A 120,553-nucleotide genomic window follows, 5' to 3' on the forward strand; every position below is an offset into this window, starting at 1 on the left:
GCAGCTCTTACAGCAACAATGCTTCACTCTCTGCAGCCGGGAGGCAATGATTTGGGATGAGACACTTGCCTGCCCTGACTCCCTGGAAGTGAAGCCTACTGCCCCCCTTCCCAGCATGCTCCCTCTCTCACCAGCAGCAGGGTGCATTTTTAACAGGGAGAAAAAAGGGAAGACTTCTTTTTTCCAAGGAAAACACCCAGCGTGTGCATCGCACACACCTGCCCCTGCACCGAGCCCTGCGTTCAAGCAGAGGCTCTGAGGTAAGGCAAAGAGGGGGCTGAAGGTAATCCTGCAGCCAAATAACTCTGCAGATGGCAGTGGCTCAAATCACTGTACACATCTTTGGGGCCATTTGCTGCAATTAAGGCTGGGCTCCAAGGTGCCACTGCAGCCCCACGACACGATTCTGAATCACTGCTCCTTTTCAAAGCCGCCTCCAGAGGTGTCCTTGAGACGTCAGCACTGGGGTTAATTGGAATCAACAGGAAAATTGGCCTCCAGAGGGAGAAACGCAGATGCCGGGTGTGTGTGAGCTAGGGGGAATGGAGCCGCACTGCTGCAGGGGCCTCCATGTCCCTTTGAACGGCAGCAGTGGGTACCAGCACTCACGAGAGCAGCAGCTCCGCATCCGCCCTAATCCCACTGCCTTCACGCCAGCAGCCAGACTCCAGCATGGAAAGCCCATGGACATCAGTGCTGCTGCTGAATGCAAGCAGTCCCCCTGTGCCCATGGGGAAGGCTGAGGATGGATTTGGTCCTTGCAGCTGCCACCTCTCTGACTTCGGTGTGGGAACTGAGCTCACCACTGGGGTGCTGATGGGATCTCCAGTGGGAAGAAAAGCAGAGCTGGAGCCTGGCCACAGGCTGCTGAAACACGAAAGCTGGGTTTTGTGAAGAGTAAGGCCACCCCCTACCTCCCTTGCCCCTGAGAGGTGCTCTGGATGGGGTGCAGAGTTGCAGACTAACGTAATTTTTCTAAGTATTCCTCATCTCCTTCAATGCCATTAATCACACTATTTCAATTAACAGACCTGAACCACTGAGCAGACCTGTCCTGCGCTAATATGTTATTAATTGGGTCAGCTTGGATGGCAGCAATATTGAGTGCCATGCAGCTCTGAGCTTTCATCTTCTGGTCAGGCTCATTTAATTGATCTAATCGTGTCCCCCCCTGCCACAGGGGCCCTCTTCACTTTGTCCCTCCTTACCCAGCTTCGAGTAATCAGATACATCTTCTGCATTGTCTGGTATCAGCCACACACTGAAAAGAGTCATATCTAATTTACAGTACTCTCCCAAGAAAAATCAATGATTGTTTACATTACTATCCTACAATCCCTATTTTCAAGTAATTCATGGCAGGCCCAGTGCTATTAATTTTATTAGTGGGCAGGTATTATTCTGCTCCATTGATCCCCAGTTGATGCAGTTACCAGTTGCGAAGCTAGCACTGAATGTCTGACAATTTCAATTCTGTTCGCAAACTGAAGCTCTGTGTTAAAAATGTGCCAAGCCAGATGCTGGTGGGGAAAACTGGGGAAAACTGGCTCAAAACAAACAAGGAACTGCCCGCATTTTATAACTTCAATCCATTTAAAGCAGGGGTACAGCCTGGACCCCAGCCACTCCCAAATGCCCCATGCCAAAAGGAGAAACATACTCAAATACTCTCTTCAAGCCTCCCAGGTCCTACAGTTCATAGAAGACACGTCATCATGGATTATCAGTTAACTGAAACATCTTCTGCTGTGAATGGGAAGTTTTACAGATGAAACTAAGTTTGGCTCTGTCTGCACAGAAAATAAGCCAAAAGCCAGGACAGGTCCGTGTCCAGCTGAGCGTGCATTCCTCTCTGTTTGCAGAGGATGAATTCCACCCAGAGGCCTCAGATCACCTTTTCTCTTCTCCATGTATAAAAACTAAAAGCAGAGCAGTTTGGGAAAACTGAGACACAATGGGGCAAATCAAACATCACCAGGAAATCAACAGCACAGGATCTGATCATTAGAGGTGTGAGGGGTCCTGCGGGGCAGGAGAGTACAGGAATTCCCATCAATAGGGTCCACCACATTAAGAGGCCATGTGGGTGCCCAGGGTGGCTCCCAAGGCACAAAACCTTTGTTTTAGACAGTAGAAATTAAAAAATGCAGCTCGGATTAAAAATAAGGGCTCACCCTTAAGCAGCTTGGAAAAACATCAGCTCAACCGCATTCTTTTGATCACGGACAGAAATGTACTTTGTGTGCATTTGCGTGTCAATAGAACCTGCCACTCAAGGAACGGGATAAAAGAGAGAAAAGAAAGACAGTCCCTGCCCCAGCTGAGACCTGAGACTGGCTCCAGAGTGCCCCCAGAAGAACTGCTAGCTCCTGCCGAGTGGTAATGCTCTGGAGTGGCTGATTGATTGATTGATTGATTTACAGGACCTACTGCTTTCAGCTAGGATGGCTGTTTGACATTATAAACCAGCAGCCTCGTTTCCAATGCCAAACAAATAAACGAAGAAAGAAATGCTTCTCTCCACAGTTGAGAGATGTTCTGCACCTGGGAAGCTGCATGGTGCCGCGGGAGGGTCTGTGCTGAGGGCTTGGTGAGCTGCCCCACAGCCAGGATGTGGGAGCAGAATCCATGCCTTTTGGCTGGGACGCTCCTCACTGCCTACCTTCTGGTCCCAGCTCCTGGCAGGCTCAGACACTGAGATTCATCTTAGGGGCAGCGGTGGGAGCATCCCTAAGTGCCCCTGGCACCCCTGGCTGGGGTAAGAGTGTGGCACATGCCTACCCTCAGTGGGGTGTTTGGGCGATGGAGAAGTGGGTACAGCAACTTCCCAGCCCCAATGGCTCTTACCCTCGTCATGAACAAAGGTGTTTCTCAAGGTGGTGCTGAAATAGAAGTTTAGATTCATGAGAAATTTTGCTCCTGAAAAGGATGGATTTTAGCATTACCCCATCCTTATGCTTTTTAAACTATTTAAAGTATGCCTACGTAGGGTTTTTTAACCCTTTTGGAGAGTGCAGGATTGGGGTCGAAGCTTGGTGTTCCTGTAGGAACTGGGCTGTGAGCAGCTGGAGCAGCATGACCTGTGTGCTGCAGAGGTTTTTGGAGCCCAGAGCAAGGACCAAGCCTGTTAACAGCTCTCTCTAGGCATACCAGAAAGATATTAGCCCAGTGCCTTTCCTGGTGCTTGATACCTTTCACCAGGGTATATTATAAGCAAAGTCCTCCCCTGCCTCTCCATCCAGATAGCCCAGAGTCCCTCACTGGAAACTGCGATAGCGTTTGCCTCATCAGCATATCAGGATCTCTTTTATTTTATCTGCTCACAAAAGCCTGCATGCAGGCATAGATCAGATTAACATGGCTGATGAAAAAATCCTCCTCTTTATCCTCTCTGACAGCAGCAGCCCTTTATCAACAGTCTGAAAACAAAGTTTTCTCAGCCATAAGTTTTCTGCCTTAGGGGTTCATTTTTATTTTTTTCTAGTAGAAGTTTATTTTTTCCTCAAGAAAAATCAAAACATTTTGATGGGAGGTTTTTCAGCCATCCTTATGCATTAGACGTGGTGGCAGACAGGCCTGGCACATCAACATCTGCTCCTTCTCACTAGATTTAATTTAGTATCTGGTGTATGAGCACTAACCCTCCCTCAGAGCTCCACTGGAACCAGCTCAATGAGACATACCTGGCGTGGAGAAAAGAAAATAGCTCCTTTTCTGAGAGTTTCCAAATGCTTTTCCAGAGTGACCCTATCATCGTTTTATCCCCTCTTACAAAGCTAACTTCATAATGCCCTCCAATGAGGCTTCTGGGAGGACAGTGTTATAAATTGCAGCTCAGTGAATCTGCCACTCACTGCTGCTAATATACTGCATTTATCCTTGCTGCTGCAGAGGCTGTGGCAGTGAAAGGAGAAGAGAAGGGGAAAAGTAATTACTTCCCGCTCAGCTTGTCACCAAATCCCTTCATCAGCTCTCTCACGTCTTTCTCAGCTCTGTTAGCGACTCGCCACGCTCCGCCATGCCGGGACTGGATTCAGTGGCACTGGTGTTAATGGGGCATGAGGATGGGAAAGCGGTTGGGTACCACAGGTACTGGGAGCCCCCTTGGTGCCCAGCATGCCCCATGCTGTCCTGCTTGCATGCGCTAACTCCCATGAGTACAAATGGCTGCTTGAATGCCATTAGGATCTCCTGATCATGATATGGGCTTATTTCAGCCAGGAAGTCTTATCCCCAAAGCATCCCCAGTGTAGAATAAGGGGAGTTGTCCTCTCCATTTTTTGAAGGTTTTCTATTTAAATATCCTTCAAAGGTTATAGATATGAGAGAGCCCAGTGTTAAACTGTCTGTCCCCCCAAGAGGGCTCAAACTCCACATCCTCATTCAGTGATGTGGATCAGACAGGCATGGAGTTAAAAGCAAAGATACTGAATCCTGAAATAAACTCAAAATGAGGGCAATTTGCTGGTTGGTGCAGAGATTTCGAGGAGCAGCAGCATCTTTCTAACATCTGAAATTAGGTGGGATATCAAGAAGCCCTTATCTGGGGCATGTATTAAATTGAAGGCAAATATTTTGACCAGCACATTATGGGACATTTTATTGTTTTCCTTCAAGTCCTGCAAGGTCAAATAAAAGACAATCAGCAAGGGCCATTTTCCTCAGGGGAGATGGTGGACATTAGGACCAGTGGTGATGCAGTGAAGGTATCCCACTTAACCAGCCTGGCACTGCCATCATTGGGTGTCATGCACTGAAACCAAAGTGCCATGTGACAAATTTGATGCACTTCACACTGAAATTGATGCATCACCTTTGGAATCAAATTTATCACCTCTTCCATCACACTCCATATACTGAATCAGAGTCACCACCTACTGAATTAAAAACTTCACATGCAGTTCACATCACATCATAAATCAGGCCAAAATGGAATTAAATGCATTGTATGCTAAGAACTCATTCATCACCCTATAAATAAAATATGGGACAAGCCTCTTAGGCTGGATGTGCCCAGATATAGCCTGCAGAGTCCACTGGGGAAAACATGACACCACTGAAGTCACTGAGGGCTTGGCCATTAATTTCAGTTGTTTCTTTCAATGCCAGAATCTACGGTGTACCACGTCTAGCTCTGTCCTGGACCAGCCCAAAACTTGCATAGCCAGCAACATCTGCTTTATTGACTCCTGCTGAACCATCCACACTCTCCACTTGGAGGTTTAGGTAAGAGCCTGGAGGACAGAAGTAACTTGGACTCCAGCTCTGCTCCTGCATGGGGCCATGGCAGCAAGAAGCTGAGAGGGCTTTGCACTCCTTGCTGGCAGCTACCACATAGCATGGCACACATGCAGAACCTCTTGTCTTCAAAGGACCGTGCTCCACAAAGAGCCAGGCCCAAAGTTCCATGTCCTTGTTCTTGGAGAGGAGGATCCTTCTCCTGAGCCCTCAGCAGGGCTGCCGAGGGCTGGGCCGAGGGGTCTGCTGTGTCCCTGACACCCTTTTTGTCGTCTTTGGACTTCAAGCAATAGGAGGAAAAAATAGGAGGCTCAGGGATCTATGTGGTGCCAGAGCATCACAGAGTTGAGCCCTTGGCAGCAGGCATTGCTAGTCCTGCATGACAGGCAGGAAACTGAACACAGAGCAATGGGTACCGGCTGCCCAAAGCCAAAGCTAGGGACTGGGGCAAAGATAAGACCTCAGAAATTCTTAAATAAACCTCCTTCTCATTCCCTACATTCATTTTGGCTTTTCTGACAGCACCTCCCTGTGCACTTCCACAGCACAGGAACCCTATTCCTGTCCATTCCTGTTCCCCAGGAAAATGTGAGACAAGCTTCTAGCTCATCTGAAACACAAGGCAGTCAGATACATCCTTGGATCTAGTCCACAGTCTTTCCTTTTATTTTCCTATTCATCTGGTCCTCTCAAAATCTGCTCAGGAGCAATTAGAGCCTGTCAGCTAGAAGCTGATGCAACTTCTATTTAATTAGCCCAGCAGCCAATAAAGATCTCATTCATCAATATCTCATGGAAGGTGTGGTTGGTGGGGGGAGATTTGTCATACATCCAGATGGCTGCGGAGCATCTATCAGTGATCCAGTCACACGCATGGGCTCATCTGAGGAGGCCGACCAGCTGGGAGACATCTGTCCAGAAAGCAGTTACAGGAGAAAATGGTGCAAGACTGTCCCAGATGCTCTGGTAGCAAGTCCTGTTGGTACTTCAGTCTGCAGACCATGGATAACCTGGGCAGCAAGCCACCTTGGTGAGATGAGCAACTTCCACAGAATCATAGAATCAACCAGGTTGGAAAAGACCTTTAAGATCACCAAGTCCAACCATTACCCCAGCATTCCCAAGACCACCATTAAATCATGATACCAAGGGCCTCATCCACACAGTTTCTGAACACTTCCAGGGACAGTGACTCCACCACTGCCCTGTGCAGCCTGTTTCAATGCATGATCACCCTCTCTGTGAGGAAAGTTTTCCTAATATCCAATCTAAACCTCCCCTTGTGAAGCTGTTACTTCTTATCCTATCACTGTTACCTCGGAAAAGAGATCAGCCACCTCCTCTCTCCATCCTCCTTTCAGGTAGTTGTAGAGAGCAATAAGGTCCCCCCCTGAGGCACCTTCTCTCCACACTAAACAACCCCAGTTCCCTCAGCCATTCCTCATCAGGCTTGTGCTCCAGACCCTTCACCAGCTCTGCTGCTCTTTTCTGGACCTGCTCCATCACCTCAATGGCTCTCTTGTAGTGGGGGGCCCAGAACTGAATGCAGTACTCAAGGGCTGACCTCACCAGTGCCGAGTACAGTGGGGCAGTCCCTTTCCTAGTGTTGCTGGCAACGCTATTTCTGATAAAAGCCAGGATGCCATTGGCCTTTGGAGTCCTTTTTCTCTTCTGACTCATTTTTATGCCCTTCGCAGCAACAGGAAAGGGCAGAGATGAACTGAGGGAGGCTTGAAGAGATATGGGGTTTGCCCCATACCTGCTGCCTTTGCCATTGGAAGGCGTGAAAGCTCCTCTCACTGCAATGTCACACTGAGAATAAACACACTAGAGATGGCAAAGCAGGAGAGGGGAAATTAATACCCAGACTGACAGATCTCAGCAAAGTTTTGGGGTGTCCAATATGCCAGAGAAGGTCTTTGGGGAGACACCCTCTTGCCTGAAAGCTTCTCCTTACATTGACTGTCAGGGTATTAAATACTTGCCTGCCCTTCCTCTGCCAGACCACCAAAACAGGACACTTTTGGGTTGGGCTTTTCCCAGAGGCTGGGCAGGGTGGCCAGGAGGATGGAAGGGGAGCATAAACCTGTACCCATGAGGTCACTGTACTTTGTGTCACAAAAAGGAGGATTCACCAGCTCAGACCTGCAGGAGTGGGTCCCTGTGGGAATTGCTTGCCAACGCTGCAGCTTCACCATCACAATTCATTGAACTAAAAACAAAATAATCAGTTATCACAGGACAGTTCATAGATTACAAACAGGAGTGATGGCAACTTCATCGTTAATGATTATGAGAAAGCAGCTTAATAGTTTGGTTCCTTGTGGCTGGTTTGATTTGTAAGACACAGCAGTTGGTGTAAGCAAAGCAGGTAATTGGAGCCAGTTTACCCTTGGTGTGTCCAGCTGGTAGCCACACTTCACAAAGTTGCATATTTGTTTTTTCTCAAACATTAACCCCCATCAGCAGAAGATGGAGCATGGGGATGCAAATGGAACCACTTCAAAAGATGGGAGATACTTGGGGACCAAATGACCAGCAGCTCCTTCCTGAATGTTGCTGTGGTCAGCAACCCCCCCCCCCAGCATTCATTCACAGGGAAAATGCCTGTGCTCAGCTCAGGGGTCTGAGCCACCTGGCTCTTCAGTAGTCATTAACAGGAATATCATAGCTGGCATATTACTGTGATTGATGCTGCATCAATCAGCTGGAAAAGTGTTAAGCAAGCCTCCAAAAGAAGTGAGATGAAGCCTTAAATACCAGGCTAAGATGTCCGTATAATGGGGATTACTCCAGGATTGAAAACAGATGTGCAGACAGGCTGAAATACACAGCTGTGCCCTCTCCCTGCTGCTCCATGCTGGCCACCCCTCGTTCCAAGGGAAGTGAGTAATGAGCGCTTACACTGCAAATGGGGATGGGCAATTAGCAGAGGGTACATACAAACTGTATTCAGCATGAGTCTATGGTTTTACTGCTTATCAAATAAAAAGTAGTGAAGAAATATTCTTTATTGACACATTATTTCAAGCCAAGCTGTGATGCTTGCCTGCTTTTGTTCTGTTCCATCAAGTCTTGTTTGATTTGGCTTATTTTTGCTTAAGACCAATGTGATACACTCCACTCAGAGTTGCCAACGTTAGTCATTTTTGCTGGTGTGACATTTGGTATTTTGGAACTCCTGGGGGGGTGGCTTTTAAGGAGAGTCTCAGATTTTCTTGCATTAAAATACAAAATCTGTGGCCAGACCACTTGTGGAGAAACTGATGTGCAGCGTTCAGCTTCCCAAACCCAAAAGGCAGGCAAACAAACAAACAAAAACCTTCCACAAACAACAACCAAGGGAGCAAAACACTCTCAAATGTGTTATCTTTTAATCATCTGTGATTTTCAAACACTGCTCCCTTGGGGAACCCAACTCTCAGATTTTTCTGCTAACAAAAGGTGATTTTACTTGAGAACAAATTCACTCCTCATCTCCAAAGCCTGGCTCACACACTAGTGAATTCCTGTGTTGTGTATGCAAAGCCCATGGTCAGAAACCACAGGGCAGAAATGGCCAAGTGCCCAGCACATGTTCCAAAGGGGTGCTTCATGCTTCTTTCGAGTTCCATGTTCTAATGTTCTTTTTCCCAAGATGCCCTGGATCTCCCTGAGGGATGTGTCAGGATTTCCCATGGGGTGTAGCACCCTCCTTGCTTCACCTGAAGCCATGTACAGCAGAAACAACCTTCTCGGGCAGACACTGGTACTTCAGCCCTTTCTATATCCTTCACCCTCTGCTCAGATCCGGATCAGGCAGAGAGGAAGATGCTGAGACCACAAATGTGTTTTACCAGCTCCTGGTACTGAACGTTTCCCAGTGCTGCCTGTGGTGCTTTACCAAGGACCAAATCCATCAGGTTCTTCTGGGTATCTCTTTTCTATGAAGGCTCCAGGTGGTCTCCTCACTCCCATGCTTGTGCTCAGGGAGGACCTGTCTTTTAAAGCACTTATAAGCTGAACATACCCAGCAAGCTCAGGGTTGGAAGAGAAAAACATCTGCTTTTGCCAGCCCTTCATATTAAGCTCCTATGTTTAAGATGACTGCATAAACTAAGAAAATAATAACAGGTCTAAGCACTTTACCAGGCAAATCTGCTCTCTGCTTAGAAGAATTGGAGGGAATAAAGCTAAAATATTAGCTTCAAGGATCGGATTTAATTCAAAGTGTCAGTGCTAGTTCTCCTACTGCACTTTGTAGGTTTAGAGAATAAACCTGTTTGCTAGCAAACAATCATCTTAAACAAGATCATTATTAATCCCAAATACAGCTGTCAAAAAGACTGAGATTGTAAACTAAGAAGGGAACAAGAAAAACCTGGTAATTTGTTTGTTAAATATTTGCAAACTGTCATATCAATAATGGATAATAAGAAAATTCTGGCCCTCCAGAGCTGACGCATAACACAAAGCTTTGCTGTATTGCACCTGAACTATTATCTATAGCACATTTATTATTATAATAGATGAAAAACAAGTTTCCTGGCTGAAAAACAAGATCAATTTGAGCTCAAGCTATTTGGATGTTTTCTAAATGTTGTAATTAAAATGCAGCATGAATGTTCCTTGGGAAAAGTGAAAAAAAAAAAAGAGAGAGAGAGAAGAATAGCCTTACTAGAATTACATACACCATTCAGCTCTGACTCAGTAACCTGAGAGAAAAACAACAAGCAAAATTGTGTTTGTGTGCAGTCAGACATTTCTCATCTTCAGCGCTTGATGCAGGGCCTAAGCTAACAGAGCTTTTCCTACTGGGTCAGGATCCAGCCCCAGGCTTGAGAATTTGATGCAGGCAGTCAGCCTAGATTGCACTGAGCTCTCTGTGCAAGTCAGGATTTGATTAGAGTCCAGCAAAGAAACCCAGCTGAGCATTATCTTGCTACAAAGAGAGCTGTAGTTTATGGGGAAAACAAAACCCAAGCAACTGTAGAAAGAGATAAAGGAGCCACCTGTGTGAAAGGTTTCGCAAATGCCCCGAGTGACACTTGACCCCTGCCCAGTGTTACCACAAACATCAAAACTTGCAGGAAACAAATATGATTCTCACCTCCCTGGGCAATTAGAGGCTCACAGGCACTTCCCAGAAGCTGCCTGCCACCCTGCAGAATTGGGCTCTTTTGTTCTGGTAAAGAAGTGACTAGTGAGTTACAGCTCCTCTCTAAATAAATGCATTCTCTTACGACTTTTAATCATAAGCCCCACAAGGCTCCTAATACCCACATGTGCAATCCACATCAGCCCATCAGATCAGTTTATCAAAGGAGCCTAATTTAATCCCAGTCTTTGATGGAGTCAGGAGTGGTCAAAGTCTGCCTTAATGATTTGCTGTGTTTACTTAGCTTGCAGATCTGCGGCGTGAAGGGCACTTGACTCTAAGCACAGCATTGATAATGGGAAGGACACCTTTAGGAGGAAAAGTGCCTTCTCTTCCTCTAACAAGCTGAAAAGGGGCTCAAAACTTTCAGAGCTGAGCAAGTTCAGCCAAGGTGCATCTTTTAAAACCACTGGGATGTATTCTGTTCCTTGTCAGCCCAGTAGGTCAGTTGGCCCCAGGAGATAAAATACATTGACACCAGCTAAGAAATGCTGAGCAGACGTGAGCAGAAACCCAAAGGAAGGAGCCCAAATCCCAGTCTTTAAGGGACTCCGAATGATGAACAGCATTAGGATTAAACACACTGAAGATCAGGTTCTTATGGAAAAGCTAGAAGCGCAACCTTCTTCAGAAAGAAGAGTGGAGCAGTGTTTCACTCCACAGTAAGTAATGGATGTGTACACACTTCAAAAATCTGCAAAGAAAACCCCCAAACCTTTACTAGGGAAAAAACAGCTGATTCTGAAGCACTCAATGGCTTTCAATAGTTTTCAGCTCAAACAGAAGAGGGAACTCAGAGTCTGCATTAAGGAAGCTTGAGGAGTGCTGTGGGCTGTGAGAAATGAAGCGCAACCCCTTTGGTTTTAAGCAACATATACAAAAGGATGGTGCATAGAAGGATCAAAGAAGTCCTCCAATAGGAATTTAAAGGACTATACCAGCACCACTACCACAGAGGGATTCTTCATGGCACTGTCACAGTTTCTGCAGAAGATGGATGGACCATCTGTCTTCAAACAGGCAAGGCCATTTGGCTATTTTATACAGAGAGTGCAAGTGCTCAGGACAACTGGGGGGCGGGGGGAAAGGAAAACATTAACATTGGCTTCAAAAGCAGAGCCGCAGACAGCAAAGGGTGAAATGCAAACATTACCCAGGCTGGCTAATGCCCACAGAGGGACTGCTGGTTAAAAGCATATAAAATCCTGTATAAAGTGTCAGGAAACAAAGCTGGTGCTGACAAACCATGAATGGCACACAGGTGGGCTTGCCAGTCCTGGGGCATGGGAGCTGCAGCCCCCAGAGAGGAATCTGAGCGTCCACTGGCCTCTGCTGAGCTCAGAACATAGCAGGATCTGGACTGCATGGCCTCACATTGTGAGGAGCCACTGTGACTGACAGCAGCTCACCTTTCTGAAAGGCAGCATCTCCTGGGGTCTGCTGAATTCCTGCTGGCCTGTTTCACCTCTGACTTGGGCAGGAAATATCCAAATTGGCACAGGACCTCTGAGAGGCTTCTGTCTTTGGTAGGGACAGCATGAAGGTCTACTTGGAGTGCTTTGATACACAGATTAAACAAATAAAGGCTCCAAGCAGATTTAGGTAGAGCCAGACCTCAAAGCAACCAAATTCATTTTCACTCAAAGAAACATCTCTTGTGGGTGGGCACATAACACAGCGAGGTCTAGGACACGCCAGTTACCTGAGACCTGGTTGCTGCATTGGGTGAGTAGATGAAGAAGGAGGAGAAAGTGCCCCACCACAGGCGAGCAGCACCAGCATGGGTACCTGTGTCAACTGCCCAGGCACACAGCCTGCTGCTCCTCGCCCAACAGTTTCAGGAGCTGACACCTGCCAGCACCACAGTAATGACAGGGGTCTCCCAGCAAAACACCAACACCAGCTTTTAAAACATGACAGCCAAACCTGGGAAGGCCACAGAGCCAGCCCCACTGACACCAGCAATCACTGCACCAGCACTGCTAGCAGAGGAGCCAGCCCCACCTCACCAGATGCAGTGTCCTCACTGATGGGGGATCTGTTGCAGATGCAGCCCACTGAGCACACACTAGTGCTGTGATGAACACAAGCTGAGTGGCTTTCTCCTACTACTCTACAAGACTCACTAACTGATGGGGGAGGGCTCCAGAGCCTCCAGCACAAGTGGGAGGCTGCAACGAGCAGCCTGACCATAAATAATGTATGAACAAAGGCCAACTAAAACAACCTGGGGTGACAGAGAGCAGAAATGGACCCCTATGCCTGGTAATAGCAGTGTTTTGGGCCAGAAGTCCTTGCAGCTTGACAGGGCACAACACAAGGGCTGCCTGTGGGCAGCTAACTGAGCATAGGATAGATAGGAGGGACACACAGAGATACTGGATTACCCCAATAATTCTAAGGTGATTTGCCTGCAGAAGATGCATTGGGCCACACAAGGCTGTGACAAGGAGCCAGAGCCAAAGCAAGCCAGGGCAGATGCCCTACTGCCACCCATATATTGGCTCTGTCTGATTTCTGCCCAGACATGCTAGTCCTGTGGGCAAGAAGCTTTTCTGGCTGCAGGAAAGTGGGCAGCATTAGCCAGGACAACCCCTAAGAAGACATGCTGTTCCTGGCAGCAGAGAGGTTGCATGAGAAGAGGAATAAGCAAGGTGCTGATAGCTGGAAAAGTCATGAGGGAGAAGTCTGAGTGACTTCTGGGCAGGGAAGATCAGCATTTGGGGCTGAGGGGGCTGGCTGCTAGCAAAGGGAGTCATCTGGAGCTAACTTGAGGGACTGCAACAAGAGGAAAACCAAGCTGCAGTTTGGGAAGGGTATGTGTCTTCCACAAGTCAGTGCAGCTTCTTTTCCTTACACACACGGGTAGGTGGAACAGGACAGGCCAAGCAGACTGAACAACATATGCAATGACAAAAAGTAATCTAAAAAGTGATGCTTGCTTGATTTTTGTGACTTCAGCTTGCCTGCCAGTTGCCACACTGCTGGATTCCAACTGCACCTCCTCCTTGCTCCAACGGAATTGTTACACTCTGGGTTAGGATTTTAGTTTCTGTAAGCATATTAAAACTTTAATTAAGCCGTAAACCAGTGTTTTAGCAGTTCTGGGGGGAAGTTTTTCCATTTATCTTGTTGATTACAGCTCACAGGTCCTTAGTTTTGGCCTAAATTTAGACCAATTCTGTCTGAGCTCTGCAGGATACATGCTAAAAACTTCATTAAAAATGAAGAGAGTTGATCAGCCAACCGTGGGAGCCTGGAGTGTGTCTGCTCTGCATCCTGGCACTCTTCTGATCTACAGGTAGTAGAGGCAAGTTAATGTTGATCTGCTAGTAAAACACATTATGGGAAGACCTTCAGAGGATGCTGCAGCTCCTTCATTCAGCGCTCACAAAGAAACAACTTGTTTAATTCCTTGTTGACCACCTGACATGGCAAGGAAGGAGGGATTTTAAGCAAAGCAATTATTTTCCTTCAGGCAATTTCTGCAGTGCAGCATGAGCCCTTCTCAAGGCAACATGTTTAACAGTGTCCCCCCCTTTTTGTCTTTCTGGGGACCACTTTGCAAGAGCTGAATGAGGGTCCTTGTTTTACAAAGCCTGTGGTATCTCCAACAAGGAAGCAACACCTTCATGGTTAGCCAGCTTCACTAGGGATTTTGGTTTTCTTCTAAATTGTTGAGGAAATCCACAGGGTCCACAACATCTACTTGTACATGACAGGTTTATCGTATGTGTTAACATGACAGACTAGTGTAAATCTAGCTATCAATATGCAAAAACATGGCCAGATCTGTCAACATCTGGGGCCAGAAACATCTCTCAAGTGCTGTTTTAGAATTACAGCACAATAACAAATGTAGCGATAATGAAATGCAGAGTCTGGTACAGTCCAAAATTCAGCAGCTGTGGTATTTGCAATGGAACTGAACTCTTCTTTAACCTGCTGGTGCTAGAAAGTGTTTCTTGTAGTGAAATGGAGAAATTCAACGCAGAGAGAGAGGACATAGAAGAGGCGATTATTCCTTTGTGTATGACCCTGGCTAAAACTGCCCATTAACCACCCTTAACTGTAGCCCTCCCTCCTGTGCTACTCCCATTTGTAACACACCTTCAGCTGCGTTTTTCAGTACCAAGGGGAAGCCAAGGTGGTGGCTGTCATGGCTGGTGGTGGCATCACTGGGAGCACAGTTGCCTCCTCCTCCAGTCACTGCAGACCCGAGGACACAGGTTGGTATGCAGGTTTTGCAGCGCTCCAGAACTACAAACCAGTTTTCAAGCTATGGGTGGCTAACTCCCATGATGGCCCTTCATCACCAGTTAGGAGAGCACTTTCAGAAAGGTCTGAAGTCATCCACTATTTAACCACCTGAGCGTTCCACTTCTCCCGTATAATTTTCTCTGCAATTAATTTGATGTGAGGAATTTCAGCTGCTCATTGAGGAGTCTGGAAGACCTAGACCAAATAGCCATTTCTTTCCTCCCTGCTAGTCAGTCTGCAGCCTCCTTGCACAGCACCTCAGGCCAAAGCCAAGACCAGTGAAAACTTTTCCTTTCACTTGCTCACATTATGCCTTTACAATAAAACTCAGATCCAGATCACTGCTCAGGAAAACCACATCTTCCATGAGGGCAAGCCCTGCCTCAAGCTACCTTGCTCAGCCCCACTTGGGTCTCCAGGGAGGAACTAGCTCCTGCTCCTGGCCAGGCTCCTGTCTCCCAGGCGGCGCTGACAGCATGCAGCAGGGGCATCCAAGCCCATACCATGAAGACCTCCCAGGGCTCATCTTCTGGAATCTTCCAAAAATCATCTTCTGGAATTGTGGGGAAAGGAAGGGGAAAGAAAAGAGAGATGCAAACTCATTGAGCTGCAATGAGCAGCTTGTTACCTAAAGGTGTTTGACAGACTCACACAGAACAGGTAAATTTAAGGACCCCATAGTCAAGAAGTTGTTCTGGTGAGTTTGAAAGCTCACTTTTTATGCTTATCTCATGCAAAGCTGGAAACAACACTGGCCACACTTGCAACCTACTAAGGGGAAAAACACTCTGAGTAACAGCCAGTGCAACTGCAGGGAAATTTGCTGCACAAAAACATCTTTATCAGAGATCATCCTTAGGAAAAACAAATGAATACACATACTTCCACAGCAAAGCCAAGCTCCTGCAATCTCCATGAAGGCTTGTGCAGCAACATGCCCAAAGATCCCCATCAGCTCATTACTGTCCCTTAGCTGGAGATGATAATTTTTGTACATCAGCCTCCAAAACAGCTGGTGTGAGCTTTCCCTAATCTGCTTCAGGGCAGACTCCGCCAACAGCTGAGACTCCCTGCAGTGACAGGCAAAGCTGGACAGGCAGGAGGCTGCTAGTTCTTTATAGATGTTCATATAACTTTACATATCCTATCACTATTTTGGATTCTCCCTCTGATCCTAAATCAAGGAATGGGAGAAATAAGGAACACTGTTCTAAAATTGGGTGGTCCCATCTCTGAGCTGACTGTATGGAAGACAAACCCAGAGACTTCAATACTTCACAGAATCACATCCTAAATCTTTGATCCAGTCTTGAGTTCATTTGAAAGTGATGAAATGGCTCTGAGGACAGAGTTGCTGGTCTAATATTGGAGAAATGCTATGCTGAGTGTGCTATTTTGCCACCTTTTCCAGCTACAGCAGGGGCAGCTCTTAATTACAGGCCCCAGCCTGCTCCTGGCTGGTTGTCAGCACACTCAGTGGAAATCCCTCCAAACTGCTGGTGCATTTCAAATAAATGGGTCCAATTAGCAAAAGCTTTACAACTGCAGCTGAAACGGTGGGGAAGGATCATATCAGCAACCATCAGGCAGATGGGAGGAGGACAAAGATTCCAATAGGTGATGATGAGCAGGTGGGAAGAAGTAGCGGTGTCAGCTGGAAGAGAAATGTAATCAGCCCCTTAAAGGGGCTGCAGGAGCATCCGCCAGCCTCATGCTAGCACTTCATTTATAGCATTGCTTTCCTGTTCATAACCTTCCCAACTGTGAATTGCAATTTTTCTCCTTCCCACCCCCCGCATTATGGTGATGGTTTGGAACATGGAGATGTTTGGAAAGGGGAAATTTGGCACTAGGAGTTAAAAAAGCTACAGATGACTTCCTAAATGTATCTTTTATGAGTTTGGAATGATTCCTTTAAATTAAGCTCAGAGTGTATGACAGCTTCTGGTAGTGCCGCCAATAAGGAAACAAAACAAAAATCAAAAGGTTCTTGAGCATATGTAAAGAACTGGACACATTGCTTTCCCTCATGCCACTATGAGCTGCTTACCAAGTGCTTTCCAAGGAAAGTGCGCCAATAATTTTCAATTGTCTCTTCAGCACATATGCCCTTGAACCCCAATGCACTTCTGAATTCAAGGCTTATAAAAAATTAAATGCTCCAATAATTCTAAATTCTGTTTATTGAGTGCTACTGGAGCCTGTCCATTCCTTCAGTTTGGGGATTTTTGTTTTGTTTGCAGGGGGGAGAAAGAAATCTTTTCTATTAGTGCTCCGAATTGGAAGTTGGTCAAATAGCATCATAGTAGAATGATTCAGCAGCCTCTGAGCTGATTCTCAGTGTATCATAAAGCAGGATTAGCAAAACAACAATGTCTGGAGGAGAAAGAACCGACACAAAGAATCACGGCAGGAGAACAATACCAGAAAAGAGTAGAGGGAATAATCCTTACTTGGCTTCTGAGGAGCAGGTTGGATGACCTAATAGATGTTTTTCAATGCCCTTCATTCCCTGCTGAGTCACAGGGTTCAGCTGCCTGGATCCAGGCACCACAGCTTAATAAATGACTTTGCATTGACTGAACACCATTAAGTGTTTCTGTGTGCAGAACCGCAGCCTGGTGTCATTTATCTGAGACCATGGTCCCCTCCTGGCACAAGACTCAGATGCTGTTTCACAGCAGGCAGGAGTTTATGCAGAACTAGTGGTGGAAGTTCATGACAGGAAGCAAAGGAAACAATCTTAGGTTGTGAGTCTTCCAGTTATGAACCAAAAAGTGGGATTTTCTCAGCCTCACTCAAAAAGACACACATACACAAAGCAGCACATTAAAGTAGCAGAGGTGTCAAACTAAGTGTATTCCCTAGCACTATCCTGAACAGGAATTAAATTAACATGTATTTTGTAATCGTGTTGGCCAATGCCAAGATAGAAAAGGAAAGCATCATTTAGTATCTATTCTCTGTGAACCTGAAGATCCTACTGACAACTTCTTGTAAATTAGGACATACCTGTTACAACTGCAGCCTTGGAGGCCAGACGAAGGCAGAGACTGTCTCAAGAGTTTTACTAGATCAGCAATGGCTGAATTACTTCTATGCAGATTGTGAAATCACAGATTCACACAACCCAGGAAAATCAGACATACCACACTTCTGATAAAATAGCTATATCCATAGTTTAGTAGAGAGACACAAAAACAGGGAGGAAGAAGAAAAATCTCCTATGGTCTTCTCTTGTAGACTGAAAAGATGATAAAGTGCATCCTTGTTTAACTCTCTGCAGGATGCCTGGAATTTTATAGACACTGCCACAATGTGTCTCTCGATAGGGAATAACTGAAGGATGAGATAAGAAATCAGCCTCATCCTAACTTGCAGTGGCAAGTGCTGTAAAAGGAAATGTCCAATAAAGACTTAATATATGGGAAGATGGCAAGTAACTGCCTGGATTTCTGAAATAACAAAGTGTAAACCAATTCTCTAATCACATATATACAAAGAAACCACCAGTTGCTAAACTTCCTAGGAAAAAAATCAGTATCAGACAGATGGTGGCATACACATCTTCTTCAGTAGTGCTTGGGGAATATTTTAGCCTGCAGAATTTAATTCCCTGTTATTACTACTGAGCCTGGAGGTGAAAGTCATAAATCAGGACCACTCGTAATATGCAATAATGGGGTGAAACACTCATAAGGAGAGTTACATGATAAAATTCTTTGGAACTGTAACACTTCCAGTCCTCGGTGACAGCATTAAAAATTTTCCTGTCAGTAACGTCTATTCCTCCCCAATTCCTGTAATGAGTTTTCATTCTTTTCTCCCAACATCTCTAAATTTTGCTGTCATATGGCATTCCTTCCACCCTTCCTCCCTGCTGCCCTAAATATATGTTTAAAACCAAATCATAGGAAAGCATCCTATACTTTAAAAAATAGACAGGTTTTAAATTACACTGTATTTACTTGAGGGCTTTTAATATCAGAGGAGCTTTCCCAGCGAGTTTCGCCCTGATTTTAGGACCCCCCACTGTTTTTATAAAGGGCTATTTTGTCCCATTTAGAAGATGGCTACATTTTGAGTAATAAAGACTGCAATGCTATAAAATAAAAGAACATTTTCCCCACCCTTTACCTTCCCATCTTCTGATTAAAAAAAAAATCCCAACCCATCATGTGTTAGAGCTTTGTTTTCTGAGTAACGAGACTAATCATGTTTCCTCTGCTTGGGGTCTCTCTCTTCTCTTCCTTTTCTTCTAGGTCCTCTGGATCCACACTGACATAGAAATATCCCATGATGGAGAAAATAATGCACACAGCAAAGAGGAGAACAGTGAACAAGACAAATTCAGCCCACTAGGAAAGAAAAAAGAACAGCAGGTCAGGAGACCCCAGACTCTCAGTCCAGAGGACATCTCTGCACTTCCAAGTGCTTTTTAAAGAGCTGGCTGAAAATTTCTTTTTAGTTTCCAAAATTGTTTACAGGATAGAAATTTTCTCATCCTGTTTTCTGGTAAACCCATGTACACATAATTGGATTATGAATATGTGACATACCTTGAAATAAACCTGTTTGATTGGGCCAGTTTCATTAAATCTTTTCTTAGAAATCCATCCTGACTGCAACATACCTGTCTGGGCTTTTTGCCCACAAGATTCCTTTGGAGGAGGCAATTTCATGTTAGCCAGAAACAAGCCCAAGTTCACACCTTCATGGCACCATTCCAGAAGTCTGATAGCCACAATTTAACAACCTCTGTACCACAACTTCCCCATCATCTCAAGGGTGCCATAGGCAGCTGGCTCTGAGGGATTACCAAGCTAGACACTTGAGGAGGTTGACAGCCCACTGGGCTACCTGGGTGAAGGCAAGCTGCTTTTGGTAAGCAACTGAAATCTGTGGCTGGCAACATATACAGGCTTCAGGGCCACAGGTGGCCTGCCTGCGCAGAGCTGAGCTCCATCAATGTTATTGCAGCAGTGCAGGTCACTATTATTTAATGCCACTGGGAGGCTTAGGGAGGGCCACAGCTCCAGAGGGCAACTCTGCTGAGGGCAATACAGGGCCCTGGCTGGGAGACCTCAGTGCAGTCTGCCATCACTAGGCTGCAGGAGCCTGGAGCTGTGCAGGAAAGCTGTGCCTCCAGGACATGGACATCCAGCAGCCTGTTTAAAAGCATTACCTCTGTTTTGAGAGCCAAACCATACCTGTGCCATTGGTGCAGCTTGGGCAACAACGAGCACAAAGGTATTCCCAACAGCCACTGTGAGCAGCCAGCCTGCCTGCAGCACCGACTTCATGCTGGCTGGAGACTGAAAAGAGAAGGGTCTGATCAGTGGATATCACACTATGCCCTTCTGCCCTGGTTCACTCTGTGATGTCCTGCCCAGTGTGGGTGTCACTGGGCTCAGTCTACGAGATGGGGGAAATTTTCTCTGTGCAGAGTGGTTAACCTCAACAGCTTCATACAAGAAACTCTCAAAACACGTCCTCCAGGAGGACACGTGAAGAAGGAGGAGATGCTGCTTTTGCAGAGCTGGATCCTCATCATCCCCAGTTTGCATCATCTGAAATCATACAATCGAAAAGTCCAGGGAACCACACAACACCACCTGCAGGTTGTAGTCTAATGCCATGTGGCTGTACACCTTTGGAACTGGATCCTGATGTTGAACTTCCTGCGATGACAAAGCTTCTACATCCCATTACAAGTTGTCTCACTGTTAATGAATATCTGCAATTTACTCCAGAGATAAATTTGAGTAGCTTCAGCTTTTTGATCTTGTAATGTCTCCATCCTCTCCTCATAAACCTTCTTCCTAGACAACAATCAAATCATCCCTTGCACACTTGCTACCCCTTGCTCTGTTTTTTAGACTCATGTAAGCTTAGACCCTTTCGCTCTCTCCATTTAAAGCAGATTCCAAAGCCCAGTGCCACCCTATAGTCCTTGAGATACTTTTGACTTTTTATCACTGGAAAATACATACTACAAAATATTTCACTGGGAGAAAAAAATGGTATTACACTATTCAGACCTTTCACATTAAAATAAGCTTCTATCCAGTTCTTTTCTGTGTTCTCAGCTTCACTAGAAAAGGAGTGTCCTGAGTATAATTGAGAAGAGGTATCTTTCAGAGTATCACAGAATCATAGAATAGTTAGGGTTGGAATTAATTTAGTTTGAGGGCACCCAGCAAGCTGTGTTACAAACTCACTTTTTGCTTAAGTGAGTCAGTGGCATGCCAAAGGACATATTACAAGTCAACAGGAGATGCAGGAATAAATCCTGAAGTCTAATTGTAAGCACCTTATCTTTAAGTGGTGTACCTGAGAATAGGAGAAGGCCAGACCTGTAATGGAGAACATCACCTCCCCAGCAGATATTAATAAGTATTGTGGTAACTGCCAAGCCATATGGACATTGTTGGCCTTTATGTCTTCTGACTTCCATGTCTTAACAGCACCTCCAGAAACCTAGCATGAAAATAAAGGCACACTGATTAGCTGCTGAAAGATCAGATGCTTCTTAGCCTGGACAGAAACAGCAAATTTACCAAAACAAAATCTTAAGCAAAGACGGAAGCAAATATCTGCCCTAGAAGCAAAACTATGGGTCTGACACCTGCCATTTTCAAGCCTGTCAGAAATGGGATGACTCCTACTGCACAGATGGCAGGATGGAAGCATTCCCACACATTCAAGAGTTGTCTAAGCTATTGCAAACCAATAAGTTGTCTTCTGTAGTGGGGTTGGGAGAACTCGTGCCAAACCTGTGGCCCACTGCTGTCCCCAAGGCCAGAAGAAGACAAAAGGATAAACACTCATTGAAACCATGTGGTCATTGTTCCCATTTCTTTAGCACTGTACAACTCCGCTATGATAACAGTGACACCCAAAGAAATCCGCTTCAGGAACATCAAGAGTAGCAGAGACTGCCCTGTACCAGATGTATTCAATTAGTTATGGTAGCTGTATTCCTAATTATTTTTGTTTGCTTTCCCAGGTGTAATTAATATTGCCTCTGATACACAGAGGCTCAGAAGCAGAGAGAGGTCTGACTAGTAGCCAAGAAAACACTAGGCTGAAATGACTTCAGGCAAAAAAACCCCACATTTAAGGAGAGTACTTTGGAAAATACAAGGGATATTTACTAGATGCACTTAATCACAATGCAGGAAGGCAAATCAAGACACTGTTTTTTAGCAGGCTAAAAGAGGTGAGAGGAGAGCTGTGCATTGCTCTTTAGCCCATAAAGAAATGTCACAAGCACCATACTATAACAGCACACTGAGGAAGGCTGGGTAGAAGGCAGAATCTCTGTGATTTAAGCGTCACAGTCAGCCACATTAGCAGACTAATATATTGCATTCCCAGTTCTTCTACATAGCACTCCTGGCAGAAGAGCAGGGCTCGGTACAAATCAAGGCAATAATTAAAAAAATGTCTTGACCTGGAGCAAACTCACTCTCTACAAAAGGAAGAAACCACAGGCAGAGAGATGGAAAAACAGAGGGTCAAAAAGATTAAAGGACTACCACAGGGTCCAGAAGGACTAAGGCACAGAGCCACCCCAGAGCAGCCACAGCTACAACAGGGACTTTTGTAGATGGGTCCACAAACTGGAATTCTTGCCCACAGTGATGTGGGACACATTTACCTCAACTGACCCTGACTCAGTTGCATTTATCAGAGGTTTTAGGGTAATATTATTAGTGTAATGTTCTTAATGCAACTTCTCTTCTTAGTCTCTCATCTGGCGAAAGAGGTTTGCAGCCATGGAGGAAGGGTCTGGCCAGCATCAGTTTGACTGTGTATGTGGCTTATGTATTTAAATCTCTGTGCTCACAGATGGCAGCATCTTCCTGTTCCCTCCAGGACTGTGCATCCTACTCCAGCTACTGAAATTAAAGTTAAAAAAAAAAAATGCCAGGTGCCTTGCAGCTCTATCTTCCCCCCTGCGTATTTGGACTTTGCAGACATGAACAGCTCCCATTAATTGCCCAACAGGGAGATGTTACTGCCAGGGAGTAGCTGACAGCAGTTTGCTCTGCTCATCACAACACAGTACTCAAAGTCTCAGAGGGCAGCTTAGCAGTGTGTCCTGTCAGACCTGGTTTGTCTGTGTGAGCATGCAGTGGAAAGGTTAAAATGGGAATTAAGCTGATCACGTTCATCTCTGTGGCTCCTGCCAGCTGGAACAGGGTTGGAGCAGCGAGCCTAAGAGGCTGGCAAGCTTGGAAAGGAATCCACCCCCACAGAAGTGCTCATGCCCCATTAGGGCTAGGTTGTTCAGAAAACCACGCCTTGACTTTACACTAGGCTCCAAATGAGCTGTACAGACAGGAAGAGGAGGAGAAACAGATGCACCATCTCACCAACCTCTTCCTTCAACACTTTATCCCTCTTCCCCCCATGTGTAATCCACAAGTCTCGGAAGGTCCACCTTTAGATCAGTAAATGTGAGGATATTTCAGACTGTTTCTGCAGAGTTTTTCAGGTGTGAGTTACTGCCAGGTACAGTGTTTTAAAGACCACAAGCAGAGTCAGCTCTTGGTAGACTGTCATAGCTCTTTGCAGTGCGCTACATTAATGCTAACTGAATAAGGATGGATGGCATGAGACCAGCACAAACCATGGATCACATGATTTTCCATGGAGGATGTCTATCAAGGAAGAGATCTTACTTCTTGTTAACCCATGAGATCTGACAAGATCACAGGGTAGGGTGGAATGAGTACCCATCTGCCTTGCTTATGTAGGTGCTGAAAACATTCACTAGCCCTTGTATAATGGACTGCCTTCAGATGGCTACTGCCCAGGTCTTGCAGGGTCGAGAAAGCAAGTGAGAGTCACCAGCATAAGAATAAAAGCAGCTTGTTACCATTACAGGGACACTTACGTTAGTTATCACAATGGTGTATGACGCGCCGAAGTCAAGCAGCCCTAGCTCCAGGGGAAACTCTCCCATTTCAGTTATGCATTTTCCATTATTATATCTAAATAAAAGGATGAAGTACAGTATTTCCCAGTTAGTCCCACTGACAAAGAGCATCAAACATACCCATACAATGGAGCAGGGAGGATATAAGATGCAAAGCTGCAGTAATGTTTATGTCAGACAATCACTAGAATTCTTGTCATTTTTCCTTCCAGAAACACTTGGGCACTAAGTGGAGCTCACGTAGTGACTTGTGGCTATTGCTAACAGTTTTAAATGGTTTCTGCTGCTTCCTGCTGCAGGTTTGTTTTCCTTCCAAACTTCGCCATTCCTTCAAGAGCTGTGGGCCAGACAGGTTAGCCAGGCTCAGGCAGCCTTCAGGAAATCAGAGATACACACCCACAAGCCACTTTGTTTCCTTTCAATAGAGCAAATTAGCCTTCAGATTTGTTCTTCTGGTTTTGGATGTGTGAGATGGCACAGAAGCTCAGCAACATTGCCACAATGGCTGCTTCATCCTACTAAATTGCAGCAATAAATATTTTGGATGGAACTGATGCAAAGAAAAGCCATGAAGCTTGTTTTGAAACATTGCAAACACCAGTAATACCCTGCAAGAGCCAACTCCAATGCTGCCAAATCAAGGCCATATGGAGCCCCTGTCTAACAAGCCCAGCCTGCAAAGCCATGTAATGTTACTTGATGTTATCAGCCAACATACCAAGACTTTGTAGTGTGGAATATGAATTGGCCTTTCCCTGAGAATACCCTAACAGTTGGGCCTGTGAGAACACCAAAATAGAGGAGGCATCAAATGACAGAGGGGACTTTACTCTGCCCACCTTATTCTGCTGACAAATGCACAGGAATGGCCAGCCTCTTCCCTCCAGCCCCCCACAAAACATCAGAAACAAGCTTCTGCACCCATAGGAGTTGCCTGGAGCTGCACAGAACTGATAATTCTGTTTTTTACAAACATCTGCCCCTGCAGGTAAATGCCAAAAAAGCCTCACTGTATCCATGGGAGGGCCTCAGGAAGGACCTTCAGCTCAGCAAAGGAAACTTACTTGTCCCTCTCTAGCAGCGAGTACTCAGAAGCACTGTAGTTTCTCTGAACAGCAATGAACCATTTGCTGTCGATGGTGAGGTTGACATCTTGGTTCAAACCATTAATGAATCTGCAAAGAAAGCATATTTCATTGAGTTGTCAGACAGGGCAGAAGAAGCATAATATCAGACACTTCAGAAGTGTACTCTCTCTCCCAAAGTATTCTGTAATTTCATAAGGTTATGACAGCTTCTCCTGCAAGTTACCAAAATATGTCTGATTCGTTGCCCCGTTTTTCAATATAAGATTAATTTTCTCTGCTGTTACCCTCTTATTCTCTCCTGTGAAAACTGACCCTCACTTCTTTTGGGTTAGGACTTCCAGGCAATCTCTTCTCAGGGACCTTCAAAGACTGAAGTGTGTCTAGAGGAGCCCAGTGGGCTGGAGCACCACTCCTATGGAGACAGGATGAGAAAGCTGGGTTTTTTCAGCCTAGAGAAGAGAAGGCTCCAGGGAGATCTTACAGCAGCTTCCAGTGCCTAAAGGGGGTCTACAGAAAGCTGGAGAGGGACTTTTTACAAAGGGCATGTAGTGACAGGACAAGGGGGGATAGCCTTAAACTGAAAGAGGGTAGATTTAGATTAGGAAGAAGTTCTTTACTGTGAAGGTGGTGAGACAATGGCATAGGTCACGGAAGTGTTCAATGCAAGATTGGACATGGCTTTGAGCAACCTGATCTAGCAGAAGGTGTCCCTGCCCATGGCAGGGGGCTTGGAACCAGATGATCTTTGAGGTCCCTTCCAACCTAATTCTATGACAACTGCTCTGTGGATGTTTGACAGGACAGAGCCCCAGCCTACACCAGAAAATTATAAAGTTGTGTGTCCTGATGAGTGTGCACACCATGCTGGTGTATTTTTCAAGGAGTTTCTACCAAGGGGAAAGAGTTTCGTAGCAAAATATGGTATTTGCACCCAAAAAAAAAGCTTTCATGGGAACGTTCTCTTGCTTTTCAGTTCTTAAAATGGGGCTGAAATCCCTGAAGATAGTCAAGCTTAACAAAAGTACCTTGCTAGTGGAAAAATAGTTTCTTAGCGAAAGTTCTTCACAAATTGTTCAAGGGAAAGTTTTGAGATTTTGTCAAAAGTGTTCACAGGAAAATATAAAACATTCCCCACTGCAGTTATTAATCAGTTCTCAAAGGCGGTGCTTAGCCAGTAGAAGCCTTTGCAAGCACAGGGCTATGAAGAGATACTGCTCTCATGCTCTATCAACACAGGTTTTAAGATAAGGCAGCTTATGCATGTCAGCACCTCACATAGGTCTGGTGATGTGGCAACTGCGACTTCAGTGAGATGACAGCACAGGCCTATTCATGGACTAGTTCAAATCAGGACAGTAAACTTGCTGCTTAAGCAGACACTAATGCACAGCTGAATTGTTTATGAGGATATAAAATTGTTGCTGTATCAAATTTAGTAGGCATTTGTGCATGAAGTTGGGTGACATAAGTGAACATCATGAGTTAGCCAGTTTGCAGAGGACAAATGGCAATGGCTCCTTTCCAGATTGCTGCTTCTTTCCCAAAGGGTGGAAGACAGTGAAATGTGTTAACCATTCTTCCAAGGGAGATCTTTTCTGTTGCCATCTCAGCTCAGACTATCATAGGCAGTAATGCCTAGTAGGGAGCAATAATGCTCAGCTCTGCATGGCAACTGTGGGAGGTGACACGCTGTCAAGCCTCCGCAGCTGACACCTGAGTCTTGCATGAGAAGAGCGGACTAGATTCCAACCTGAGAACATCTGGGTTATGTTACCTACAGTCTACATTAGACAAAAGCAGTTTTCCTCATCCCACCACCTCCAAATCCTAAAAAAAAAAAAAAAAAAAAAAAAACCATTCCTACCTAACAGCTGCCAAACCATTTTCTGGCTTTGCTTCCAAGTCTGTAATCTAAAGAAGGAAAGAACGAAAATCAAACAAATTTATTACTGCTGCCTTGTAACAATGTGTAGCAGAAAATACTAGTGTCTGTGGAGTTACACACGTGTTGCAAAACCCATGGAAACGGACTCACTCTCACATAAGCTTTACATCAGGCCACATAACTCCTGGTACCATGAAGCTGACAGCAAAATTTCAGCTCCACCAAGGGCTTAAAATGAGATCATGCCTTTTTTTCCTCATCTCCTGCATAACAAAGGCTACAGAGTTTAAGCCAGTCACCCCTTGTACTGAGTCATGTAACACCCTCCAAAAAAGTATTTGCCTTGATCTGAAGATAGCAAGAGATCATCATCCACATGAGCTTCTTTCAATGATTAGTTACAATTAAGCACGAGTACTTCACTCCTGCAAAACCTGCAACTGCCTAACTTTCAGACCTTGATTTTTGGCATACTTACAGACTTCACAGAAGCCTAGGGCCAAGAAGAACCATTAGGTTACTGCTCTGATCATCATGTATCACTCATTTTCCCTGACCCTCAATGCTTAGGACATTAAACTGTTGTACGGTGTAGGCAGAGAGCAAGAGAAACCAAGATGCACTGAGCTTGATTGTGCTGTCTCTGCAGACACACCCCTGAAATGGCCACCTGGTTGAGCACACTGGGGACTGAGAGTGCCTCTCCTGGAGATCACAGCTCAGTAATTAACATGATCTACGCTCATTTGAGCAGAGCCTATTTGGGGTGCAGTGCTGAAAAAAAAGACAGCAAAGACAGCCCTGCCCTGAAGATTGTACGTCATACAAAAAGAATACGGAGCAAGGCTCTTGGTTGGTAGAAATCCGCAGCCATGCCATGTCCCCTTAAGTTGGCATGGGAATTTCAGTTTTTGCTGCCAACAGACGGAACCTAGGCAGGCCAAAAGGGACTGAATCTACCTTCAGAAACTGACTTTCTCTCAGAATTTTCCAGCCCTTTCTCTACACATTCTTCGTGATGTTAAACCATGGGCTTCTGAGACCAAGGATCCAGAATTCCAGTGTACCTAAAAATGCCTATTGTGCTTCAGTGCGATACGCTGACCCACAGATAATTTATGCCCTAGATAAACAAATAGTCACAGTGAAAAATAAAAGTCAAAGCAATAAATAATAAACAACATCATCATTTTCTTCTATGGAAGACCCATGGGGATTAAAACTCTAGTTTGTTGCAGAGAGGCCAGCCAAATTATTACTCCACGATCCCCAGAGCTCTCAAATTCATTTCCTGCCTGCTCAACAGCCCGTAAAGGAGAAGAAAACAATTTCAGATTGGATCCTTCCAGGAATGCACCCCTATCTGAGTGAGGAGGCCAAACCCAGCAGTGAGGAAAGATGCCGTGGGCCATGGCTACTCAAGGGCAAGCCCTGCAACACAGCAGTGACTCTAGCATTGCCTTTGTTGCATTGCAATGCTGGAAAAGCAAGTATCATTTACTATACTGTCTTCCACACTTCCCTTATCTACAGCTGAGAATGACAAGTCAATTGCATCACTCAACAGCACAGCTGTTCCCCAGTGCATGTCAGCCTTCCTGTTCCAGGGTGGGCATTAATTTAAGCACAGGCTAGATAGCTAGGGCAGCACAGAGATACACTGAAACTCGGAGACTGCTTTGCTCCAGACTGTCACAGGCTTTCACTTCTTAAGGACTGTATGAAAATCACTGTATGAGTATTCGTTTCCTAAGCTAACAGCACACAGTCATTAGGGTCACAGGGAAATAACATTGTGCAGTAATGAGCCCCAGGCTTTAAGCCATAAAGCAGAAAAGAAAAAAAAAAACAAAACCCAACCCCACGTTAGGAAAAAATAAATCCCTAAAACTTTTCATTTTAAAAAACAGTTACGTGATTTCTACCATGCAGTATTGAATGTTTGGTGTGGCAACCCTGCAAGGCTGAGAAACTGCAAAGAGAATGGATATTTTAGCATAAGGATGGATTCTGTTGGCATTTACACACCTGCCACACGTGCAATAATACCATTCATTTCAAGAGAGCCTCTTAAGATACAGCTACACTTAAAGATGCATGAATCTGGCCCTATACACTCCATATGCTTCTCTGATTGTTGCAGCAATGCACAAACGTCCAAACACAGCCGGCTCCGCTGCAGAGCTTGAAATGAGCTTCATCATTTATTCTGCTCAGCAAAACAAGTGGGCCTTCTGTGCATTTTCAATAAACACTTGCAATAACTAAACCCGGAATCATTCCTCTGATGCTGTTATTGCAGCCCAGCCCTAGAGCCTCTTTAACATCTTTGCTTTAAAAAACCATCTTTGGGGGGAAATCTCCAGCTCTGTTTCCTCAGCTTTCTCAAGCTCTGCTGCCCAGCAGGCATGATTTTGCTCTCCCACTGCAGCGTTCACTGGATTAAAGTGTGCCCAGAAACTCTCAGATGCCATAACACCTCTATTAATCAACCAGCAGAAATGTGTACAGATCCAGCGCTGCTAGCTACGAAGTCAGGTTCAGAGCATCTGAGAGCAATCAGACAGACACTGCAACTGAGCAAATGAATTAATGAGCCTATTACACCATTGTATCATCGCAGTCACTGAATTAATACTGTATTTACACTTCACTCCCACACTCACTAAGCGGCTTGATAGGTTTCCTTCTGCCTCAAAAACAATTAAGCTGTATACTGATTTTTCCTTCATGGTGTAGTTAAAAGGAAGAGACAATCCTTGATATTGCAGGGTGAAGCAAAGGCTCTGTTGTTCTCCATTCAATATTAATTTTGAGTACTCAGCTGGGTTCTGTAGAGAAAACAGACGTGGTTACACTTTCTTCAGATTAGAAAGGATCTGACTCTTCCCACCAAGTGCAACCCTACCTTCTCTTCAAGGGACTCTCTAAAGAGAGGTCAGAGCTGTTTTCTACAGCAAAAGACCTATGGTGATATATAGGCTTTGAGCTAGTCAAGCCAGAGCTTGGAGTACCTTCCATTGCCAATGGTCTGATGACTAACAGACTGCCCATCTTTAGTCCCAAATTAGTTTGACCTGTAATCTGAAGCTGAAATAGGAAACAACCCAGTGCCCATGCCCAGTTAAATGCCTTCCCATTTCTTTCCTACTCTGGAGGTAATACTTTTCACATGCCATCCCAATCCCAGCATTAATGCCTGGTCTGAGCACTGAAATATTTGAGTTGAATGTCTCTACATGCTCATCTCAGTACAATTATCCTTTATTCCAAATTACTCATGAATCTAGTTAGCCATTTCCTTCTTTGCCATAGAAATATGTCTTCAGACTTTCCATTTCTGTCTCATCAATGGAGATAATAGACTCCATTTTTAAAGTTATTCCCATGCACTTCTAATGTGATGAAGGAGAACAAGCTCTAGTATCTGTGGATCCTGGAAAAAAGCCCACCCTTTCTTCAATGGGACACAAGTCAGGCCCTCTAGCCCCACATATATGCTTACCTGAAAAGCCTCCACAGGCTGCTGAAATAAGTCCTTGTCTTGGATTGTCACTTGAACAGGGTTCTTTGCCAAATTCAGGACCCGAATTAAACTTTCTTCTGGGACAAGTCGAGGCATATCGGTTTCCTAATTAAAGTAAAAGGCTTTAAGTGCCATCTATGTGCTTTATTAGCACTTTAATATCTCTTCATTTTTAGCCATAATAGTCTTCCTCTCTGTAATGACACTTTTCCATCTCTTCCTCATCAAAAGTTCCACTGAGAGAAAACTGAACATAAATCTTATTTAGGGAGGTTTTCTTACAGTAGCTCAATAGCCAACCTATCATTCCACCCAAAAACTGCTCTTCACACCACTAAGCATACGGGCTATACAACTGCTGGGTAGGTAGAACAATGTCACTGCTTTCATTATACAGCTCCCTAGTGCCTGGATTTAACCAACTGCAATATCAGAATGGAAAAATTGTGCTTAGCTTTCAAAAGCAGTGACCAGAATAATTATTTCCCACTGCTGCCAGTGACTGGGAAAAGAATTAGGCCAGAAACTAAGCGGTTTTGAAAATCTCAGTCCAGCTCCATGTCTGTAATCGGTACTTCTGCATCACTTAACACCATGCTCTCTAACAGCTGACTCTATAGATTCCCTGTTATCCGAGAAAGGGAAGACAATGCCTCTAGCACAGAGGTATCTCTTTCTGTCAGGCATCATTTCCTAGAAAGAATACATTGATAAGTACCAGCCTTGTACTACCTGTAGATCTAAAATGAATCATATTTTTTTTTAAATCCTTTTTTCCCCACTTTATTTGCAAGTACCTGTCAGCAATACTTCAGAGATACTCATTTTTTTCTACCTCATCCTATAATTTTAATATTGCAGGCAGGGCAGTTTGAACTGAACTCAGTGGGGAGACGTAGTGGCATAAAAGACAAGGTGACACTGATTTCCCTATACCCACATGCTGCTCTGGACTAACAGGCCTGTTAAAGTGAGTCAGAAAATTCCATTATTGTGGCTTATCACTTGTACTATCCACAGCCAAGTGAAGGTGGGCCACTCTATCCCCCTCTTTGCTAGAGTTTTTAGTGGCATTCCAGGTAAAAATTCCATGCTCATGGAGAGGGTAACCTCTAATTCACCTTGCCTCTGCCTGAGGAGTCACTGGCAGCCAGAGCAGACTTTCAAGTGTTTGGCCAGAGCTGCTGGTGGTAGCAGTGACAGCATTCCTTTGCCCGTGTAAAGAGATCAGAAAGAAGCCCTGAACCCAGAGTCTCATTTCAGCAGGAGACTTGGGAATGGATTCACCTGAGCAACCAGCGGATGTTAAGAGTCCAGTGCTGTGTGCCAGCCACACTGACAGAACATTGTAAGTGTACATGGAAGCTTTAAAAATTAATCCTATAGTAACTTTTGTGAGACAAAGGTTAGCCAAAGTCTGCACGAGGCTGGTCACGAGCCAGAAACAAACAGTACAAATCTGCAGGGGCTAGCATTCAATCTACAAGAAATTTACTGCCATCCTGTCTGGGGATGCCTGGCAGTCCCTGATGCCTGTGTCTACAGAAATGACTGCATCCACCTGCCTCACAGGAGATGAAGTCTGTCTTGTAAAACATAACACCCCCACCCTAAAGTAGGAAAGTAATTAAATTAAAAAAGCAAAACCACCACACACACAACAAACCCCAAACAGTAAAGTATAGGCAAGCTACAGTAAGAAATAGGAGAGAGAACAGACTACCTTTTGGGAATTAATCACTAGCATTAACTAGATGTCTGTCAAGCACTTTGATGATGGAAATCTAGAATATAGACCAATACAGATGACCGGCACAGCAAAACTGCAAAGACTAGAAAGAGCAAAAGAGACACAGACAAAGAGAGGGAAAAGTAGACAAAGTAAGAATTATCATTAGCAACTGGATCAGTATGCTTCATTGTAAAGAACACATTAAAAATTATGATTAAGGAACAGGATGGTTAAAAGGATTATCTAACAGGCATCAATAAAGACATCCCAGGGAAAGAAAGTATTTTGAGGAATCCCTTATGCTATACTTACATTTATTTTGACTTCTACAATAGCTGCAAGTCCAAACGCCATCCCTGCAAGGATCATACCTGTTGCCATTTTCCTAATTGGTCTATGAAGCAAATGAAAGATGTGCCATTAACAAAAAAATAAGTCATTTTAAATATAAAATACTATTTCTCAGAGCCAAAAATGCCAAAACCAAGTAATAATCTGTCCAACAGGTGGCACCAGGGATGACATGCTGGTTAAATTGCAATCATTTAACTTTAAACTATTCTATTTTTCTGTATGGGGCCAGCACTGAAGCCAATTAAAACTGGTGTGCCATTAAAAAAAGCTCTTTGCTTGCAACTTTCATATTATCTTGTTCCTAGCTCTCCTAGTGGGAATAACTCATGGGATTTATGTTAACCTGTGATGTTGGACGGAGAACTAGAAATTACTTATCTTCAAGCCCCTTTTGGGAAAGGCAAAAAAAAGAGTAGCATGCTATTTAGCAGCAGGAGGAGAAAAATGCATAGTTTGTGTCATCAATGTTTCTGACCATCTGTGGCACCATTCTGGGTTATTTCTTTTGCCAATACATTTACATTTCTAGAGAATAAAAAGCTTGCTTCTGAACTTGGAGCAAAACTAGTGTAACTCTACCAAAGTTACATGAGACAGTGACATGAAGCAGAATAAAATAGGCCCAGAATGGCAGGTCCAAACTGAGTACTGAGTTGCTGAGATTGGAAACAAGTCTAGTTTTAGATTCAGCAGTCTCCAATCTTTGTAAAGGTCTGAACCCACATTCCAGATTGACTGTGCTGTTGGAAATCCAGATTAGGAACACAAATTCTGTCTCCTGGTTTTGTCTATCCAGCATCTTAGTTTGGATTAGGAACATGCTTTATAAGCTCGTATCTTACTTATTACCCCTTTCCATGCTGTGGTTCACATTGAGAAGTGGTGCTGGAGCTCAAATTGCACTGACAAAGTAAAGCCATGAGTGCACATAACGTAATTCCATCGCTAAAGGCTATCAAGTCCACACAGACAGACTACAGATACTCTAAAGTAAAATCAGCAAAACTGCATAAAATGGGTTTCAGAACCAACCTGGAGATCTGCTCCTATTACACTGCACTTCTTGCTTACATAGACAAGGGATAACATCGATAACAATGCTTGGGCCATATGGAAATTGTCTTACCTACTCACTGGTTCAGATCCTAGTGTGGAATCTACTTTCACACCACCACATGTAGCCCACATACAACAGTGAACTTGGCCCCACAGGCACCTTTCAGGAAAGGGACTATTTAGGGATGATGTAGGAGATAAAGTGAAGAACACGATGAGGGAAGGACTCTCTTAAAGAGGGACTATTTGTATTGCTTTCAGGGAGAATCTGTACAGAGTAGAATCCAGCATCACTGAATTTTCCCCTCTGGAATTTCCAGGGCTTATGGAAGGTGGTGATGCTGCCTCTTGCAGCTGAAATAGAAGCACATACTGGGAAGGGTGAAAGGAAATTTGTGTTTCTCCTCCTTAAAAGCTATTCTGCACAGTTCCTGCAAAAGAAAAAGCACTGAGGCATCGGCATCATCCCAAAGTACTTACGTGAAATTAAATTTGCACATGTTTATCAGGGGATAGAGCCCAAGGTCAAAAATTGGGATGAAGACAAGAATAAGAAGTGGATTTAAGAACTGCAATACAAAAGAATGGGATTTTAGTGACTAGAAAGCAACTTTCAGTAATTAAACTAATAAAGCACTGTCCTCCAGAAATAATTCCATTACAGAAAGAACACGAACAAACACTTTAAAACCTCCTTTTAAAATATAATCATAGTTCACACTTCAACAGCTTCTGCTATTTAGTTTTCACAAGCACAAATACATTTTATTCATATCCTCCCCTCCAAGAGGTAAGCAAGCATCACTGGCACAGTTTCCCTGAAGAGAGAACCTAAAGCATTATGTTTTTAAAGAGTACAAAATCCACTGACAATAGAAGCAGGTGACCTTCAGCGCTTTGGTGGGACCTTACAGCAAATCAGCAATAATGGAAACATCTTGGGAATTCAGCAAAATCCCGGAAGAACAGGTACTTTTGTGTGAGACTGGCAATTTCTCACACTTCCACAGAGTCTTGTAATCCCCCAGGAACTAAGTTCCTCCTGAGAGTGGCAGAGCTTGTTTGCCAGTCAGCAGTGGCAGAGCAAGGAAAGAGAGAATGATGGAGAGCAAGCAGAGAAAAATGCTATTTCAGTTTCAAAGGAAGATTTCAGGGAACAAAACAGCTTTGGATTTCTCCAGAGCTGTTCAATGTAAAACCTGTAATCAACTGTGACAACATGGCACCATCTTGAAGCCTTCACATTTTCATCTGCCCCCCACAAAGGGAGGAAGGAAACATATTTCAGGTACAACACTCATCCCAGCACATGGGCATGTTAAAAAAAAGACATAGTTTGTATCCTCCATATGCCAGCACTAGTTCAAGAAATACTACGTTGGAATATCTCCCCACCTCTGTACTATTCTACAAGATTCGACCTCAAGGATGTTAGGACATCCTTGGAGTCTTCTGGATCCCAAGACTAAGCTTGTAAAACAGTGAGCAATAAAGGCAGAGTCCACACCACAGCAGTCAGCAGGAGCACTGCTATTACCTTCAAAAGGAGCAGAGAAAGGCCACTGGTCCCATGAGAAGAATAAAAATGAGAGAGAAAAGGAAAATATATTTCTAAGGGTTATTTCCAACCCTATAGTATTTTACCTGCATTTGGTCAGGCTGAAGGACATATATTCCCTGAAACAAAAAAGATTGCAAGTGACTCATAAACACCATAATAAAACAGTGCATATGGCAAACAAGCAACCAGTCCAGTAGAGACCCACAGCAGCAAAGGCTTTTCCCTCAAATGCTTTATGTTGGCTTTAGCAGCTAATATTGTTCTCCTGACACTTCTCTTCTAAGGACACGGTGTTTGATGGGAATCATTTTGCAGAAGGAAGCTTATACTCAGTCCTTGATATATAGCAGCTAGGACACAGCCTGTGACAGTTACTAAGACCCATCTTTCAGACTGGCTGTGCTGGGAACTAGGCAAGTGGGAATGAATAGGCATGTTAATGTCCAACCTGGGATTTGATCTTAGCTTTTCCTCCCTGCCTGATTCTGTAATGGGAAAAGCCCAAATCCTACAAGTGAGTGCTCCCAAGCTTCAGGACCCGCTAAGCTCTTTTGGTGATTCTCCTGAGCACCCCACAATGGTAACAAAAGACTATCCCTGAGACAGTGGGCTACCCAAACACCTCTTTCCTCCCTCCATCTGCCAAGGGTACCTAATGGGCTTTGTTCAAATGTGACTTCTTTGTTTAAGCCATATATATAGTCCTCAAGGCTATAAGTAGTGCCTCATCCTTTCATCACTGCACTCAGCCCCCTCAGTTGGGCATGGTCAAAAGGGGTAGACAGAAGGGTCCCAGTCCCCAAAAGGGACTAAGGAGCTGTCTCCAGGGAGTGTTTGGTGTTTGCATGAACTCCAAGCAATGGTCTTCATTTGAAATTAATTTGAAGAGGGGAAAAAGAAAGAAAACAGTATCTATCCAGATTTCTTTTGAGATCACCAAAGCCAAGGAAATGAATATTGGCATTTTTCCATTTGAAAGTTGGTCAAAGACTGAAGATCTCAACATAAAACGGACATGGAGCTGTTGGAAGAAGTCCAGAGGAGGGCCACGAGAATGATCAGGGGACTGGAGCACCTCCCATATGAAGATCGGCTGAGAAAGTTGGGGCTGTTCAGGCTGGAGAAGAGAAGGCTGCGTGGAGACCTCATAGCAGCCTTCCAGTATCTGAAGGGGGCCTACAAGGATGCTGGGGATGGACTCTTCCTTAGAGACTGTAGTGGTAGGACAAGGGATAACGGGTTAAAACTTAAATGGGGGAAGTTTAGATTGAATATAAGGAAGAAGTTCTTTACTGTAAGGGTGGTGAGGCACTGGAATGGGTTGCCCAGGGAAGTTGTAAATGCTTCATCCCTGGCGGTGTTCAAGACCAGGTTGGACATAGCCTTGGGTGACATGGGTTAGTGTGAGGTGTCCCTGCCCGTGGCAGGGGGTTGGAACTGGATGATCTTAAGGTCCTTTCCAACCCTAACTATTCTATGATTCTATCTTTCCAAGAAAACGTGGTATCACCTCAATGTTGCCGTTAATTCTCACCTCCATGAGTTGGGACAGCTCACCAGTGGAGGGTGGATAAGACTGAATTACAAGCCAAAAATCTACCCAAGGTGGTGTGACAAAAGAGCCCTGAATATGTCCTTCTCCACAAGGAAGAGTTTAATGAGTGGAAGCTCCTTAGATCTGCTGCTGATGGATCACCAAATATAAGTGTGCAAACAGCTGAGAAAGTTTTTTAAATACACATCACAAAGACTGCACAAATTTTCATTGCTTCGTATTTCTGTAGTGGATAAATACAAAGTTGTAGTCCTTTTCCTGCCTATCTGAATTAATTAAGCTTTATGACTACCACACGCTGAGATCCCAATTTTTAACAGGAGTGACATAGAAGGGTTCAAATTTGGGGCTTTAAGTCAATTTGAAAATGGGCATTTACAATCCTAAATTCTGATGTGAGCATCCACAGCTAAGATATAAATGGTCTGTTAAAACCTATATGTCTGGAAACCATCCCTATATAGTGGCATGTTCAGGCAGATATGTGATCCAAATGTATCTGCCATTGCACCCTGTACCATTTACCATTCACATCTTTGAAGAACTTTATGCATGCTAGTTAATCCTCACCACATCTCTACCCTATACAACACACGATTCCTGCACACGATACATTTTAATGTATCACCAAGAAAGCCAGAGCAGAAATGTAAAACTACAGTAGCTCTAGTTACACCTTACAAGGAATGTGTGAACTTTCCCCAACATCTCTGTCTTCAGTGGGGGTATCAGGCTGTAAACCTTACCCACTCAAGGTCGCAGAGCAACCAGTCGTCAGTTGGTCAGCACTCCTGAACCTGCAGGCTGCTGATGGCTCCCCAGCCAACATGTGCTGTGTTGAACTGAACATGACTGCACAGAACCTCTCACTTCTAATCACCAAAAGTGCAACTCACCCAGACGTATCAAGCAGATGCTCTTAGTATGTAAGACTCTGGTTACAAAGCAAGAGCAGTGATGTTACTACTAGTCTTATCAGCCCTGGTGACATTAAGTACTTACAAAATCAGCATTCATTTTTGTGGCTTGCAAAGTCCACCTGGATCCCTAAGGAGAAAACAGACAACTGTGAAGCCTTCAAGATGTCTCATGGAACTAGAAAACACGGGGACAGAAAAGACTACAGTGCTGGAGGTCTTATTTCCCTTCTATTTCTTTTCTTCCCTCTAATACCTGCCAGTAAGCAGGGCACACTCTGCCTTCTCACCCTCCTGCACCAGACACCTGGCTGGACTGCAGAAGGTTGGCCAGCAGTGATGGTGGATACTGCCTTAGCAAGCCCACGCACACCTTGTAGGAGACATGGCACTCTGTGTCCCGAGAATGCTTTGGTCTTACCCTGGAAAGACAAGGGTGCAAACCCAGGCTGGTGGGCAGACCTGCAACACACTGTACTGTACCTGCTGATCAAACAGGGCCCAGAACATTGGCAGTGGTATAAAGAGGAAGAGAACTCGTGTCACCATTTTAACCTCCCCAATCAGCTGTTTCTGTAAAGGCAATGGGAAAAAGGTAAGATGGGGGTGGAAAAAGCCAAAAGGTGATTCAAGCCACAAAACACGAGAACTATTTCTTTCTGCATGGCAGTTATTCATTGCACTTACTCATGAGAGTGGATGTACTTGAATTTCTGCATTTCAGTGCAGCACCTAAACTATTCAGTAAGGGTCAGGAGAGTACAGACTTTATGGGATGGGACAGGACAAATGAGAGCCTGATGCATGTGAGGAGTGCTGTGGCCAGGCCAGTCTTACTGTCTCCCCTGTGTGTTTGCTTGTCTTCCCCCAACAAAGCTGCCACATAAAACATTGCTTACCGAGTATTTTTCTGATGCCCAGTCCAGCCAGTGATCTCTCTTTGGAATCTGACTGGAGCGGTTTTTCAGCCGGTTTTTAATAGCAAACTAGGAAGAAAACCAGGTGAGTAACTCCCTCACGGTTTGCCTACCCTTGTCACATTGCCAACTCAAGCTGCCCTCCCCATCCCCATATGTAAGCAGTGCCGGAAAATTGCCCCCAACGTTTGTTTCATGCTTGATTTAAAACCTGCTACATGATAAAGCTTTAGATAGAATTTCTTCAGTTCCCTTCCAGAAAGCACCTGTTGGATTGGGGAGGAAATGTGCTGGGGAGGAAATACCTCATCCAAAGTAACCTCTAAACCAGAACTCACTTCCTTCTTGTTCTGTAGACCTTTCTTTGCAAATTACTGGTGCAGCCCATGCCTCATTCACTCCTAGACCATCTTTCAAATTTGTTTCTCACTGGAGAAAGCAGTGACACTGAAGCTGTAACTTGTTTGTTTATGCTGTGTGCTCCAGCCACTGAGCATACTGAAAGCAGCCACTCTGGCAAAAAGAGTGGCAGACTTCACTTAGAAATCCTGTCTTTAAGATCTGGCCTTTTCCCCAAGATAAATCTGTCACTAGGGCTGACCTAGGCAAAACGAAAACATCTCCTGCTAGCAACAGCTTCCTGAGAAAAAAAAAGAGACCTTATCCACTTATTAAGAGGGTGAGGGTTTTTTTTACATACTATATTCAGCTCACACACTATGAAAAATAATTGATAAGGCTATAATGCAACTTCAGCAGGTGTCTCTTGCATTCACATGAATATGGTGAATGTGCATAATATGAATGTGTATGATTACTGTCTGCTGAACTGATAAACTTCAGTAAAATTATTCAGCTGAAAAAAATTGAGTCATATATCTGATATTCTCCAAGTTTCTGAATTGTCCTTTCAGTTCAGTCTCCACCAGCAGCTGCCACTAGTGGCTCTACTGACATCAACTGAACACTTCATGTAGCTAAGGAAAAACAATTGAAATGTTGAAAGAATAAACTAGGACATAAACATGTTTCTTCCTCCTTACAGCTCATCCACAAGGTACTCAGGAGCAGCATAAAGAACTCCAAATGCCACCTCCCTTTGCACTTTTCTGACCTGCAACCTCAGAATCATGCATGAAAAAGAGAAAATGGCATACACTTACACCGATGCATTTACACACTTCCAATAAGATGTTCCCTTGTGGTGGTGTTTTTCTGTACAGTCCACTTCCAGCAATGAACACAACTGAAAAATATTGTAATCCAAATGGGAATTCACATGACTGAGGCTCAATACTACACTGGCTTCTGGGAAGGATCCCCCACCCCTGTATTCCACAGAAATCCTATGCCTTCAGGGCTTACAGGATCGAACTTTTAACAGAATAAATATACAGAACTCCTTTAATGCCTTCACATGGAAGAAAATGCAGCATCCTACAAGAGGCAGCATGATTCCTAGGAAGTCACCATAATCTCATCATCTGCTCTGGCACAACAGGCACCTCTACATCTGATTCACATTGGAAAACAAAGTTCTGAACATTCCCTCCATCTATGCTTTTTGTAGGCTAAACTTGAAATAAAATCCATATTGAATTGCTGTAAATCACCCCCGACTCATTGCAATTGTGTGAGGATTAATCCAGATCCAAAGCAGGCCTTTTGTACTTGCATATCACACACATTTCAATGGAAACAGCCACTAAGGTCACTGCATCACACACTGGTGTTAACAGAAATTACCTCTATTTATGGTTTCTATGAGGGTATATACAATTTAAGACATTGTTTTGCCTGGGTTTTCTCCTTCAAAGCACAAAGAATATTGGACCGAGGCTTCAAAATCCTGTCAGAGATGGGGCTATCTGATTATATATCATTTGTCCTGCTCTTTGAGAGCCTCTGAGCACTTTGCAATTGGAAAGATATTGGCAGAGAGAAGCACAATAAAAGCTGAGTGTGAAATCCATATAACAAACCAACCTCAACTTTCTAAATTAACCCAATTATCTGGATCAGTCCACAGCCAGTGGAGAAAAGCAGACACCTCTGAACTAACACAGGAGGCCTGGGACACTGCAGGGAACCCACTGTTTCTCTTTTCTGATTATGAAGACCCTTCGCACCCAGTTTTGACTTGCAGAACTGTCAGAGACACCTCTGAAGTCAGTTTAGATGAGTTGCAATGAAAGATACTTGTTCAAAGTCACACACAGTGGGTAGTTGCACTACCTAACTTTTAGCATCTCTCTGTGGACCTGCTGGTGCCTCCAAAAGGTGGCTGAAAATTAGGTCTGCTGAAATACCTTCTGGAGATGCCACTGACTCCTTTGAGAAGTGAGGTTCCAGCATTAGGTTTGGTATTTTGAATTAGTGTCAACCTTCCCTCATCTTTCAGAAACTGAAGCAGCCCACAAAAATCTTCCTCTGTAAGATTTCCATTCTGCCTCTAAGTCTATTTTTGCTTTCCATCATGACAGGGAGAGGCCCAGTCAGGGCTGAAATGGTATTTTCTCCAGTTCTGCATTCTGCTCACATAATCAAATCTATCACTTCCAAGAGCATTTTAGCATGTTACAAAGGAAAACAGAGCTACTTTGCTGGGCAGGCTGTGGAATCTGGCAGCAGGACACTAGCTAAAAACACATTTCAATTGATGCCCTCACTGAAACTGCAATATTTACACATCCATTTTCCCCTGAGCAACTACTACTCTGCTAGAAACATTCATCACACAATGGTGCGCAGAGGAGCCTGTGCTGCCTTAAACTGATAGGAACAGGTCACAGGGGAAAAGAGAAGTTTCTCAGGCCCGTGACCATGCACTTTTCTGAAAATAATTGCTGCAGTGTTAGCTGTGGCCCGATGACATTTTTCCAGCTCCGATTCTTCTCTCTGATGGGAGTTTGAGGGGAGAGCAACACCCACATTCTCTGGGGGACGAACTTTTCAAATCACAGATGCTATGGTGAAATCACACAATTGCTTGGTCTCTCAGTTAAGCTAACAAGCTGAATGAGAAGTCACCCCATGCTGTGTCAGAACCTCTCCAATACAGTGTAATAAGAGGACTTGCTCCCCGCAGCAGCTTGCAACTGAAAAACTAAAGCTAATGGGGTATCTTCTATATTGGCTACCAAGGAGTAACAGCAAGAACATGGAAATTGCTGAGTATTTTATAAGGGTTGAAGAAGAAATCTTGACAAGTACATTAACAGGGCTAAGATGCAAGCTTTAGGAAGCAGGGTGATTGCGTCTGCCTTCTGACACTTGAACAATAAGGGTTTCTTATTGCAACATAATAATACGTTGTCACTGTAATTGTGGGAATTACTTCAGTCAAGTGAAGTGAGACTGCTCATAATAAAGTAACATCTCATTCAGCTCCTTCTACAATTTCTGTGGCACATAGATTCTGAAGCAAAAGTCTGAGCCATTAAAGATGGTCCCAAGTTGCAAAGATACTGTGGGAAGGTTAGAAGTGTCATGGCTAAGCTTCTCTCCTATAATATGGGAAACTCCAGGAACTGCTCAGAGTGCAGTTCAAAGGCCAAGCCTGCTCATAGGTGAAGCTGCAAGACATCAGAAGAATCATTTTGGTGCCTCTCTTTGCTTTACAGAACCAGGCAGCTGCATTGTGAAGCACTGCCCAAACCACTCTCTCATCAGTATCATAATAAAGGACTGCAGTAAAACCACCCTCTGCCCACCAATGAACTAGTGATTTTTTCTTGCTGTTCTGAACTGTGGAATTTCTGGATAACCTTGAAACCTTGAACATCCATCCAGAGCTACTGAATTTGTACATTTTCTCCTCTATTCATGGACTCAAAAATGGTAACTCCTATTACAAGCTTTATTGTTTCCACTCACCAAGCGCCAACACCATCAGTGCTGCTGGGACACCAAAAGCCAATGCATAACAATCCTCTCCAAAGCATTTCACATCCCCTGAAAGAAGTCAGAAATAAAAGCACCTCATTACAGTCAGACTTATGTTACTGGCCCTTTGATATGCTTCCCTAAATCATTCACTTCCCCTGGCTTTAAATCTTCTTTGCTGGTGCTTGACACTGTGAATTGAATCTCCTTGAAACAGTTGTCCTCCCTTGACAAAGAAAATTTGGAAGCAGGGTTAGTGTCTGCCAGCAAAAGCAGCTGATAATGGTATATTGATGAGAACAGTAGAGGTGAGGAAGCAGACAAATAGGTAGAAACTGTAATTGGGCAAAAAACTCACAACGTTTAAATAATCTGAAGCCATTTTTTTATTTGCCTAGATCTAAATAACCAGTACTGTGTTTCCACATTATTTGTGGTACATGCATGAGTTATTGAGCTAAAAACTGGAATCTTGTTTCATAGCAACAATGTGGAAGCCAATGCCCCTACTGTGTAAGTGGAAGAACAGGACTGGTCTTAAAACTCCAGTTCCTTTTCTCACCACTTTCCCAGTCTCATTAGAGGCAGCCTGCTCCAAATGCCAGGTCTTGCAATAACACATCAGGAAACCAGCATGGCTTTGATTGATCTGAGCTATGGTTCACTGAAACGCTCCACCTCTTCAACCAGGTCAGTTCTCATACCACATGAATTTAGAGGTCCAGTTGCAAATAGTAAGCCAGCAGCAGGGTCTGTGTTTGTATGCCAGTGGCTACAAATTACTGCATTCTTACATGGAGTAATAACAAAATGGCAAAAACAAGCCAACATAGTTAACAGGAAGCCAAACCATGAAGCTTTCAGTTCCTGTTTGTTGTCCCTGGGCAGTCATGGTCAGCTGCATAGTTGTGTGCTTGCATAGCTTATTTATTTATTTTCAGCAAATTAGCTGGAATCCAACAAAGTTGGCAGTGAGACATTATGAGCACACAACTTCTGACATGCAAAATGAGTTGGACTTCTCCACCTTAAAGTATATATTCCACATCTCTGCCAAATGACTACAAACTGCATTTCTTGCTCTTCCAAAAAAACCTTTCACACTTAGCAAAAATTTTACTCTTCCCCCATCCTCTCCACCTCATTTCCATGTTGTGACTAGTTTATTGCTGGGCTATATTGGCACAGGTTTTGATGTTCAAAGGGGACTGGATTTTCATCTGCCCACTGATTACACTGAGGAAAAGCCCCTTTCCAACAGAATGCTGACTTGGGCACTCCAATAAGAGAAAGACCAAGAAATATAAAGACAGGCTGAGAAAGTTGGGGCTGTTCAGTCTGGAGAAGAGAAGGCTGTGTGGAGACCTCATAGCAGCCTTCTGGTATCTGAAGGGGGCCTACAAGGATGATGGAGAGGAACTATTCAGTAGGGACTGTAGTGATAGGACAAGGGGGAATGGGCTCAAACTTTAACAGGGAAAGTTCAGGTTAGGTATAAGGAAGAAGTTCTTTAGTGTGATGGTGGTGAGGCACTGGAACAGGTTGCCCAAAGAAGTGGCAAATGCTCCACCCCTGGTGGCGTTCAAGGCCAGGTTGCACAGAGCCTTGGGCAACATGGTCTAGTGTGAGGCACCCCTGCCCATGACAAGGGGGTTGGAACTAGATGATCTTTAGGTTCTTTCCAGCCTGACCATTCTACGATACAACATTTGTCTTTGCCTGTACATATGGTGTAAATATGAGAAAAGCACAATTGCCCACGGCTCATGAAATGATCAGCCTGTTAAAACAATCACACTGAACAAAGAAACCTTCCTGGAGGCCACAGGATGCAATGAAAAAAAATTACTACTAAAAGTGAAGGCTACCTTATCCTTGTCCCTGTCCCTGTCCACATCACCTATGGCCTGCTGCTCTGCCTCTGTGTCTGTATTTAGAGTGTGCCAATCCCCTTGGCTTCTAGGCACTGCAATACAGTGAAGTAAGTGCAGCAAGACTGGTAGACTAAAAAGAGTTGTGCAAGCTGGCTAGAATATAAAGTAGGTCTTAAATGGGGCATAGTTCTCTGCTTTGTCTTCAAGGCTAGTTGCCCAGGGCTGAAATCTTGCAGGCAGACCCACACAGACATGCATGTGGGCCAGGACAAAGCCCTCCAGAAGTCAGCAGCAGGACTGTGAGGAAGAAGGTAGGACTTCAAAACCAGCCCTACTAAGTTTTTGGCCCTGACACCTGTACAGGACAGCAGAGACCAGTTCTCATTTATAGGGTACCTGCAAGCAAGATGGGGAAATAATCCTTCACTGGCAATGGGAAGGATTAGATCATCGTACAGGTCCTTGTACCTTTTGTATTTTAATTCTGCAGTTCAGGCTGGCTTTCAAATACAACCAGAAATACATTTTTTGTGACTTATCTGCTAGTACTATAAATCTGTTACGCTGCTACAGCAGGATTAACAAGGCATAAATGCAATGCACTGACCACTCTACAGATAATATAATTTCTGCCACTCAGCTGTCGTAAAAGCCTAAAACTATGCACAGCACAGTAGTTAGAGGGCAGCTAATTTATTGTCTTGTTCTAAATCAACACTGACCTCTTAATACAGGAGTTACAAACGTGGAGATCAAACTTCCAGCATTAATGGATAAATAGAAGATGGAAAAAAACTTGCTTCTCTCCGAGGTCTAAAACAAGAGAAGACAATATCAGTGTCATGGCTAATGCACAGCATTGGGCTTGCAAAGTGAATACTGTCAATTTTCTTGTTAGGAAGGCTGGGTAAACATTGACACGCAGTGCATAAAATGTTAAGCAAACAAGCTTGTGTTCAGGTGATGGTAAATGCTTACACAAATCAGCTCATGTTACTCAAGAAGCGCTTTGGGGCTTTTTGGCATTTCAGAGGAAAAGCCAGCCACTGCTCCAAGAGCACTGTGAGACTGGAAGGAGCAGACAGCATTTACTTATTCAGAACATGTAGCATGATTTAGGTCCTCTGTCACCTAATTCAATCCAATTTGGCATGGTTTGACAAGTTCATAATTTCTTCTCATGTTTGAGATCTTCTCCCCCCCCACCCCTTTCCTGTGTAGGAACAGAAAAAGAAACCTGTGTATTTTGAGGAGCTGTAATGACAGCATAGATGAGAGAGTGTCAGCAAATGAGAGGTATCCATCAGGCAGGAGATTACCAAGCTGACGCCAGTCAACCTCAAATAATAGAGTAAATTAAACCTACAGAAGCAAACTCAAGAGCTTGATGGAGGTATGAAACCTAAGAGAAAATGATATTTTAACATATTATAGTTCATACAGTCAAAGGATTCTTGGTCTGTTTTCTTCCATCATAATTCATAATATGGAAGGAAACAAGAACTTGATGCAGAGTTTGGTCCTTTTTGCAGGAGCAACATGTGAAGGCATTCAAAGGAGAGCAGTCTCTCTGTGTTTGTGGAGCAGACAGTCATGCTCGTCATACTCACATACATAGCGCTAAACCTCCTTCGTGTGCCTGGGTGGGCCAGCAGAAAGGAGAAAGAAGAACAGACTACCTGACCTATCCCATACTCATCTATATCACCAGTTCTGGCACACCTGAGTTGGTAAAAACAGCAGTTAAGGACACCCTAAACCCAGGCAGCCAGTATGCTCCATAAGTATCTAGGCTTCCCACCCAGCTGCCACCAGGTCCTGTAACATGTAGCAGGCAAATTGCTTGGGGCATGGCTAGGGTTCTGGCACAGAGTTTCTTAGGGCACCTTGAGCCTCATCTCTATGACCTGAGCATCATTAGAATATGAAGCTTCAGCATAGCAGAATGTGAGGAAGCTCCTCAAGGGCATGTTTCCATCCCCTCTCTTTCTAATATGTTCTGCTTCCTTCTCCTCCCCGAGACAATAATATTCACAAGGCTAGAAAACAGGAGAAAATGTGAAGAATTGCAGGCAGCTGAAAAATAACAGCTCTTAAGGAATGAAGCCCGAGACTCAGAAATGTAACAAAACATTCCATAACTGATGGAGAAGTCAACAGGAAGTATTGCTACTTCGGATGGCAAGAAGCCTCTTAGCACAGGGGATCACTGGGCAAGGGAGGGGGTAGACTTGGGAGGCTTTATGTTGCCTTGTGACATGGGTACTGGGAAGGTGAGGGTGAGAAACCCATCACCTCCCACTGCTAGCCACCAAGGAGCCTGGGGGTCCCCTCACTTGGATTGAGGGCTTTTTGCTTTTCCCAGTTATAACGATCCCATCAAATTGAACTTTTGGCTTTTTCCACGATTTTATTAACTAGTGTGTTCCAAGCAATCTAATCGATACATTACTCAAATGATTTATCCTGGATTAAAGGATCTGTAAGCCTTATAATAATCCTCTCTATGGAATGTCCCTATGGTTAACAGCAAACAGCACTGGGTCTTACTGTCTTCTATGCTCCATTGTGGTTTATGCTCCAGTGGTTTTGATTACCTGAAGCTTTCTACTGCTAAGCTAGTAAAAGTGTATTTCCTTCTTCATTCTACCTTTGTGATGAGATACTTGTCACCATAAGGAAATCTAGAGAAATCAGCAGCCTCAGCAAATCTCTCCCAGAGTAGCCCTGCCATGGCTTGACATGGTGGTGAGATAGAGTCCTCAGAGTCCTGCCTTCTTCTAGCCAAATTCTCTAGATTCTAGCAATGCCTATCACTAACCCTTTGTAACTGAGCAACTCGGAATTTCTGACACCTGAGAAAAACTCAAGCATGCAGATCTCAACATAATAAAGTCTAGAGCAATAATTACCCAAACTAATGTGCTGATAAAAGGAAAGCAATACATAAAGAATTTGGAGCACTTTATTTCACGTATTTTTAGATTTAAGCAATAGAAAAAAGAAATGGCCAGAGAAAACCAGAAGTGAGTAAAAAAACAATAATCCAACAGCTTGCAAATTACTCTGACTGGAAAATTAGGAATTCCATCCCTATTTTCTTAATCCGTGGAGCAGACTTACATTAAGAACATCATTTGGATTAACTAATTTGAGAAAAAGTAGCATACACAATAATCCTGATCTCCTTGGCAACCAGAAAATAAAGAAACAAAGAGAAAGCTATTTAGTACCTTAAACACCATATCACACTGCCTGAAAGCAGCTTTGGTCCTTAATAAATATGCACAGCAGCTTTCTAAGTCATACAACATATCGTAAATATAATTTTATTCAGGAATTTTTAGGTTGGACTCCTAATCCCATAGACAAAGATGCTTGGAAATCTCCCACAGATAAATCTGATTTCCCTATCTGACCTCCTGCTGAATCAGTCTCTATCACTGTTTGTTGCAGTACTGTTCTCAAAGTGGCAGATCCAAGACTATTACAATCTTAAAGTACTTAAAAGAAAACAGGTCCAGTGGTGTGCATTTGCCTCAAAACATAAATTTGTCTCTACATGAGAATAGCAAGGGCAATTTATTTATTCATTTTCTGTACAGAACTACCACACCCTTCATTTCCAGATGGAGCAACTAAGCCTGTGCACTTAAGGGGTCATCTGAGTTTTATTGGCGTCCTGAAAACTAAGGGGGAAATCAAATGCTTCATTTTATTGGGAATTTTCAAAACTTATTTCATCCCACTGGAGTGGCAGATGAAAAACCTAAGTCCTCCCAGACACCACTCCAAAGGGGAGAACTATTCTGGTTAAGCCCAAAGTTTTCAGTCCTTACATAACCAAAATTTCTTATTCCAATTTTGAAGATTTAAATTTCCTATCACGTAGCATAAATCATTTCTTTCATCTGAAAGACCAAGTCATTTCAAAATGGTAAAATACAAGACTTTCTATTGAAAATAACAAACACAGCAGAAGGAATTGCCCTTATCAGAAGGCTTTTTACAGTTTTCTTTCTCCAAATTATTTTTTTTTCTTGAAGGCAATATGCGGGTGAATGTTTGAGCCTTAGTATTTGATAAATTTGATGGAAATGTGTAGTCTGAATGCTGGAGTAAGGGTACAGGCCCACACAAACACAGGAAATTCAGGTTTTGCTCTGTAACTCAGTTGTGATTGTAAGGTTGGGATAATAATATGTATATACTCAACTGGGGTGCTCAGCTTCATTAACTGAAGTTTATAAAACACTCTGAAGATAAGTGGTACATATTATCATACCGTAATTAGGTGGTAATTGAAAGATACTGGATAAACAGTATTAATCATTAATATTCATAGAAGCAGCACTTCTGAAAATGCTGCTAGAACACCTATTAGAATACTTTTGGGACAACTACTGGTACTGCAGGCTGGGATGCCCACATGCTAGTGTGCACACAGTGTATTCCCAGAGCATGTGTGTTGTACTGCCAAGTCTGCTTTTGGTCAGATTTGTGCCAACTGATGCAGCTGGCAACCACCAGGTCACTGCTGCTGCCTCTTTTCTTTTTCCCTCTAAACCACTGGGTCCAACACAGGATGGACATGCCTGCAGAAAGACCTTTGAACAAGTGACTATGAAGCATCCTGTGTTTTGCTATTCCTTAGTAATCATGAACCACAGTTCATGTACAGAAAGCATGTCTTCCCAAAATTATAAAACAAAGATTCTAGTCTATATTATCTATTCATTAAATGCTGACTGTGTGCTTGGGCATTGCAAAAGACAAACAGCAAACTGCCCTACAGAGTTCCCATCTTTTGTCCAAGACTAAGGGACCATCCCTAGTCCAACTCTACCAGTGCCTTTCCCAACAGACCTTTAGCCTAATATCCTTCTTCCATGCCTCCACTGATTGGAGCTGCCATCTCTCACAGGTCCTGATCTTTTCCAGTACTTCTCTAGATATATTTCTGGAAATCTTTTCCTACTGTCAATCCTATATAATGCTCCTTGAATATAAGCCTACTCATGACAGACCCCAATGCTTATTTTCTTTCTTTTAGCAGTGGCCTTCCACATATTTGAGGATTTATGCCACTCACAGAAGTTGCTGATATGAATACCACCATCGAGAAAATGGAATTTTTTATTTGTATGTTAGGTCAAAACAAATCTGACTGGTTTATTTCAGGTCAGTTTGAAAATCTAGCATTTTGCCTGACGATTAGCATTTTCTGACCTTATTCATTTCTTTAAGTACTACTTTATCCCTGTTTGAAACACTGTGCTGAATGTAATGGGAGTTTGAGATTAGTGCAGGTGAGGGGCTAAGCACTAATGATAGAGAGTGAGGAGACAAAGCAACTGGACTACAATTCACAGATGCAGAGCACAAAGAAAGCTAAAAAGAAGCATTTTCCCAACTGTTCAGAACTTTCCATTCTGGAATATTTAGAAAGCATTCTGGGTAGATTTGGTACCAGCACTACTTTCAAAAGACTGGAATTTCTTACAGTTCTTTCTGAACAATATGTAAGACACAGACTATGTCTGATTTGAGGAAAAATTCCCAAGGAAGCATAGGCTGGTGATACAGTTTTTTCTTTCATTTGCTGTATTGCGTTGCAGTGCATTATAGCTACCCCTGTTAAGCTGGCTCAGAAATGGCTACAGTTCTGTGATACATTATATGGAATTTTCCAACTACTCTTGACGTCCAATTAACATTTAGATGATTTGACGCAATTATGACTTATCCTTCCCAATATCAGTTCTGTTTTGCTGTCATTTTCCTTTCCTAAAGCATCCAGATTCTGTCAAGTCTTATGCAAACCATCCTACCTCACATCTTACTACAACTTTCCCTAGCAAACGAGCCCTTACCCTAGAACAACAGGATTTGATCACATAAACATCCCCATGAAGCAAGCAGACACTGAAGATTTTAAGAAAGAAAAGAAATCTTACATGTTCCTCTTCAAACTGGTCCCCACCAAATGCAGAGACACAGGGCTTGATACCTCCTGTTCCAAGGGCGATCAAAAACAGACCAACCATAGACAGGATCCTTTATGCAAGAACAAAAATATCACCATTGCAGAACCTTTCCAGCGTTTATGAGAGCATTTTAGTGTCACCCAACCATGGGTCCCTTAATATCATTTCCTTTTGCATGTATGTAAGTGATGAGCCAGCTAAGTACAAAACAATCAAATTCATTATCCTCATTTCTGTATTCAGTAGAAGTCAATTAACCAACTGGTTTTGCCAGTTTCTTTCCGTCCTGAGGCCCAACGGATACACTAAAGATCAAAGATCCGTGGGTTTATTTTTCACTCAGACGAGAACTAAAGATTGCAGAGATCCATTGAGAAAAATAAAAAAAGAAAAAAAAAAGATACAAAGCTTTTTCCTATAGCCTTCCAGCCTCAGTAAGTGCAGACAAACTGAATTAGGCTTATTCTTGGGTGTTTTCTACTTCCTACTGCTCCTCAAAATACCACTGGTGGCCAAACAGATTATACCTGTAGGGAGCAGGAGTGTCAGGACTGAACAAGTCTAGGAAAAAAGGAGACTGTTCCGGAAATGAGATGTGCTCCTTCCTGCACATGTGTATTTTTAGAGCTATGACCACCTAGGCAAAAAGAGATTGGTGGTTTCAGAAATGTCAGCTGGGGAGCTACTCTGACAAGCCTATCAGTTCAGAAGCTAGAGGGCAAGAAGGGTTGTACCCCTATGGAAGAGACAGATCCTTCCTCTGTCACATCAGAAAACATATCTCTGGTTTTGTGTTCTCATTCACACAGGAGTCTTTGCTGAGCTGGACAGCTCTGCTGATGAAGAAATGAGAGAGGAATGAGCCTGGTGCAGGCACTTGGATGGAGGAGCATGGTATAGCAAAGAAGGGTGATCAGAGGTGTCTATATCAAAGGCCTTAGAGTCTGTGGTGGTTTCAACTCATCCTGGTGCATTCACACTCTCCATCCACCCTCAAACATCCCAAACCCTTCCCTGGTAAACACAACCCATGCACAGCCCCCATACTGCTAGCCCAATGGAGGTGAAACAAATTACTGCCCTGCTAAACCAGTTACCATCACAACCTCCTGCAGCTTCAACAGTTACTTACACATGAACCACCTGGTTGCCTAGGGATGGAATTGCACCGACTGACTTTATCAGATGGCCAACAACATACACAATGGAGAGGTAAATGATCGTCCTGTGAGGAAAGGAAACAGCAATGACTAAAAGTGATGTACAGTTCGAGAACAGTGTGCCTATGCTTCCTAATACGGCAGGTCTACTTGGCAGACACATAAGGAGCAGGTTTTCATATCGCTGGCATAGCGGGCAGCTATAACTTTTGTGTCAACATTGAGTGCACTAGAAAAAACAGGCAAACTGGCTCAGATTAAGGAGGGATACCCCCTGCTTTCTCTGCAGAGATTAATCAGCAGAATAAAGTAAATACATTCCAGTCTTGACAGGCGTGGAAGGCTGCAAATCATAGAAAGGTCTGGGTTGGAAGGGACTTTAAAGATCTTCTAGTTCCAACTCCCTGTCATGGGCAGGGACCCCTTCCACCAGACCAGGTTGATTAAAGTCCCATCTAACCTGGCCTTGAACACGTCAACTCAGTTTCCAGATTACTAACAACTGGCATTGCAGCAGGCGCCTAAGGGAATCCCTTGACTGGAAGGCATCTATAGGGACTGTCACCCACATTCAACCCACCTGACTAACATCTGAATTAGGAGCCTGGTTTCCCTATTACAAGTTCGTTTCAGATTCTAAGTACCTTAAGGATTAAAGGACTGAGCACATCTACCTGCCTCCCATGTCTTGTTGAGGGAGAAATAGAAATCTGACTAGGGGGATCCGGCTCTTGAATGCATTCTGTTCCTTCATCACCTTCAGGATTAAGAGATATTTACATATTTACATGCAGATGACGTACACAAATGGAATGGATGGACTTTTTAGGACAGAGGCACTAGAAGTCCTATAAGCTTGGAGCAACAACAGTGGTCCTCAACACATCCAAACCCTAGTTCCAACAGCTAATTTAGAGCCACATCAGATCATTCCTAAAAGCACCTATAATATGTTATTCTGTCCCCAGTATTGGCTGAGATCCAGCTAATACAGTAAAAGCCTCCTCCCATTAAGTCATAGAGAAAGTCTTGCCTAACACACAGAAGCCTGCAAAAGGATTTCTCTTCTCACACCATTATGCTGCAAGATTGACATCCTCAAATACCAATCAACATTGCTAAGTGACCTTAAGTAAAAAAGTTAGTAAACCCCCACTCTTATTTTGGGGTGGGGGGTTTTTTTCATTCAAAGGGACAAGAGAATGGCTAAAATTGAGCAGAAAGAAAAAAGAATATTGACACCTCCTTAAGAACTTCCTGCTGGAAAGGCATATGGCAGCTGGGGTTTTTTCCTGTTGAAACCCTTCTGCCAGATGTACCCAGTCCTTGAGAGAAGGGTTCAGCTGCACTTCATCATTCTGACAAGCCAAGTCTCCTCAGACAATAAACAAACAGTGGCAAGCAACTGTTACATCCAGCTGCTCACCACCACTCTGGGGCAGATGATGGCCCCACAACATATCAGTGGAAAGGAAGAATGCCTAACTTACCCCAGGGAGGGTTTACCTGGTTATGTGCTGAGAGAGATTGAGTGAAACCAGGTTTCTCCGGAATGAAAATGGGTGTGTACACAAGTTTGCTATGCTGTGAAAGCATAAGTATAGTATAGGTAGCGACAGTTCACCTGAAACGGAGTGATTTAGAAGATGACACTGCTTCCTCACCATCTTTGAATCCTTCTCAGAAGCAGATCTTTGCAAGCTGCAGGTTAATCACCCTACACCTCAGCTTCTTGGAGATGGGTACAGAAGGACATTGGAGAACTGTGCCTGTGACATTTAATTCGTTTCAATTTTGTTGCCCATTGGCCCTTGGGAGAAAAGCCCACATAACAGCATAAGCAAACAGATCAGCTGTTTATGACTTAGGAGAGGAGCTGACCTTTGCAAGTGTGTCTCTGCTGCACCCTGAGCTAGCTCAAAACCGGGAGCACACACAGCACTGCCCTTGGTACAAGCTGCATGGTGTAGGTGTATGCTTTATGAGTTACAGAGGTGCCTTCACTTACTTGTATTTCCCCAGCCATGAGTCTGCCATGATGGCTCCAATAACAGGTGTGAAATAGCATAGTGCAGAAAAGGCATGATACACAGCGGTGGAGAGATTCTCATCCCAGTGGAAGAAGCTTAAGAAGTATAGTGTCAGGACAGCTAAAACGAAACAAGCAAATCCCATCAGATAATTAATGTGCATCTCTGCAGGGAAGCAGGATCATGGGGACAAGAAAAGCACTGATACATCTAACAGCTATGAGCACTGTTGTGAATGTCTGTGCTTTCAGACCTGTTCCTCAGTCTCTGACACAGGAAAAGCTAAACTGAGATATATGAGTATCAGGCATTCTATGCTTCTAAACATTCATGTTTAGCTGGAAATGTTTTTTTCTAGCTTATTTTACCAGAATCTGTAGTTCTGTTTATGCTCATTTTCTATTTGAAAATTAGGTGCCTGTATGATTCAATTCCCAAACATGCTGGTTGCGCACCACTAAGAAAGATGTCACACTCTGGAAAACCAGATCTGGTACAGAGAATCACATAAAAATTTTGATTGGAAGGCACACCTGGAGCTCTCTAATCAGAAATTCTGCTCAGAGCAGGTGTAGCATCAGTATTAGGGCACACTATTTATACCTGAATCCCAAAATGACAATTTACTTTGAAAGACAGCTGAGACCATATACAACACAGCCCTGGAACACCAGATAAATGCATGCTGAAACCCAAGGACAGGAAAGACACTTCCCAGACACAGGCCCTATACCTCTCATGCCATAGTAGGAGAAGCGCTCGCAGAACTCATTCACCACGATGAAGGCAATGCTTAGGGGGTAGTTGGAGCCACAGAGTTTCTGCAGGAGACAAACAAGAACGTATCAGCTCTATGAAAGCCTTCACCCCAGCAATACCTCCAGAGTGCCTGCACAGAGAAGAGCCCAGCCCAAAAAAACAGGTGCCCACTGCTGCTCCACTGGCCTGTGGATTAGACTCAAGGGACAAGAGGGGACCCCACACCTACCTTGCTTTGATTAAGGTTCTCCAGCAAATCAGCCTGGCCAGCATGGGCCCAGTAAGGACCACCATGCAGATTCAAGGGCTGCCAGCAGCCTACCATGCTCATAGCTCCAGGAACTCCAGTGGAAGTGGGTCCTACCACCTATCTGCTGCAATGCAAAAACCCACTGAAATGCGAAAACACCTTCAGATGCTTTTTCTCCTACAATTCACATAAAGCTACTTCCGCACCTCAAAACTGTTCTCTCTCCTAGTAACAGACCTTGACTCAGCAGCTAGTAGACACCAGATAGCTGGTTTTTGCTTCTATGTGAAGCTGCTCACTCACATGCAGCAACTGACCTCAATCTCCGTACCTCACTTGCATTGAACTGTGCCATCTTGTTCACTGAAGCACAGTGTCAGCCCTGTATCCTGCACTCCCTCAAGCATGGCATCCATTTCATATTCCAAGAACCCTGGCATAGCTATGGATAATTCAATTTATTAATCAAAACTAAACAAAACCGTGATGGAACTATCGAACCTGTCTGAGCATGGCTACTCTTTCACTGAATCTGACTTCGTTCCAGCTAAAATCAGCAGTTTCCAAGTGAAATACAAGGCATTTAAAAAGATGAGTCTTGGCATGACCTTGCACGGGCCTCTGTCCCTCTTGCTACCCCACTGTGGTCCAAGCTAAGCAGCTTCCAGCTGCTTTGCTCCACTGCCTCGCAACAGGGAAAGCAAGTTTTCACAGCACTGCCCAGCCTCTGCCAATTAGTGGGCTGGCTGTGCACTTGCTGAAGGATGGGGGGGAATGTGATATTAACTGCTGCATTCATATTTATGGTTTTAAACAGCCATGGCATGGGCCAGCAAAGTGAGATGAACTTTTCACATGCATTTCTGTGCCTCATGGCGGAAGTAATGAATTCCTGTATTTCTTCCCACAGTCCCAAGTGCAAATACAGATACTAAAATAGATATGTTTATTCAGGTTTATTTCACCACCAAGAGACCTGAGCTTATTTGGATTCCCAAAGCAATGGCATGAAGTTTAGAAAAGTCTTGCTTAACAATGTCGTCTTGGTCAACATTATGCAAGACCAACAAAAGAGAAAAGACTGCTTGTCCACACAAAAAAAAAAACCAACCCAAACCCACTTTCCATTACTTAACCCAGCATCTCTGAAGACAAATATTTTTGTCCTTTTTTATATATTTTTTCACATGCTATTTATGGGCTGCTTTTTTATGAAGAAACTCTTGGCCTCTTTGCTATACTATAGTAAACATGCAATTATCCATTTCATTTATTATTTACTCTGAAACCATGATGCTCAGCATCTGGTTTGTAAGACAGAGTGGGCTGCCTTGGAAACCACATTGAGGCCTCCTACTTTTAGACTAGGCTAAAAATGGTGGCATCTATAAGCTGTAGATGCACAAACACAGAGACATATGCACACACAGAATAGGTTTCTACATGTTTTTCACTATAAAGAAGAAAATCTGTAAGGTACAATTTATGTTTCCTGCTTGGAGACATTTTCTCAACTTGGAAGTAAAACTGTGTAACAGGGATAATTTTCTTCCCCTCCTTCACAGATCTGGCTATCAGCACTCATTAGATTTAATAACATTTGGTAGAGATGCAGAGTGTGACTGTTCAGACCCAGATGACACCCTGGCCAGGTGTCAGGAGCCCTACTGCCTGAACTCACCCCTCTGCACAGATGAACCAGCACTGCTGGATTTAGCTGCATCAGTTTAAGGCATCACAAGCTACACTGTGACTTGCAGGGACAGAAAGCCTGGCAGTGACTCATTTCAGAAGCTCCTGCTCTGGGACAGGCATCTTCTACAGATGAGCAGGGGCAAGCAGGCAAAGGAGAGCTGGAGGTTGTGACTTCCCAGCTAAACCTGCCCAAGGGCCTGAGAAAGTGCCCTGAGTAAGTGCTTACAAACACAGCGCAATGACTTACAAGCAGGGGTACTTCCATCTGGCTTGTATGTCATCAGATGGCATTAGCACACACAGAAACCCTCACGTATTCTCTCCACTGTATCACTGACCTGCCTGTGGCCTGCCTGGACATCCAAAAGTGGGCAGCTTTCATCCATGCAGAGAGCCAGATGCAGCTTGCTTGCTTTCGCAGAGGAGGACCCTGCTCAGCAGAGGGCCCCAGCAAAAGCAAAGAGGCTAAGCCTGGATTCATGCGCGTACAGATAGTCTGCTCTGCTTAGCTACCACTGTAAGCCTGGGATCTGAGGATCTGCAGGATTATGGAGCTCTTAAAGATACTGTGGAAGTTGATAGTCTGTGTCTTTGGGAAAAAAAAAAAAAAAAGGTCATTTGAATTGCCAGCTACAGGAGACATTTCTTTTCACCTCTCCTTGCTGACTAGCTGCAAAATGGGACAAAGGTTAATATTTCCCAGGAGCTCTGGATATTTAACAGTTAATATCTGCACAGTATTTAGAATTGGGAGTTAAATAGTTGGCTTACTAAGGACATGACTGTGAACTTTAAAGAACAAGTATTACCATACTGTCCTGCAAGTCAAAGCAGGTGCAATACAATCCCTGTTCTCCCTGAAGTCAATAGAGTGTAGTTTTTAGGGGTCAAGCACTCAACCAAAATTAGCCTGAACACCTGCACAAACATCAAAGCTGCTTTGGCAACTAAATATTCACCTGAATATGGCTTTAAATCAGAGCCAAAGATGTAAACCTGAGGCTCTGGAACTACAGCTGGGCTCTGTAACACATCAGTGGCCTGTCCTCAGCCCCTGTCCTTTCTTCTGCTTTGCAGCATCTGGGTACCCTTCCCTGATGGGTTTCATCAACAGAAGCAAATGCACAGATCAGCTCCCTCCCTCCCACATCCAACATTCCCCTCCACTTCAGAGAAGTACCTCCTTTCCCACAAGAAAAGTAGTGTTCAGGGAAAAAGGCAGCAATCAATACCCTTACCCTTCTCCCCAAGCATTCAGACAGTTTGTCTTTCCCTTTAAGCTGCACTTTCTAAACTTAATCAGGTTAGTGGAGGGATTTTGCCTCGAGTTGCTAATGCTTATTTCAACCCTCTGCAAGAAAGGGTGTTTGTCTCTAGCTGGAGCACAACAGAGGAAAGAACAGAGAGATCTTGCAATGTTTAGAGCAAGCTGAGCAGAAAGCAAAGGAAACCAGCTGCAACACTCACCGGGGATTTCTTCTGAACAGGGAAATCTCCTTTGGGGGGATCATCTCCTGCAGAAATAAAAGTGAACAAAGTTTCCTTGGATTCGTTTCTCTGAAAAGCATTCATCTCCCCTCTCGCCTTGTCTCCCACCATGCTATGTGGCTGTGGTGACTTGACTGGGAAGATTTCCAACCTCAGGCATGAAGTTTGATTCAGTTTGAGTTAACCCTAATTGAGCACATTTGTGCAGCCAGGACAGAAAAAGGAGGGAGATGCTACCACGAAAGGCAACTCCAGAGTTCAAGAAGAGTCAGGGAACACAACCAAAATCATTCACAGGTTGGGGCTGTCAGCGCGTTGTGGCACAGACTGCCCTTTTATTTGGCATGCCCCCAGCTATCATACGTGCACTAGCCCAGCACAGCACTGTACACTGAACAGATGTGAGCTGAATAAAAATCCCAGGTCCCAGATACACCTACCGCCTGCGGATTTAGGAGCAGAGCATGCTTCTCCCTCCCAACACAGTAATGACAGGCTTATTCTGCAGGGATCTCATTCTACTGAAAAGCCACACACATTCTACCCAGGTCATAACAATTAAAATGCTCATCAAGCCAAGCCCTCAGACACTGGATGTCATGTGGCAAGTGCATCTTGTGCTGTGCTGGGAGACCCTGGATTCCCCCTGCAGCTCTATGGACTCAGCTGCCTGCAAGCACACTGTTGTCCCTCCTTCCATGCCCTTCCCATGGAAATAGAGGAGCTCTTCATCAGTATTCTTCCAGTGCCAGCTGCAATTAACAATTACAGAGCAAAATTCTCAACCTTCCCATAAATGATCCTTCATGGCTGTGGTTCTGCAGTATTCTTGGTGCAGTGCATTAGGGTTTTTGCCTTCCCCTCATTCCCACATTTGGCTTCTTTAAATGGCATATGTTCAAAGAATTTTCCTAAATATTTCTCCCTTCTCTGGTTAGGAAAAGTACAAGGAATCTCCATAAACTCATCCCCAGCTCCAGTACTGAGTTGCTGCTAGTGCTTGGGTACCACAGGAACCAGGTTTGCAGTTGGCAAACCAGAAAAGAGGCCTTTGCTGACACAACAGATCCTTAATCTGACTTCAGTTATTGCAAACAAGACATGGCAAACACTTAGATAAGTCAGGGTGCATAGAGAAAGCATAATTATTTTCCACATCCCCTCATGTACTCTGGCATTGCTTCCTCTGAAAATTCCTGAGGATCTTGTTTCACTCCTGCTAACTGTACAACCAAGCATGGGACCAGCTAGGCAGCTAAACATGAAACCCAATGTTCAGATGAGGTCAGGAAGGTCTACCTATTTCTTACTCCTTCATTCTACAGCGGTAGCAAAGCAAGTGGTACCTTGTCCACACTGCCACAGACCAGTTCCTCATCTGCAGCCTTCCCAGTGATCTGCACAGCTGCAGAGGCCTGCTTTTCACCTGGGTCACTTCTCAGGTGCCACAAACAGCCTCCAGAGAGCTAGGGTTTGTTAAGCTCGTTTAACAGGGCAAAGTGACTCAAAAGCATACTCAACATTGGAGGCAGTACAAAGAAGACGACTTGTGCATGTTAGTCCTGCCTCCTACACACCAGGTTAACACATACTCTCGTGTCCTGCAAGTCTGACCCTTTGCTAGAGGCAGCAGCGATATCTCTGAGCCTTCTGGTGGTATCTCTTACTACTCCAGCTATCTCTAGACAACTCCTGGAAGAAACCTGCTGTATTCTGTCATGCACAGGCAAGGAGAGCAAACACAGCAGTGAAGTTATTACAGGAGTAATACAAAAGGAAGCCAGAAAAAGTTTCACCATCTCTTGAACAGGGTTTCCACACTGCTGCAGTGTGGTGCCTTAATATTTTCAGCATCCTGCAGCTGTATTTCTTGTGTGTGTATACAACCCCATGTGTCACATAAGCTGAATGATTTTATTTTTTTTTAATACTAGCATGAAAACAAATGTATCAGTCAGTGGGATTAACACATTACATGTCAAATACACTGCAGAGCCACTTAGGCCATTAGCTTCCAGAAAGTCATCTTAGACAGAAAGGGAGAAAAAGAATTCAGATGTCTGGTAATAAATGGTAACTCATAGCAAACAACAGGAACAAGTTAAGAAGAATAAATTTGCACGCACCTCAGATAGATTCATTCTGAATTAATTTGAAACTCCTTCTAGGTTTCCTCCTATCTCCTTCGATAGAAAGAGACCTGTGTGGCTGAACTGAAAACCAGGAAGGAATTGTTCCACAAATGGAAATAAGGTGACATTTCTGAAGACAGGTATAAACAGACCAAGCATGGAACGAAGATTGCAAAGCCAGGGCACAAAATGAATTACAGCTAGCAGCAAGACACAAAAGGCTATAAGAAAAGGTGTTAGAAATGCTGCCAATATTGGAGAAAGAGGAAGGAAAATGAGTCTGTTATTTAAACTAGAAAACAAAAACAAAAGCTCATCTAGAGAAACCAGAAAAGTGACCTTTTTGTTTGACTTAAGAAAAACTAAATTGCAACAAAATACATTACACCAGTAAATGAACCTGTAGGAATATGGGAAAATGAGACAAAACCTGCTTGAAGAATATTTGGTCAAATCACTAGAGCCTGATGAAGTTCATCTTCAAGGGCTGAATGCAGTATTGAACTACTTCCCTTGTGAAGAGCAAAAGCAGGACAAGCATTACCACTGCCTTTAAAATGGCAGGTTAAGACAACCTAGGTGTGTTCCTCCATAGCCTGAGAGATCCTTGATCAGCTAATCCCTTCCAAACACCAAAAGGAGAATAAGGATTACAAAAACAGGCATTTTTTGTTTGTATCCAAAACCAGGATGGAGAAGCCTGAAGGAGAACAGGTATCCTGGGTTTCACTCTCTCATGCTCTGCCAGTGAGGAGGGGCACAGGAAGCCGGTAGGAAGCAGAGACAGGACACCTGACCCAAACTAGCCAAAGGGGTATTCCATACCACAGCACGTCATGGCCAGTATATAAACTGGGGGGAGTCACCTGAAAGGCCTGAGTCACTGCTCGGGTCAGGCTGGGCATCAGTTTCATGGATGGTGAGCAATTGTACTGTGCATCACTTGTTTTTATTGTGGTTTTTTTTCTTTACGTTTTTATTTTTATACTCCCTCCTCTTGTTATTTCCCTCATCATTATTATTATTAGTAGTAGTTTCATATTATACTTTGGTTATTGAGCTGTTCTTATCTCAACCAGTGGGATTTAACATTCTTTCAATTCTTCTCCCCATCCCACCCAAGGATGTGAGCAAATGGCTGCATGGTTCCGAGTTGTCGGCTGGGCTTAAAGCGCAACAACAGGGTGCTAATTCAAAATGACATTGCTAAATGGGAGAAACCACTTTGTGGCTCCGGAATGAAAAAGATGAAATTCAGGGAAGAAGAATACCGAATTCTACCCCATTACCAGGAAAAGCAGCCACAGAGACCAACTGTTCTCCATTTTCATCAAGCATGAGAAAAACCTTCACAAAATATTTAAAGCTGCTTTTGGCCAAATTCCCTTTCTGCAAGACTAGGTCAGCACTGGAACAGAGATGGTGGGGCTGGAGCTGTAAGGTCCAGGCAATCCCTGATGCCTGTTATACAAGAATTTACTAGGGACTGGCTAAATATCAAGATATATTCAAAAGCAGGCAGATGGATGAGGTGCCCTCCTGAATTTCTATGAAAATCACATGATAAATAACTTTAACTGGTAAGCACGAAAGCAAGGACTAGTTTCTGTGAAATTTCCGCTTTTCTGAGTTATTCATTATGCAAGTGAGGAATCTGCAGGATGATTCATGCTTAAATTTAATATTCAGCTACCAGATGCCTTGCATAGCCAGAAGTTCTCTTGAATATATTTTTCTATAACTTCAAGTTCATCATTTAATTTTTTCTGGTTCCCAAATCCACAGGAAGACAATCTGCATTTTCCCTTTGCATTTACAATCCTCAGATTCTCACTGCTTCCTGCTGCAGTGCTGTGCACATTAATCTGTTTATACTCAACTGATCTCTTCATTTTCATCTGCATTCATCTTGTTGCACAATTCCCTTCTTGATTTTCAGCTCAGCCACACTGGTATCTTAATAATGAGACTTAGCCTGAATTCATATAAATCGGTCATACTTTTATAGCCCTTTTACCATATCTGTATTTCTGTCCTCTTTCTTTCTTTCCAAGAAGGTTACAAGAATCTAGATGAATGTGCACCAGCATCACTTTGGGCTTAATGACCTGGCCCTGGATGGACAAAATAACCTCTCCAGGTATCTTCTGGCTTATTTTCTCCAATTCTTTCATTACAGGAAAGAGCATGGTTTAACTGATTTAGACTGAACAAGACTGGTTTCCATTGCCTGGAGACTTCTCTCAAACTTCAAAGTAATTTAAGGAAATGATGTATTAAATCACTTGAACAACCAGGAAAATATGCTGGAAGTCTTTAGACCTGCATATCTGCTCTATTCACCAGCTCTTACAGACTCAAAATTATAAAGGTATTTAGATTACTACCACTAACAGTATCAAGTACCTAATCTATACTTCAGAGCCTGTCATCTGATAACTAGTCAATCTATAACAGCCAGAGAAACATCTTGTCACTTCTGGTGCCTTTCTGCCTACAGTTTTTTCTACAACTAGCAAGAAGAAATCTATAAAACATTCTCTCACCAGCTTGGGCTTCCTTTGCAGCCTGCAGCATGCTGTCCCCCTCTGCCATGCCTGCTCCTTCCTGCACATTGGACAACCACAGTTCTGTTGTGCCTGAAGATGAACTTCATTGAGCAACCCTGCTCGCACTCACCCTGCTGTTAATGTTTCACTTCACAACAGCAGTCCTTTGGTCACCAGTAACATAGTTAAACTTTCATTTATTTGTGATCTGAAGTCATCTCTGCTCAGGTCCCAACTGTCATACGGAATCTGCCTTTCTCCTTGAATATAGCCTCTAAGGCTGCACGGCAGGTTTCATGGACATTCATGATCAATCACTTTGCGCCGCAGCTACACTATCTTTCAATAAAATTAGGGCTTCTGGATGAGAGCAGGACTCGACCTGAGACTGCACACACTCTACAGCTGGCCATAAGTCCAAACTTTTGACGCCGTACACCAGCCACACAGCTAGCCTTAACCGTACACGTCTCTTAGTAGTTAAGGTTGTGAGAAAACACAAGGTTTCACCGCCTTTTGACAGACTAGGTTCAGTTCCTGGTTCTTCGCATGTTCAGGAATGCAAATTTAACATCAATATGCCATTATGCAGACCCTTTTTCACCTCAAATACTTGAGCTGCCTGAAGGAGGATCAGCATCTTTTCTTCCACATTTCTGTTGATTATTCCTTTCTGCTTTCCCCCATAACCTCCTCTAAACAGCAGTGACTCTTTGGAGAGGCATCTCCTCTGCAGGAAAAACCCCAGATATTTTCTGAAGGCACAGAAATAGCCCACAGTGAAATTCTGTGTCTTCAGCAGTAGGGCAAAACGAGGTCTCCACCACCACACATCATGGCCACAAAGCCCCCTGCATCCTTCCTTTCTTCATTGCACTGGAATTCCAGTCCCAAGTGCTTTGTGGCTCCACGTCTCTCATCATCACCTCAACACACAAAATTAGTGTTACTCCAAACAGCTATGCAGTTCCTAATGAAGTGCTATTAGCTGAACAAAGATTGACCCAGGGGAACTGGGCAGGAGGACTAGAAAGATGTACTAGGAAAACACTGAGACACATCTGAACTTTACAGTGAAGAGAAATACACAGCAACAGCCACTTACATGTGCAATAGTGAGCAGCCTAAGCCAATCTCAGATCAAATTCCAAAATGTAATGAGGAATAAATACCTACAGGTGTTGAGTCATTTGATAGAGCAGCAAGGGATGCACAGCCTGAAGCAAAAGGAAGAACAGCACAAACAACTCATAAAAAGATGATGATAAACTCTAAGTGGCGTGTAAAAGGAGGACTGAAGCAAAACTTTAATTATGGCTACAAAAGAGCAGGCTATTCACACAAGATATATTCCAGCAAAGATAAATGGAAAGGAGGATTTAAATCCAGAATGTAGAATATACAGCCACGATCCAAGCAACATTAGTCATATTATAAGAAGATGTACTATAGATAAATACAAAGCACATCATGGCAAAGCTAGCAGTATGAGACTCTGGGCAAGCACTGTGAAAAACAAGCAGAAAAGAAGTATTAGCACCACAGGCCAGACAACATGATAGAGAAGAAAAGCTGGAGGCAGAATAGTTGTTGGGACAAATAAAAAGCTTTACTTGATAATGCTTGTGGCTTCTGTTGGAAGATTAAGGGGATAAAAAGAAACAGACAAACCAAACACATTGGGAAGGGCTTTTATTTCTGAACAACATTTTAAGAGGCTGTCATAGTATGGAAAAATTAGGATTTTAGTCTTCATTGGTGGGAACATTCAAGCAAAACACAGGGAAAGATAGGGATGATCAGCTGAGGCAGGAAATGAAGAAAATCCAGCACAAACAAAATATAACCACAAAGCTAAATTACTTTCTAGCCTCTCAAGATGAGAGAATCACAAAATCACAGCAAAAAAATTGCAAGTCAGCTCCAGAAGAAGACTTGTGGTCTTTTGGAACACAGCACTGACTAAGTGAATACCAATGAAAGCTATATATTGCATAGAAAACTAGGAATAATTTAACTATTCAGGATATCATCAAGGAGGTGGGCTAAGTGACCTCTCAAATTCCTTTCCAACTATTACCCCTCCAGTTCTAAGTTGTCCTTGAGGGAGTGGGAGTACTGATTGTACTGGGCACTGACTCAGCTGACTGGTAGCACTGGTTTCAATAAGTTCAAGACAGAAAATTGACATCCAGGTACCCCAAGCAATCTGAACCCATGGGAACTTGTTCAGCCCCTGAGATGTTTTTATCCTCTGCCCTTCCTCCTTGGCCTTTTTTTTCCCTTTATAGCAATTTAAAGCATTTTAGGAATGCTGCCCACTTCTTAGAGACAGTCCCAATTTAAAACAATAGCTAGTTTTACTGTTCACATAGGTATGTAAAGTCAACAACAGAGAGACTGCTCCGAAAAAAACAAATCAAGAAAAGGAGAGCCAAGATAGGTGTATAAAGGAATGTGAGCTCAGCTTCTAACACACCAGTCAGTGCTGTTTGACTCCCAAGGGTATAAGTCATCTATTCTGAATGGGGTTTCTTATGCCCCTAACAAACAAGGTGTGCTGGCTAGTCCCTCAGACACCCAATATAGCTGCCTGGCCAAAGCACAACTCAGGCTCACTGTTCAAAATCTGTGAATAACAGAAAGCCTGGAAACAGAAAAATATGAAGGTTTACCGAGTCCACTTTGCTGGGGCTGAGGCTGGGTCATCCCCTTCACAGAGTGAGAAGGTGGGAGGTCCCTGCAGCTGGAAGATGGACGTGGTATGGCAGGACTTTGGAAGACCACTTGAGGATTCCTTCGTGTCCCAGGAACATTTTCTCCATGACAGTATCAGAAACAGGATCTTACATAGTGCTTTTCAGTGGCAGGTGTCATGGCATTTCACTGAGCAGATATCAGTATCTCCATTTCAGAGATGAGAAAAAAAAAACCATCCTGATGAAGGCAGACTACACTGAAGCCTCTTGCATGGCAACCCAGCAATCTATCCATTAAGCTGCCCTGCCTCTAATACTATCACAGCAAAGAAAAAACAGCTAGTGATTTATTCTTCCACAGCTCTGAGGAATAGCTCAGCTATTGTAGACGCCACAGCTTGCAGCAGCCTTAAGCCTGAAGAAATGTCAAAGGACAGTCCCATCCAGTGTCTCAGCCATCCTTTGGGTGCATGGCCTTCCTCTCCATACTCACTTCAAGCCTCTGGAAAGATACTGCCTTGGTAATTTTCCTTTCTGCACTGAGGCCTCAGTTTCGCTAGTAGCTCCTTCCTAGGGGTGAGTCCCATACAGCTCCTGAGTAAATCACTGCTTTTAATCACTTCTGGCCTCTCCTTCAGCAAGATGCAGCTGGTAATGAGAAAGGAGGAATCCTGTAACTCTCTGTTCCTTACAGCCAGCCCACAGGGATGTCCAACACCAGGAAGAACCTATTGCAGAGTGAAGGAGGGGGCATGGCTACAAGATCTGGCAGCAGAACACTGGGGCTCAGTTCTGACTGTGTTACTTCTGAGGCACCTTGAGCACATATTTAAAGTCTCCTTATCTTAAATCCACTGGCCTTAAAATGAAAATCAAGCAGTATTAATCTCTTGTGCATCTAGGGCAAATGGTTTCATTCATTAATCTGGCTACAGGATGAGGAGAATCTCGAAGAAGGCATTAATTTCAGCTTTTCCATTTTTTTCCATGCACCCACAGTAAACAGTCTGATTGTTTTATTCTTTGCTAGCTTCCATGTCAGGAGACATAACACACTGCACAATTTCAAATCTTTGTCATCACAGAAAGGGTATTCTCACCATATCCCAGCACATAGCCAATTTTTTAACTACAATTTAAGTTAAATTGCAACTGTGTAATTGGTAGTTCATCAGGGCAAGATGCCAAGGATAGAAAACATGTAAATCCCAAAAATACTTCTGTTCTGATTAAAAAAGCCCTGCGGATCTAATCCAGAAAGATCTTAGCTCTGCAACAGTGACCTCTCCCAGATGTAAGCACAGGCAAATACAGTATGACCTTCTGCATTCTAGGGACTATCATTTCCACCAAGATGTTAATCAAATCCTTCCCAACCAACTCCCTCCATTGCCATATCAAGGGCCAGGCAGATCAGGGGCTCATCCAAAATTCATTGTCTCTAGTTCCCTGCATTTTCATAACAAGCTTGCAGTGCCATCCATTCTTTTCAGCCTCCTTCCTCAGCAGCCATGGAGATCAATTTGCTAACACAGTGAGTGCAAGTAGCAATCACCAGCTCCAGCAGGATGTGCAGTCATGTGGATTTTCTCTGATGCAGGGTCCAGAGGAACTGGCACAAAACCAGAGACCTTCTCAGCCTTTTTTTAACATTGGTCTAAGCATACAGCTTTTGGATTTCTAGGCACCCTAACACTTTGTAGCACAATACATTTTGTCTTGGCCATTCTGTGCCCAGGGCAATCTGGATCTTGTTGCACTTACACTGGAATTCTTGGCAAATTCCCTCCAAGTTTAGTGGGAAGAAAGGTTATACCCATATAGGAGGAAGAATTCATCTGTGCCTTTTCCTCCTTATGCTAACTCCCCCAACAAGGTCCACTTTTTCACGGGAGCTGAGTGGCATCCAATCCACCCAACATCAGCAGGACCAGGGGTACTCAGCCTTTCCCAGGTGCCACCCCCTCAGCACATCCTATGCTCAACATGTCTTTCCCTCAGAAATAATCTCTCCTTTCTCAGTAGCTTAACTGGAGTGCACCTTCTGGCTGTGGTCAAACACTGAATCAGGCACTTGCTCTAACCCTTCTCTTCTACCCCCAGCCTGTCTCCTTCCTGGGATCTTGCATAGGGTTGCGCCCATTGCACAACAGCCAAGTCCTGCATCACACACCTGCAAACATTCTGGATACTTCACTTCTGCAAACAGCAACCCTGAACACATAAATGTTTTTCCCGTGGGCACACAGAAAACACCCCTGGTGTTTCCCAGAAGCTATAAAGCAGTGCTGATGGTGCACGGCAGCAGGACAGCACATGCCTAAGCAGCAGGCAACAACATACATTCCTCTTACTGCACCTGCAGGCCCAGCAAAGCCAGCCTCATGTGTTTTCAATGATTGCAGACACAGGCTGAGTGCTTGAGTCCTACACAACAGCAGGAGGTTTACTGAAGTCAAATTAAGCCACCTTCATGCTTTGTGCTGCTATACTTGCCTCCAATCCTCCTGTTTCCCTAAATTATTTCTAAGCAGTTCCTTGTATCCTTATAGGATACTCCTGTAGATTTCCAGTATCTTCCTGTGGTGAGCTACTAGCTATCAAGCTGGCCTTTGTTTACATTTATTACTCATTGGCAGCCAATTGTATCTGTACCTAAGCAAAGCAAAATGCCCAAACCTAGCAGAAGTTTCACTAGGCCCAGGGCTTGCTCTCTTAAATCTAATTCTCTGGAGAGGACATCTGCCCAGCAAACAGAAAAAACTCATCAGCTGCAAGATGGGAATGGTACATGTCAGTCATGAGGAAGCATAGGCACATACCAGCTACAGCAGGGGCTGCTAGATGATGAAGGTGTACCCATTCAGGTCAGTTAACACATCCATTGCAGTGTCATCTGTGGTGCATGACAAGGTGAGATAGTACTTCCACCCCAGTTGATGAGCAGAGGTGCTAGGCATATGCTGGTATAGGCTTTCCATCACCTCTTTCATCTCTTGTGCCCACAGCTGGCATGACTTTGCTGTTTGGCATTCAGCCTTTAGATATCTCCAGGTGTTCCTGTCTAGCCCTTAGTAAAGAGAGGGGAGCACCTTAGTACTCACTGACAGAGAAATCCATTAGTGCCAATGTTTATTAACTTCAATAAATCCATGCCAAGAAAATGCAATCACCTTTTCCATGACTGCCAGATATGCCTAGGCTACATGAGTAGCTCTAACCATCCTTTAAGATGCAGAGGGACACTCGAGGGGTATATAGTCAATTGACTTCAAAGAACCTTTGAGCGCTCAGCAACTTGCAAGAGATTTGTTTATAGAAATAATCACTGAGTAGCAAAGTGTACATGGCACTTTTTCTGCATTTCCCATTCAGTTTTACCTCTAACAATAAATCTCTGAAGAGACTCAACATGGAATGCCTTAGCATAACACTCATCTAGAAATATCTTTGCTTTATAAACTCAGATTAATATTCATTCTCTCCAACATAAAGACAGCTAAAAATATTGGAGAGAATAAAACTATTTTCAGCATTCCTGACACTTCCCATTGTTAACAAACAGCCAATTTTATAATGGTAAAGTCAGAGGAATAATTCCTCTACTAGATCTGATTGACTAGACATGAAAGACGGTGTTTCTATTACTTTCTGTCTTTATGTCATTTTAAAAGAGGCTTCATCTAATGTAGCCCAGGCTCCGTTTTAAGTTTTAACCTCTCAGATAAGGAAACCCTGTTTCACCAGGTTAATAGATTCTTATTTGATTCAGGAAGGCAATTTTCCTTAAAGTTATTCTAATCAAGTACTTGGAGCCTAAATTGTCCTAGCTGATTGGCTGCCAGCAATGGCTAAATCTTTCTACTAAGGACCATATTTATTTTCAAAGAGGGAAAACAAGGTTTTATGATTATTATTATAGAACCAATTCTATCCTGTATTCAGTGTCTTTTCAAATACTAGATTTTACTGCAGTCACAGAATTAAAGATAAAAATTAATGCAGCCTTCCTCTCACTAGTTTTATTAAATAACAGGAAGAAAAGGAAAATCAGAGAGAGATGGTTTGATGTCTATGGATAACCCCTCAATTAACTGCTACTATGGTGACAGCATGTGATCCTAATCAGCACAGACCCCTTTAAACACAGGCTCACTGCGCTCTGTCTTCATGCATCAGCCTCCAAATTGAGGACTGTCAGCCCAATCTGCCACCAGACTAGGAAGAAGTGACAAAGGCATCCCCACCTTCTAGAAGAAAAGCTCTGAAGAAAAACCAGTGCCTCAAGGATGCTCCCTACAAATCCCACCTCTAGCATAGTATTTGGCTCCACAAGCACAGTTTGGTGCTATGGCTGCTTGGGAGAATAACCACAGCCCATATAGAGATAGGGATCATGGTATCCTATTGCTTTGGTCAACTCAAGTCACTCCAGGCAGAAACCCTACCAGCTGTGGGACCATCCAGACTACAAGAAGAAGCAGCTGGAAGGTCTGACATCTCCTGCAACACTGGTCTGGCAATTGAACCAATGTAAGTACAAGGAGAAAGAGAAACCATTCCAAGGCTGTGCAGAAAACCAGCCACAGAAACAAGAACTAGGCCCACAACTCCTGAAAGATTGCTCAGCCAGTGCTTTTACTTCTCAACCCACTTATTATCTTTTCACACAACCTCACAAGCAGGATTGAAAGCCCTTATGCCCCATCATATATTCTATACTGTATTTCCACCTCCAGAAAATTTGACCCCAGGAGCCTCAGCCAGGGTTTGCAGGGCAAGCAAAGTGAGCTATTTAACACAAAAATAAAATTCCTTGCCATTTTCTGAGCAGCTGAGCCGTTTTCCTAACAGCTCTGCAGAAGTTATTGATGCCTCAAATGAAATGTTCGTTCTCAATGATTTTTATCTACCAGCCACCAGATTTTCAGGGTTTAGTTGAGCAGAGTATTACATTGTAATATCAAGGCAAGCATCTTTAAAACGGCGATTATTCTGCAGGAACAACAAAGATGCTGGAGAACACATTAACTCTTTCATTCCTCAGGGCTACAAGGCAATAAGAGGTTATCAAGCTGCAGTATCAGGGAAACCTAGAAGCTTATATTCTTTCTCTCTCTATGATACAAACTAGTCCTTCAAATATGCTTCAGTTGTACTCATAAGCCAAAAAAAAAAAAAAAAAAAAGCCAGCAAAGACCCTAGAATTCCTGTCTACGAAGAACTCATAGCATCTGCATTTAAGGATAACATGCATTGATGGCAGCATAGCAAACACAACCAGGAGTACAACAGGATAATTAAAAGCAGCTCTTATACATGTTGCAATCATACTACAACAGCATTGTTGTGCCTCTCACAGACCTGAAAAACAAATACCAGCCTCTGTGCCATGAAGCCAATGCCTCATCCTCAAGGAGCATTCAACAAATCCCTCCCCCACAGTAATACTACCCAAACAGAGTAGGACACACTGCCTTTTAAACTGCCTTACATCCTCACCACTGCAGTGCAACTCAGCTGGGTCCACAGATGTATCTCATTAAATTAATTATCCCATAATCACTTGGTAAAGACTCAAACCTCATTAACTCACACTTTTCCTCATCTCAATTTGAGTTCTTCCTATGCTTGGTACTGAAGATAATTTATCATCTGTTTTTGAAATCTCCTTAAAATACAGAAAGGTTTTATCATACCTTGAAACAGTCACTCATATTTTCTGCTTAGCTTAAAGCTGGGATTTGGGTGCACAGGAGGAACCCAGACACAGGGATGGGCATTTCAAAGCAAAGCAAGGGAAAGTCTCATGAGATTTCCACCATTATGAAATCTCACAAGATCAATCATTCTTAGCATGTTGAAGAACTCATTTAGAGGCAAAAGCATCTGACAGAACTTGACTTTTTAAGACTTCTGGCCTCCTTCAGATTGGAGAAGGGACATCCAACCTAAATTATTCCATGGTGTGCTCCAGGTTTGGAAGTCAGGTAGAAAAGGTGTGTTTGAATCAGAGGCTCCCAAACCAAAGTCAGAAAGTGTGGCTGGGCTCAGGCTCAAGGACTAAAAGTTCCCAAGCTTCCAAAAATGCCTTTGTTTCGGATCCTCTCATATACTCTTCCACATTTAAAACAGACAGCATGCTTCAGGAGAGGCAGCCTTTTAAACCAGTGCTCTCCTCAAATATCGTCACAGGGTTGATTGCAGACACCCTTGTGCTCAGAGCAAGAACCACCAGAAATTGTTCAGGCAGGGGATCAATAGAGGAGCAGAATTTAAAAAACATGTTACTTGTGGAGACAGCCTCCAGGGACAGACCTCAAACTGTCCCCAAGGTTAAACAATCCCAAAAGAAGCAAGCATCTGTCCCTGTTAATTACTGCTGGGAAACAAGGCATCAGAGCAGCAGGAGGAAAAAACAAGCTTGATTCTTACTAGGTCTCACCTGCTACATTGGTTTTTTAAATGACCAGCATATGGTGGAGAAAACTTGTCCCCTGGCCTGATGCAAAGCTCCATAAAATAGGTGAATGGACCACAAGCAAAATTCACCCTCGTCCAGTTTCCAGTGTCTGGGAATAGCTGACTCCAGCTGCTTTGGAGAGAACTGCAAAGAGGCTACCCAGATATAAGGTGCCCCAGTGGGTTTCACATTGCCCTTATTGAGTGTTGGGTCAGAACCCCATTCACAGAAGTGTCTCTGATCAATAGACCTGTGATTAGCTACTTCTGCCCAAGGGCTTATTCACAGTTAATCCAAACCAAGTTCATTCATGAAACTGGCTGGAAATCTCATCAGAACAGGCTTTGCAGAGAGATTTCTGTCACTTTTCCTTCCAGCACTGGCTGAAAATCGACCAAAAAGAGACTCCAGCCTCCTCTGAGTTATTTTGCTAGACCTGGAGATTGGTGATTAATTAATTGAGCTCGCTCAATTTCTGACTTTTGCTTTTTTACTCTTATAAACAAAGATCGCTTATCAGAACTATCTGTCAGGTAGTTTCTGCAAAAAATTTCAGGCACTTTGGCAGCATTAGCAATTTGCAATATGTGGAGGCACAACAGGACACACAGGCTACACTGTACACTTCAGTTTCTCACCTGGATGAGCACACACCTTAGAAAGAGGTTCACAGAGCAGGTTGCACAGCTCTCATTGTGAAGCTCTTTCATGGGTATTCTGGACAATTGCTTCAAATCAGCCCACTCCCTAAGACATTCCTCACTCAATATCTGTTTGCTCAAGCACTCTTAGCCAGGGAACGCGGAAAGAACAGGAACACAACCAAAGCACATTACTCACGGAAATATCTGCAGCAAGTCTCAATGGATCGTGTCAGTGGAGTGTCCCCAGACAGACAGACTTCCATGGGGGAAAAAGTGAAGTGGGTCAATACAAAATAAGAGAGCACTATCAGATGTTTAGATTTCAGGATGTGTCTTGAGATGAATGCAGGGAATGAACATAATGTTATTTTTTCTTTTACCCACAGCAGCACTTATATACCATGGTGACGTACGGAGAATGAATGGCGAAAGAAGCTCTTGGCCTCGGAATAACGTTCTGTTTGTGTCCCCAGAGGCTCTCAGTTAATCCTCGTCTGTGGGTTTGGCCAGAGAAATGTACTGGTGAGCCTTCCGTCTCTGATTTCTGTATGCAAACTTACTCCTTCTTGAGGATTCATTAACTCTTTAATTCATCATTTATGCATTTCAGGGTATCTTTTGTATTTTCTGTACCACTCAGTACACTTGTAAGTGCAGAGCTATTGGTGAGGTTTTTTTCCAACTTACATGTGCTCCAGAGCAGGACTCCTCCGCTCTTCAGCAGCTGATCCTACAGGGAAGACAGACAGCTAAACAATCATGTTGGAGCTAGCTTGGCCAGATCTGGTCTCTCTCAGCCCTACAGCTTCCTCCTTTTTTTCACATGCCCTGTTGGGGAATGGAAAACAACTTGTAGGATTTGTTTGCATTAAGCCAACTTACCAAAAGTTATCAGCAATCAGAATTGATGCCATATGTTTTCAAGAGTTAATATTCAGCTTAATGCCTAAAATTAGATTTGGGCTTTGGTGAATGGCAAGCAGGAAGGAAAAACTCACTGTACTGACTAATCAGCTTCTCCCAAAGGCCAGTCTTCCTGCGAGTGCTGAACACTCCTCCAGGCCCCCACTTTCTACACATGCAAGAATCACTTCGCCATTCAAGTGCAACTTGCAGTGAAATAGGAGAAGCAGGCAGGTAGGGTTGTATTCCTAAGGCAAAATAACCTGAGTTCTTGAACTGCCCAGGAGAGAAAAGTTTTCGCTTTCTTCAGCCTTGACTTCATAATCCATTGTAAAACTGCAGTGCATCACACAAGTAGCTCAAGGGCACCAGAATCTCCCTCCCAGTTCAGGCACAGAGCTCCGAGAACGCAATAATTTCAGCCCAAACATTTAGGTTGCTAAAACATCTGCAGCATGTTAGTTGTTAAATAAGAATGACTGATGAGCAGTCTAGTGATCATTTTAGAACAGATAAACTAGACATTCAAGATGTTTGTGACAGAATAATTCAGAGCATAAGGTAAAATGCCACTGCATCCTTTGAAATTAAGAGCCTGGTTCTCTTCTCATCTATGCTCTGCCTTGTCTGTGGTGCTAAACCTGTAGTAAAATGGTTTGATAGGAGGAATCTCCTCCTTGGGTGTTGGCAGGAGTGAAGACATCTGGGTCCACAGATCTCAGTCCCACCTGGCTGCTCAGGAAACCCACCTCATTCCCGCAGTGAGGACCCTGCAAATCCTTGGGGTCTGGGAGACTGCAGGCTCCCCAGAATGGAGGCAGGAGCCTGAAAGCCTCACAACAAGCTCTCAGTTCCCACTGCTGCTCCTGGCTGGGAATCAGAAGCTACATACGCTGGGTCATGGATATAGAGCCCTTCTCAGGACAGCAGAGAGAAAATGAGATATGTAAAGGTAGGCTTTCACTGATGACTGTGTCATGAACGAGAGAAAAGAAAAGCAATACAACATGAGGGGAGCTCAATTTGCAATAAAAATCATGGGCAGAGATATAAAAAGCTTTATAAAATATAAATTCTGCCTCAGAATTCATGCATGGGAAGAAATCTGTCAAGGCAAACATGCCTCAAGCAAACACCACCTGGGAAATGCTGAGGCAGTTCTACTGCCCAGTCCCATCAGCACATTAACACATCAGGTCAGTGAAAACAGGGATGGACAACACTTCAGTTTATGAAAAAGTCAAGACTATTTCCAACCAGCTGCACTTTATGTGGAGCAGCCCCAGCTCATCACATCTGTCTGCCCCTAATGCTCCCATCCCTATGGGATTTCAGAACAGCTACTTGGACTAGAGGCAGTAAAACCAAATAAATCTGTGGTTTTCAAAAGGGCTGTGTAGGAAACTTGTAGTGTGTAAGTCCAGAATAAACAGGAGAATGTAGAAAAAACTGTCTGGTGGTTGCCACGCAGAAATAAACCCTGGGCACAAAGAAATCACATACAGCAACCAAGGAAGGAAATTATCCTAGTTGAGACTGAAAAGAGACCTTGCTGAGACACTGCAGTGGGAATGAGCATAAGGGATCTAGCTACAAATTTGTGCGGTGAGAATGAGGCTGAGGACATTGTCTCTTGACTTGGTTGGAGATAGCACTGCTGCCAAATGCTCTCACATTTTTCTGTTGTACCCGCAGCCAGAGACAAGCAGGAAGCAGTTCATCCAGTCTGCTCCCACACCAGTGAAGAAACAGGGATTCAGTGCAGAAAGTTGACACCTAGGCACAGACACCTTCCTCAAGCCCCTCATGTCACCAGGGTGGAAGATGAAACACTGCTAATGAAAACAGAATGTTTTGGTTTCAAAATGATCACAGGGAGTCAACAGCTGCTGGAACAAACAGCCTATTTCATGAGAATCTAGCAAGGGAATAATCTAATGGAGCTCAGATAAAAGGTATTCACCTGGAACTCAAATTTAGAATAAATTGCTTTTTTTTTTCCTCTAAATTACTGGTTTGGAGGTTAAGCAAGGAATATTCATCTGACTGCACTTTTCTTGCACACTTTCCCTGATCTGTGCAGTAATGAACTTTAAACCGTGCAGGGAAATGCTTTCATTCCCTCCCCACAGCTCACAAGGAGAAAGTTCTTTATTAAAAACTAATGATTGATTCTCTTTTTCAAAATTAGCACTTATAAATTCGGGGCAAATTCAACCTTGCAATAAATAGGAGCAATTCCCTTCGCACTCATTAGGGACTCCTCCTTCTTGAAAATTCCCAAAGGCCTCTTCAATTGACTGTCTTGATTAAAGATGGGTTTAGCTTTAATTGAGTAATTGGTGTGGTTTGTTATCATTGGTTACAGCAGAGATTTCCTCTCCTGTATCTTGGCCAGACAGGGCTGCTTTCTTTGCACCTCAGTTCAGCCTTCCTCAGGCTGAACTTTTCAAACAATTACATATGAATATGTATACATCCAGGTATTTTAACATGCCAGCATTGGAGCAGGCATCCGTGCTGCCCAGTGGCAGGTCACACACCAGGCTGAAGTTGTGGCACGGCATATGCAGCTGTGGAAGACAAGAGGAGCACATAGGACTAGATCAACACATATAATGCCACTCATTTCAGTGGGTTGTCACCAATAAGGCAATTCTGTGTGCTAGGGACACAGAGCTGGAGCGAAGTCTAGTTAAAACCTAGCACATGATGTAAGAAGTGAATAGATTTACTGTGGTGCTAAGCTGTTAGGTGGCTTGGACTCTGGTGTCCAACGTTATTAGTCATGTAGCTACAAGACCTAGTATGAGGGGAGACTTAACTGAGGGTAAAACTCAAGAACATACATTTTCTTAAAGCACCTTATAGAGAATTGGAATCAACTGCCAGTGAATGAATAGTTAATGTATTTGCTTGCTATAAAACACGTGGATTCACATCTCTGTCTGGTGTCTCATTATCAAATGATTTCTAGCTGCTTTACGAGGCTTCTTATTGTGATTTCCAGACTCAAACCAAACACAGAATTAACCAGCATTTAAAAATTAGCTAGAAACTAGGAAAAACTAGTTCTGGGGTTAATTTTATGTCCGGTGGTAAACTCTTTGCTACCATTTAGCATTCGAGAGTGAAATTCCCTAACTTTGCAGCTCCACAAAAGCTATTTTAATTGAATCAAGCAGATTTACCAACTGGTGGAAAAATGGGGTCTTTTAGAGGAAAGGAATTCAGAAGATTGTCTTTATATAAGAAATGAGAGAATAATGTTTCAAAATTACTCAAACATGTAATTTCAAGTATTTTAGTTGTTATAGTTTAAAAAAGCTGCAAACACATAGTAAAAGCTCACAATTAGAACATGTAAAAACTATTTTCACTGATGTGAAGCCATGTTTTTCATATTTTCATAATCTCAAAACGCAGGCAGCAGAAGATTCCTAAACCTCAGACATGCTATATCTCAGACATCATGCACATCTCTGAGTCTGTAAGACTATTACATTCCCAGATCTTCTAGAGCTGAAGAAAACTGCATTGCCAGTGCACTCTCCTGCAGCTTCTCCACCTTGCTAATGGTGTGCTGGCACAGACAAAGCACATGCAATGAGGCAGGTTATTGCCAATGAGTGGCAATACAGGTTTACACTTCCTCGGCTGCCTCTTCAGTAAACATGGCTTATTTACCAGCCAGCAAAGGAGGACAAGCTCTGGGGTTGAGTTTGCTGTTAGGGAAGGGCAGAGCGAAAAGAATGTCTATGTGTCACCCGCATGGGCCAGATTTGCCCCATCTATACTGGGCAGACTCTCAAATACCTCAGCTATATGCTGACTGCCAGAACAAACTCCTCCATGGGGAGAGCACTCACCCCTGAAACTGAAGCTACGGGCACCAAGAAAATGCGTATGTGACAGATATAACTGTGCCAGACATTGTGGATTCAGGTGGATTTACATGAGGAAGGAGCCCAGCTCATTCTAGCTCTAAGGCAACCACATCAGGGGCGAGCCATTGCTTACAGTGACTAAGTCATGCTATTGGAGTACTCAGCCCCTCACTCTTTACAACAGATCCCAATGATGCAGAGATATGCCAGATGATGGTTAGCCCCGTTTATGCAGAACAGATGACTCTGGCCATGCCAATGAAAGCTGTAGCTGCTTTGTAAATCTGTGGCAGATGCATTGGGTGGTAGCCTGAGGCAGCTTGTATTGATGTGCAACAAGCAAAGACCAGCCCAATGGCAAGATGGCCAAACACAGCTTAGCCAGCAGAGTTAGCAGCTTATCTTCTCCATCAGAGGCTGGGTGGATGGCCTGGAAAGGGACAACTCTGCATCACTTAACACCTCGCTGTAGGGTAAGTCACAAAGTGCTTTCTTCAGCAAGACACATTGAAAGTTACAGGTTCCCTGCCCACTCACAGGTTAATGAAAGAGCTTTGAGACCACAGGCTTGCACAGCTGTATCTAGCTAGTGAAAACAGATTATGCACGTGGTACCTTCTGCTTTACCATATTTTTAGCCCATGCCCCATCCTCGCAGGAACAAGGATGAATGAGAGTAATTTGACATGTGATGAACCAAAGTGAGCCAGAAGTGGGAAGGCAAAGAAAGCCAAAACCAAAACAATGGACTGCCTTACTCAGAGCACCAGAGTTAAGCACCTGCCCCCAGAGGATATGATAACAAAAGGTCACTGCTAGCACTGGAACTATTGTTCCTAAAATAAATGTTCTTTGGCTTCAGGGCACACAACAGAAGCTCACTTCATTGAACTTCCTGCTTTCAGTATGCTGTTGGAGAATGCTTGTTCCCGAAGTCACCCCAGAACCATGGGGATGGGCTATCTCTATCAGCTAACAGATGGATTTGCTTCTCTGCTCTTCAGCGTGTGGAAGGCCACACACAGACTTCCCATCCCTTATCTTTCCCTTTTCCATCAGCTGTGGAAGTCCCTGTGCTCTTTCTAGCCTTGATGGGTAAGGTAATCAGCCCTGGATTTCCTCACTGCTACCAAAATACAATTGCAGTGCCATTCATCAGCTCTCCAGCTACTGATTCCATTTGAATTCCCAAGGAAAAAGCAAGGAGATATCAAAGCCAGCCCCATCTGTCACTGATAGCAGAAAAGATAACTTAAGAGTCCCTTAACTCTCTCCCTTAAGAGACCTTACCTCTCCATCACAAAGCAAGCCAGGATGCTATACCCAACCTACCATTGCTAAATGAACAAAATTGACTAAGCAACTCAAGAAGCTACAGCCTACTCCTGACCAGGGAAATACGTTATTCTGCAAATTGATCAGGCCCAGGAAACCAGGCCATGACTCAAGCACACCCCTGCTGGTTGCAAAGGAGGCTGTTTCTGCCATAGAATCTGAACTTGCACTGATAATAAGTGCTTTCATGAGGAATGTTCCAGACTGGTGAACATACAAGGCTTAGCATTCAAACTGCCTGGATGGTCATCACATAGTCACCTCTTGATACACTGGTATGGCCCTTCAGGCAAGGAGCAGTCAACCTAAGCTTATTGCCACCTTGCTACTGATAAAAAAAAAGAAAGTAAAAAGGACAGGAGATAAAAAGGCCAACTACAATGTAACACGTCACTGCCTTCAGTTATACTGCACAGAATCAGTCACCATTTCTCTCCTTTCGCTTGAAAATTGCATTGATAGCACTTTGCAACCAACTTTCATGAGAGTTTACAAAACAGCAATCATATAGGAGGATAGTTTGAAAGATTAGAGAGAAGAAGACAGAGGGCAGTGACTCCTATTTGAGACGGGTCAGCCTCAGGTCCTCAGCATTTTCTGCTATGCAGCCATTCACACAGAACAGCTGTGTCTAGCCAGGTGGGAACAGTACATTGTATATGCATTCAAACTCATTCAAAGGCAGTCTTGTCTTGGAAGAGGATAGCAAGGGACCATCCAGACACTAAAGGAGCAGAAAAGCTAATAATTAACCTGATTCTGAACAGATTCTCCTTGGAGCCAATAGGAATTGCACTACTAATGTAAGCAGTGATCCTCAAATCAATCACAAGCATATATCCATCTAGAGTTTCCACAGAGAGGTATGATGGGTATCCTGTGACTGACCCAGATTCCACTGGCTGAACCTAGAAAACAGGAAAAACAAAAGCTCCCCCCTTGGAAGTGATGCAAGTGTGACCTGCCACCACATTGCTTGTCTGAGCCAGTGCAGCCTGGGAATAGAGTTGTGTGGAGCAACAAGCTTTCCATGCCTTGAGCACTTATGACACTTTAGCCTAGCCACAGCTCAGTGATTTCTTCCAACTTTGTAAAGCAACATTACCATGAGAATGGGAAAATAAAACTGGCTGCCCCACGGTTGTGGTACTGCTCAAGAGCATCAAAGTCAGAGCTTTCCAGAGTTCCTTTTTGTGTTTGTCATTGTATCACACAAAGGTACAAAGCCACTTTCCTGGTCTCCCTTGCTGCTCCTACATCCCCTCACAGCCTTCAGAAGCCTAGGACTGAGGAGTGAGAACAAGGCACAGCTGCAGGTGCCCTGTATGTCACAGGAGCAAATCCTCCAGCCTCATGCAAGATGATTCCTTCTTCCAACACCATTCACCCACTGGCTGTGCCTCATAACACAGAATTTTTCCCCACCATTCTCCCTCTCCCCTCCCAAATTCCCTAACACACGTCTATACAGAATACATCCCACCACACTTCTAACACCCCCAACCAAGCTGCCTGACTGGCAGCCCCAGCATAGCAGGGCTGTCCATTTGCAGAGCTCAGCACTCATTGACCTTTTACAGACCGTACAGTATTGCCTATTTTAAGTAATTTTCTAGTTCAGTTCATTCTTGTGCTTGCCTAAGGAAATATAAAAATTTACACCTATTGTAAAAGCATGAATAAAAGCTGATTGCAGAAGGTAAAGACAATAACGTACCCATAATAATAACTAGCACTCCATTTCTTTTTAAAGAAAGAGCAGCCTGATCATCAACAGGGTGTTGATTTAGATTGCTGCTAAAATAACCACTGTAAAAGTAAACCCGCTTTTATTGCATTAGCACAGACAATGGTTATATACCATTTAAACTTTCATGCTTGTTACTGGTGGTGATCAATCTCTTAATTATTAAGCCAAAGGGTTCTGTGGCAGGACATAATATTCAGTGCACTTCGGATATTTTTGGAAGAGATTAAAATTTACAAAAATAAAAATCAACAAAACCTTTTTACAATAAAAATCAGCAAAGCTGGTAACAGAATCAGGTAGAGAACTTGTGCTGTTCTCAGATGCAGTTGTTTGCGAAAGCAAAGACAGGGCAATGCTCTAGGATTTAAAAGATTCACATTAACTTTCCAGTTCTGTAGAGACTTCTAATGTGACTGAAACTATTCCTTTGGAGAATGTTTTTTGTACTGATATTGTGCAATTTGACCAAATATAACAGAGAGGGAAAGAACTACATTCCCTACTAAAAGATGGTCACCTTCAGTGGTAGCCATATGCATTTTGATTACTCTTTACACAGTTCTCTGATAACCTGATACTTGAGATGCAAGACACAAGTTTTCTTTGGCAGCGATGCCGCCTTCCTCCCACTCGTGCATGTCTAATCTCAATTCTGTAATGGGTAATCAGTAACAACAAAGAAGCAGCTCACATGTGGACGCACAGAAGGAAGAAGTTTGTGTGCATTCCACATATGGTTTGCTGTATAAACACTATCCCAAGAAATAAAACAGGAAGGAAACATTTTATGTGAACAAGCAGATAGTTATTTGGGTCTCCCAGGGTCCAGGTGCCATCACTTTCTTATAAGTGGAGAACACTGAAAATGTATCTGAATGCATTCCTTCTTTGGACACACTCAGTATCAATTCACCCTTTGCTCAGTGTTCAAACTCGTCAGCAAGGACAGCAAGATTCTCTGTGGTCATTGTGAACACTGAGACTTTGGGACTGCTTCTCATTCCACTAAGATGAGTGTGCCGGGCTAGGGGCTTTTCAGCCCCACACAATTCACAAGCAGCTCCCCTCCAGGGCTACCCCATAGGTCAACAAGGGTTGTGTGTTGGCAGCAGGGCTATAGGGCAACCTGAGAAAATACCAGTTCAAATCACTTTTATGAGTCATTTACAGAAAACACATTTGCAGATGAAAAGCACATTTAGCTGAAGAGCATTTCATCAGTCAAAAGTCACTTGAATGCACTGATGGGGAGAGCTTTGGAGAACACTCAGGACCCAGTTCTGTTCAGTATAGCTTCGTTATGAGATTTGCATAGACTGCTTTCCAATTGGGCAGTGTAGCCATTTAGGAGCATTAGTTTGACTGACAGATAACCCTGTTGGTGCAGGCTGAGTGGGAAGGCTGCGTGCTTGGAATGGGCATTGCAGGGACTGTCCGTCAGACTGCCATTAAGGACCAATTAGACTGAATCTGAGAGAAACTCATTGGCTAGAACATTTTTTAAAAAGCGAGATCATGCAGATTTAATGCCTGATCAGAGAGATCAGTAACAGACCCACCAGCTGACAGGCTAGATGAAGGAGAGCAAATCCTTCAATTCAGCCTATTTCCATGCATGGGAGATGGCACACAAGAAGATAATCAGGTTGTTAAGGTATCAAAGCAGGACCTTAGTTTCAATTCTCAGCTGTGTCTCATCTTCTTATCATGATCTTGGGCAAATTACTTGACCTCCCACAGCTTCAGTGCCTCAACTTTGAAATGGGGAAGATTCTGCTGCCTTGATTATTTGCCTGTTAAATAACTTCAGTGATAATCTGATGGGGGGGGGGGAAATGTTGTACAGTAGCTAACACATGCTTTCTGTGGCTGTTGTGAGGGAGGAAGCTGCATCCTTTGTGTACCATTGTAAACACCACTAATAGTCATCAGAATAGTCACTCCATCTGTATAGTTCAAGAGCAGTATTATCATTCCCAGGCCAGAGAAATGAGCCGGACAGATTGAATTCCTCATGACTTCACCAAAGGACTTCAGATGGGACATTGGCTGTCTGAGGGTTAAAGGTTTTCAGCAGTCCTTCGAAGGCATTAGCATTGCCTGTGGAGTCTTCAGCTGAAACAAAAGAGCAAAGACCTTCCAGGTCACTTGGGACTAAGAGCAAAAGAAATCTTCCTTTGAATTGAGGAAATCTTTAAAGACAGGACTTCAGACCTCCAATGATAAATGAAATAAAAAACATCTGCAGTGACAGCTCCAGTTAGGAGTAAAGAAGTACAAAGGGCTTTGAAAAACAACCAGCCTTTCATCTTCAATAGCAAACTCAATGGCTCTGCACTAGCTGCTCTGTAAACAGTATAGGAAGGGAAAGCAAATCATTGGCACCAAATGCATTAAACATGACATTGTCTTCAGACGATATATTTTGTAAACTCCCTACTTACAAGTTATGCCATTTCTTAAATCTAAAGGATAACCTGCTGTATAGCAGCAGAGTCATTCTTCTGGGCAGCTTCATTACCCATGTTTCTTGCTAAGTTTCCCATAATGCAGGCAGGCAGATTGGTTAAGAGAGCATCAAATGGGGTGTCAGGTGACTTGGGTTCATTTCCTGTCTCTGCTCTACATTTTCTGAGGGACCTTCAGCAAATCACTTCACCTTTGGGGCAAGTTTTCATCTGGAAAAGGAAAGCAGCTATTCTTTTGTTTCAAAGCAGCCAGCCCTTTATAACAACCATTTGCAACCTTTTACTGACTATAGATCTGTAAGAACTTTTTTTAGAAGACAGGTAGGTGCTGCTTAGCAAACTAAAACCTCCTGATAGCAGAGCGACTTTCTCAGCTCTGGACCACACAGGAATAGTCCAGAAGCATCCAAAAATAAGCATGTCACAGACTGAATTTATTCCAAAGTGTAGGCTCTTAAACACCAAGATAAGGAAAACTTCAGCCTAGATTTGGTGTGATTTAGCTTAACTCAGTCATCTCATGCAAATATAAAACACGATATGCAAGGGGTGAAACTAAAGCACTGAGGATCTCCCTATGGTATTTTGGGTGCTGAAACAGTTGAACACACCCAACATCTATATACATGTAGGGGAGGGATTACATCCTCTGAGCAACTTGGTTCTTATGATATATTAACTCTGAGGTGACATTTTCTCTAATTCCCAATTTTGTTTCTGCTATGAAAACTATGTTAGAAATAAAGAATAAGCACAGTCAAACACATCCAATCATCATTTCTAATGCCTGTGATAAGGCACAGCAACACCCCCACCTTTCCATTTTCTCCTCAGGCAGAAATGTATTGGGATTCTGGTCACTTAAACTTCCTAAACCTCATTTTGCTAAAAGAAGAATAAGAATGCCAGACATTTCCAGAGTGCACCAAGGCTTAACAGTGACATGATATATCTAATGCATCTGTACTGCTTAAAAACTACTACAGGCTCTTTAAGTAGCTGCCTGCCTTTGCAGAGAAGCAGCTGAAGAGTGTTTCTGCAACCCATTTCCCTTAGTTCATTTTGCTGATGGTAACTCAGAGTCACAACCAACAGTGAACAAATCCCACGGAACACCTAACGCTCCCTGCTGCTGAGCCCCAGGAAGCTCCATTGCATAGATCACAGCCTCTTCTCACATGGCATGTGACAGACCCATAAAAAGCACCTGATACTGCTTTAGTGGGGATGTTTGTGACTGGCATCTGCCCCTCAGTCCTTGCCAAGCTGTCATCCAAAGATTTTCTCAACAGCAAGCATTAGCCAGCCCCTCCACTTCTGACTAAACGCCTGTTGCTAGGACAGATGCTTTCCCCTCCATCAAGCATGGATAGGTGGCATCTCAGCAACTGCCCTGAGAAGAGCACAGATGCCTCCCTGTGCTAAAATAGGCACTTTAATTTGTTCTCCCCACTTTGACCAGTGAAATAGCATATAGGCTTCTGCTCCTTTCTTTAATTTGCTGCAAAGCAGCCCCAGGATTTCAGGAAACAACATTTGGTGATTACACTTGTAATAATCCTGAACACACATCCAGATGGTATCTACACACTGACTATGCGTTCTAGTATGGGGAACAGCAACACTACATCCCACGTGCCCTCAGGTCTGCAACTCATGTCTTCAGAGCAGGTAGCACTGCTGGCTGAACCCTAGGTACTGCACTGCAGAGAATTTTTGCTGGCAAAGTGCTTTAGCAGCTCAGTTGCTACTGAATACCTGGGAGGCAGGGGAAGGCTTTGCTCCCACTCAGTACAGCCTTAAAAATCTTCTTCTCTCAAAATTGATTCAGGAAGCAAGTAGAGCCTGTGGAAGGCCAGTGTTTAACTTACCCTGTTGTAGTGGGTCCATATGACTCAACTTGAAGAGCTTCCTTTAGCCAGAGGCATGACACCTTCAAACGGGGACCACAGACTGGCGGGGACAGAACTCAGTTTAAAAAGCTCTTGGTGCTGCCTCGACCTGGTGGGACATACCTTCTTGTTTTAAGTAAACAGCATGAAGAGGTGTCATCATGTGGCTAGAGCCAGCCACTAGTTCAGTGGCAAAGGCAAGTACCCTTCTGCCTTAGCCTCAAAACCAACCTCCAACAGCAGCCCTCCAGGCAGGGACAGCCAGAATGACAAAAACATCCTTTCCCCACCTCCTCCCTTCCCTTAGTGGATCAGCATTATTATCCTGTTATAAAAAGGAGAAAATGAGGCACAGAGCAAGATGGCAACTTGTGCATGGCTGCTCAGGGAATCGCAGATATTCAGGAGGTTACAGGAGCTGCCAGTCTGTGTGCAGTGTCTGTTTGCCTATAGCAGCTTCAGAAAACCAAGCTCTGTTGGTGGGAAGATGCTTTTTTGGGTACCTACATGAGGCCTGAAGAAAACCAGGGCCACCAGACCCTGATCTGCAGCAGCAGTAAGGACCCCAGGGACGGTCAGCAGGAGCAGGCTCACTCCCCATTGCCCTGGAGGCCCCTTGCCTCAGCAAAGAGCAGGAGGTCTCTCCTCTGCTCCCCCAGCCAAGCCTGCTTCTCTCCACAGCACAGCTGACCCCATTTCAAGCTGCTGACACTTTTGCTCAGGGCGTTTCAGAGCTTCGTTATGTGTGAATGCCTTTTTGTGTAGCACTATTGGCACCAGCACAGCCTGTTCCCAGCCTGTTCCAGCAGCTCCCCAACGACTGAGGTGACAGACTCAAAACAAGGCATGGGTACTGAGCAGCTCCTCAATGGGGTCAGGGAGAGATAGCAAGCGTCCTGGTGGACCTTCCTCACTTTTCCAGCTTCCTCTCCCTGTACACCTCCATTCACACAGCCTTCAGTTGCTGGTCTCCAAGAGCTCAGTACAGAAGAGATGCTTGGTTAAAAATACACATATACATTTTTAAATCCCCAGCAGCAGGCTGAGTACCAAGAAACTGCACAGCACTGGGAGAAAGGCCGCAGAGACAGCTGGAAAGCTTCTGGGATTGATTTGTGAGGAACAGATTAAAACAGACTAAACATCTGTATCCTGACTAAATAGTAGCTAGGCCCAGGGCAGGGAGCTGGTTGCACGCATCAGGAAGATAAGTGCTGTGAGGGACAATCTAGTGTACCTACAGTTAACCACAAGTATCCTGTATTTAAGAAAGGGAGGCTAATCCCACAGGGTTGCTGCATAAACTGGAACCAGGGGGCAGTACCTAAATTGTTCATTGCCCTCTTCGTACCAAGTCTGTAGGTGATGCCAGGATCAGCACTGCCAGGATAGATGTGTGTCCACCCTTGTCAGGAGCCTGCCTCCAGCTGCAGCCAGAGATCCTCCGGAAGAAGTGCAGGAATAGAATAAGTGGCATATTGCCAAATGCTCCGCCAGCATCTGAGTTTGCAGGTCAGGTGCTTCTGTTCCAGAGAAAATTAATGACAAGAGAACCCCAGGTGGGATATCAGAACTGATCAAAGTCTCCTGAGGGCTGAAAACCTACTAAAGCATGCCAGGTAAGCGGAGATCCTTTGAAAGAACATCACACTCTGTTTACAAGCGGTATCATCTGCTCAAAGGAAAACAGCTATGACCCACGTAACAAGCCTTAGTAGGCATCTCAGTATCTACAAAATGGCCAATGTAAGACACTTTTCCTAACAATATTTCACATTTGGAATTATATCAAATAAAGCTGTTAGATGTTTTTCCAGCCCCACATTATTTGGATAATTTTTCCTTGGTAAGCATGGCTGGGAATTACAGTACACGAGCCACTTTGCATGGTATCTGCTTTCTGTAGGGTCTCATTCAGGGCAGTGTCTCTAGCAAGCAGTCTGCATTCTGACAGGGCTGTTCTGCTCCTGCACACCAACACATTCGTACCCCAGCTCTGCTGCATTTCTGTCAAACCCTGGCTGTATCTGCAGCCACAGCACGGCTCCCAGACTTCTATTTACAAATCACACCTTCTGCACTGCCAGAAGGGGAATTACTTTTTCCTGACAACAATAAACACCATTTATTGAACACTGAACACACTTATCAGTGTTGGCTAGCCCTGGCTGCTCACAAAAAAAGACAAGGGGTTTTCACACACACAAGTAGGAGGTCCAGTCCTGACTATGCTGGTGAGAAACTAAAAAGCACCCTCAGAAACATCCACAATCAGCCGAGTTTGTTCTTGCTGTCAAAGGCTAAATTTCCCCATTTTTGACGCTCAACATGAACACCTTGTTTTTTCTGTAGAGTACAATATTTTAATTTCTCTATTTCAATTTTACAAGTAGCCTCCTCTGTCAATGGCGACCAAGCACTTCAAAATCAGGCCAAAATTATACAGGTCAAAGCCCGAGAAAACAGCCTATATCATTGCTACAATAAAAATCATACTCCGTTTGCAAAATACCTCATGCTTTTTCTTTTCCCCTGACACTGTTAATAAATTTATGCAATTGTCCTACTGGTAAGTATCTGGAAGGAAATGCAGTTAAACCCACACATACCAAACCTGCTGTGATGGGATGTGGGTGATGGAACACAGAAGTATGCAAAGGCAGCCCACAGCTTAACCTTCTAAAGCAGATTATATTCAAATAAGAAACCACTGCCTTCATTATCCTCAAACAACTGAGGGAGAAGAGTATTCAGACAGCATTGCAGAGGGTGCAAAGTTTAGCCTTGAATATCAGCAACAAAGCCTATGCCATACCCTCCCAACAGAGGCAGTCCCTCCAACAGATACGCACCACAGTAAGCAGAGAAGCAACAGACCCTGGTGTAAAGAGACACATGAGGTCAGACATGAACCAGGGTTCCAGGTCTGTTTCCCACCTTTTGCCACCACAAGTTCCTGCATAGAGAAAACAGGTCACTAGTACAAGTGGTGAAAAGCAACCTCATGGGCATTACCTCAGACAAAACACAGGAATGAGGAATTTGATTGATCCCAAATGGGTAGTGAATGACCTTCAAAATCAGACCAGAGGAGGGTAGAGGAACTGAGGCCCATGACCAGTGCAGGATGGACAGATGGATTTCTGCTGCCAGTGTTGATGCTACACCTCATGCAGTTCATGTCATGTCCTTCTTACACCTGAGAAACCCCTTGTTGTCCTTTCCTTCCCCTATTTTCCCTTGTTTTCCTTTATTCTCCTCTTCCTATGGCTAACTACTTCCCAGTTTAATTGCTTTCAAGCTTTTTCCCACTTTAATGTCCCCAGCTGCACAACCAGGAGAGGAAAAGGGAAATCCACAAAGAACTGTGTTAGTCATGGCCACATTGTTACTGTGCTGTCACTCTCTGTGGGATGGCTTTCCAGTGTATTAGAAGCATTTCTGAATTAAAGCTAGAGATGGAAAAAACACAGTCCATAATGCCAAGGGAAAGAAATCTGGTCTTTTTTCTCCAGGCTGATATTTCCTTGTTACTTCAACAACCACTGAAGTTGTCCACCCTGCACCTGCACTGGACTGAGCAGACCCATCCTGCAATCACAGTGAGTCACTCAACTCAAAAGCACAGGTAGGTGTTTGTCTTACCAGAAATCGGCTTTGATTCATTGCTTTCAGCTAAATAAGCTCAAGGACGCAAGCAAGCCAATGACACACTTAAGTGCAGGAAAACTCCAGCACATTAACAGAGTGGCCAGCACACAAAAGCACAGTAACTCATTCGGGTGCTTAAATGTTGTCAGCTGAAAATTACTGTATCGTTACACTTTATTATTTAGAGGTCTTGGATGCTCTACGTAGGAAGACAACCCATTTAATCTGATCACTTCTTATGGGTGAAGCTCAATTCCCAGGTTTTGGGCCAAGACAACAGCCTTCATGACAAGGGAATATAAATGTTGTATACCCTCCTCCATAAAACGCAACACAGGGCACAGACACAAATACTTTTCCCTGACACATGAGTTACAGGCTACAGTGTGGACTGACTCATGAAACAAGATGAGCAAATCATCCCCAGCCAAATTATGGAATCAGATCATAGTGAGATCACAGAATCATAGAGTGGTCTGTGTTGGAAGGGACCTTACAGATCATCTAGTTCCAACCCCTCTGCCATGGACAGGGACACCTTTCATCAGACCAGGCTGCTCAAAGCACCATTCAGCCTGGTCTTGAACACTGATGGGGCAGCCTCAGCTTCTCTAGGCAACCTGTTCCAGTGCCTCACCACCCTCATAGTGAAGAATTTCTTTCTGATGTCTAATCCGTATCTACCCTCTGACAGCTTAAAGCCATTACCCCTTGTGCTATCACTACATGTCCTTCTAGAAAATCCCTCTCCAGCTTTCTTGTAGGCCCCCGTTAGGTACTGGAAGCTGCTCTAAGGTCACTCCAGAGCCTTCTCTTCTCTGGGCTGAATAATGCAGCTCCCTCAGCCTGTCTTCACAGCAGAAATGCCCCAACCCTCTGATCATCTTCATGGCCTCTTCTGGCCTCACTCCAACAGGTCTAAGTCCTTCTTATGTTGGGGCCCCAGAGCTGGATGCAGTACTCCAGGTGGGGTCTCACAACAGCACAGTAGAGGGACAGAATCACCTCCCTTGACCTGCTGGCCACTCTTCCTTTGATGCAGCCCAGGATGTGTTTGATTTTCTGGGCTGAAAGTGCATACTGCTGGATCATGTTAAGCTTTTTGTTAACCAGCACCCAAAGTCCTTCTTCTCAGGGCTACTCTCAGTCCATTCTCTGCCCAGCCTGTATTTGGGCTTGGGATTGCCCTGACTCAGGTGCAGGATCTTGTTGAACTTCATGAGATCCTCACAGGCCCACCTCTCAAGCATGTCAAGGTCCCTCTGGATGGCATCCCTTCCCTCCAGAGTGTTGACCACACCATACAGCTTGATGTCATCAGAAACCTTGTTGAGAGCACACTCAATCCCACTGTCCTTGTCACCAACAAAGATGTTAAAAAGTTCCCAATACCAACTTCTGAGGAATGCCACTTGTCACCGGTCTCCACTTGGATGTTGAGCTGTTGACCACAATTCTTTGAGAGTGACCATGCAACCAATTCCCTATCCACTGAGTGGTTCACCCATAAATCCATATCTCTCCAGTTTAGAGACAAGGACATCATGCGGGACAAGTCAAATGCTTTGCACAAGTCCAAGATCTCCTTAATCCAGAGGGCAGCTGGCAGAGCCCAATCAAGAGGGAGCTAAAGACACCAGAGATTACCTTGCATTGGAACTCCTTCCTGCCTTTCCCTCAGAGGCTGATCATTTCAGCTTCTTGGAGGGGCTAAGCACCAGTATGGTGTTAGCATCTTGCACCAGTCAGCTCTGCTAAGGGATGGTGAGAAATCAGCCATATCACATCCACTCTGCACAGTGTGCAGAGGATACCAAACATGAGCAGCCTTTCAAGGGGGCAGTAGGCAGTTATCTCTTGTCTGACAGAAGAGCACTGATCAACAGGACATGTGCTGAATTAGTGTTTACAGTAAAACTCTCCAGGCAGAATGACTATCAATGTAGTGATATCACACAGCTGGTAAGCACCAAAGATATTTCCAGCCAGTGGGCCCTTACAAAAGAAGTTCCTACAAAGATATTGTTCTGGCAATCAGGCCCTCAGAAAGCTCTCACAGGGATTTAGTACAAAGCCACACAGTTTTGTAAGCAGAGGACTTAGAGGTCATTGCAGGACCAGGCCCAAATCTGCAGTGGGATTACATGTTCCAGCAGCTGTAAGCCAGGCATGCACCCTGCATTCAAAACACCACAGACATTAGAAGGAAAGTGGATTGCTATGATCTCAAGTAGGGGTTCATTGAAGAAACAAAAGAAGATTTCTGACTGTGTTTTCCCCAGACATAAACTGAAGTAGTCTCTGTCCAGGAAGAGCAGGAAAATGCTACCTTGTTTGATTGCAGGAATGGATTTCGCAGCTTTGTCCCTGAAACCAAAGGGTATGCCTGAGATCATGCAGCCTCATCCAGACATGAGCTGGATGAGTGGTTGCACTCTCCTAGAACACCAGTTCAATCAGGCTCTTCCTGGGTGGCAATCTGGGTTAATTGCAGGGGTCAGCATCTGAGCTCAGGGCAGCAAACACCACACAGGACAGCTTTCACTAACACTCCTGTGGCAGAGGAGATCTATTTCCTTTACCTGAACAGAGAAGATAAGCTTCCACTAAGGCCAGCAGATTTCATAGTCCTTAATGCATATGATGGGCTGGATGAGATGTAGGGAAAGCCAGCTGTGGGTGTTAGACTCCTAGATCTTTTTTGAGCAATGCCAGATACCAGCTGCTATGCCTCAAAGCTCTGTGACTTTTGTACTTTCCCTGGTGGAGCAACAGGACTGGGTAAGTAGCAAGGTCCAGGTGCTGGAGGATTCTGCTGAGACTCAAAAGTTATTTCTACACACAGACCCATCATATTCCTCTGCACCTCAAATCTCCCTTGTCGGTCACACCAAACTGCTTGGGGGTGGGAGCCACCTGCTAATAGAGTACCTAGAAAAATGGAGCCTCAGGTTCCGCTTATGGCTCTGTGCACCATGCAAGAGAAATGCCAACAGAGTACCCCTCCAGCACCAGGTTGTGTTCAGAAACTATGAAAAGCCAGTGGTACACAGAAGAGAGCCAAGAAGGAATTGGTGTGAAGCAGATATGAAACTGTGGTCCAAGTCAATATAGCTTCAACATACACCTCCAAAACAGCTGGCTGGGCACCAACTTTCCTGATGCTGCTGGAAGCCTTAGGCCCTGTAGGGGTGATGTATTTTGAGGGCAGTTAGCAGGGAAGAAAATCCTCTCTCATAGCTGCCAGCCTGTCAGACTGACCTACATGCTCAGGAACACATTGCTCAGCTGATGCGGTCAAGGAAACAGACCTTCTTCACTTACAAGGAAGATCTGAGTGCAGCAGAGTGTCTGAATGCAAAGGCCACAGACATAAAGACCAAACCAGCTCCTTGTGACCTTAAACTGTGAAGGATGACACCAAAGAACTTGGAAGTGATGCACAAACAGCAGTTCAACCAACACTAAAGCAGGATAAAAGCCAAAGATGACCGGATCTCACTGGTTTTCCCAAGCAACACCTGTGGCAGCCTGAATAAAGTCACATCCCAGGGCTATATCCATGTGCTGAGCTGTGTATTTAGGAAGTGGTGGTGATAATTGGCTGCACATGGCCACCAGCTGCTCTGAACACTGGGTCACACCTGGAGGCAAGGACCAGGATCTCACTGTCCCCTGGGGCCACCAGGTGCCACTGGTCCACAGGGCCCTCCCACCAGGCAGGGTGCGATGAAGAATCAAGCACTGTAGGTCTGCACTTGACAAAGTAAGCTGGACTAACCCTGGCTACCCTAGAAATGCAGCGCCTGCCAGCAGGTGAGGATGTTCCTCCAGGAATACATTAATTATCAAGAGATTTGTTTCACAACAAATCAGAGCCCTTAATCATCTCCTCAGCCACACTCTACCCAGCTCTCACCTCCCAGCAGCCCTGAAGGGAGATGATCTAAGTGCCTGAAGGACCAGCCAGGAGGAGAAGCAGCCAGGCTGTGAATTACTGTCCAGCTTTGCTTCTCCCGACAAGTGCTTGGACACCTGCAGAAATGAGGGATGGGCACACTTAACCTCCCCACACCTAGGCAGCAAAAATGTGATCTTCCCAATGTGGATGAGTCACTTCCAACCAGGTTATTAAGTTATTACATTGTATTATTATATCATTGCCATTTTCAGGAGAAGATAAACCAAATTTTAATCTGCTCTTAATTGAAAGCTTATCAAGAGACTGGCTCCATCCCCACACAGTGAGACAGCTTTTTTTCCTTCTCCTTCCCTTCCCTCTCTCCATGCACCACACTCTTTACACTGATGAAAAGAAACATCTCTGTTCATTAGGGAGAAAGCAGGTTGGAGTCGATCAGGCCTGTTAACCTACAGCCTGGGATGTGATCGCAGATTAGACCTTTCCTAACAACAAAAAACTGTTGGGGGCTGTGGTTTGGCAGCCTGTTGCAGCAGTTTTGCTAGCTGTTCATTTTTATGCTGGGCTACTTCACAGTTTCCATTAGAGGAAGTGAGAATATTAAAAATATTTGAGCAGCTCTGGGAGAAAGTTCAGTATTTAATGCAAGGGGACTGTGGAGATTTTAATTACAGATTCCCCAAAAAATCCATGGAAACTCTGATTAAACTCCTAATTACTTTTAAAGAAGTGAATAAGCAGTCAATAAGATGAACAGTAGTCTCTCTCCTTCTGTCTTCTTGTGAGCAAGCTCCATGCTGATAGCACACTGCAGATGTATTATCACAGGCAAGTTAACAGCAGACCAAAGGGGAAACATTTCTCTAAAGACTCCTTCAAAAGAACTTCTTGCCACATCTTGAATACCAAGGCTGGCCCTAAAATCAATCAGGTCACAGTGATTTACACCAGCAAAGGACATGCCTGTTGCCCTCAGCTGTGACTTCATTCTGCAGGATTACATTGGCTTTTCTGGTGGAGCTCTGCTTCCCCACACAAGTGGTGCTGGCCTTCAGGAAGCTGTGGTGGGGTTTCATGACTTGTCCAGCACGGGGTGGTGATACAGAGATGTAGGCCTTGTCCCAGGGGCTGGAGCCAGTCCTCCTGGCTGTGTTTTACTAACACCCTTCCCAAACATGTCATGTAACCATGCTGAGCAATGTCAGTTATCCACTCCCTATCAGATGGTGGAGCTGGGAGCATGTCTCCTCTGAGAGCCCTGGCCCAAGGTCATGACTCAGCCACAACTAATACCTCCACGGCTGAAGATGTGAACACCTGTGCTAAGCAAAGCACCAGCCCCTGGCATAGATGAATACTGTTATTCCACAGGGACTTCTTACCAGGTAAACAGAAACTTCTCAGTCCCAGACCTGTGGGCCATGTTTCAACCCCTCCACCCAGGCTCAGCCATGCAATGTGTGTGCACCCGACTATGCACACTCATCCTGACAACCCAGCGACGCATTTCAATTGCCTCTAAAGAACTTGCTCAAACATGCTGGATTTGCAAAGAAACTTCTTTCTTCTGAGCTTAGCTAACACCCACAGTAAAGTACGACTCATGCTCCTCACACCTGTGAGCATTACCCCTCTCGTCCATGGCAGTCTCTGGCTCTCACTTGGCCAGAGCGTTGCTACAGCTGTGCCAGAGCAGGACAAGCTCACTCTCTCTTGCCACTAAGCAGTAAAAAAGAGATACCTCTCCTGAAAGTAATTCCAAGTCTGAAGGTGGAACCTGCCCTGAACTGGTGTACAGCAGCAAGCAGTGACTGCTTCCAGGGCACAGCCATGCTTTGCCTTTCTGTCTTCTCTTCAAGCCATTCTTGTTTATTTTCTTGTCTCCAATGCCCATAACTTTAACCCTGCAAATAGCTTTCATGCCCCCATCTCAGGAGAGTGCTTGTAGGGGTCAGCTGTGCCTGTGTTTGAAGGCTCTCACTCTCCATCTGCAAATATCACCACGCTCTACCTCCTACAGTTTTTACATTTTTCCCCAAAGAGAAGACTTGCAGCTACGAAAAACCTCCTCCTCCTCTACCACTATCAGTGATTTTGTAGGTAAAACACAAGAGAACTATGAAGCAGCCCCCCAGCTGCTGAGGGACAGTAACCACCCGTCTCCCCCATCCCTGCCTGCAGTGCCAACACAGTTTATACTCCATGATGTGGCCAGAACTGTCCTCACTTTATCTGACTGCCCAGGTTTCACAACTTTATCTTTCACAAACCTTTCAGACTAGTCCCCAAATGTGGAGAGACCTTAACCAGAGGACACAGATGAGCTCTGGTAAAACTGTTGCCTCCAGATGGCTAAAGCCATCTTGTGCACTGGGTACAGCACCTGACAGGGCAGGGCTCAGTGCTGGCTGTGAGCTATTAAGGTTTTTTTGCCATAGAAATAATCTTAAGAGAAAACACAGCTAAAATAGTACGGTTATAGGGCATGGACGTTCAAATCCTTATTTATTTGTTGGGGTTTTTTTTGCAAGAAGGCTGCAGAGAGGTCTTCAAGGGGAGACAAAAATCCCAAGCGGACACTTTTGGAAGGGAAGTGAGAAGGAAGGAAGGGAAGGAGATTTAGCAGTGCATTGGAGAGGTTGGTTAATTCCGAAGCCTTGAGCCGAGGGGGCAGTAGGGGAAAAAAGAGGCTTGGAAAGGGAAGGAAAGAAGGAGTTTCCTCTGCAACCAAAGCTGGGTAATAAGGCATATGTGGCTTCCAGTGACAGTGTGAGAATTTACAGTATAATAAAGATATATATGGCCATTTGGAACAAGCTATTTCTAACATAAAACGACTCTGTATATTGATTGCCTGAGGAATTTGTACAGAACCTTATTTCCAGACATATAACTGAGCATATTATTTACTCACCATAAAAGCTGGATAAATGGCCAGGCTTCAGGAGGGTGTGAGGCAATGGTAGTTGTTCATTGACAGATGAATAGAAGGAGGTTTGAACATGACAGAGAATGCCAGGATACTGGGACCTATGCCAGCCAGCCAATAGCTTCCACAAGTCACAGCAATGGATAGGTCAGGTATATCTACTTGCTTTCCAAAAAGCAACGCCCTCTTGAGAAGGCAGGAGCACTGCCTATAGCAAACATACGATTTCTCTGCTGGAGCATCACTGAGAAATGAGGAGTTTGAGGCCAACAAGTCCAGAAAGCAGAAGGGTCTGAAGCAGAGCAGGATCTTACACAGTAGCATATCAGCAGTCACTTGAAGCCCCCAACTATGAGCACCAAGCTAGGTCCCACTTCAGTCACTTAATGGTGAGGGAGACAAGAGCCACAGTTCAGCCTCTGCCTTGCTTCCCAGAAGCAGAAGGCCAGCCTGAGCAGGTGCCCCTCAGCAGTACTGATACTGACTCATTTCCAGCTGGATGGAAGTGCCTGAATGGCATCCTACAGTGTTCAGAGAGCCAACATTTCAGATCCCCCTCTTCACAAGAGACCCCTAGGAATACTGATGTTCAAAGGGAAGGGCTTTGCAGGCTTCGTAGTCTCACAACTTCCATAAATTTCAAAGCATTTCCCAGGGAATGTAATGGACATATCAGCTGGGAATTTTCTTCCAAAGCAAACAAGACTTCAAGGAAGAGTCTGAAGGACAGGAATAAATCAATATCCTCTGGCATCACAGCAGATAAGCAAGCAGTAGGGGCATTCCAGAGATGGGGAATTCTGTACAGTTTAACAGCTCTACTGCAATTGTATTTAGACTCTTGATAGTTTTGCCCCAACTGCTAAAACAGGTGAACAAGCAATACAGAGATCTTGATCATTCACACTCCATCACAGTATTATATGTAGGTGATACTGAGTTCAGACTGAGATCCCCTCGGCAGGGACCGCATCATTTCCATATTGTTAAGTGTCCATACTGCCATAGCTGTCACATACAGAGACTCAAAAGACTGGCAAGATAGGTGATGAGGTCTTGACTCATGATTTCAGCTCATCAGCAAGTTGCTCTAATAATGAAAATACTCATGTGTGTTAGGCTGTGAAAGGATTGTAAAACTGAGTTTATGTTCAGCATGAAACCACACAACTGCAGCAGCCCAAAGTATCCAAGAGGATGAATATTCTTGTACTCCTGCTGCCACCTAAAGGAAATTTCTCAAAAATATTCTGAAAGTTATGTTTCCAGGCTAGTGCAGCTTTAGCTAAAGAAGGATCTATTTGGAAAAATAAATATTCCAAGCAGAATATTTCTGTCTTCAGGAATTCACTCTAGTGTCCTGGCAGATTTCCAGTACAACCATGATTGCAAAAGGATGGGGCCAGGAGATTTCTGCTGTCAGCAGTGTAGGGACTCCAGTTGTGACCATCTTCATACCATAGTCTAAGGCTACAGATTATAGGTCTGTAGACAGGAGCAGTATCTTTTATTACATTAGCAAACCTAAACAGAAAACAAAAAATAGCTTTAGGGTCATAAAAATATCTTTTCCAAATCTTTTAAGGCTCAACCCAAATGTCACCAGTTATTGTTCAATGGCTCCATCTGAAATAGTTTTCCTCAAGCCACCTGACTACTATGTTTGAATTCCTCCCATTATTCAGGGGAGACACTGTGTCCTTTGGTGCTTTTGAAGTGATGGTGACCAGGTCAGGGCAGCTTTAGAAATTCAGTACCATGTTCCATTTAAGCCAGGTGTTCCTGATATTTGCTACCTAAACAGCTCACTTGGATTAATCCATTCCTTCTGGAATTGTTTGCCAGAACTGGGTGTACTCCAATGGTGCCAGTTGCAGCTGGGCAAAGGGGAGATTTCTAGGAGGCAATGGTCCCGTATTGTGCATTAAACAGCAATAACTTTGTTCAAGTTTCTATGCTGAACAAATGCCCAATACCAGAAGTTCTGCACAGTCAGCACTAGTGAGCCAAGGGAAATATTAAATTGCCTTGTAAACTGGAAGCCAAGTGGAAGTATTACTTAAATGCTCAAAAAATATAATTTGCTGCTGCAGATCAACGATTTGCCTTATTAAATAGAGGCAACATTACTACATGAGTTATGAAATTTGCTTTACAACTTTAACTATGGAGTTCACATTTTAATAACCTTGTGCTTAAGAGGTAAGAGAATGTAGCTTATTTGGTTTTCCACAATGTGTGTGCATGAGGGCATGCATGGAAAAATGTGCATATGTTATTCAGAGTGCTCAAGTACAGAAATTTCATTGACATGTATCAGAGGGTAGGAGCACTTCTCACAACAGGACAGTACCTCCCACTTAGGACACTGGTAAAACCTCTTCAATACAGGGTGATTAAGTAGATGCTTCCAGATACCCCCATACGAAACTGCATGTTTCTCAAGAACAGGCAGCAGTGCATAAGCTTCAGTACAACCTGATGTATCATTCCATTACATGAATATCCAGTGAACTTATTACCTTCCCTGCGTATTTACTTTCTGGGATGAGTGAACACTGTGTTGTCCTTATTTTACAGCGAGTTAAGCTGAAATGCATATGCATTAAGCAATTTGCCCCAAAGGATCATATTGCGATGTGTCATTTGAGGATAGCTGCTGTTTCCTGATGTTATTTAGGAAGCCATTTGACTCCCAGCCTGTGACTAATGCTTTGCCTGAGCAGTCTTGTCAGGAGATGTGATTTCTACATATGCTTTCCTTCTTCCTGTGTTCTACTGCATCTACCCAATTTGGTCTAATACTTTCCCCATTTATCCTCACTAAGGAATTTTAGCTTTCCCAGAAAGTGGAAACAGAAGCTACCTAGGGCACCCGATATAGCTGAATATGACCTTTTAATTAAGTGTTCTAAAAATGCTGAGGAATTGGGAATAGAAGACAATACGGATGATTTTGAAAAAAATAATGAAATAAATAAAACTATCCTTTCAAGAAGGATCATCTCCTTGTGATACCTGTCTTGCTTTCCCTCCCAGACTGAGCCTCAGATCCAACTAATACTCCTACAAATGCTCAAAACAGAGGTGGCAAAGGAACACTGGTGTGTCCTGCTCCAAGGCATTGTGCAGTATTAAGTCCACGGGCAGCAGCTCTCATGACTGATGTGAGAACATACTTGAACATATGTCAAAACATATCAGAATATGGAAACCAACAGGGAAATCAGAATTATGTAATTTTATCTTGCCATTTTATTCCCCAAATGCTCAAACTGGGCTTCTGTTCCAGTATTCAGGAGCATGTACTTTCAGCTACTTGCAATGGGTGATATTCACCTCTGTCCCCAGCTGCCCTCCAGGTGCTGTCTACAGAATGTAAGAATTCCCAGAATCTTTAAGACAGGTAACTCCCACTCCCACCTATTTTCAGCTATCTAGAAATCACACCTGTATTCTAACCTACTCTTTGAGGTGGTCCCTCTAGTCACTGCAGGGAGACCAACTCTTCTAGAAGTTGGTCAACTCTTCATCTGCCCACCTCCAACCCTTTCCTTAGGAGGCAAAGAACCCTGCCCCAGCAGACTCAGAAGGCTGTGTGCCAAAAGCCTGCTGAAACACAGGCGTGGGGAACTACTCACAATATTCCCCACCTCTGTTTTTTGTCTCTTCCAGCAATACAAAGTAAATACAGACATAAATAACCAAGCATAGAAAATCACACATATTCCTCTGTGACAGGAGTATGAGTTTCATATTCTAGACATCAAAAATGTGCCCCTGACACCTTGGGGTAGCATTTACCTCCCAACCAACTGAAATTAATTTTGCTTGTAATATCTCATGAAACAGTGCCTCTAACACTTTATTCCACACACTGTGTTCTTACCTACATCTATTAGTTTTTGTACTGGTAGCCAAGAAAGAACGCAAGCAGGATTGCTTAGAACACTTTGGTTCTGAAATAATCCAGGAGTTCTCAGTGTCATTCTCCTCTCCAAAGCAAAAGTCCTCATTGCCTCTTGTTATGCCAGAATCACAATGTCACTACGATGTCTTTGTGTCTTGCTTGACCTCAGTATCTTCCACTTTAGTGCCAGCTTTGGTGTTTCAAAATTCCATCAACAAAGCAGAGCACTACCAGGCACAAGATGTGCTATGCACATGGCAACACTTGTACAGCCTTAAAAGCACATATGCAGCTTATGAACACCAAGAAGATGGAGTCACACATCTTTTTTTGTCATTATAAAAAAGAAGTATTTGCTCCTCCAGATCTTTGCTTCTCTGAATAAACTCAACAGTATTTCAGCTTTCTGGCCTCTCTTGGGTCTTGAATGGAAAGTCATCCTGCTGGATCAGCTACTGTCATTATTGTCACAGACAAAAAGGGAAGGTAGGAATTCAGGTGACAGGTCAGGGATATGGAGAGCACTTTGTTTTATCTTGCCAATGTGAAGGAGAAAGGATCTTTATTTTCATTCTGTTAACGTGTTGTCTACAGGGATGTTCCCTTCCTGTTAGCAGTCCTGTGTCCACCTGAAGAATTTCTGCATTCTATGTGGAGATCATAGAATAGATCATACGGGTTAGGAACTAGATCATAGGTTAGGGTTGGAAAGGACCTTAAGATGATCAAGTTCCAATCCCCCTGCCATGGGCAGGACACCTCACACTAAACCATGTCACCCAAGTCTCTGTCCACCCCAGCCTTGAACACCACCAGGGATGGAGCATTCACAGCTTCCCTGGGCAACCCATTCCAGTGCCTCACCATCCTTACAGTAAAGAACTTCTTCCTTATATCCAATCTAAACTTCCCCTGTTTAAGTTTTAACCTGTTACCCCTTGTTCTGTCACTACAGTCCCTAATGAAGAGTCCCTCCCCAGCAACCTTATAGGCACCCTTCAGATACTGGGGGGCTGCTATGAGGTCTCCACACAGCCTTCTCTTCTCCAGACTGAACAGCCCCAGCTTTCTCAGCCTATCTTCATGTGGGAGGTGCTCCAGTCCCCTGATCATTCTCATGGCCCTCCTCTGGACTTGTTCCAACAGTTCCATGTCCTTTTTATGTTGAGGACACCAGAACTGCACACAATACTCCAAGTGAGATCTCACAAGAGCAGAGCAAAGGGGCAGGATCACCTCCTTCGACCTGCTGGTCATGCTCCTTCTGATGCAGCCCAGGATACGGTTGGCTTTCTGGGCTGTGAGCGCACACTGAAGCCGGCTCATGTTCATTTTCTCATTGACTAACACCTCTAAGTCCTTCTCCGCAGGGCTGCTCTGAATCTCTTCTCTGCCCAACCTGTAGCTGTACCTGGGATTGCTCCAATGCAGGTGTAGGACCTTGCACTTGGCATGGTTAAACTTCATGAGGTTGGCATCAGCCCACCTCACAAGCATGTCAAGGTCCCTCTGGATGGCATTCCTTCCCTCCAGCGTATCAACCGAACCACACAGCTTGGTGTCATCGGCAAACTGGCTGAGGGCGCACTCAATCCCATTGTCCAAGTCAGCAAGAATGTTGAACAAGACTGGTCCCAACACCGATCCCTGAGGGACACCACTCGTTACTGGTCTCCAGCCGGACATTGAGCCATTGACCACAACCCTTTGCATGCGGCCATCCAACCAGTTCTTTATCCACCGAGCGGTCCACCTATCAAACTGATGTCTCTCCAACTTAGAGACAAGAATGTCGTGTGGGACAGTGTCGAACACTTTGCACAAGTACAGGTAGATGATGTCAACTGCTCTACCCCTGTCCAGCAGTTCTGTAGCCCCATCACAGAAGCCAGTGTATTGATCAGAGAAAAAGTTCTCTGTCTGGGATTAGGAGAAAGTTCACCTGTGGTATTTATTCTCTTGTTACCCACTGTTTGTGTCCCCATGCCACACCACATGGAGTGGGACCCCCACATCTGTGCTGGTGAGGCAGGGCTGTCATTAACAGAGAAGACTGAATCAGTTCAGCTATGGGGACAGGCTGAAGACTAGGGTATGGGACGAAACCTTGCTTGGATTTGTTCCTGATACTGGAGCAAAGAAATTGCACACATATGTTACCTTGCTTCTCATTTAACACTAATCTTGCACATATTATCAATGACATCAAATATAAAAAAGATCCACGAAGCAGAACAGACTATCATGAGGATTTATGTTTGCTTTGAGAGAGCCTGGCCTACAGAACACCCTAGTATCCTCCACTATCCATTTCCATCAGTCATTAATTTCCTGAGTTTTTCCCATCTTTAGTGCAGTACTGGGATATCCATAATACTGGAATATCCTCAGATTTTTTTCTAACTTACACATTTAAGGCTTGAAAAAGTGTCCATGTAGAGAGACTGCTGTTTGCCTTAGAGCACACATCCCTCTGCTTTCACAGAGCTGGCACTGGACCCTCTGCAGATATAAGCCAAAAAATGGGAGATAACAGCCCTACTAGTACTAAAATGAGGCATCTTTCTTATCTGCAAGTGGAAGACACCTGCATACCCAGGTCCACTGTGATAAATGACAAACAGGCCTAATAAGAGACAATGTTAGTACCTGAAATAACAACAGAAAAGGAAAGGAACAGCACTAAGAGGTGCCAGGGGCAAGGACAGTCTGGGGAGCAGAGAAACCCTGTTCTACCCCTAGATACTCCCTCACATGCACAGGTCCATGGGTGACTCTATAAAATTACTGTTTCACCTGCTGTGCTCTCAGTGCTAATTACAGGAGTCTAGACTAGGAGCAAAACCCAAGCCATTAGGAGCCAGTGTGTTTGGGCCAGAAGGTATAGAAGAGTACAGGCAATAAAGAGAATTGTATTAAAGATATGAACTACCTAGCAAAGGGACTAGAAGACCTATAAAAACCAAGATAAAGTGAGTTAGGAGGATTATTAAGGAACCAGAAAGAGATATTGAGGATCAGACTTACAGAGAGGTTCCTAGGAAGCGTAATGCACTGTGGACAAGTCTGTACCAGACAGAAAGTAAACAAGATGATTACGCCAGTAAAAATGATAGAGGTGAACTGGAGTCAGCAGGTGATGAAACGGGAGAATTTATGAAGTGATTTTTTTTTCCTTTTGCCTCTTTGCAGGGAAAGGAGGACCCAATGCCATGACAGGGACTGTATTTCTGGGAAGGAGAGAGATAGCTAACATGCAGAGAGCAACAACAATGGTTCTGGAAAATATAGGGCTTTCACCATCACCAGATACATGAAACACCTGGTTAAAAGAGAAAACACACCTAACAGCTGTGTGGGAAACGGAGGTAACAGCCAGAGAGCAATCAGATCTAAGGAAGCTATTTTAAAACATACAGCAATGCTAGCAAAGGAACAACAGAACATGTATTTTCATTAGTATTGGAATATTGCTACTGTATTAGCACATGGATGAGGTACCCAAGCAGGATCGGGGGTAAGGCAGCCAAGCAGATGCCCTGACAGCCACAGGACTGAGACTGGTGCAGAAGCCCCATTTCATCAGGCACTGCAGAGTTTGTAGGTACAGTTGATCCATGCACACACAGGAAGAAAGGCAGATCCATCACACAGAGGAATCTGGCAATCTGCTTATAACATTACTTTGAGGTACCCTGGATGATTAGGTAAAGTCTTCTCCCACTGTTTCATAATAATATCTGATTAGGAAAAAATGATATGGTTTAGATATGTGTGGAAGCCTTCTAGAAAGACAAAAAGAAGGCTCATGCCTTACCCTCTGGTGAGGACTCTGAGGATCTGCCATTAGCTCTGTCTGTCAGAAAAGACACTGGGGATTCATTGCACTTGGTGCTTTCCACTCACAGCAAGGAACAAGACTGTGAAAGTGTGAGAGGAAAAAATGAGATAATACAAAGTATTATAGAGGCTTGATCTCTTCCTTCACATAAGAAGTCCACGGCACAACTGACAATTCTTTCTTGTCATCAGTAACAACTCCAGTCAAGCCAGTGCAATTACTAGAATTAAAAGGGAATTTGATCCATTTAACTAGTTCCATTGACTTTCACATTAGCCCTCAAAAATCCATATTCCAGGCTGAAAGCAGATTTGCAGGGAAAACAAAGTTCAGAAAACAGCTGTTTTTCACTTCTTCCTTAAACTCAGGGTGCTGGATGGTAAGCAACAGGCACTGGGGCATTATGATACCAAACCACCAGACTATCTGCAAAGGAAAAGAACAATCCCTCCCCACCCCTGCTCTTATAAATGGTTCTGCATGGGATTGGTCTTACTGAACCACACTGGCCTCTTAAAAGTGTACAGAAAAAAAGAAGTGCAAATTTTCTAAGCCCTGATCCCTTATCTCACATAATGGCTGCATTCCCACAGGCATACACACACAACATTTTCCCTCAGAAACAAGGCAGAATTGTTTTCCAGGTCAATTCTAAAATGTCAGCAGTCCCATGCTTACTAAAAGCAGGGGATGCACTTCCACATCTATGCTATCAGTTAGGGAACAAATGCCCAGTGCTGTCATGCCTATTTGGTATCCGGCTAGCTACTCATGATCCAGTTAGCCCTTAATTAGTCCTTAACTAGTCACTAGTGACAGTAACTAATAAGGTGAATTGCCACTCAGGAGACCTAATTTCCCTCCTGCTTCTTCTGTTGTGTCTATACGGACAGTAAATTCTTAATAGTAAGGACTGTGTGGAGCATGTCCACCTACTTTCAGGTACTGTACCTATTTCCATGGCAATTCTACTCAGGCTTAGTCCTCCAGGACAAATAAATGTTTTAAATTACATCTCCTGTAAGTATTAGCTCAAGGGACTGTGTATGGCAAATTTACAACTCTTTCCATTTTTCTACAGGGAAATGAGGAGCATGAATGCTTGTAAATAACAGGTTTGAGGATATATATCATCCCTATGCTTCCATATGTCTGTTCCAGAGACTCTGAAGCTAAAAATGCACAGTTCATTACCACATAGTTGTTACTCAGCCAAGTTTCAAACCGTTAATATGCATCTTCATGTACTGGTGACAGTTGAGGTCAATCAGTTCAGGCCTGTGCTGTGTATGGCAGAAGTGGTGTTGCTGGCTGGTAGTGAGCCTTTGCAGGTCCTGCATGTGCTCAGGACAGCCTCCTCTGCTAAGCTGCTCCCCTCAGCTCAAGAGTTCTGCACAAGAGGTCAAGAAATGCTCAGTTTAAACCAAACCCAGTATGGGACTCAGCATGAAGTTATCATCCTGCGTTTTCTTCTGAGCCCTCCAGAGGTACCCAAGGGGTAACACGAAGCCCCTGGACAGAGATTACCGGCACCACTGGTCTGAGAGATCCAACCCACATTGAGTTGTACCGCGGGTTTCCACCTGATCACAGACATGCCCTTCTCCTCCACTCCCCATGACAGCTGTGCAGTTTTTACCTTCCCAAATGCACTGAGGCCTAGCTTATTGATTTGTGTCAGGAAGAGGTCAGCGCAGACATCACTAGAAGTACAAAGCAGTGTCTAGCAGGCGCGGGTGACCAGCTGAGTGATGGGTGCTACAGGAATGCTCACAAGTAAATAGTAAATCTGTCTCATCTGATGCATGTTTCACAGCAACTAATTCCTTTCCCCTCCACATAGATGCTACTGAAGTCTGGTAGCTGGCTATGTGCTCAGCGACAGTGTGTCCCTGAACACAGGATAGCAAAGCGGGGTCCCGCCACACTATCTTGACTTTGAAAAATATTATAGTAGCTTTAAAGCTCTCAGACATTAAGAGACCATTACTCACTGTCTCCTTGGAGCTGATGGAGTCCTTGCCCTACGTGTTCTCCATTTAACAAATGTCACTGTTTTACAACACACTTTGCCAAGGAACAGAGGAATCTTTCAGTTCAAACAGAGCTACAATAGATTTAAACAGCCAGGAGCTTCTCAAACTTGCTTGGGAGCAACGCTGCTCTGCAAGCTAAGGTCAGGGCAACAGTCCCTGAGAGAAACTGTGCTGAACAGAAGGACTTTCTGCTGCAAACTCTGCCTGTCCCTTGAGCCTGTTACATGTGGCTGCACAGCAGACCCAGCAGTAAGGCTGAGATGTGTCCAACATCATGCAGTACACCTGTAGCAGGATTAGGGCTCACATACTCCAGCTATTGCCCAGATGAGCAGCATCATACATGATGAGCTCTGGATATCACAGTCAGGCCTTCATGGTGTCCAAGGTGGGAGGAGAGGCTACCATGGAGCTGAGAGGGTATTTTCTGTGTGGGCAGCATCAGCTAAACCATGCTGTTGTTTCAACTTCCATGCAGTGGGAGACTGAGCTGACATCAAATCATAATTTCAAACAAATACGAACATTTCCCCTATGGTAACCCAAGAGATAATCTGAAAGTGTACGAATCTAGTCAACAGTAATCATGAACCTACAGCCCAGTAATGTTGCAAAGGACAATTAATAATTGTACTGCTCATAATACAGAGAAAATGCTATAACATAGCTAGGGTTTTTTTTTCCTAATCTGAACTCAGTAAGGATAAAATGGAACAGCAAATCTACAGTATCATAAAAACTTCCACTCCCAGTGCACAGTGGATTTAATATCATTGCCTAGAGATAGTATGTGTTCCTATTCTTCAGAAATCATCCATTCCTTGTCTATGGTTAATTACTTTATATAAGAGATGCTTGAAAATTATTTCCCCCGTGTGGAAAACTTGGATGAAAATGAGAACATTCTGGTTTGGAATCAAAATTCTCAGTAGAAAGCTGATGGGTATTTTTTTCTTTTTCCTCAACTACATAAAACGCTGCATTAAAAGTTTTGAGTTTGCTTTTCTATGGAAAAGTATCAGCTCCCAGTTTTTTTCAAGGAAAGCAGATGCCCTTCATGAGTTGCTTTTTGCCATGTCAAAACTAAAATTTTCTTGGCATGAGGTCTAAGCATGCACTGGCACCAGTCTCACTACTACCACAGCTGGCAGTTATCCAAAAGGATTCAGTATCACTGGCAGACACCAGCTTTTAATGCTTTGACACTGTGCCTTGCACCAACCCCCTGGGTTGTGCTCACCGGAACAAGCTATGTGGAGGAGAGATGAATTTGCAGAATCAGACCCAGGAAGGAGGCTACACAATATTTTTGGACACATCTCCCTGTTCCTTCAGGATTGTGCCAGGGGCAGTTTGGCAGTTCTCAGCACTGGTTTCTGGAACCACAGCTGGAACAGACTTTTTTACCTTTTACCCTAGGACCAAACAACCTTCCCCTGGGCCTTGTCAGAGCCATCCATTTGTGAAATGGCTGTGCAAAACGGGCACAAAAAGCAGGAAGAGCTTGGATGCTGTTCCAGACCTAATGTAATAACAGAGGTGCTGCTTGGTAGCGATGTACTCTGTGTCCCTCAGTCCCTCTGATATCCCAATTAATACAATTCCATTAACTTCAAAAGGTGTGCTAAGTAATAATGCTCTGGGCCATTAATTCCAACAATGTTAGCATGCTCTTGGTATGACATTTTCCTTAATTAATACTATAACCCACCACTTGACTGCAAGCTTCGCAGGTCATTATTCATACAAAGTCCCCCATAAACAGAACTTTGGGTGCTCTCTGGTAGAAACTGCACAAATTGATATGTTAGGAAAAAAAAAAAAGGCACGGGGCACAGGATTTAAAACATTGCAAGAGAAATGGGTTTAAAAAGATATCACCAGAGTCACTGTAACTCTTTGAGCTTCAGTTACCCTCTAGGGCTCTGTTAGGCTTCAAAACTGACAGTTTAAGATGTTCTTGAGAGATCCACTGACAAGCAGTAGGCTGTAGAAAGTGTCTCTGGGTAGCATTAGTCTGTAGCAAACTAGGCATCTTGTAAAATCTTTACACAATTACATTGAGCTGAAAAGAATTTGGTCCCTTGAAAATGAGAAGCAAGGTCCTCATCTACCCTGAATACAGCCCCTGAACTACTCAGACTGCTACCAGAAATCAATATGATGCATGGCTTTGTTTCAGCCTCAGTGGTTAAAAAGTGGGTTCTTGGGGAGACATCCCTTAGGGAGTATTTGCAATTTTGAATGGGGCAAGTACATACACCCTGGGAGGACATATACCTGGAAAGAGGAAAAACAGAAGCAGTTCCAACTTTCCCGTAACTTCTTAGTTTCTGCTGTAATTCATAATAAAGTCGTACAGAAGAGAAATAGGGGTAAATGGGACCCAAGAAGATCCCTGAAATGATAAATAGGTGAGAACCACCGATACACAGTGGAACAAGAAGCCCAGGCCTGTCTAGCTGCTGTTCAGACAATGTACAAGGTCTTCCCACTCTTCGCCTGCAGCAGCAGCAGGCAGAACTCTTATCTTACTACAAAACCAAAAGCTTTCACAGGCCTAAGGATCAGGATACCTGACTTAACATTAGGATTCCTTACTTGAGGAGTACTAAGTATGAAAACAGTCAGCAAAGCAAATGCCAGTCTAGGCAGTGTTTTCTGAATGAGCCAACTGCAAGTAACTTAGAATAGAAAGAGGCGATGATGCCCTGCAACATCCAAGCTCTTCAGATAGGTATATTTTTGCCAGAAGTCTTCCAAGGTCAAGTCCCACTTGCCAAAAGGCCAGATCTCCAGCAAGGCATGCTGGAAAGGTATCAGCACAAGAGGGCAATGATGCCAGTGGGTATGGGCCAGTCATTCAGAAATGTGTACGCTGATGAAAGGACACTGGATATTGAGTAGACAGTGTCTCTACAGCAAATGTGACAAAAGATGGATGTCATCTCCTTCAAAGACGGTCAGTTTGGGATTGGCTCTAGAAAGCAACAGAGGCTCAGATAGAGAATGTGTCTTCTAAATGTTATCGCATTCTCCACTTAAGACACGACAAACAGATGTTACTGGTAACCTCTCTTGTAGCTAAATGAGATAACACGGATGGCTCAGAGATGCCAAAATGTTGCTCCCAGACCACTCATTCCTTGCTTTTCCAGCTAAAACTGCCAAGAAAAGAGGCACTGACTGCCAGTGAGAGTTTCTGAAGGCAACACTACTCCAGAGAGAATTCAGATGAGACCAAACCACTCATTTTCCCCAGGACTTCATTTTCATAAGCAGGGAAGAAAACGTAATACAACCCTGCAGGCCTCTGACACTGAAGTCTGAGGATCTCAGCCTGATCTCTATTATACTCATGCTAATCAAGGCCTGCTTGTGTCACAGAGTCAGTGACATTTCACCACTACAGTATTAATAAGGCCCGAGATATCACCTTCCCTGGCATGCATTCTGAAAGGAGATGGAGGATGCCTTGATTATAATTTATTGCCCTTTCCCTTATATATATGACTTGGCCAATTGCTAAGAGAAAGGAAGGAAAAGTCCTGAGGTCAAAGGGGAGTTCTATCTTGGTGCAGTAGCTGGAGCAGGTCTTCCCCATACTAGAAGAGTAAAATTCACTGGATGAAGAGGGAACTGAGATGAGAAAGGACATCAGTTTCCATCACCCAGCTCCCTGCCACAGGACTCGGATTTCACACATTACCACTGCAGTCTCCTGCTTTCCTTTCAGCTTCCTTCATGACCTTTGAATGACATGAAGGCAACCTACCAACGCCTGGAGTCTGTGTCAGCAATCGTGCCCTTACCCACCCAAAGCACACAACCCCATCATGTGACCTTTCCACCTGTGGGGCATCTGGACTGGGGCAGCATCCACCCCACTCAACTGACACCCTCCCCAGCATCCTTTCCCTTTCCCACCAAGACTCTGAGAGCCTCAGTGATTCTGGTCACTCTCCAGCTTTCTGCTAGAAAAATACCTGTTCAAACCAAGCCAAGTGTGATGTTTGATGGAGCATGATGGGTTTTGCAACCACCAAGGGATCAGTCATAAACATCCATTCCTATTAATGCAGTCACAAGCAGTTGCTCTCAGTAGATCTGAAAAGCAATACAAGGCAGCAGCCACCAGCAGGTTAAATGAAAAATAAGCAAAACACATGGGCATAATTCAAATTATTGCTCCAGCCCCAGTGTGTTCAGTGCTTGAAATAGCTCAGACTGCGGTTCAAGCCACAGGATTTCCAAACAGTTCCCTGACCCCTCACACTTCAGGAAGGCTGAGATGGGTTTTTGTGGCTTGACTCTTACTGCCAAGGACTTTCTTCTCAGGGCTGGTACAGACCTGTGAACTGTGCAGCCTGCAGGATCTAAAATCCTCTACAAACCCCCATAGCTCTCCTTCCAAGTGTGAGGCCCATTTCCAGCAAGGAGGCCATTCAGTGCCCCTCATAATTGAAGTGAAAAGGTTGTGCCATGTTTTGAAAGTTCCTGTTCCACTGTCTTCTGCTGGGGAAAGGAGAAAAGTGGAAGCATGCAAGGAGCCACTGGCTCTCTTCATTTAATGCGGGACTGAAAGGCAGACAGGCACCCCAACAGCACCAAGTGGGTCAGACCTCTAACAGCCGATTAAAAGAACCAGCTCCTGGTCAAAAACCACTCGTAAGCACCAGAAAATTCAGCCTGGATTCAGATGAGGGTGGCAAGGGACCAACCATACGATTTTCCACATCACTCTGGAAACACCCTATCTGCTGAGAAGAATGTCACAAAGCGAAGTGTCACTTGCTTCAGACACATACAGCTGGCTCTGGAATATGTCAGCTCTCATATAAATGAGTCACCATAAAATGGAGAACCCAACACTGAGAAAAAGAAAAGGAGGAAATATGAGAGGCTTTTATTGGTTCATGACTGGAACAGCTACTGTCATTTAAATTTTATTAGGAAAGATTAAAAGGAGCCTTGGAGTGAAGTTGCTGTGATGAAGTGGTCCCAGGGTCTCTATAACTGTGATTGGCACCATACTGATGTGTCAGGCTGACAAAATTATGATAGTTATTACACTGGCCCTAAAACAGATCCTTCAGCCAGAGGCAAAATAGTAAAAAATGGGAAAGAAATGTCTAGAAAGCATGAAATCTCAATTCAGTTGTGCACAGAGATAGATATTTACCTCAGCTTTTTATTTTTTTTTTTTGGAGGTGACGTGGAGTAGACACCCAGTACTGCCAAATCCATAAATGGATAACTCTTCACATATATGTCTTTGTAGCCTGGCCTGTAAGTGAGGCTTAATGCATGGACAGTCCATGCCTGTCCTCCCCTATGGAAGTGAGGCTCCCAGGACACAGGAGGGAGATGCTGAGAAGCCTCCCATCAGTTCAAGACAGCACGTGCCTTGCTCATACTGGCTGTTTCTGTCCCCTCCAAAACAGGCTCAATGAGTCAGGTTTAGCACTCACTAAGCAGGGCCTCTGGTTTTATATCCATCTTCACCCTCAGACATAGGTAAGGAAGCAACAAAGTGTTCCTGGGCTTGTGCCATCACTCTGAACCTCTCTGGAGAGAGCTATCACTTGGAAGTCACAAATACCATCTCCACATCACCAGCCCTCACAATGCAACTGTAAAAATCTCAATTTCTGCAGGCTGCTGCCTTTGAAATCTCTGCCTGCCCTCAAGATACCTTTTGATGCATGCAACCTACTCACTGACTGCATTACACCACACATCGAGCGTTATCTCTGGCCCCAAGAGACACTGACTGCATAAGCACAGCTAACAAACAGAAGCATAATGAGCCCTTCTCACCACCCCAAAGTTGAAGGTGAGATCCCTTTTTAATAATAGGGTATTTGGAAGGATTTATAGGCTCTGGTTGTCTCAATATACGAATGACAGTATCAATCAGAGCCAGACAGCAGAGGAGGAATGCAATATACCTGCTAGGTGAGGGGAATGCTGATGTAAGGCACAGGCAGCAGGGACTGTGTCTGGTAGGAGCTGAGGTTTGTGTCTGTACCTTCCCGCCTGGCAAGAGGCATGGTAGATAGCAGTACATATGAATGAAAAACTGCAGTCTGCATCCCAAGCATGCTTGGTTTGTATTTTAGGACAGACTAAGCCCCTTTTGTTCCATTCCTTCCTGTCTCAGGACCTCACAGGTCAAAGAAGAGGCTTCTTCCAGGTCTGTTCTCACCCCACAGCCCCTCACTGCCGCAGAGGTGGTAGGTGCAGAGTGCAGATCATTGCCAACTGAAAGCACTGATTCCTCCACCAATTTAAAAGCCAAAACACCGAACAAAATCGATCTTTTTTTTTTTTGTTCAGAAGCTGGAAAAACAGGGAAAATCAAGTTGCAATAGCTGCATTCTTGAAAGATACATTGAGGAAAGAACAGTGCTTAGAGGCAACCACAGACAGATGATAATCCCATGTTGCAGTAAGCACATCCTGAACAATACTGCATTTGAATTCAGACTGGGGCACTAGGTTACGTGCCAGTGGAGTCACTATTCATCTCCACAGTTCGTCTATGCTGATCCACCACCCTTTCCATGATTACATATGGGAGGGGACTACATATGGGAGGGGAATAGCTGTAATACCACCACAGAAGATACTGTACAAGAACACGGCAAATGATATTCTGAGAAGGCACACAAGGTTGGAGAGATTGTTTTCACAGTGTTTGATCTGCAGAGCCAAAGCAGAAAGGGTGCCTTTGCATCCAGCTGGATTATTTTCATTCAGATTCACACAGAGAGACCTGTTTACCTTAAGCAGATCAGCCGTTCAGCTTGCTCTGTGCTCACCTAGTTATTTAACAGATAATACCTAATACAGTTTGAAAGGAAACTTATGCTCATATATTTTCAAAGCTTTCCAGCGAGTCCTCTGAGCAATTCTCCCAATTCAGAACTTCTCTGTAAATTAGAGAAACTTATTGAGTTGGAATTTAATTGTCCCATTCCATTAGCTACTGCACACACATGAACACATTGTACAGTAAATCTTGCATTTTACTCCTGTGGCTGCTCTACCAAAACAAGTACTAGGTAGGAAATTGGTTCTCAGCCCACAGAGATTTTTGCAACTTTGAAAAATCCCACTTTAGAACAAAATTAGGGCCTCTCAAATCCTTCTGAAAATAAACGTAGGTGTACCCCAGTGGCTAGGGACTATCACATGAGACAGGGTGAGACTCTTCAAGCCCAGACTGACTTCTCAGCAGATCTCCAGCAAGCAGACTACAGGGCATGCCAGCACTTCTGCCTCTGAAGCTTGTTTGCACCCCATAAATATCACAGCTTCAACCAAACAGTGACTTGAACCCAGGTTCTAATGAATATTTCTTTTCTACAAAGTGGAAGTTTCAACAGTTGATAAGTTATAAAATCTTGCCCCAAAATACCCCTGAACCTGGTACCTGAAGTTGGGATCATTCACCCAAGCTCACATTCAGCAGTCTCTCACATCTCCTAGCTGCCCAGATGAGTGCTGCACTGCCGTGCTACACGCTAATACAGCATGCAATCGTTTCTCCGTATATCCTTGATCCAGAGTTTAATCAAAACCACCTTCTTTTTGAAAAGTATTTTCTGAGCAAAACTATTTCATTGAAAATTTTCAGCCATTTCAAGTACAACAGCTCAAACCCATTTGTTGCATTGTGCATGCTCTGCAATTGAGCAGACCAACAAGCAACCTTTGCTTTTGTTGCTAGCTACAGTAAAAACCTTTGCTGTTGCAGACACTCCCTTCTTTCTGTGTGCTTTTAACACTCCTGCCTCCAGCTTCTCTTTGGTTTCACGCACTTTGCGGATACACTTGTGAGCAAAGTCAGCATCCCATTCAAAGGACAGACAAGGCAGAACAAAAAGAGGGATGAAAATACACCTCTCTCACCGAAGGGAAAGCTGAAGTATCTGTGGTTCTGCAGGGCAAACTGAGCAAGGAACAAAGACCCTCATTTTCATTTCCTAACAGCCTCTGTGAAATGGAGCCCCAGAAAGCCAGCTCATACTGTGAGCAATTGGGCTAACACAGCAAACTCCAAGACGGCACAGGACTGAGCATGCCCCCCTGTGCTCTGCAAACTGCAGCTGATTAATTCCTTCCACACACCCCGATCCATCCTCCCTCCCAGCACAAGAGAGCCTCCACAGCACCTCCCTTGTAACCCACACACGCCTAGCCAGAGCTGGAGGCCGGGATTTAGCTTTGCTTTCAGTGCCACTGCATGGCCAGGCCGGGGACTGGCATGTGCTCCACTAACCTCGCAGCTGCCTACTGCAGCAGTGGTGTTGCAGGCGTGCTGTCCAACTTCCAAAGCCCATCGCGAGCCACTGATCCGTCAGGGTCATACAGGAGTGCAATCCAGCACACAGGAGAGACTATTTCTTCAAGGACATCCACAATTTCATAGATAATCCAGGCTCTGAAGATAATGTTGTACATGTTTTCCAGACATCTTACCACTTTTGACCATAAATGATCAAGTCCTTACAGAAGGATACCTCAGTTTCTCCAACAGCACACTTAGGTATATTACAGCCCACCCAGCTTAGGAGCTCTCAGATACATCCACCTGTTTCAAATAGGGGTTTTTTTGTCTGTAAATTGCTATCACTCCTTTGTGTTCTTCGCCAAGGTGCAAGCCAAAGCCTTCCTGCAGGTGAGAGCAGCAGCAAACCGCAACTCTGACATAAGAAAAATGTCAGGGAGTCCTCTCACCAGCCCAGGTTTATAAGGATGAGGACCTAGAGCTCCCGGCGATGGCTGACCAAAAAAGCAGATCATAACCCATTAAAAAGTTTGACCTCAGACAGTTTGAGGCTTTTTTCAGGCTTTTTCCAGGAACTCTGAGCCCTTCCCTCCTCCATGTCACACTAAATGTTTCCTTTGCCTTCCTAGAAACTGTAGTGATTTAAGGAAACATCACTTCCAACAAAATGTATTACATTTTATGCCAGAACAAAAACGTCCTTGGAAGAGTTCTCCCTCTTCATTTTTGGCCCAAACAGTGCACTGAACTCAGTCCAGGTTCCCAAATTAAATTCATTCTGCAAAACTGTATTTTTCAGTGAATTAAGTATTCCACAAAAGGCATTTCCCCCCATGCTGATGACCTTTACCATTTTATTCTTTTATGTAGTAAGTAATCAAAGACAACTAAGCAAGAACAAAACACTCCTTTACTTTATCGCTATGCAAGCAATTCCACACCCGACCACTTTTTCATGTTGGATACAGGCTACTGAGATTTCCAGAGAAATGAAGTTCCTCCAGAAAGAGGAAATGTCTTCCTCACAGTCACACTGAGCCAATGGCAAGGCAAGAGAGCTCTTGTGTTGCAACTCTCTGCTTGAACCACAAAATATCCTTGAGAGGAAGAGATTTATTTCTACAGTTTCCTGATTTGGAAGAGAAGCACCACCACAGGGGTTACTTGAAGAAACATCAGGGTCGTGCCTAAAAGCACCGGATAGACAACAACTGCATTGTGTGAGATGTCATCCCCACATGTAGTGAGAGACAGGCCTTGGAGCAAAGGGCTTGTAGTTTGTGAAGATAGTTGAAGGATGGGATGGGAAGTGTTAGTCCCTTTCACATGCAGAGAGGCAATGACTCCAGGGTATTCACTCTGAATTCCTACAGCAGCAGACCAGCAGCTTATCTAGGCCAGACTCTCTTCCTTAATGTTAGCCAAGAAACCACAATTCACTTCTGCAAACCTCCTGTTTCTCACTGGTTACTACTGAGACTTTCTTCATTGCCTCGCTCAATGACAACTGACTCCCTCCATGCAGAGTGGCAACGATCAGGGCAAGGATGTGCAGGTGAGATTCCTTTTTGATCCTATGATTAAAAAAAAAAAAAAACAAAAACAAACATACAAAGCTCTTAAGGCTGACCCAGCATGAACTGAATGAACAAGGTACAGCTCTGTGAAATCTCAGCATCATTGTTAAATTCTGTTCCCCAGAATCCCAATGACTGAACGTTATGCCCTCCTCCTTGGAGGGGACATGAAATTTAGGAGGCAAATAAGTGCAAATAAGAAGACCTGTATTTCACATCTCCCCAGACTCCATGGGCATGCCTGCATAGACAGGCTGAGGTCCACCATCCCATCAGTTCCAACTGCCTGTTGCAAGCCAAACACCACCTTTAAATAGATAGCACAGGCAGTGCGGCACAGCACATGTGTCCGCCACCTTCATCCAGGCAAAGCACCATTCCTTTGGCTTCTTGATGCAAATAAGATTTGTACGTTTTCTTTCCTGCTTTTGTATAATTAGCACCCTGCTGGATAAAGCAAGTCTGAGAAGTCCCAAGGATGTGGACCATACGGCACACGGTGCACAGCGTGAAGCCTTGCCACACACACACTCAGCAATCTGCAGCCAGCAGTAGCTGGTGAGAAATTGGTACCACACTGGTTTCTCTGCCCCTCAACTGAGATGTTTGAGAAACACAGGTTGATAAAGGCTTATAAGGTTAACAAGCGAGAAAAGGGAGGGGAGAACAAATCCAAACCACAGCATACTGAGTGCTTTTTTGGCTGTCTGCCTTACTGCTGACAGCAGCAAGGAGGGGTTCCCAGGCTGAGATAACCTTGTTGCTCCAGCCGCTCCGGAGTCACGTTTTCACCTGGGCTCTACCCATGCCACCAACTGCACTTTGAACATTCCCTCCCAGCCCCTGTGCAGGTGTTCCATCCCACTGCCGAGGGTCTCGGATCGCTCCGGGGCGCTTAGAGAGACGGGGTTCTCCTCACGGCGGTGGCGGCAAAAGAGTCGAGAGAGCCCCAACAGTTCCTCACCGGCGCTCCCTGCGCCCCCAGCCCCAGGGTCCGGCTCCCCTCCAGGCCTGTACAACCGCCCCTTCGCTCCCATCCTCACTGCTCCCCCCTGCCGCACTCCCCGTCGCTCCCCAGCCCGTGCGCCGCAGCCCAGAAGATGGCGCCGGCCCCTCAACCATTGCCGCCCGCCGTGCAGGCTGTGGGGGACCGGCACCTGCGGGCGCCGAGATAAAACATGATAGAGAAACCCACCCTGTCCCCCGGGGCAGCCATTAAATACACCGGCCCCTTGCCATGCCCGCAGGGGAATGGGAGCGGTTTTGACTGTCGGGCATGGTGTGCGGGATGTGAATCCGCCGATGCTGCGGGGCTGTTTCGGCCCTTTCCCGCTGCTCCTTGCCTGCCCCCAGAGCCCCAGCGAGAGCTGGAGAGCCCCTCGGGAGCGCTTCAGGCCACCGCCTACCCCTCCCAGGGGCGGCCGCCTCCATCGCGGCCTGGCCTGGGCAGAGCTCTCGGTCCCCGGGGGCACAGGATGGGGGGAGATTGGAACGTAGCGGGTCAGCCCTGGGAGGGCAGGCACGAGTTTTCGTTATGGCAGCTTCCAGCAGGCAGGATTAAACCATGGCCTGCGGAGAGCAGGGCGCTTACTGCCTACAGAACCGAGGCAGGGCAGCGCAGGGAACCAGTGGTGAGGCGAGGCGGCCTGTGAACGCCCAGGCCAGGACCTCCGGCCAGGAGCATGTTTATCTTTCCTCTGAGCCGGGCTGCAGAGCAGTAATGCTTTCTCCTGGCGCTTTCCTCAGTCGTCACTACCTTTAAATCTTTAAATCACCGCTGAGCGATTGCCAAACACCTCTGGTGCCAGCCTGGTGCTCTTGGGCTGTGGCAGGAGTTCTGTCGGGGAAGGCATGACATGGTAGCTGGGACTAGGTGCTTGAGCCAGACCTGGGAAACACAGGAGAAAATACCTACTTACAAACAATGAAAATGCAGCATAAAGTCTTTTTTATTTTATTTTCTTTTCCTTTTCCTTTTTTTTTTTTTTTTAATGACTGGTTCTGTGGAAATTTTCTATTACATCCCTGTCAGGATAACGATCCTTGAGATGCATGGCAGCCTCTGGTGGAACTGGGGAAGGAAATAGCTCCCTTCAGGAGTTACTGTCATCCGTATGTAGACGTACACATATAAATCAACCGCGAGGCCTGACTTGCAGCAGTGGCAAACAGCATCACAAGATGAACTGAAACATCAAAAGTGCTTTTAAAAAGGGAGTCAGAAATCCCAAACAGGCGTTTTTCAAAGACAGCAAAACTCTGGGCTAGGTCTGGCACCTGGCCTGAGTGCCAAGGCACATTTTCCCTGCTGGAGGAGCAAGGCAGAGGGAAGTTGCTGAGAGAGAGAAACAGGGTAGCAAAGCTCACTGGCATGGGGCCCAACAGTGAACTGAGCCCACCAGATACAGGGTACATGTGGGTGCCGTCTGGGTGTTTGTACAACTGCCAGAGTTCCCTCCAGGGAAGCATCTTCTTTGGGAAATGTTTGAAAAGCTCCACTCTTGTTTGTCTCTCTTTTTTTTCTATCCCTCCTAGTAGTTAGCTTCATCTTTTAGGTGCCCAGCTCAGTTTCTTGGTTAGAGGATCTGGTGGCACCCAGACAATCATTAAGAAAAAGTTAGTAAAAGCTCCTGCTCTGGACTGCTCCCTGGAATATCCTTGGAAAGCCCTCTGAGTTCTTGAGTCCTCATCAATACCAACACAAGCTCTCATGGGGCTCCCATCCCAAGCCTCATGGGATCTCTCCACTCTTAATCTGAGGTTGTGGAAAAATGGTCTGCCTTTCTTGGCAAATTGTGGTTGCACAAGAAGAAGGGCACACAGCATCAAAAATAACAGATTTAAGAACACTGTAGGAAGAGGCTCCTAACCAGATTGCTTCGCATTTCCTTGCAAACCAGGAGTTCAGGGAACAAAACTATTCCTGAACACAGCACCATCTCCTGTCTCACATATAAATCCCCCTGTGCCGTGTGCTGAAACACCAGTTTTAAGTAAAGTTATATATGCGCTTAACCAGCACGCAAATGTAGGTCTTTGGGGAAAGACTAACTCCTGGAAAAAGGTGTGTGTGTGCAGGAACTGAAACTTAAGGTTTGCCCAGAGAGGGTACAAACTTGACTTGTGGTCAGTCTGCTCAAAAAGCTTCAACTATTTGGGATGCTGAATTTAGGCTTTTGGAAACCTGCAAGCACATGAAATGCAAGTACTTTCACCTGTTGGGGGTGTCTTTTAATTGCAGTTTAAATTAAAAAAAAAAAATTAAAAAAATCCTGCTTCGATTTAAATTTCCTCGTTGCTAGAGAGCAGCTCTAGCTCTGGCTCAGCCCGTGTCCAGGCACAAAAACCTCAAGGAGAGGGGATGCCCTCAGGGTTTTTGCACTCTTCCCACTGACAGCCTGGCCGTGCTAGTTGATAGGAAAGAGCCCTCCTGCTGGCAATCATTACAAGAGTGAAGTGCTGAAAGAGCAACAAAATCTCACCAGTCATTCAAAATAAGCTGAGAAAGGGGTCTGTGGACATTGCTGTGCATGTATCTAATCCCCGTGGAAATTAATTTTCCATGCCCCGAAGAATGCCGCTTGGACATTTGTAAATTCAAGTTGTCATTTTGGTCACATGGAAGTCAGTTAGAATTTTACAATTCATTTAAATAATGGTCATAATTTACAATCCATGTTACTACCCTGAAGCATTTAAAGCTGTTGTAAATGAAAGATGAAATTTATCAACCGTTTATTCCTCACACTGAACAAGTGCCCTTCACTGAACAATAGCTATGTGACAGTTGTCTTCATCCTGTTGGAGCTGAGACCAGAATCTACAGCACCAAATGCTCTGTATCTCTGCACACACACATAAAGGAGAGTTAACAGCAGGCCTTGCAGACACCAGGCTTTATCTTAACACAGCTAATACATTACCAGCTGATTCCTGGAAATTCGAAGCAGCCAGGTCTCAGACCCTGCGCACACATGTTGCTTCTGATAAGAAGCCACACTTTTGTATTTATGCATCTGTTTATCAGTGTGATTGAGCAGGTAAGCTGGTTTACTACTAAGTGTATCCTGACCATGTCGTTTCCTCCCAGCCCAGCATCAGCCAGATGTAAGCCTGCCTCTCCAAAGAGTTATTTTGGCACTGCTAGTCACTAGCAAACAGCCATCACACTCTAGTCTGGAGAAGGATGCACTGTTGCTGGGGAAGAGTAAATTTTATGCTCTCCATACAGGGCCTCACAATTAAATGGTTAATAGTATCATGCCCTGAAGGCCTGAGATAAAGCCATTTGTGAAAGCAGTGCTCTAATTTCCAGTTGTTTTGTTGTTCAAGAACTAGAAATGCTAAAAGCAAGAACAAGATTCTAGTCAGACTACTGTCTGTCTGCAAATTGCCAGAGATACACAATTAATACTAAATTGTCATTAACCCCACATACAGCTTTACAAAGCAGACTATAAAATAATCTGAAATTGTGTCCTTGCCAAATTCATCAGGACATGCCTTTTCAATACAAAGACGCTAATTGTTTGAAACAGCTCCTAATGAGTCATTTTGGTGCACAGATAAATTGTTTCTGCCTCAAGGGATTTGACTCTCTTTTGTCAGATGCAACAATAGTGACAATATATATCCCTGGGTTTGCTTTCCATCCTCGATTTTGTGATGTCTCTGTGTAAATCCAGCCAAACACAGGCCTGGGATGCCATTTTGGCAGGGTGGCCCAGGGTCAGACATTTGTGCACCAGCAGCACCTTCCAGCACCACCTTGAGCTTCAGCACAGCCAGATCTGTTTCCTTCAGGAGAAGTTGGGAGCAACTCTTGCCTGTTGCTGGGGTGGGTTAGTCAGCACAGCCTTACCTAATCCTCCTCACCCATCCTTTGTTTGTGACTCAAATGTTTTGCATTTTATGGTTTTTCTTTCCTCATGGCCAGTAGTATCGAAGGCTGGGAGACCATGCAGCTGGGTGGGTTATGCCCTGACAGGACTGTGAGCTTGGATGCGTGACTAACTCAAACCCAGAGGAGAAAAGGACTACCCAGTGCTGTTCCCATGGCTTGGCTCCCTCCTTAGATGTTCTTTCTTTACACTTTGAAAGTGGCAGCTTTAAGGAAGACTGGGCCTCAATCCTTTTGTCAGAAGGGACACAGCAATGATGTAAAAATACTGTTGCATCAACTGGACCAAAACAGAGCAGCTACATGAATAGTACAAGGAGGGAGTCATGCCCACTGGTTATGGGCACAGGACCTACCACCTACCACAGCTGCATGCCTTCGAGGAAGCAGTGCAGGGAGCTGCCCCAGGGCAGATCAAGGGAGAAGAGGGAAAGGCACAGATAATCCATTTCTCTTTTCACCTTGTAGGCCACCCAACCACACAACACCATGCAAAGTAACACAGATGGTCCCTTGTGGCTGCAGTTTGACTTCAGTATAGACATGCTTCAGCCTTCAGAGAAGTTACCTGATGTGATCCTTGTCACTGAGGCAAGGACACAAGAGTTGTCTCCACCTCTCCCAGTCGGAAGGATGGAGCAGCTGTATGCATTGCAAAAGTGGTTTTAATTTCCGCCCCCCGGTGCAGTGGGAAGGTGGAGGGAAGGAACTTCAGTGATTTGCCCCATGATATTAGGCTGAGAAGGCTTCAGCAAAGCCAGGAAGAATCAGGTTTGTATTATCACTTTGCCATACCAGATGCAGTTAACACAGTCCTAAATACCCATGGGAAGAGAGGAGGGAAGCTCATGTGAGCATGAGGTAAAAGAAACCTGAGAGAGCAAGTGTCCTGGTTTTACCATGTTGCTGTGGCAGTCTGGGAAGTCTGTAGTAGCACAGCAAGCTGCCTGGGTGTTAAATTGTGTAGGTTTGTCACCTGAGCAGAGTCCAGCTGCGAAGAGTCCTGCTGCTGAGCACTGCGTTACCCTGAACAGTCACCTCTCCTTATCGTGGGATGACTAAAATATTTCCCTCCCTGCCAAGCACCCTGCCCCATCCAAGGCAAGCAAGCTTGGAATTGCAGTTTTCATTTAGCTTGGAAAACAAAGGTACCATTTGCACAGCCCCTCCTCGTCAAAGAAGTACAAGGTGAAGAAAACACAGCTGTGAGGCAGCTTCTTGTAGCTGAGCGTCTACACTGGGCAGAAGGTTTCTGTGTGGTGTGAGCTGCTGATAAGACCCGAGAGATTTGCAAGCTACCATGCACTAGGGAGCAGTTTGCAGTCTCTGCAATTCCAGATGCACCTGCCTGGGAGTCGCTCTCAAGGTCCCAGGATCAATCTACCCACACTTCCATACACATCCCATGGACACGGGCTGTTTGCTACTATCTCATCATGGAGCTGCTTCCATCTAACAGCAGTTGAAG

General features: G+C 44.3%; 1 protein-coding gene and 2 long non-coding RNA genes across 12 annotated transcripts; all 3 read right to left on the reverse strand.

Annotated features, from left to right (window-relative positions):
* Positions 1-3,291: 3,291 nt before the first annotated feature.
* LOC133221305 (uncharacterized) lies at positions 3,292-12,174 on the reverse strand. The gene is made up of 3 exons (XR_009727961.1): positions 12,078-12,174; positions 5,738-5,848; positions 3,292-3,683 (listed from the first exon to the last, which is right to left on the reverse strand). It is a non-coding gene; the product is annotated as an uncharacterized LOC133221305 (long non-coding RNA).
* A 1,244-nt stretch (positions 12,175-13,418) lies between these two features.
* On the reverse strand, positions 13,419-17,540 carry LOC133221308 (uncharacterized). Its single transcript, XR_009727963.1, has 2 exons — positions 15,028-17,540; positions 13,419-13,801 (listed from the first exon to the last, which is right to left on the reverse strand). It is a non-coding gene; the product is annotated as an uncharacterized LOC133221308 (long non-coding RNA).
* Positions 17,541-17,567: 27 nt separating this feature from the next.
* Positions 17,568-84,036, reverse strand: SLC15A2 (solute carrier family 15 member 2). 10 transcript variants are annotated; one of them, XM_061370077.1, is made up of 23 exons: positions 84,003-84,036; positions 57,281-57,327; positions 53,843-53,930; positions 53,088-53,229; positions 51,052-51,144; positions 49,890-49,989; positions 44,655-44,745; positions 42,050-42,127; positions 39,337-39,419; positions 38,156-38,242; positions 37,740-37,829; positions 37,342-37,386; positions 34,868-34,900; positions 33,704-33,792; positions 32,126-32,207; positions 30,061-30,186; positions 29,222-29,386; positions 26,535-26,581; positions 24,647-24,757; positions 23,541-23,637; positions 20,969-21,115; positions 19,846-19,950; positions 17,568-18,993 (listed from the first exon to the last, which is right to left on the reverse strand). In XM_061370077.1, exons 1-23 carry the CDS (start codon positions 84,019-84,021, stop codon positions 18,817-18,819), a joined length of 2,142 nt encoding a protein of 713 aa, XP_061226061.1. In that variant the 5' UTR covers positions 84,022-84,036; the 3' UTR covers positions 17,568-18,816. The 10 variants fall into 10 exon arrangements, with proteins under 10 accessions (XP_061226061.1, XP_061226058.1, XP_061226060.1 ...); XM_061370074.1 differs by lacking the exon at positions 84,003-84,036 and adding an exon at positions 71,985-72,172; XM_061370076.1 differs by lacking the exon at positions 84,003-84,036 and adding an exon at positions 64,658-64,706.
* Between the last annotated feature and the right edge of the window lie 36,517 nt (positions 84,037-120,553).

Source organism: Neopsephotus bourkii, unplaced genomic scaffold, assembly GCF_033783945.1.
Source record: "Neopsephotus bourkii isolate Nb327-2 ecotype Australia unplaced genomic scaffold, CSIRO-AGI_Nbou_v1 NB_1526, whole genome shotgun sequence".
Classification (NCBI taxonomy): domain Eukaryota; kingdom Metazoa; phylum Chordata; class Aves; order Psittaciformes; family Psittacidae; genus Neopsephotus; species Neopsephotus bourkii.

What these genes read in the sequence shown, in the direction of transcription:
- SLC15A2 (XM_061370073.1), bottom strand. Translation starts at nt 57,412, where the DNA reads ATGGTGGGAGACAAGGCGAGAGGGGAGATGAATGCTTTTCAGAGAAAC. An exon ending in ACCAGTTTGAAGAGGAACAT is followed by an intron (nt 44,746 to 49,889) that starts GTAAGATTTCTT and finishes CTCTTGTTTTAG; the next exon opens with ACCTCGGAGAGAAGCAAGTT. An exon ending in AGCCTGTGGAGGCTTTTCAG is followed by an intron (nt 29,387 to 30,060) that starts GTAAGCATATAT and finishes TTTTCTCTACAG; the next exon opens with AACCCAGCTGAGTACTCAAA.